Source organism: Seriola aureovittata, chromosome 11, assembly GCF_021018895.1.
Source record: "Seriola aureovittata isolate HTS-2021-v1 ecotype China chromosome 11, ASM2101889v1, whole genome shotgun sequence".
In the NCBI taxonomy this organism is placed as follows: domain Eukaryota; kingdom Metazoa; phylum Chordata; class Actinopteri; order Carangiformes; family Carangidae; genus Seriola; species Seriola aureovittata.
Genome location: NC_079374.1, coordinates 12,623,778 through 12,767,956, shown reverse-complemented (window position 1 = coordinate 12,767,956; position 144,179 = coordinate 12,623,778). Strand labels below are relative to the sequence as shown.

Below are 144,179 nucleotides of genomic sequence, written 5' to 3'. Positions count from 1 at the left end.
ACTTCTTGTCATAGGACCAAAGCTCTAACCATTGCAACAGCGTGTCACTCAACTTATATCAGACAAACGATTACAAATTCATGATATAACAAGGCATAAAAATGTCTTAATATGGTTAGGCGAAAAAAAGTCATAGTATAGTAAGGCTCCAAAATCTCAAAACACTACATAGTACAGTAAGGCATAAAACATTCATAGTATAGTATGGCATAAAAACTTGAAAAAAGCATTATAATATATTAAGTCATAAAAATGTCAAAAAACATCATAGTATAGTAAGGCTCAAAAACGCCAAAAAACGGCAAGCCACAAAACGTAATAGTATAATATGGCATAAAATGTCATTGTTTAGTAAGGCATGGAAACGTCAAAAAACGTCATGGGTATAGTAAAGCATAAAAACATAAAAAAAGCATCATAATATATTAAGGTATAAAAACGTCAAAAACGTCATAGTATAGTAAGGCAAAAAATGTCAAAAAACATCATAGTATAATAAGGCTCAAAAACGTCAAAAAACGTCATAGTATAGTAAGGCACAAAACGTAATAGTATAGTATGGCATTAAAACAACATAAAAACGTCATAGTATTGTAAGGCTTAAAATCATCGTAGTATAGCAAGGAATGAAAACGCTAAAAAAAGTCATAGTATTGTAAGGCATAAAAACGTCAAGAACGTCATAGTATTGCAAGGCTCAAAAATGTAGAAAAAATGACATAGTATAGTAAGGCATAAAAATTTAAAAAATGATATTGTATAGTAAGGCATGAAAATGTCATAATATAGTAAGGCATGAAAACTTCAAAAACCATCATAGTATAGTAATGCATGAAAACGCCAAAAATGTCATTGTATAGCAAGGCAAAAAATGTCAAAAAACTTCATAGTACATTAACCAAAATATGTCATATTAAAATAACGTATAAAATGTCATATAAACGTCGCACTATAGTAAGGAATAAAAAAGTTAAAAAAAATGTCACAATATAGGAAGGCATAAAACGTAATGATAGGCATGTAAAAGGGGGAACATCGAACTCCAAAAATTTGTGTGGTAGTGTGGGATTTGAACCAGGAAACTTATTGTCATAAGACCAGAGCTTAAAACATTGCACCAGCATGTGACTAAACTTGTCTTAGGCAAGCCATTAGAAAGTTGTAAATATAGCAAGGCATGAAAATGTCTTAATATGGTTAGGCGAAAAAAAGTCATAGTATAGTATGGCATAAAAACATCAAAAAAACATAAAAATATATTAAGGCATAAAAACATCAAAAACGTCATAGTATATAAGGCAAAAAATGTCAAAAAACATCATAGTATAGTAAAGCTCAAAAACGTTAAAAAACATCATAGTATAGTAAAGCTCAAAAACGTCAAAAAACGGTATAGTATAGTAAGGCATAAAAACGTCATAGTATAGTAAGCATGAAAATCCCAAAAAACGACATAGTATAGTGAGGCACAAAACGTAATAGTATATTATGGCATAAAAACATCATAAAAACATCATAGTATAGTAAGGCATTAAAACGTCAGAAAATGTCATCGTATTGTAAGGCATAAAAACGTCATAGTATAGCAAGACATAAAATCGTCATGGCATAAAAACATAAAAAAAACCATCAAAATATATTAAGGCATAAAAACAACATAAAATCGTCATAGTATGGTAAGGAATGAAAACATCAAAAAAAGTCATTGTATAGCAAGGCTCAAAAATGTCAAAAAACATCATAGTATAGTAAGGTATAAAAAGATAAAAAAAAACGTCAATGTTTAGCAAGACATAAAATCGTCATAGTATAGTATGACATAAAAACATCAAAAAACCGACAAAATATATTAAGGCACAAAAATGTATAAAAAGGTCATAGTATAGTAAGGCAAAAAATGTCAAAAAGCATCATAGTATAGTAAGGCTCAAAAACGTCAAAAAACGGCATAGGATAGTAAGGCATAAAAACGTCACAGTATAGTAAAGCAAAAAATGTCAAAAAACATCATAGTATAGTAAGGCTCAAAAACATAAAAAAATGTCATAGTATAGTAAGGCATTAAAACGTCAGAAAATGTCAACGTATAGTAAGGCATAAAATCGTCATAGTATAGTATGACATAAAAACATCAAAAAACCATCAAAACATAGTAAGGCATAAAACGCCATAGTATAGTATGGCATAAAAACATAAAAAAAAAAACCAAAATATATTAATGCATAAAAATGTATAAAAAGGTCATAGTATAGTAAGGCTCAAAAAGGTCAAAAAACGGCACAGGATAGTAAGGCACAAAACGTAATAGTATAATATGGCATAAAAACAACATAAAATCATCATAGTATAATAAGGCATAAAAATGGCAAAAAAGTCCTTGTATAGCAAGACTCAAAAATGTCAGAAAACATCATAGTATAGTAAGGTATAAAAAGGTAAAAAAAACGTCAATGTATAGCAAGACATGAAATCGTCATAGTATAGTATGAGCAAAAACATCAAAAAACCATCAAAATATATTAAGGCATAAAAATGTCAAAAATGTCATAGTATAGTGTGACAAAAAATGTCAAAAAACATCATAGTATAGTAAGGCTCAAAAACATCAAAAAACATCATAGTACAGTAAGGCATAAAAACGTCAGGAAATGACATAGTATAGTAAGGCATAAAACATCATAGTATAGTAAGGTAAAATTGTCAAAAAACATCATAGTATAATAAGGCTCAAAAACATCAAGAAATGACATAGTATAGTAAGGCATAAAACGTCATAGTTTAGTATGTCATATGACATTTAGTAAAATGTCATATAAACATCAAACTGTAGTAAGGAATAAAAAAGTAAAAAAAAATGTCATAACATAAGAAGGCATAAAATGTAATGATATGCATGTAACAGGGAGAAAATCGAACTCCAAAAATTTGTGTAGCAGTGGGGGATTTGAACCAGGAAACTGCTTGTTACAAGACCAGAGCTCTAACCATTGTACCAGCACTTCATTGAACTTTTGTCAGACAAACCATTACAAATTCATAAATATAACAAGGTATAAAAATGTCTTAATATGGTTAGGCTAAAAAAAGTCATAGTATAGTAAGGCTCAAAAATGTCAAAAAACGACATAGTATAGTAAGGCATAAAAACGTCATAGTATAATATGGCATAAAAACAACATTAAATCATCATAGTATAATAAGGCATAAAAACTTCAAAAAAGTCCTTGTATAGCAACACATAAAATCGTCATAGTATAGTATGACATAAAAACATCAAAAAACCATCAAAATATATTAAGGCAAAAAAATGTCAAAAATATCATAGTATAGTAAGGCAAAAAATGTCAAAAACATCATAGTATAGTAAGGCTCAAAAACGTCAAAAAATGACATAGGATAGTAAGGCACAAAACGTAATAGTATAATATGGCATAAAAACAACATAAAATCATCATAGTATAGTAAGGCATAAAAATGGCAAAAAACATCATAGTATAGTAAGGCTCAAAAACATCAAAAAACATCATAATAAAGTAAGGCATAAAAACGTCACGAAATGACAGTATAGTAAGGCATAAAATGCCATAATATAGTATGGCATAAAAACATAAAAAAAACAATCAAAGATATTAAGGCAAAAAATGTAAAAAAAAACATCATAGTATAGTAAGTCTCAAAAACGTCAAAAAACATCATAGTATAGTAAGGCTCAAAAACGTCAAAAAACGTCATAGTATAGCAAGACATAAAATCGTCATAGTATAGTATGACACAAAAACATCAAAAAACCATCAAAATATATTAAGGCATAAAAATGTCAAAAATGTCACAGTATAGTGTGACAAAAAATGTCAAAAAACATCATCGTATAGTGAGGCTCAAAAACATCAAAACATCAAGAAATGACATAGTATATAGTAAGGCATAAAACGTCATAGTTTAGTATGGCATAAAAACATTAAAAAAAACCACCGAAATATATTAAGGCATAAAAATGTATAAAAAGTTCATAATATAGTAAGGCAAAAAATGTCAAAAAACATCATAGTATAGTAAGTCTCAAAAACGTCAAAAAACATCAAAGTATAGTAAGGCATAAAAAGGTAAAATAACGTCAATGTATAGTAAGGCAAAAAATGTCAAAAAACATATTGGTATAGTAAGTCTCAAAAACGTCAAAAAACGGCATAGGATAGTAAGGCACAAAAACGTCATAGTATAGTGAGGCAAAAAATGTCAAAAAACATCATAGTATAGTAAGGCTCAAAAACGTCAAAAAACGTCATAGTATAGCAAGACATAAAATCGTCATAGTATAGTATGACACAAAAACACCAAAAAACCATCAAAATATATTAAGGCATAAAAATGTCAAAAATGTCATAGTATAGTGTGACAAAAAATGTCAAAAAACATCATAGTATAGTAAGGCTCAAAAACATCAAAAAATGGCATAGTATAGTAAGGCATAAAAACGTCATAGAATAGTAAGGCAACAAATGTCAAAAAACATCATAGTATAGTAAGGCTCAAAAACATCAAAAAATATCATAGTATAGCAAGACATAAAATCGTCATAGTATAGTATGACACAAAAACTTAAAAAAACCATCAAAATATATTAAGGCATAAAAATGTCAAAAATGTCATAGTATAGTGTGACAAAAAATGTCAAAAAACATCATGGTATAGTAAGGCTCAAAAACATCAAAAAATGGCATAATAGTAAGGCATAAAAACGTCATAGTATAGTAAGGCAAAAAATGTCAAAAAACATCATAGTATAGTAAGGCTCAAAAACGTCAAAAAACGGCATACTATAGTAAGGCACAAAACGTAACAGTATAGTATGGCATAAAAAAAACATGAAATCGTCATAGTATAGTAAGGCATAAAATGTCAAAAAACATCATAGTATAGTAAGGCTCAAAAACATCAAAAAATGTCATAGTACAGTAAGGCATTAAAAGGTCAAAAAACGTCATAGTATAGCAAGCCATAAAATCGTCATAGTATAGTATGGCATAAAAACATAAAAAAAACCATCAAAATATGTAAAGGCATAAAAATCTCAAAAAACGACATAGTATAGAAAGGCATTAAAACGTTAGAAAATGTCATCGTATAGTAAGGCATTAAAACGTCATAGTACAGTAGCTAAAATATGTCATATTAAAGTAAAGTATAAAATGTCATATAAACTTCACACTGTAGTAAGGAATAAAAAAGTAAAAAAAATGTCATATAAACATCAAACTGTAGTAAGGAATAAAAAAGTAAAAAAAATGTCATAACATAAGAAGGCATAAAATGTAATGATATGCATGTAACAGGGAGAAAATCGAACTCCAAAAATTTGTGTTGCAGTGGGGGATTTGAACCAGGAAACTGCTTGTTACAAGACCAGCGCTCTAACCATTGTACCAGCATATCAATGAACTTTTGGTAGACAAACCATTGCAAATTCATAAATATAACATGGCATAAAAATGTCTTAATATGGTTAGGCTAAAAAAAGTCATAGTATAGTAAGGCTCAAAAATATCAAAAAACGACATAGTATAGTAAGGCATAAACATTCATAATATAGTATGGCATAAAAACATAAAAAAAACATCATAGTATAGCAAGGCACAAAACGTAATAGTATAATATGTCATAAAAACAACATAAAATCATCATAGTATAGTAAGGAATGAAAACGCCAAAAAAGTCATTGTTTAGCAAGGCTCAAAAATGTCAAAAAACATCATAGAATAGTAAGGTATAAAAAGGTCAAAAAACGTCATAGTATAGCAAGACATAAAATCGTCATAGTATAGTATGGCATAAAAACATAAAAAAACCATCAAAATATATTAAGGCATAAAAATGTCAAAAACGTCATAGTATATTAAGGCAAAAAATGTCAAAAAACATCAAAGTATAGTGAGGTACAAAACATAATAGTATAGTATGGAATAAAAACATCATAAAAAGGTCATCGTATAGTAAGGCATAAAAATGTCAAAAATATCATAGTATAGCAAGACATAAAATTGTCATAGTATAGTATGACACAAAAACATCAAAAAACCATCAAAATATATTAAGGCATAAAAATGTCAAAAATGTCATAGTATAGTGTGACAAAAAATGTCAAAAAACATCATAGTATAGTAAGGCTCAAAAACATCAAAAAATGGCATAGTATAGTAAGGCATAAAAACGTCATAGTATAATATGGCATAAAAACAACATAAAATCATCATAGTATAGTAAGGCATAAAAATGGCAAAAAACATCATAGTATAGTAAGGCTCAAAAACATCAAAAAACATCATAATAAAGTAAGGCATAAAAACGTCACGAAATGACAGTATAGTAAGGCATAAAATGCCATAGTATAGTATGGCATAAAAACATAAAAAAAACAATCAAAGATATTAAGGCAAAAAATGTAAAAAAAAACATCATAGTATAGTAAGTCTCAAAAACGTCAAAAAACATCATAGTATAGTAAGGCTCAAAAACGTCAAAAAACGTCATAGTATAGCAAGACATAAAATCGTCATAGTATAGTATGACACAAAAACATCAAAAAACCATCAAAATATATTAAGGCATAAAAATGTCAAAAATGTCACAGTATAGTGTGACAAAAAATGTCAAAAAACATCATCGTATAGTGAGGCTCAAAAACATCAAAACATCAAGAAATGACATAGTATATAGTAAGGCATAAAACGTCATAGTTTAGTATGGCATAAAAACATTAAAAAAAACCACCGAAATATATTAAGGCATAAAAATGTATAAAAAGTTCATAGTATAGTAAGGCAAAAAATGTCAAAAAACATCATAGTATAGTAAGTCTCAAAAACGTCAAAAAACATCAAAGTATAGTAAGGCATAAAAAGGTAAAATAACGTCAATGTATAGTAAGGCAAAAAATGTCAAAAAACATATTGGTATAGTAAGTCTCAAAAACGTCAAAAAACGGCATAGGATAGTAAGGCACAAAAACGTCATAGTATAGTGAGGCAAAAAATGTCAAAAAACATCATAGTATAGTAAGGCTCAAAAACGTCAAAAAACGTCATAGTATAGCAAGACATAAAATCGTCATAGTATAGTATGACACAAAAACACCAAAAAACCATCAAAATATATTAAGGCATAAAAATGTCAAAAATGTCATAGTATAGTGTGACAAAAAATGTCAAAAAACATCATAGTATAGTAAGGCTCAAAAACATCAAAAAATGGCATAGTATAGTAAGGCATAAAAACGTCATAGAATAGTAAGGCAACAAATGTCAAAAAACATCATAGTATAGTAAGGCTCAAAAACATCAAAAAATATCATAGTATAGCAAGACATAAAATCGTCATAGTATAGTATGACACAAAAACATCAAAAAACCATCAAAATATATTAAGGCATAAAAATGTCAAAAATGTCATAGTATAGTGTGACAAAAAATGTCAAAAAACATCATGGTATAGTAAGGCTCAAAAACATCAAAAAATGGCATAATAGTAAGGCATAAAAACGTCATAGTATAGTAAGGCAAAAAATGTCAAAAAACATCATAGTATAGTAAGGCTCAAAAACGTCAAAAAACGGCATACTATAGTAAGGCACAAAACGTAACAGTATAGTATGGCATAAAAAAAACATGAAATCGTCATAGTATAGTATGGCATAAAAACATAAAAAAAAACCACCGAAATATATTAAGGCATAAAAATGTATAAAAAGTTCATAGTATAGTAAGGCAAAAAATGTCAAAAAACATCATAGTATAGTAAGTCTCAAAAACGTCAAAAAACATCAAAGTATAGTAAGGCATAAAAAGGTAAAATAACGTCAATGTATAGTAAGGCAAAAAATGTCAAAAAACATATTGGTATAGTAAGTCTCAAAAACGTCAAAAAACGGCATAGGATAGTAAGGCACAAAAACGTCATAGTATAGTGAGGCAAAAAATGTCAAAAAACATCATAGTATAGTAAGGCTCAAAAACGTCAAAAAACGTCATAGTATAGCAAGACATAAAATCGTCATAGTATAGTATGACACAAAAACATCAAAAAACCATCAAAATATATTAAGGCATAAAAATGTCAAAAATGTCATAGTATAGTGTGACAAAAAATGTCAAAAAACATCATAGTATAGTAAGGCTCAAAAACATCAAAAAATGGCATAGTATAGTAAGGCTCAAAAACGTCAAAAAACGTCATAGAATAGTAAGGCAACAAATGTCAAAAAACATCATAGTATAGTAAGGCTCAAAAACATCAAAAAATATCATAGTATAGCAAGGCACAAAACGTAATAGTATATTATGGCATAAAAACATAAAAAAAAACCATCAAAATATATTAAGGCATAAAAATGTCAAAAATGTCATAGTATAGTGTGACAAAAAATGTCAAAAAACATCATGGTATAGTAAGGCTCAAAAACATCAAAAAATGGCATAATAGTAAGGCATAAAAATGTATAAAAAGTTCATAGTATAGTAAGGCAAAAAATGTCAAAAAACATCATAGTATAGTAAGGCTCAAAAACATCAAAAAATGGCATAGTATAGTAAGGCTCAAAAACGTCAAAAAACATCATAGTATAGTATGGCATAAAAACAACATAAAAACGTCATAGTATAGTATGGCATAAAAACATAAAAAAAAACCATCAAAATATATAAAGGCATAAAAATCTCAAAAAACGACATAGTATAGAAATGCATTAAAACGTTAGAAAATGTCATCGTATAGTAAGGCATAAAAACGTCATAGTACAGTAGCTAAAATATGTCATATTAAAGTAAAGTATAAAATGTCATATAAACTTCACACTGTAGTAAGGAATAAAAAAGTAAAAAAAATGTCATATAAACATCAAACTGTAGTAAGGAATAAAAAAGTAAAAAAAATGTCAAAAAACATATTGGTATAGTAAGTCTCAAAAACGTCAAAAAACGGCATAGGATAGTAAGGCACAAAAACGTCATAGTATAGTGAGGCAAAAAATGTCAAAAAACATCATAGTATAGTAAGGCTCAAAAACGTCAAAAAACGTCATAGTATAGCAAGACATAAAATCGTCATAGTATAGTATGACACAAAAACACCAAAAAACCATCAAAATATATTAAGGCATAAAAATGTCAAAAATGTCATAGTATAGTGTGACAAAAAATGTCAAAAAACATCATAGTATAGTAAGGCTCAAAAACATCAAAAAATGGCATAGTATAGTAAGGCATAAAAACGTCATAGAATAGTAAGGCAACAAATGTCAAAAAACATCATAGTATAGTAAGGCTCAAAAACATCAAAAAATATCATAGTATAGCAAGACATAAAATCGTCATAGTATAGTATGACACAAAAACATCAAAAAACCATCAAAATATATTAAGGCATAAAAATGTCAAAAATGTCATAGTATAGTGTGACAAAAAATGTCAAAAAACATCATGGTATAGTAAGGCTCAAAAACATCAAAAAATGGCATAATAGTAAGGCATAAAAACGTCATAGTATAGTAAGGCAAAAAATGTCAAAAAACATCATAGTATAGTAAGGCTCAAAAACGTCAAAAAACGGCATACTATAGTAAGGCACAAAACGTAACAGTATAGTATGGCATAAAAAAAACATGAAATCGTCATAGTATAGTATGGCATAAAAACATAAAAAAAAACCATCAAAATATATAAAGGCATAAAAATCTCAAAAAACGACATAGTATAGAAATGCATTAAAACGTTAGAAAATGTCATCGTATAGTAAGGCATTAAAACGTCATAGTACAGTAGCTAAAATATGTCATATTAAAGTAAAGTATAAAATGTCATATAAACTTCACACTGTAGTAAGGAATAAAAAAGTAAAAAAAATGTCATATAAACATCAAACTGTAGTAAGGAATAAAAAAGTAAAAAAAATGTCATAACATAAGAAGGCATAAAAATGTAATGATATGCATGTAACAGGGAGAAAATCGAACTCCAAAAATTTGTGTAGCAGTGGGGGATTTGAACCAGGAAACTGCTTGTTACAAGACCAGCGCTCTAACCATTGTACCAGCATATCAATGAACTTTTGGTAGACAAACCATTGCAAATTCATAAATATAACATGGCATAAAAATGTCTTAATATGGTTAGGATAAAAAAAGTCATAGTATAGTAAGGCTCAAAAATATAAAAAAACGACATAGTATAGTAAGGCATAAACATTCATAATATAGTATGGCATAAAAACATAAAAAAAACATCATAGTATAGCAAGGCACAAAACGTAATAGTATAATATGTCATAAAAACAACATAAAATCATCATAGTATAGTAAGGAATGAAAACGCCAAAAAAGTCATTGTTTAGCAAGGCTCAAAAATGTCAAAAAACATCATAGAATAGTAAGGTATAAAAAGGTCAAAAAACGTCATAGTATAGCAAGACATAAAATCGTCATAGTATAGTAAGGCATAAAAATGGCAAAAAACATCAAAAAACCATCAAAATATATTAAGGCAAAAAATGTCAAAAATATCATAGTATAGTAAGGCAAAAAATGTCAAAAACATCATAGTATAGTAAGGCTCAAAAACGTCAAAAAATGACATAGGATAGTAAGGCACAAAACGTAATAGTATAATATGGCATAAAAACAACATAAAATCATCATAGTATAGTAAGGCATAAAAATGGCAAAAAACATCATAGTACAGTAAGGCTCAAAAACATCAAAAAACATCATAATAAAGTAAGGCATCAAAACGTCACGAAATGACAGTATAGTAAGGCATAAAATGCCATAGTATAGTATGGCATAAAAACATAAAAAAAACAATCAAAGATATTAAGGCAAAAAATGTAAAAAAAAACATCATAGTATAGTAAGTCTCAAAAACGTCAAAAAACATCATAGTATAGTAAGGCTCAAAAACGTCAAAAAACGTCATAGTATAGCAAGACATAAAATCGTCATAGTATAGTATGACACAAAAACATCAAAAAACCATCAAAATATATTAAGGCATAAAAATGTCAAAAATGTCACAGTATAGTGTGACAAAAAATGTCAAAAAACATCATCGTATAGTGAGGCTCAAAAACATCAAAACATCAAGAAATGACATAGTATATAGTAAGGCATAAAACGTCATAGTTTAGTAGGGCATAAAAACATTAAAAAAAAACACCGAAATATATTAAGGCATAAAAATGTATAAAAAGTTCATAGTATAGTAAGGCAAAAAATGTCAAAAAACATCATAGTATAGTAAGGCTCAAAAACGTCAAAAAACATCAAAGTATAGTAAGGCATAAAAAGGTAAAATAACGTCAATGTATAGTAAGGCAAAAAATGTCAAAAAACATATTGGTATAGTAAGTCTCAAAAACGTCAAAAAACGGCATAGGATAGTAAGGCACAAAAACGTCATAGTATAGTGAGGCAAAAAATGTCAAAAAACATCATAGTATAGTAAGGCTCAAAAACGTCAAAAAACGTCATAGTATAGCAAGACATAAAATCGTCATAGTATAGTATGACACAAAAACATCAAAAAACCATCAAAATATATTAAGGCATAAAAATGTCAAAAATGTCACAGTATAGTGTGACAAAAAATGTCAAAAAACATCATCGTATAGTGAGGCTCAAAAACATCAAAACATCAAGAAATGACATAGTATATAGTAAGGCATAAAACGTCATAGTTTAGTATGGCATAAAAACATTAAAAAAAACCACCGAAATATATTAAGGCATAAAAATGTATAAAAAGTTCATAGTATAGTAAGGCAAAAAATGTCAAAAAACATCATAGTATAGTAAGTCTCAAAAACGTCAAAAAACATCAAAGTATAGTAAGGCATAAAAAGGTAAAATAACGTCAATGTATAGTAAGGCAAAAAATGTCAAAAAACATATTGGTATAGTAAGTCTCAAAAACGTCAAAAAACGGCATAGGATAGTAAGGCACAAAAACGTCATAGAATAGTAAGGCAACAAATGTCAAAAAACATCATAGTATAGTAAGGCTCAAAAACATCAAAAAATGGCATAGTATAGTAAGGCATAAAAACGTCATAGAATAGTAAGGCAACAAATGTCAAAAAACATCATAGTATAGTAAGGCTCAAAAACATCAAAAAATATCATAGTATAGCAAGACATAAAATCGTCATAGTATAGTATGACACAAAAACTTAAAAAAACCATCAAAATATATTAAGGCATAAAAATGTCAAAAATGTCATAGTATAGTGTGACAAAAAATGTCAAAAAACATCATGGTATAGTAAGGCTCAAAAACATCAAAAAATGGCATAATAGTAAGGCATAAAAACGTCATAGTATAGTAAGGCAAAAAATGTCAAAAAACATCATAGTATAGTAAGGCTCAAAAACGTCAAAAAACGGCATACTATAGTAAGGCACAAAACGTAACAGTATAGTATGGCATAAAAAAAACATGAAATCGTCATAGTATAGTAAGGCATAAAAATGTCAAAAAACATCAAAGTATAGTAAGGCTCAAAAACATCAAAAAATGTCATAGTACAGTAAGGCATTAAAAGGTCAAAAAACGTCATAGTATAGCAAGCCATAAAATCGTCATAGTATAGTATGGCATAAAAACATAAAAAAAACCATCAAAATATGTAAAGGCATAAAAATCTCAAAAAACGACATAGTATAGAAAGGCATTAAAACGTTAGAAAATGTCATCGTATAGTAAGGCATTAAAACGTCATAGTACAGTAGCTAAAATATGTCATATTAAAGTAAAGTATAAAATGTCATATAAACTTCACACTGTAGTAAGGAATAAAAAAGTAAAAAAAATGTCATATAAACATCAAACTGTAGTAAGGAATAAAAAAGTAAAAAAAATGTCATAACATAAGAAGGCATAAAATGTAATGATATGCATGTAACAGGGAGAAAATCGAACTCCAAAAATTTGTGTAGCAGTGGGGGATTTGAACCAGGAAACTGCTTGTTACAAGACCAGCGCTCTAACCATTGTACCAGCATATCAATGAACTTTTGGTAGACAAACCATTGCAAATTCATAAATATAACATGGCATAAAAATGTCTTAATATGGTTAGGCTAAAAAAAGTCATAGTATAGTAAGGCTCAAAAATATCAAAAAACGACATAGTATAGTAAGGCATAAACATTCATAATATAGTATGGCATAAAAACATAAAAAAAACATCATAGTATAGCAAGGCACAAAACGTAATAGTATAATATGTCATAAAAACAACATAAAATCATCATAGTATAGTAAGGAATGAAAACGCCAAAAAAGTCATTGTTTAGCAAGGCTCAAAAATGTCAAAAAACATCATAGAATAGTAAGGTATAAAAAGGTCAAAAAACGTCATAGTATAGCAAGACATAAAATCGTCATAGTATAGTATGTCATAAAAACAACATAAAATCATCATAGTATAGTAAGGAATGAAAACGCCAAAAAAGTCATTGTTTAGCAAGGCTCAAAAATGTTAAAAAACATCATAGAATAGTAAGGTATAAAAAGGTCAAAAAACGTCATAGTATAGCAAGACATAAAATCGTCATAGTATAGTATGGCATAAAAACATAAAAAAAACCATCAAAATATATTAAGGCATAAAAATGTCAAAAACGTCATAGTATATTAAGGCAAAAAATGTCAAAAAACATCAAAGTATAGTGAGGTACAAAACATAATAGTATAGTATGGAATAAAAACATCATAAAAAGGTCATCGTATAGTAACGCATAAAAAGGTCAAAAAACGTCATAGTATAGCAAGACATAAAATTGTCATAGTATAGTATGACACAAAAACATCAAAAAACCATCAAAATATATTAAGGCATAAAAATGTCAAAAATGTCATAGTATAGTGTGACAAAAAATGTCAAAAAACATCATAGTATAGTAAGGCTCAAAAACATCAAAAAATGGCATAGTATAGTAAGGCATAAAAACGTCATAGTATAATATGGCATAAAAACAACATAAAATCATCATAGTATAGTAAGGCATAAAAATGGCAAAAAACATCATAGTATAGTAAGGCTCAAAAACATCAAAAAACATCATAATAAAGTAAGGCATAAAAACGTCACGAAATGACAGTATAGTAAGGCATAAAATGCCATAGTATAGTATGGCATAAAAACATAAAAAAAACAATCAAAGATATTAAGGCAAAAAATGTAAAAAAAAACATCATAGTATAGTAAGTCTCAAAAACGTCAAAAAACATCATAGTATAGTAAGGCTCAAAAACGTCAAAAAACGTCATAGTATAGCAAGACATAAAATCGTCATAGTATAGTATGACACAAAAACATCAAAAAACCATCAAAATATATTAAGGCATAAAAATGTCAAAAATGTCACAGTATAGTGTGACAAAAAATGTCAAAAAACATCATCGTATAGTGAGGCTCAAAAACATCAAAACATCAAGAAATGACATAGTATATAGTAAGGCATAAAACGTCATAGTTTAGTATGGCATAAAAACATAAAAAAAAACCACCGAAATATATTAAGGCATAAAAATGTATAAAAAGTTCATAGTATAGTAAGGCAAAAAATGTCAAAAAACATCATAGTATAGTAAGTCTCAAAAACGTCAAAAAACATCAAAGTATAGTAAGGCATAAAAAGGTAAAATAACGTCAATGTATAGTAAGGCAAAAAATGTCAAAAAACATATTGGTATAGTAAGTCTCAAAAACGTCAAAAAACGGCATAGGATAGTAAGGCACAAAAACGTCATAGTATAGTGAGGCAAAAAATGTCAAAAAACATCATAGTATAGTAAGGCTCAAAAACGTCAAAAAACGTCATAGTATAGCAAGACATAAAATCGTCATAGTATAGTATGACACAAAAACACCAAAAAACCATCAAAATATATTAAGGCATAAAAATGTCAAAAATGTCATAGTATAGTGTGACAAAAAATGTCAAAAAACATCATAGTATAGTAAGGCTCAAAAACATCAAAAAATGGCATAGTATAGTAAGGCATAAAAACGTCATAGAATAGTAAGGCAACAAATGTCAAAAAACATCATAGTATAGTAAGGCTCAAAAACATCAAAAAATATCATAGTATAGCAAGACATAAAATCGTCATAGTATAGTATGACACAAAAACTTAAAAAAACCATCAAAATATATTAAGGCATAAAAATGTCAAAAATGTCATAGTATAGTGTGACAAAAAATGTCAAAAAACATCATGGTATAGTAAGGCTCAAAAACATCAAAAAATGGCATAATAGTAAGGCATAAAAACGTCATAGTATAGTAAGGCAAAAAATGTCAAAAAACATCATAGTATAGTAAGGCTCAAAAACGTCAAAAAACGGCATACTATAGTAAGGCACAAAACGTAACAGTATAGTATGGCATAAAAAAAACATGAAATCGTCATAGTATAGTATGGCATAAAAACATAAAAAAAACCATCAAAATATATAAAGGCATAAAAATCTCAAAAAACGACATAGTATAGAAATGCATTAAAACGTTAGAAAATGTCATCGTATAGTAAGGCATTAAAACGTCATAGTACAGTAGCTAAAATATGTCATATTAAAGTAAAGTATAAAATGTCATATAAACTTCACACTGTAGTAAGGAATAAAAAAGTAAAAAAAATGTCATATAAACATCAAACTGTAGTAAGGAATAAAAAAGTAAAAAAAATGTCATAACATAAGAAGGCATAAAAATGTAATGATATGCATGTAACAGGGAGAAAATCGAACTCCAAAAATTTGTGTAGCAGTGGGGGATTTGAACCAGGAAACTGCTTGTTACAAGACCAGCGCTCTAACCATTGTACCAGCATATCAATGAACTTTTGGTAGACAAACCATTGCAAATTCATAAATATAACATGGCATAAAAATGTCTTAATATGGTTAGGATAAAAAAAGTCATAGTATAGTAAGGCTCAAAAATATAAAAAAACGACATAGTATAGTAAGGCATAAACATTCATAATATAGTATGGCATAAAAACATAAAAAAAACATCATAGTATAGCAAGGCACAAAACGTAATAGTATAATATGTCATAAAAACAACATAAAATCATCATAGTATAGTAAGGAATGAAAACGCCAAAAAAGTCATTGTTTAGCAAGGCTCAAAAATGTCAAAAAACATCATAGAATAGTAAGGTATAAAAAGGTCAAAAAACGTCATAGTATAGCAAGACATAAAATCGTCATAGTATAGTATGGCATAAAAACATCAAAAAACCATCAAAATATATTAAGGCAAAAAAATGTCAAAAATATCATAGTATAGTAAGGCAAAAAATGTCAAAAACATCATAGTATAGTAAGGCTCAAAAACGTCAAAAAATGACATAGGATAGTAAGGCACAAAACGTAATAGTATAATATGGCATAAAAACAACATAAAATCATCATAGTATAGTAAGGCATAAAAATGGCAAAAAACATCATAGTACAGTAAGGCTCAAAAACATCAAAAACATCATAATAAAGTAAGGCATCAAAACGTCACGAAATGACAGTATAGTAAGGCATAAAATGCCATAGTATAGTATGGCATAAAAACATAAAAAAAACAATCAAAGATATTAAGGCAAAAAATGTAAAAAAAAACATCATAGTATAGTAAGTCTCAAAAACGTCAAAAAACATCATAGTATAGTAAGGCTCAAAAACGTCAAAAAACGTCATAGTATAGAAAGACATAAAATCGTCATAGTATAGTATGACACAAAAACATCAAAAAACCATCAAAATATATTAAGGCATAAAAATGTCAAAAATGTCACAGTATAGTGTGACAAAAAATGTCAAAAAACACCATCGTATAGTGAGGCTCAAAAACATCAAAACATCAAGAAATGACATAGTATATAGTAAGGCATAAAACGTCATAGTTTAGTAGGGCATAAAAACATTAAAAAAAAAACACCGAAATATATTAAGGCATAAAAATGTATAAAAAGTTCATAGTATAGTAAGGCAAAAAATGTCAAAAAACATCATAGTATAGTAAGTCTCAAAAACGTCAAAAAACATCAAAGTATAGTAAGGCATAAAAAGGTAAAATAACGTCAATGTATAGTAAGGCAAAAAATGTCAAAAAACATATTGGTATAGTAAGTCTCAAAAACGTCAAAAAACGGCATAGGATAGTAAGGCACAAAAACGTCATAGTATAGTGAGGCAAAAAATGTCAAAAAACATCATAGTATAGTAAGGCTCAAAAACGTCAAAAAACGTCATAGTATAGCAAGACATAAAATCGTCATAGTATAGTATGACACAAAAACATCAAAAAACCATCAAAATATATTAAGGCATAAAAATGTCAAAAATGTCACAGTATAGTGTGACAAAAAATGTCAAAAAACATCATCGTATAGTGAGGCTCAAAAACATCAAAACATCAAGAAATGACATAGTATATAGTAAGGCATAAAACGTCATAGTTTAGTATGGCATAAAAACATTAAAAAAAACCACCGAAATATATTAAGGCATAAAAATGTATAAAAAGTTCATAGTATAGTAAGGCAAAAAATGTCAAAAAACATCATAGTATAGTAAGTCTCAAAAACGTCAAAAAACATCAAAGTATAGTAAGGCATAAAAAGGTAAAATAACGTCAATGTATAGTAAGGCAAAAAATGTCAAAAAACATATTGGTATAGTAAGTCTCAAAAACGTCAAAAAACGGCATAGGATAGTAAGGCACAAAAACGTCATAGAATAGTAAGGCAACAAATGTCAAAAAACATCATAGTATAGTAAGGCTCAAAAACATCAAAAAATGGCATAGTATAGTAAGGCATAAAAACGTCATAGAATAGTAAGGCAACAAATGTCAAAAAACATCATAGTATAGTAAGGCTCAAAAACATCAAAAAATATCATAGTATAGTAAGGCATAAAAACGTCATAGTATAGTATGACACAAAAACTTAAAAAAACCATCAAAATATATTAAGGCATAAAAATGTCAAAAATGTCATAGTATAGTGTGACAAAAAATGTCAAAAAACATCATGGTATAGTAAGGCTCAAAAACATCAAAAAATGGCATAATAGTAAGGCATAAAAACGTCATAGTATAGTAAGGCAAAAAATGTCAAAAAACATCATAGTATAGTAAGGCTCAAAAACGTCAAAAAACGGCATACTATAGTAAGGCACAAAACGTAACAGTATAGTATGGCATAAAAAAAACATGAAATCGTCATAGTATAGTAAGGCATAAAATGTCAAAAAACATCATAGTATAGTAAGGCTCAAAAACATCAAAAAATGTCATAGTACAGTAAGGCATTAAAGGGTCAAAAAACGTCATAGTATAGCAAGCCATAAAATCGTCATAGTATAGTATGGCATAAAAACATAAAAAAAAACATCAAAATATGTAAAGGCATAAAAATCTCAAAAAACGACATAGTATAGAAAGGCATTAAAACGTTAGAAAATGTCATCGTATAGTAAGGCATTAAAACGTCATAGTACAGTAGCTAAAATATGTCATATTAAAGTAAAGTATAAAATGTCATATAAACTTCACACTGTAGTAAGGAATAAAAAAGTAAAAAAAATGTCATATAAACATCAAACTGTAGTAAGGAATAAAAAAGTAAAAAAAATGTCATAACATAAGAAGGCATAAAATGTAATGATATGCATGTAACAGGGAGAAAATCGAACTCCGAAAATTTGTGTAGCAGTGGGGGATTTGAACCAGGAAACTGCTTGTTACAAGACCAGCGCTCTAACCATTGTACCAGCATATCAATGAACTTTTGGTAGACAAACCATTGCAAATTCATAAATATAACATGGCATAAAAATGTCTTAATATGGTTAGGCTAAAAAAAGTCATAGTATAGTAAGGCTCAAAAATATCAAAAAACGACATAGTATAGTAAGGCATAAACATTCATAATATAGTATGGCATAAAAACATAAAAAAAACATCATAGTATAGCAAGGCACAAAACGTAATAGTATAATATGTCATAAAAACAACATAAAATCATCATAGTATAGTAAGGAATGAAAACGCCAAAAAAGTCATTGTTTAGCAAGGCTCAAAAATGTCAAAAAACATCATAGAATAGTAAGGTATAAAAAGGTCAAAAAACGTCATAGTATAGCAAGACATAAAATCGTCATAGTATAGTATGTCATAAAAACAACATAAAATCATCATAGTATAGTAAGGAATGAAAACGCCAAAAAAGTCATTGTTTAGCAAGGCTCAAAAATGTTAAAAAACATCATAGAATAGTAAGGTATAAAAAGGTCAAAAAACGTCATAGTATAGCAAGACATAAAATCGTCATAGTATAGTATGGCATAAAAACATAAAAAAACCATCAAAATATATTAAGGCATAAAAATGTCAAAAACGTCATAGTATATTAAGGCAAAAAATGTCAAAAAACATCAAAGTATAGTGAGGTACAAAACATAATAGTATAGTATGGAATAAAAACATCATAAAAAGGTCATCGTATAGTAACGCATAAAAAGGTCAAAAAACGTCATAGTATAGCAAGACATAAAATTGTCATAGTATAGTATGACACAAAAACATCAAAAAACCATCAAAATATATTAAGGCATAAAAATGTCAAAAATGTCATAGTATAGTGTGACAAAAAATGTCAAAAAACATCATAGTATAGTAAGGCTCAAAAACATCAAAAAATGGCATAGTATAGTAAGGCATAAAAACGTCATAGTATAGTAAGGCAGAGAATGTCAAAAAACATCATAGTATAGTAAGGCTCAAAAACATCAAAAAATATCATAGTACAGTAAGGCATTAAAAGGTCAAAAAACGTCATAGTATAGCAAGCCATAAAATCGTCATAGTATAGTAAGGCATAAAAACATAAAAAAAAAACATCAAAATATATTAAGGCATAAAAATCTCAAAAAACAACATAGTATAGTAAGGCATTAAAACATTAGAAAATGTCATCGTATAGTAAGGCATAAAAACGTCATAGTACAGTAGCAAAAATATGTCATATTAAAGTAAAGTATAAAATGTCATATAAACTTCACACTGTAGTAAAGAATAAAAAAGTAAAAAAAATGTCATACAAACATCAAACTGTAGTAAGGAATAAAAAAGTAAAAAAAATGTCATAACATAAGAAGGCATAAAATGTAATGATATGCATGTAACAGGGAGAAAATCGAACTCCAAAAATTTGTATCGCAGTGGGGGATTTGAACCAGGAAACTGCTTGTTACAAGACCAGAGCTCTAACCATTGTACCAGCATATCAATGAACTTTTGTCAGACAAACCATTACAAATTCATAAATATAACAAGGCCTAAAAATGTCTTAATATGGTTAGGCTAAAAAAAGTCATAGTATAGTAAGGCTCAAAAATGTCAAAAAACGACATAGTATAGTAAGGCATAAAAACGTCATAGTATAATATGGCATAAAAACAACATTAAATCATCATAGTATAATAAGGCATAAAAACTTCAAAAAAGTCCTTGTATAGCAACACATAAAATCGTCATAGTATAGTATGACATAAAAACATCAAAAAACCATCAAAATATATTAAGGCAAAAAAATGTCAAAAATATCATAGTATAGTAAGGCAAAAAATGTCAAAAACATCATAGTATAGTAAGGCTCAAAAACGTCAAAAAATGACATAGGATAGTAAGGCACAAAACGTAATAGTATAATATGGCATAAAAACAACATAAAATCATCATAGTATAGTAAGGCATAAAAATGGCAAAAAACATCATAGTATAGTAAGGCTCAAAAACATCAAAAAACATCATAATAAAGTAAGGCATAAAAACGTCACGAAATGACAGTATAGTAAGGCATAAAATGCCATAGTATAGTATGGCATAAAAACATAAAAAAAACAATCAAAGATATTAAGGCAAAAAATGTAAAAAAAAACATCATAGTATAGTAAGTCTCAAAAACGTCAAAAAACATCATAGTATAGTAAGGCTCAAAAACGTCAAAAAACGTCATAGTATAGCAAGACATAAAATCGTCATAGTATAGTATGACACAAAAACATCAAAAAACCATCAAAATATATTAAGGCATAAAAATGTCAAAAATGTCACAGTATAGTGTGACAAAAAATGTCAAAAAACATCATCGTATAGTGAGGCTCAAAAACATCAAAACATCAAGAAATGACATAGTATATAGTAAGGCATAAAACGTCATAGTTTAGTATGGCATAAAAACATTAAAAAAAAACACCGAAATATATTAAGGCATAAAATGTATAAAAAGTTCATAGTATAGTAAGGCAAAAAATGTCAAAAAACATCATAGTATAGTAAGTCTCAAAAACGTCAAAAAACATCAAAGTATAGTAAGGCATAAAAAGGTAAAATAACGTCAATGTATAGTAAGGCAAAAAATGTCAAAAAACATATTGGTATAGTAAGTCTCAAAAACGTCAAAAAACGGCATAGGATAGTAAGGCACAAAAACGTCATAGTATAGTGAGGCAAAAAATGTCAAAAAACATCATAGTATAGTAAGGCTCAAAAACGTCAAAAAACGTCATAGTATAGCAAGACATAAAATCGTCATAGTATAGTATGACACAAAAACACCAAAAAACCATCAAAATATATTAAGGCATAAAAATGTCAAAAATGTCATAGTATAGTGTGACAAAAAATGTCAAAAAACATCATAGTATAGTAAGGCTCAAAAACATCAAAAAATGGCATAGTATAGTAAGGCATAAAAACGTCATAGAATAGTAAGGCAACAAATGTCAAAAAACGTCATAGTATAGTAAGGCTCAAAAACATCAAAAAATATCATAGTATAGCAAGACATAAAATCGTCATAGTATAGTATGACACAAAAACTTAAAAAAACCATCAAAATATATTAAGGCATAAAAATGTCAAAAATGTCATAGTATAGTGTGACAAAAATGTCAAAAAACATCATAGTATAGTAAGGCTCAAAAACATCAAAAAATGTCATAGTACAGTAAGGCATTAAAAGGTCAAAAAACGTCATAGTATAGCAAGCCATAAAATCGTCATAGTATAGTATGGCATAAAAACATAAAAAAAACCATCAAAATATATAAAGGCATAAAAATCTCAAAAAACGACATAGTATAGAAAGGCATTAAAACGTTAGAAAATGTCATCGTATAGTAAGGCATTAAAACGTCATAGTACAGTAGCTAAAATATGTCATATTAAAGTAAAGTATAAAATGTCATATAAACTTCACACTGTAGTAAGGAATAAAAAAGTAAAAAAAATGTCATATAAACATCAAACTGTAGTAAGGAATAAAAAAGTAAAAAAAATGTCATAACATAAGAAGGCATAAAATGTAATGATATGCATGTAACAGGGAGAAAATCGAACTCCAAAAATTTGTGTAGCAGTGGGGGATTTGAACCAGGAAACTGCTTGTTACAAGACCAGCGCTCTAACCATTGTACCAGCATATCAATGAACTTTTGGTAGACAAACCATTGCAAATTCATAAATATAACATGGCATAAAAATGTCTTAATATGGTTAGGCTAAAAAAAGTCATAGTATAGTAAGGCTCAAAAATATCAAAAAACGACATAGTATAGCAAGGCATAAACATTCATAATATAGTATGGCATAAAAACATAAAAAAAACATCATAGTATAGCAAGGCACAAAACGTAATAGTATAATATGTCATAAAAACAACATAAAATCATCATAGTATAGTAAGGAATGAAAACGCCAAAAAAGTCATTGTTTAGCAAGGCTCAAAAATGTCAAAAAACATCATAGAATAGTAAGGTATAAAAAGGTCAAAAAACGTCATAGTATAGCAAGACATAAAATCGTCATAGTATAGTATGTCATAAAAACAACATAAAATCATCATAGTATAGTAAGGAATGAAAACGCCAAAAAAGTCATTGTTTAGCAAGGCTCAAAAATGTCAAAAAACATCATAGAATAGTAAGGTATAAAAAGGTCAAAAAACGTCATAGTATAGCAAGACATAAAATCGTCATAGTATAGTATGGCATAAAAACATAAAAAAACCATCAAAATATATTAAGGCATAAAAATGTCAAAAACGTCATAGTATATTAAGGCAAAAAATGTCAAAAAACATCAAAGTATAGTGAGGTACAAAACATAATAGTATAGTATGGAATAAAAACATCATAAAAAGGTCATCGTATAGTAACGCATAAAAAGGTCAAAAAACGTCATAGTATAGCAAGACATAAAATCGTCATAGTATAGTATGTCATAAAAACAACATAAAATCATCATAGTATAGTAAGGAATGAAAACGCCAAAAAAGTCATTGTTTAGCAAGGCTCAAAAATGTCAAAAAACATCATAGAATAGTAAGGTATAAAAAGGTCAAAAAACGTCATAGTATAGCAAGACATAAAATCGTCATAGTATAGAATGGCATAAAAACATAAAAAAACCATCAAAATATATTAAGGCATAAAAATGTCAAAAACGTCATAGTATATTAAGGCAAAAAATGTCAAAAAACATCAAAGTATAGTGAGCTACAAAACATAATAGTATAGTATGGAATAAAAACATCATAAAAACGTCATCGTATAGTAACGCATAAAAATGTCTGAAAACGTCATAGTTTAGTAAGGCATAAAAACGTCAAAAAACGACATTGTAGAGTAAGGCATGAAAATGTCAAAAAAGATAATAGTATAGTAAGGCATGAAGACGTCAAAAAACGTCGTAGTATAGTACGGCATGAAAACGCCAAAAAAATCATATTATAGTAAGGCATGAAAACATAAAAAATGTCAAAGTATAGCAAGGCAAAAAATCAAATCAAAGAATGTCATAATATAGTAACCAATATATGTGATAGTAAAATAAGTATAAAATGTCATATAAACATCACACTATATTAAGGAATAAAAAAGTAAAACAAAAGGTCATAATATGGGAAGGCATAAAATGTAATGATATGCATGTAATAGGGGGAATATCGAATGACTAATATCTTTTGTTACAAGGCCAGAGCTCAAACCATTGCGCCAGTGTGTAACTGAGCTATTAGCAGACAAACCATTACAAAGTCATAATATAACAAGGCATAAAAATGTCTTAATATGGTTAGGCGAAAAAAAGTCATCGTACAGTAAGGCTCAAAAACGTCAAAAATGACTTAGTATAGTAAGGCATTAAACGTCATACTATAGTATGGCATAAAAAAGTCAAAAAAGCATCATAATATATCAAGGCATAAAAACGTCCAAAAACATCATAGTATAGTAAGGCAAAAAATGTCAAAGAACATCATAGTATAGTAAGGCTCAAAAATGTCAAAAAACGACATAGTATAGTAAGCCACAAAAACATCATAAAAACGTCACAGTATAGTAAGGCATAAAAATGTCAAAAAACGTCATTGTTTAATAAGGCATAAAATCATCATAGTATAGTAAGGCATAAAAACCTGAAAAATGTAATATTAGAGTAAGGCAAAAAATGTCAAAAAACATTATAGTCATAGTATAGTCACCAAAATATGTCTTGGTAAAGTAAATATAAAATGTCATATAAACATCACACTATAGTAAGGAATAAAAAAGTCAAACAAAATGTCATAATATAGGAAGGCACAAAACGTAATAATATGTATTTAACAGGGGGAACATGCGAACTCCTTAACTTATAATTACAAGGCTGGAGCAAGGCTGAGGTCTAACCTTTGCTGTTGCAAAGGTTAGAGCTCAAAGTATATTTAGGCATAAAACATCATAGTATAGTAAGGTATAAATACTGAAAATAAGTCATGTATAGTAAGGCATAAAAATGTCAAAAACGTCATAGTATAGTAAGGCATGAAAACGTCATAGTATAGTAAGGCAAAAAATTTCAAAAAACATAGTATAGTAAGGTATGAAAACATCAAAAAACGTAAAAGTTTAGTAAGGCATGACAACGTCATAGTATAGTCACGCATAAAAACGTTAAAAAAAGGTCATAGTATAGTAACTCATAAAAATGTGAAAGAACGTCATAGTACAGTGTGGCATAAATCAATAAAAAAAAGGCATAGTATACTAGGGCATAAAAACGTCAAAAAACATCATAGTATAGGTAGTCATAAATGTGAAAAAACGTCATAGAATAGTGACGCATCAATCAATAAAAAACGTCATAATATAATAAGGCATAAAAATAATAAAATACTTCATAGTATAGAAAGGTATGAAAACGTGAAAAACATCATAGTATAATAAGGCACAAAAATTTGAAAAAAACGTATACTACAGTGAGGCATTAAAACAATAAAAAACTCACAGTATAGTAAGGCATAAAAATATGAACAAACTTTATAAGACATAAAAATATCATAGTATAGCAAGGCAAAAAATGTCAAAAAACATCATAGTATAGTGAGGTATAGATACGTTAAAATAGGTCATAGTATTTGTAAGGCATGAAAATGTAAAAAAAAAAGTCACAGTATAGTAAGGTACAAAAATATGAAAAAACATCTTAGTATAGTTAGGGATAAAAATTTGGAAAAAAAGCGTCATAATGTAGTAACGCATGAAACGTCATGGTATACAAAGTTATAAAGAATATATAGGAAGGCATAAATTGTAATAATATGCATTTAACAGGGGGAACATGCAAACTCCTAAACTCATAATTACAAGGCCAGAGCTCCAACCTTTGCAACAGCATGCCACTCAACTATTTCCAGACAAACCGTTACAAAGTCATAATATAGAAAGGCATAAAAATGTCTTAATATTTCATAGTATAGTAAGACATAAAAATGTCAAAAAACTTCATTGTATAGAAAAAAAAAGTTAAAAACCTTCATTGTATGACGTTAGGTACCACTTTGATATTCTCACATGACGTGAACCTTCAGATAGTCTCTGCCCTTTCAGCCAATCAAATCCTAGCATCGGCTGTTTGGAGAAGTAGCCTCTTGCAAACATAGTGCCGATTTCACTCAAATATTGGTAGTGACAATTCTGTCCTCCCCAAATATTGGTAGGGACATGCCCATATGCAAACTTAATTGTAAAATGGAAAAGAACCATTTCAATTTCATCTTACATGCTAGTTTATCCTTATTCATTTTGTATTTGTGGGGAGAAATGACTGAAGCAGAGTGAGGTTTACATGACTTGTTGTCCAGTCTCCCTCAGCGTTTAAGTATATGTGCATTAAGAGTAAAAATGCTTTAGATTTAGTACAAGATGAGGTGAAAAACTACTGTGAATATGGAGGAGAAAGCCCAGAAGCCCAGCAGGGGTTGTTGAGTGGCTCCTGTCATCGTACATATAATTGATAAAATACAAAATACAAACAAGCAAAAACATTTAAATTGGTTGCTTTTCACCTGTAGGACACTAGAGCTCTGTTCTGTGTAAATGCAACTGAAGTGGTCTGAATTAAAATTTTAAAAGGCTCTATTATTTAGCCAACGCATCTTCCAATCAAACTTATGCAGAGTGGGTTTGGCGTTGTTAAGTGCAATATTCACAGAGCTGTCAAGAAAGTGGATGCATTTCTTCATCCACATGGTAACAAGTGGATAATTCCACCTCCACCCTGTGTTGAAAGACTATTTACAGAATGGTTTCATTTGTACTACTTCAAAGATGCATTATGGGCTATTATGCACATCCTTATGTTGAACCTGAGGAGGGGAACATATGAAAAGAAATAAAAGTGAATTTAAGCAATAAGCTTTATCATCACTAAGTGATATGCAAATCCCAATTAATTCTTCCCACTTCTCCCTTGTTTTGTATTATAAATATATTTCCATGGTGTCACCTAAGAATCCTCTTTTATGACAGTAGAAATATATTGGCTGTGATCTTATTCTCAGAGTGGGAGGATTCCAGATAAATAAAAAAGAATTTAAATTAGAAAGACCCAGCATCCTTTTATTATTTTTATTTTTCACACATACACATACACTGTCTTGCATGGCATTATACACACTTGCTTATTTCTCCATGGCTCTCTGGCACCATCCTGTGTTTCGGAAGGAATAATGGATTCTGTTTATTTACACATTCACACATTCAGTTTTGGGTTGATTTCCAGTAGTTAGTCCAAATAACAGAATTAAAATAGCTGAAAGATAATAAAAGAAAGAATACTATTTTGTTGAAGGAATTTAACAAGACACTGATGTCTGTGTTGCTGCTTTTCAGTATCACAGTGCAGTTTACATTTCAGCCAGTCCGACAGCTGCATGGTTCTGTTCTGTGTTGTGTGGAAAAGTTCTATAGATTCATAAAGTGTCAAAACAATTTTAATAATATAAAATCCTAAAAATCAAGTCCAACACACACAGAAATGTAATGCATGTGTGAGTTCATGTTGAAGTTGCTTTTTGCACATTTACTTGTATTTTTTTTCATTTCTCTAAATCTGTCTTTAAGTAGGTATTTTTCACTTGATAGTATTTGATTTTATCTCGTCTTTGATTTGATTTGAGTTTATGTGCTGCTTTGAAATCGATTACGCTCTTTGCATGCAAAACAGCAACTTTTCCCTCACATGATAAGCCATGACTATGGTGAACAACAATGAAATTAGTGGTTACATTCAGGCTTGTCACCAAGTTTGTTTTTTTTTTTTCTCACTTACATGCTTGCAAACTTATTTACTGAAATAAATGTGAAATACTTTCTATAGGACATTCCATTTGACTTCCAGGAATTCTCGCTAATCCTGTTGAGTGCAATGAACCTAACAGGCCCTGTTGTGTAAAGGACTCAGTGGTCACACATGGATTTTCTCATAGGGCCATGTTTATGTCTGCTCCAAGTCCGGACTCATGTTTATCTGATACTTTACCACTTTAAAGATACTGTATGTTGGACTTGGACACTGATTTAAAATCTATCACTTTCACAGGAATATGATCACCAAATCCATGAATGAATATTTGTTGATATTGAAATTTTGGACTTGAACATACAGTATGTGGATATCATGCTTCATCCTGTTTTCATCTTGTGATATATAACATGTAGCATGCTGTCTGATAAATTATGATGATAATAAGGAAGAGATGGTGTTTTCAAACTCAATTCACTTTTACTTATTTATTTCCTCTTAATTGTATCGATAATGATACCTCTGGAAAACATTCCACAACTCTAAATACTACATGTACTTAAACGGTCAGCAGTCACATGCCAGGCAACTGGAATGTGTGAGGAGTGTGGGTCAAACAGACAAATCTACGCATCAAAGTTTTCTCTCATTCTGAAGTGTTTTTGATGGATGTAGAGTTCCCGCTTCAGAACAAAGGCTGCTAAGAAATGTCTGACTGCATCATTTCTATTTCTAAAGTTGAATGAGAAACAAATCAAAAACGTCAGCATCTGTAATGACGTCTGAGGAAAACACAACAGCAAGTGATTGTTTTGTTTCCAGTCACAAGTGCAACCCCGTGGATGCTCAAGTATGAATGTGTGAAAAGGAATGAGAAAGAAATAAGATGTGTTTTTTTCTTTTAAAAAAATCTTTTTAATTAACAGAATTCAGTTCATCATTGATTTCTCCTCCTCCTGCCTCCTGTGGCTGCAGTTCAAGTCAACTTTATTGTTCAGAAAGGAAATTTGTTTTGTAAGGGGCAGCAAAAAGTACAAAATAAAAAATTACAAAATATAAAATGCTTACAGGTAACAATAGAACAGAGGAGATCCAAAAAAATTATATTTTCCCTTCATGTCTGCCTCCTTAAATTCAGTTTCAAACCTAAGTTGCTGCTAGTGATGAATGAGACAACTGGTCATGTGAGATCCAGTCATTCAACCTCAATATCAGTTAAGTCTTTGAGGCTGTTGGACTCAGATTGTGATCAATCGTAAACAAAGGAAGGCTCTTCTGCCTTTGGGGCATTTTTGTGGTTCAGTCTTTTTCAGTGAAAATAAACGTTCTCTGTTCTCCCAGTTTTATTACTGCTGGCCATTTCTTAAGAAAATCTGCTTCAATTGATGTGAAACTTTCATTAAGGTTGCACTGTAATGTTAGTGGTTGTGCAGACTGGGTTAGTTAGTTAGTTAGTTTGGAACAAAATGAGCAGTGATGGAAACTAAGTACATTTACTCAAGTACAGTATTTTAGTACACTTCTGAGGTACTTTAGTTGAGTATTTCCTTATTACTTCTTTACTCCACTACAGTTCAGAAATAAATACTTTTTACACTACTATATTCATATAACATTGGTCGCTAGTTACTGTGTAGATTCAGATTCATCATATAAAATATATTCAAAAAAATTAAATATGGGGGTTAAAAGTTCACACACTACCCAGCATTAGCATACTCATATTAATGAAAATAAGTCCCACCTTTACCAGCTGACACATCAAAGTGTAACAGGGTATTTCTACATAGGTGGTGATGCTAGTTTTGTTTAGATAAAAAATCACAGACACATTACAGGATTGTTAGTGTGTTAAAGATAAGAATACAATTATTTAAACAAGAATACAGAGGCCTACAATTACAACAACTACAGCTGTTCTTTCTCTCCCTCACATGCACAGCAAAGGGTGTCAGCTGAGACCGGGCTGAACAGTTGCCACAGGAAGCCGAGAACAGACCCATCCTGATAACAGGCTGGGAGATTTCTGAAAACTGTCACTTCTAGCAGGATGAAAGTGATTAGTCAAAGTTTACACAACAGAGCTACAGTTTTTCCTTGCCACTGTGGCCAAGTGCTAAATAATACTGTAAAGAGTAAAGAGTCATCATGTGCTATAGATCAGAATGACTTAACAAATCAGTTGATTTACAATGTTTCTATTTCAATTTTCTCACCTGAATTATTCCTAAAACTTAAATCTAAATCCTAAATCCTAAGTCTTTTGTTTTCCACACATCGATACGTATTTTATTTCATATTTGATCAAATGTCTACAAACAAGGCTCCACAATCTGTTCCGTTGGAGGCAAATCTGATGTATTTATCTGATTTTTGTCTGATATACTTTGAGTTATGTAAAGTGAAATGAGGCATGGTTTAGTCTTTTGGTACAGAGAAGCTATGGAACACTTTATAGTCCCTTCTGGCAGTACAGACAGGCATCCAGATCTTAGCCTAGCTCATAGCTCTGTTGTCAGGTGATCATCACAAGACCTATGGTCTAATCCCCTCTCAGCTCTACAAAAGCAAGAAGAGAAATTACAGACTGTCTTAATGTGCGTGTAACCAACTGGAACACAACATGATCTGGGTCTAAGTGTTGTTTCCACTGGTGTTAAAACTATCACTGGATCTAATTTGAAGATACACAACGGGGTACCGTGGCGGAGTGAGATTCTACGCTTCTCTGGGGAAACTAATTGACTGTAGAAGAAAGTTGATCTACAAACTGATTAGTCACCAGGAGAAAACAGACAAGTGAAATATGATGAACGCCCTGGGTCTCGGTCTTCTTTGTTTACTCCTTTGGCCTGAGCCTGCAGAGGCTCAGTTTCCTCGAGTGTGCTGCACAGTGGAGGGGATCCTGTCCAAGCAGTGCTGCCCTGCTCTGGGCTCAGATCCTGCCAATGTGTGTGGCTCTCTGTCGGGGAGAGGAATCTGCTCTGCAGTTCGAGTCGACAGCAAACCCTGGGGAGGACCATACAGACTAAGAAATGTTGATGACAGAGAGAGGTGGCCGACCAAATTCTTCAACCAGACTTGCAGGTGTACTGGTGAGTGCTGTATAGTTTTATTAAGATACTGTCAGTGATCAGCTGAGGAAGAGGTAGATTCGATTATATCATCATTAAAATCAACACGAAATTACCTGTGAATTGACGTTTAGTTTGCCCTCTGTGTTACAGGGAACTTTGCAGGTTATGACTGTGGCCAGTGTAAATTTGGCTGGACCGGGCAAAACTGTGACCAGAGGAAAGCTCCTGTGGTGAGGAAGAACATCCACTCCCTGACCCCTGAAGAGCTCCAGGAGTTCCTGAATGCTCTGGAGCTGGCTAAGACCACCCTCCACCCAGACTACGTTATTGCCACCCAGCACTGGCTGGCACTCCTGGGACCAAATGGAACCGAGCCACAGATTGCCAACATCTCCATCTATGACTTCTTTGTGTGGCAACATTACTACTCAGTCCGAGATACTCTTCTTGGTATATGAGCATGGTCACATTTCTTGACATAAAACCATTAGTTTATATGATATGGCTGATTGAGTTTAATGGGAACATAATAATAATAGAAATATTAGGAATATAAAGTCGGAATGTGTTAACTGTAAAAATCTATTCAAATTAGCTCTCACATAGGAGATCCATCTTTTTTTCCACTGGTATTACTTTTTATAGCCGTACTTTAAAATTGGTCCAGATGTTTTTAGATAAAATTATATGAGTAGATTAAAGCTCAAAACCATATATATATATATATATATAATATATATATATATATATATATATACACACATATATATTTCTTTTTTATCAGTTTGTGGCATATTCAAATTCATAATCGTTACGTTTTACTTAAATTTTAATTAAATCCATACATTTTGTGCCAATTCTTAGTTTATTATAGTTGAAAATATGGACCTGTTTTTAATGTGTTTACAAACAATACTGTTGTAAACAAACTGTGCCTCTAATGTTTTCAGTTCTTCACAATAACTTGGTTTTGTTTAAATTTGTTTACTCATACATTAATTAGAAATCATTAATAATAATTTTACATATAGTGCGTGTTGAGCACATTATTGCCATGAGGAGCTCATCAGATACTTAATTTCCCTGCAGGTCCAGGTCGCCCATTCAAAGCCATCGATTTCTCACACAAAGGTCCAGCATTCATTACCTGGCACAGGTATCACCTTCTGAGCTTGGAGAGAGAGCTACAGGTATGTGTCATCTCTTTTAAAAAAACATGTTATCTCTCTTTCCGGGTTATCTTCTTTTCATTGTATTATTACTTTCTATATAATAGTTTCTTTTGCAGTTAATTTTCAAACCCTTAAATTGGACTATTTTTATGGTATTGGTAAATCAGGGGTCTGATATCTAGAGCAGATAACCTGCCTAAGAGAAGTTTTATTTGTAGCCTGTACTGGAGGAGACCTTTATCATGTGCTTTCAACAACGGAAATCAGGATGAAACACATCCATCCAATCATCCATGCATTAGCTTTACCTTGTTTCTCATACCTTGATTGTCGTGGAGGTGGGGGCTGTGGTGGGCAATTTAGAGTCAGAGGAACTGCATGATACTTATAATTCTTGAATGACCCCATGTTTCTGACCATAATAAAGATTTCTGATACTAATGTAAACTAATATCAATAAAATGTGTCTGTTCCCTGCAGAGACTGACTGGCAATGAGAACTTTGCGATCCCTTACTGGAACTTTGCCACAGGGCAGAGTGAGTGTGACGTTTGTACCGACTCTCTGCTGGGGGCCCGAAACCCAGATAACCCCTCTCTCATCAGTAACCAGTCCAGATTCTCCAGATGGGGGGTGGTGTGTAACAGGTCTGCACAAAATATTGAAGGCGGCGGGGAGGGAGAGAACAAAATAATTATTGGTTGGAGTATAATGAACTAAATATTGTGGGGAAAATAACAGTGTTTTTCATTGGTACAAATCAGTGAAGCATTTTAATGTCTGAATTGTTTTCCCCTCTCAGTTTGGATGACTACAATCGCCTGGTGACTCTTTGTAACGGCACGAGTGAGGGTTTCATCCAGAGAGGGATAATGGAGCAAAGTAACATGTCTCTGCCGACCATGAATGATGTCAGAAGCTGTCTTGGAATCAGGGACTTTGACAGCCCTCCCTACTTCACCAACTCCTCCTTTAGTTTTAGGTATATTCTACTGTTTAGCATCAATAATACTTTTTAATCTATACCTGTAGATTCCTCTTAAACCTTAGCTTTAAGAGTTTGTTGACAGCAGTTTAACAAACCTTGTGCTTTGCAACTTACAGAAATGCTCTTGAAGGGTATGAAAAGCCAGATGGAGAACTGGATGAATCAGTCAACAATCTTCACAACCTCGTGCACTCCATGCTCAATGGAACCAGCTCTTTGTCCCACTCTGCAGCCAACGACCCCATCTTTCTGGTCAGAGTCTGATTTCATGGTTTACACTGAAATGCTGGATGGTGTGGTAGAGTTGATGTTATTAAAGTCTCTGTGGTTGTTTACTTTGCAGGTGCTCCACGCTTTCACTGATGCTATTTTTGACGAGTGGATGAGGAGGATTATTCCATCCAATGCCACCTTCCCAGATGAGATGGCCCCCATTGGTCACAACAGGGACTACAACATGGTTCCCTTTTTCCCTCCGATCACTAATGAGGAGATCTATATCACGTCTGATCAGCTGGGATATTCCTACTCTGTTGCCCTGGATGGTGAGCAAGTGTTAAAAGAGAAAACGAGTTTAAAGTTATTGTTTGACATTCTGGGAACATTTTGATATTCTTGTTGAGGGTTAGATGAGAAGATTGGTTCCACTCTCAGATCTATACGGGAAATATGTAGCTACAGCTAGCAGTCAGTTTGCTTAGCTTAGCTTAGCGTAAAGCCTGGAAACAGGATGAAACAGCTAGCCTGGTTCTGTCCTAAGGTAATGAAATCCACCAACCAGCACCCCTAAAGCTCACTAACAAACATGTTTTATCTCATTCGTGTAGGTAGTGGTTTTAAGAGGGTTATGACTATTTCTGGTCCAGATGCAGTGGTTTTCCTGGAAGCTAACTGGCTGCTGGTGGTAGCTTCATATTTACTGAAACAAACATGAATGGTATCATCTTCTTATTTAACTCTTGGCAAGTAAGCAAATAATTGTTTCCCCTATGATATCAAACTATTCCTTCAGCTTTATTAACCTCCATCCTCAGATCAGACTAGAGGGGTATCAAGTCATCGCCTTCTCTTTTTGCTCAAGTCTCTGAAAAGACTGCTGAGTGATGCCAGCCTGTAATTGTCCAACAAAGGTCCACCCCCCCCCCCCAATCATCCTACTTTTTCATTGGGGTCTTTAGCTTGAGAGTACACACTTGCTAATAGCACTGTCCTCTTTAGTTGGGCAGTTCAGTGTTTTGACAAATTGACAATTTAGAAGTTTTTGTTCTGCAAACCACAGTATGGGCTAGAAAGTTAGTTTAGAAATCAGAAGTATTAGTTCATAGCTAAGTAATGTTGGATCATAGATGCTGGTCCACAGCTTCATCAAACCTATTAAATTGCTCTTTGTTATATAGGAGAAAACATTTGAAAAATCCCCTTTTAACATACTGGATTACATTTAAATGTTGTTTTTCTGCTGCTGCTGCTAAAAGGTTTCCATGTTTATCTCCACCTGTGCTTCATCTTAACAGAGGCAGATGGAGGACCCACTGTGTTTGTGCTGGGCTCCACTCTGGGGGGAGTCTTCATCGGTCTCCTGGTGCTCCTCCTTATCTTTGTGCTCTACCTGCGTCAACGAAGAAACAGTGGCTTTGAACCTCTGATAAAAGCAGACTTCACAAATAGAAGGTACACAGAGGAAGCCTAGATTTCACCTGTTGTTCTGAAATGCACTTCAGTACTCATACCTACCTAAGAGAGATGGAGCAGACATTCTACAATGTTGTGTAAGCTCGACCCTGAAGCAAGAGGAAAATACTAATCATGTGAATGAACGACACTTGTACCCTTTAGATGTTAAGACTAATTTCATACTACACCATAATTTGAATTGTACTATCCACTGAAAAACATTGATAGAAACTTACAAGTTTCAACTGAAGCCAATCAAAATAAATGTACAAACTGGTTTAGCCAGCTTACCAAAGTGTGACCTCATTTCCAGCACTTTCTTTCCACAATATGCAACTTTAACAATTTCTTTTCAACAGTCGCCACAAATACGAATCTATTGGAACGTTTTTAATAAATATTTATTCTCAAGAACAGTAACAAAACACAAATGCAATCATCTTAATTGCACTGAAAAACAGTAAGGCATATTTGCTCATCTAGTTCTTCATCCCCTCTCAGTTTGAAATTATATTCAAACTGCAAACAGACTTCACCTCATCAGGATTTGAATTCATACAGCAATGCATTGATTGTAAAAAATGCTGACTTATAGCGTTTCCTGCTAATTCTATTTTTCAGATCATTTGTCTGACCAGACAACCATTTTCAATATTTTATTGCAAAAATATTACCATTAAAAGTTCAATGATACAAAACATAAAAAGGGCATCCTGTAAGGTCAATATTCATAATAAAGAATCCTTTTGAATGAAACATTTGACAGATTTGTCTATATTTTTTGTTCTTGCAATGTGGATGCAAACGCTGACTTAAATGCAACAAAGAAAAGCTCAACAAATATTCATTGATATACTGCGAAGGGTATAACACAGGCTAATTCTGTGGATATGTAAGCTTAGCTGGCCTGGTGGTTATGGAGCTGACGGGTTCTCAGAGAACAGTGGACGTACATACAGGCTGGTTTTGTCCGCCCCCCTCAGCAGTGCCAGGCCTCTCACATTCTCTGTAAGTACGCTCTACTGAGGAGCTTCACTGAAGCGTTCAGCCCTGTCCAGTCTCCACAGATTCTCATTTCACAGGTGACTGTGGTCGGCCTCAAGCCTGTCTGTGCAGCAGACATAACCATTCAAGCTTTGCAGATAAATTTAGGGACCCTTTCTTTGCATTTCCAGTACCCACTGTGTGCCGTTTGCTGCTTCCTCTCTTAATAATTCCCTCACCTTTTACGTAACTGTGGTAATCATTTATTTTTTTTGAAAATTTTGTGATTTACAATTCGACTTGTTAATACTGTCTGACAGTATTTTACTTTTGTTGCTACAATGCACATTTTAATGACTATTTTATCTAAATTGTTACAGCAGTTACAGAATAAGCTTTGACTATTAAATCACATATGCATTTATCAAACATTTTTTCTGGAAATACTTGTAGAGTATTCTGAGGATGCAGCAGAAAAACTTTCATAGGCCCAAATTACTGTAAATTAATGCAGAGATTACAGCTGCACATGGTAATTTTGTATTGAATTGCTGTGCTTTTAATAGTGCAATGTCTATTTACACAAAGTGCACAGGACAAAGTCATGGTTTTTGATTACTATGTAGGACTACCTTTATAAGGAGTTTGTTTGAGAACCATTTAAATATCTTTTAAAGTAGTATCTCCTTATTGAGTGGTTGTGCAGGCAGGCCACTGAAGCTTTACAGTGGTTAGGTGGAAACACTCTGTAACCAGTCACTTAATGGAGACATAAAAAAACAGAAATATATTATCAATCAATCATTTTATATCAGTGAGGATTAGAATTCGTTTAGCCCGCTCTGACGTGAATTAATTGATTTCATGCACCCCACAACACAACAGAACCAACATCACACTGATGGCACTACTGTACTGTATGTCGCCTCTGTACGACAAAAACTGCTCCATAATAATTCTGTCCTGGCTGTCTACTCTTGAAGCCGAGCCTGAGAAACCAGCACTATATGATAACATTTTTGCAGATAATAAATTTGTTACAAGGCAAATGAGTATATAAAAATGTCAATCTTATCCCTTTTAACATATTGTGATTTGTAGCACAAGGCAGCTGTTGAACAGTTTCATGGATAGCTAAGAGCAGAGCAGATCCATGAACCAACACATGGTAAAATTAACCTAAAATCTTGCCAAATTCCATGGTTGAAATGATTGTAAATCATAAGATGAAGCAACATGATTATAATGTCTGCATTCGATCTAAAAACAAACATGAAAACATGACATTTCTGATGAATTTTCAAATCACTTCTCTCAAAATCAATAATTGGCACGAGTGAATAACAGTGGAACAAAAATTCAATTAAAACTTTAGATGGAAATGACATGTTCCTGAATTTTATGTCACTTAGCTCATTATCCTTTGTCTTTGTTTTAAAATATAATATTAAACAAATATGAAACTTATTGTGCCTCTTTTAGGTGCATCAAATAACCACATTCTCAACATTTTTCAACACACAAACAATTTTTGCATTTAAAAAAATCAAAACAATCAAAGTGCGTGTTATATTTTTCCACATTACCTACATTAATACCTGCCATATGTGCAAGAAATACTTTTTTTTTTCAATCTCTGAAGCAGAGTTTGTTGAGTTGGGTCAGCATCCGTGTTAGATGGTGAAGTGATGCCGTAAAATATCAAGTCTAAGGATGGCACTGCACGATCTTTGGGAAAGTGGGAAATCATGATGCATGACTGCTCTCTTTTTCAGAGCAGACTCCTCTAGCCTCAAGGCTGGCAGCCTGAATACTGTCTGCTTGACTGTAGCTCCAATCTGCCTGAATACAAAAACTGAAAAAAAAAAAAAAAAAAAAAAAACCCTGCTGTCCATGTTTGGCCCATTCCTCCAGCATTATCTCCATTGTCGGTGGAATGCCAGGGCTGAGAGGGCTAGCATGGTTGGCAGGGCTACAGAGGGTGCGTGGAGCGGGGCAGAGTAACCCACAGGCCCGCTTCGGTCGGCTTTCACCACTGGGGCTTCGGTGGCAGCACCGTCCATGTCTGTGGGGCAGACCTCTGTGCAGCCGCTGCCACTGCCTGAGCCACTGCCTTCATCGCCTGCAACACCATAACAAAACACAAGCCAGGCTGAGCACATCAATGAAATAGCAGAGTAGCATTAGTCAACAATTCAGCCATATTTCACAATCCTAAACTGCCACTTTAAGGCTGCAATATATTATTTCACATTCAAGTTAAAGCTGCAATAATGATTTAAAAAAAACAACAAAACAACTATTAATAGAGTCATAGAGTCATAACTATATGGGCTCAGAACTATGAGACAAGATGAACCTACAGAGAATCATCACCTGAGTCTGCATTTAGCTCTGTGGGCCATTTTAGTGTATTTTAGCTCATTGTTTTGGTTTTACAGCCAGCAAGTTATCTAGTTTGGCTCAGCAAGTGACAGCCGGACAAAGTTAACAAGTAGGTGAAAAAAAGCCAGATGTTTCTCTCAAGAGGTAGTGGTGACCTAAAACAAAGCTAAAAGAAGAATGACTACATCAAGACACCAAGTTAATGTTAATATTGCTACTATATCTGCTGGATTTATAGAAAACCAATTAATGGAGGTTTACCAAAAATAAATAAATATATATATATATGGATAGATATATATAGATAGATAGAATTTAGATAGATAGATATATGTACATATAATACCACTCTGTCTTTATGTGACTGTACACTCTTTTGGCATGTAGTTAAATTGAGGAGAATATAATTAATGTCCCTCCTCCAAATCCTTCCATAAATGTCTTCATCAGTGTTTCACATATACCTTGATGAAGACTACGGTTATTGCCATTGTTTTTTTGTTTTTCACTGCAGACTGCCTTTGTTATTTATTTTCTTCTTCAGTGCATCTTGTGGCTTTATTGATACTGATTACAGCTGCAGGTAGCATTTCAAAGCCTCGCTGAGTGACAAGCTGGAGCATGAACTTGACCAAGTCGGGCAGGGATGGCGAGACTAAAAATACATTTCCTGCCTAAAGAAAAAAAAAAAAACACACGCATGTTGTCACGTATCTCTCCATGGCAATGGCTTACTTGAGTCTTGAAAGTAGATATCATTGCCGTTGTAGGCATTTTTCAGCTTGTTGGTCATCACCCTCAGAGCCATGATCTGCTGGCGGATGAAAGTGTCTGGGCGGGTGATGTCCACGCCCACCTCAGGGTTATTCACCTGGTTGGTCAGTCCATCCTTTTGGACTTCAGGGAAGTACCTTTTAGTTCAAAAATACAACAAATTATATAAATAAATTGGCGTTATTAGTTTTGACAAGGTGCTTGTTAAAAGGAAAAGAAAGCCATTGTTCATTTGTCAGTATTCACAACACTAGACAACCCCATTATCTGAGCTGTCTGATGTGCAATGAATTCTCATTATCAAAGTTCAAAGTCCAAATTAAAGTCTTTATTTTCCCTTAACACTTATGGACACCAACAAACAATATGACATAATGGCCAGGGTAATATGTAAGAGTTCTTTTGGAATCAAGGTGGAAGTGCAGAAGTCAAACAAGGAGTCTGTGCCATCCCCACACAACACTAAAATACTATCTGCTATTAAACAATTGAATGGCAGTGGGGACAGAGGAAACCCTCTATTCACATATCAGAATATATCAGAAAAAGAAAGACCACAGGGAGGTTAAGAGTGGACTTGAATACACAAACATTTTGCTGTGTTGAGATTTGGGTCTCATTCTCATGCAGCACTTTGAAAATTGCTCTTTGAGGACAAAGCAATGTTGGTAAAATGAACATTTGACCTAATCATGTTGGGTATAACAATCCTACATACAGCACATGTGAGCTATTTCTCCAGGGAAAACATGTCAGCTGCCTGCATTCTTGGCGATAAATAATCAGCGGGATATCACGTGAGGGCATTCTGCAAATCGTCAGACACAATAGCGTTTGTTTCCCCTAAGCCCAGGCCACCCTCCATTGTATATACCTCGGAAATCTTAAAAGGGGCAACATTTGATTTCCGTGGCTGATTTCTTTCTTTTTTAGTCACTGTCAGATACAACACCAATTCACAGAGTTAGAGTATTAGCTGTACAAGTTATTTAAGGAATGTAAAATATGACTGCTGAATGTCTTTTGATCACACATTTGACGTTATGCATGAAAGCAGCACACATCAGTTAAATGTAACCTCAGTGATGGCTGTAGGCAACTGGAATTCTTATGCAAACATTTGCCTTGAAAATGAAATCAGATTAATAGAGGAAACAGAAAGACTATGCTGGTAGCACATTTTAAAGAAGAATGAAAACACAATTCAATAAAATGAAACAGATAAAAATGGCAAATAGCATGAACGCATATTATACTATATCCATAGGAATGCATCCATGGGCCAAAATGATCAACTCTTGGGTATTTAAGAGACCACAGCCGTTCTGTTTAGTTGTAGAGTCGAATCGAAAAGTATGTCAAGCTCTGAGTTTAAAATGAGTTTTAGACAGGGAAAGCACAAAATCTGCTCCTTAATTCCAGGATTAAACTGATTAACATTAGGCGACTTGAAAAGACGTTGGAATTATAAATAACCTTTTGTACTGGACTGCATTAAAGCCCCGGGCCCTGGCGCCCCTTACCTGCCCTTGGTGTGTCCATTCCAGCACTCCTCATCGCTGGCATTTCCAGCGGTCACTCTGTCCTCCACGCACATCGCCTCAGGCAGGTTGGACCAAAATTTCTTGGACAGCTTCAGTTTCTCTTTTATGTCCACCACCTTAGCAGAGACAGGGGTCGTTACATGGGTGGAAAAACAATAAACAAAAAACAAAACCCTTCTATAAACAAGTCAAGTCTGTGTTACAGTGTAGCAGTCGCAGCCTTAAAGTTAACAGCTGATGCAGTACATAGTGTACCGCTGCTGAAAAGAAAAAAAATAAAATCTGATCAAATATGAACTGGATGTAGACTTGCAACCAATGTGGAGTTTGTTTTATAAGACATTATTTCTCCCAAGCAAGAAAATAAATAACAAAAGATAGCACACATTATGACCAATGCCTTTTTATAAGGTGATAAGTTGCTGTAGCCCCCAAAGCCTTACAACAATATCAGTCATTACCATAACATCCTTGTTAAAGCATCGGAAAGAGAATACAGTGTATGAAAAATGGTATGGTTTAAATTTAGCATTTTGTCGAATTAACTGTGTCTTAACTGAGCTTTAGTCTTCTTTAACACCTGTTTGTCATGATGCAGCTCATTTGTAAATTCATTATAAAACTGCCCCACCCACATTTTATCTTATCTTATCTTAAAGGGATTCCTGAGACATCTCAACCCCCGACTTCCGAAAAAATTATTTGGATTTAATTTCCCTTTCATGTCGACTATTGAAGGTTTGCATCATGAAAAGTGAGACCACGCAGGCTTGCAGCAATAATTTCAGCTTGAATGTCAGACTTAAATGATCCTTTGCATCCCGGCCATGTGACACAGTCAGATATCGTTTCCTGACTTGAGCCTGTTGAACTCCAATCTTTCATCAAACACACAGAATTTGACATATTTCACTGAAGCTGAGGGAAAGCCTGATAGCAGCAGGTTGGCCCATTATCTTTTTCCGTCTGACTTGCTGTTGGCTTACGTGAAATTGTAGTGAACCTGAGCAGAACATGAAAGGTGCTGTACTGACTGTGTGACGCTGCTGTAGGCCCCGACACTGCTTTTGATGTGTTAATCCTGTCACACTGATGCCAAAGCACTTCAGCAGCTCTGATACTGCCCAGAGGGTCAAGGCTGCACTCAATGCAAGAGATTGACTGGCAATGTTTGACTAAACCTCGCACATTAAGTTTAGTGAGAGATTCACAGTTTTTCTCAGGATCTGCCAGCAAAACCGAGTCTGTGCAAATAGGTGAATTACACTGCTGACAAACTCACATTTTCATAAAGTTAATATTGAATTAGCATCATGTATCTTAAAATAGATAAACAATTTGAACATTATTTTAGCACAAGTACCTAAGATGACTGATAATGTCTTTAATATTCCATATTCTACAGTTCTACTCCGCATTATATATCTGATATAAGTGTGAATGCATGTTGAGTGTTTTTTTTATATCAAAAACCAGAACAAACAAATAGTCTTGGCAGATGTCTAAAACTCCCTACTGAGACAGAACGCTAAAAGACATCCACTCGGAATAAAATAAAAGTATTCAATGAACCTAAAATACCTCAAATGTCTGATGCTTAAAGGACCAAAGTTTCAAAAGAAGAGGAAATGTTGAAAGGCCTTTTCACACAATAATAAATGTGCCTCTGGGAAAAAGTCCCACCTCATTGCGCATTGCCCATGAATAAATAATATGACTGCAACAAGCAACCCAGGCATGCAACCAGCCACAATGCACACTAGATGGCACTATGTCTTTGAGAAATGGGGTGATGAAAGCAACTGGAAAAGAAATGAGGGTGGGAAATTCATTTCAAATGGATACCAACTATTTAATTTTGTTTTTTTCACCCCACACTTTCATGTTTATATGAATCTCCGTGTGGTCTCACAGGGAAAAAGTGCTTGCCACTGGAACAGGTGTAAGTGGGGAGGACATCATCAGGGAAATCATGTGACAGTATCACTCCTGTGATGATGATGATGATGATGGTATGTGAGGAAGCAGAGATTAGAGAGTGTGTATGTGTGTGTGTGTGTCTGTGTGTGTGTTTGTGTGTGTGTGTGTGTGTGTTTGTGTGTTGAGAAGCTCCACATTATAAACAACTACCTATTACAGGGTTGATATTCTCATTAAAAATCAACATGAGGATCACAGACAAAACAGCCTCCCCTTCACCTCACATCAGGATATTACATTGTATTTGTTTTCACTGGCATAATAACAGATGACACATATCATTATGTGTGATACTGATTCCTCATGACAGTAAAGGTGGCATTATTATGTGATACCTATGGTTCAGTAATAAGTGCCAACAAGGCTATTGATAGAAGTGTTTACTCACTGGATGTGCAAACCAGGATATTATAATTTTTGTTTCACAGGACTTCAATAACTTCAACAGCTTCAACAAAACATAAACCACTGCCAACATGCTGGGAAAAGACAATACATTTTGTTTTCTTTCACACACTCACACTTGGCACATGACTGTCCTTATCATTGCCCAATAAAAACCATTTATCTCCAGATTTGTTGATTTTTAATTGTTCAGATGCACTAAATGATGCAGTGGTCCTTTATGGGATGATAAAACTATATTTCTTCAACCAAATAAACCATTTATAAACTCATTAGACTATCTGGAAAATATTTATCGTCAGAAGGCTGAAAAACAATTCACTTTAAGTCTCCTATTTTAACTAGCACACAAACATTTAATGGATAAAAAAACAAAAAAAAACCCCAAATGTACTTAAACTTGCAACATTATAGTGTATTATTTAACGTTCATAGTGTTATAGTTAAATACGGGGGACTTGGAGCTTTGCAGAAAAGGATTTAATTAGATGATTAGATAATTCTACCCTGAACCCAACTTGAAGTACCACACGTTAATGATTCTTTTATAAAGCCTGATCTCTTTTTTTCTTTCTTTTCATCTAATTATATAGTAATTGTGTTGTAATTATATTAATATTGCAACTGTATTATATTGTAATTGTATTATCAGTTTTTCTTGTGACATCAAAGTTAAATGTTGTGTCACACATTGATTTCCCCTGAAAGAAAGAACAGAAGAATGTAATGTTTTCTGCTTTGCCAAGGTCTCAGTGATGAAGGCTCATTGGACACAGCTGTACACGGCCTTGCTCTCATTCTGTTTTATGCATCACATCATCTATATTCTATGTTTCTTCAAGGCATGCTGTATATAATGTTCCTTACACTTTTGTGAAAATGGTGCGCCTGGAGATGCTTAAGAAAGAACTACAACAGAATATTCTCTTTCACATTACGGACTGTGAAGGTCTTCCGTCGTCCAGTTTGTAGGACATTTTCTATCTATTTATATTCATTATTAAACTGAAAACACATTCGCTTTTGATTTAGTCATGCTAGATTGTAAAGTTGCAAAAAGGTTTCAGTGGTTCAGCAGCTGTACAACTTATATATTTGTCTCACATTACACAATATACTGAACACAGATGCCAATCTTTATAAATGGCTTACACGATTTTGTTTCATAAAGGCTCAACAGTTGGCAGAAACAGCTGGGCACAAGCAGGAGTAAACGGTGTGTGCGTTGGGTACATTTGGTGCTCTAATGAGCATTTACAGCAGCAGGACGGTGTATTAGGAATTTACTTAAAACAAACTACATTGGCCAGATTTATTGTAATGAAGAGCCAGTCGCCCAATACAACAGTGTGGCTCAATAATGTATGTGTGTGTGTTCGTGTGTGTGTCCTGCTTTTTAAACAACAGACCTCTGTTGTACAAAAGAATAAGCTATGTCAGGCTTTGGCTACATAAACACTTCTTGTTAGTTGTGTCGATTCATTGTTGATTTTGGTCTTTTCATGGGATTTGATGACGGTAACAAAAATATCACCACACTTGTGTTTTAAAAGATGGTTGACTTCAGCTTAAACAAGCAGATAGATTATTCATGACTAAGCATCATCAATTTGAACCTTGAGGAGGAGAAGCTGCAGTAAGGTTTAGTTTTGCCTGCTCCCTCCTTTCCTTCTCAGCGGTACTTTTTTCTCTTACTATCTATCTCTATCTCCCTGCTTCCTGTCAGGAACCATATATTACTTCATTGTGTTTCTCTCTCTCTCTGCCTCCTCCCTATGACTCTCGTCTCATCTCCATTTTGGTCTTCCCCTCTGTTACCTCTGTCCTACGTCCTAAGTGAAAGTGAAGGTTTCTTGGACCACAGTCCTATTCTAAGGAGCTTTGTGAATAAAGCCTCTGGTCTTTCTCTTTTCACAGTGATAAACAGTGTGTCATCTCTGGAACTGCTCTTACACCATGTTTTCATTTTAAATATCTTGAGAGAGAAAATTTTAATGAATTGTAGGGCGTTTTTATAGCGGTTCCTGATGTTTATGCCACTTATTATATGCTGAATGTTTTATAATGTATTTAATTTGATATTTAATCAAATGTTCTTGCATTTCATGTCCCTTGCTTGTTTCCTCAGGAACAGGAAAACAGGAAGTTTACCAAACAGCACTAAACCACCATACAGGAGATTAATTCAGCAGTAAACACAACTTTAAGTAGCCTGTAATATATTACAGCTCACATAGCTTAGCTTTTGCCATGATGAAAATTAAATCTAACCAAACATACTGGGTATACAGTGCACTGTTTACTCACTGTTTAAGGTAACTGCCTGGCTTGAATGAACAAACACGAAGAAATGTTTACAGAGAATAAATATTTCCAAAAACAGTAGTGTGAGTCCATGAGATAATGTCGTTAGCACGCTTCAAATCTGCGTGTTTGCAGACACTCAAAGTATTTCCTACAATATTTATCATCTGTCTTGTTTCTGTGTGCATGCATATGAGGCAGGTCATGGGTTTTTCCTGCATGCACAGAGACAGGGTGGCAGCTGCGTGCCACCTTTCAGCTCAGCATACAAATGTGAGTGATCTGTACTTTGACCAGTGGTTTTCAGATGCCCTTGCCTATTCTCAGATCAAAAGCTGACGTGTCACTGGCTTTGAAGCTGTAGTCACAGTCCTGGCAACAGCACAATGTCAGGGGCCTGAGCTCTTATCTGGCTGTGGGATAATGCCCGGACGTGCTATCTGCCTTTCAATAAAATAAAAAAGAAAGGAGTATGCGGCTAGACTATCTCTTTAACTTTTACTCTCAAAAGCACATACAAATCATGCTCGCAGCGCTGCCAGTGCTGAGCTACAGTGTTCAGTGTCTCCCCTGGCTGTTCTGTCAGCTGCTAAATCTCCCTTTCTCTCCCTCGCACGAGCAATAAAAACAGCTTATTGGGCATTCTCTCCCCGACAGTTAAAACACCTCTATCTTGTTAACTTAACAATTATCATTTTTCAAGCACCTATCAGGGGATGTAATCGCTGCTTGACACGGAGCATATCCCTCTGGTGCGAGTCTGAGCTAAATTAGTGCATGTTCAATCTAATCATAGACTCGGCAGCAGGTCTTGCCACGAAACCACAAGGAGCAGACAACTCCTCGATCAACTTATTTTCCCTGGCAACTGCTCCTCCTGTCTGCGTTAAAATAGTTTTTCATTTGATACGAATGCAGTATTCTTCCTGCATCTCAATTACAGAGGTCAGCGAGTCACTTCTGCTCATACCGAGACCTTGGCCATGCCTTAAGTCTCTTCCTGACCAGTGACCACTTTGGGGACAGACCGAATAGTTTCTCACAAGCAGGAAGGCCAAAGTAAGGATAATTCTGCCTCTTCATCACATTCTTGTTGGAGTTATATTGTTGACTGAGCCAATCCTAAAATGCTAATACACCCTCCTGTCTAAGTGTGGGGGCACCATGCGGTAACGTAGCCAACAGATCAACTGCCACAGTGTCGAGTATCAGGGGGCTGAGGCCCTGTGGGTGTATATCCCCGGACATGGCTATTTAATCTCTAACACGTCATAAAGCCCTCCTCATTGGTTCAGGTCTATCCATAAACAGAAGATTCTCTCAACCAAGACCTGCCATCTGGCTCTAAAGCACTTTTAGCATATTAAAAAAATCAGTAGTGTAGAAATAATATTGGCTAGCCCAAAGCATACCAAGTGAATGTCCTCTGATAATGTTTTGAGTGGCAGTTGCCTCCACTTTGCCTCCTTTGCCCTTGTCTGGAAACTGGGCAAAAGGTGACTGGCCATGTTGCATAGAGCAGGTAACTACCAGAGCGCATATAGACGTGGGCCGTCTTCATCCAATCAATATCCATCAACAGAGGGCAAAAGCAAATATGTTTCCCCTCTGTGACTTCACAATAAATGAGACTCGAAAGACATCGCTCAGCTGTTTGTCTTGCAGTACTCACACACATGGGAATGGCACGCAAACCACTTGCAAACTAAACGAGGTTTGATATGACAGTGCAGCGCTGGTTTCTGTCCTCCACCGCCGGGCTACATGCCATGTGTTCATGATAAACCCTTCTTTCAGCGGTATCCTGGACGTTGCACTTTTCCCTCAACTCTCAGCCGAAGCCACCCTCCTTATTTCCCTTGATTACAACTGATTATGTCCTCGCAATAAATCTGCCACAACAAAATATTACAGCATAATTTTACACTGACATCTCGACAAAGCCTCAGCCGGGGCAGTGCGTATATCTTTCTTACATCTCGCGGTGACAGCACCGTCAGTGACAACATTGTGAGATTGTTATTATGCCCGTGTCTGGGAATAGATACTTGACATAAAGTGAAATTCCATTGCTATTCAAAACTGGCTATTATTTTGCATTTGTTTTGATTTTAAAGCCTGGGTTTCACGCAGTAGCAGAAATACTGTGAGATCCATCTTAATGGTGTAACTGACAGAAACTGAGGAGAAGACACTATTGAAGCAATAAACAAAAGTAATGCATATTTATCACTTATCAGTGTTGCACATACTTTAAGATTTAAAACTGCTTCCTTAAAGAAATACAGCACAGTGTATGAATGTAATTGCACAGTACATTATATCCAATTTGCTGCCATACTGTCTGTGTTGTCAAATTTAGCTTTGATACCACACTTCAGTGAGAGAAAGTTGAATACTGAGTTAAATCGCTCAGTTCTGTCTGTGGCACCCTGGAGGCATAACTTTATTTTCAACTTATAGTCTTCATAACTGTTGTAGGAGAAATAATTCATCATGGTTTTAATTTAATGTGACAGCGAATCTCTATGTACCTTGAAAAAAAAAAACACAAAAAAAGGAAAAACGATTTCCAAAAATAGCAGACTGTTAGAGGAGAACACAAGCCAACAACTTTGGTGTCTTTATGCTAACTTGATCAGGTTTGATCACTTCACAAAGTTACATATTGGGACATTTATGATGCTTCATTCCTCACAACTCAATACAGAGATGGTGTTGGAGCCGCACCTAGCCTCTAAGAAATAGGATTCTAGTCCATTTTTGACACACTATGATCAAGTCTTTTCTCTTACAAGTGACAAATTGCTGCATGTTGTTGTAGCTCATATTGTATTTACGTACAGTACTGTGGGTCATATTAAATGGTCCGTTTTACATAATATTGCCTCAAACCATTTACTCAGTCCCATGGTGACTACAAAGTTAGGCAATATGGTTTATCATGGTGAGCAAAATTTATCACACGATGACCCCATGGTGGGGAAAAATGACAGAATATTGATGAAACAGTGGTGAGTTTGCGCTTGTGATTCGCCCTAGGCTACGACAGGAGAAGTTTGAAAAAGGGAGATGATTAAAGGGAAGCTATGCTCTGTGGAGAACAGAGCAATCATCGGCAGGCCTGGTCTTTCCCTGCTGCCCTTGTTCCCCCGAGAGGCAAGCAGCCTAGAGTGTAATGGGGCCAATGTGCCTCATTAATGCATTGACAGATATGAAAAGTAGCAGAGCCTTTATGGCACCAGCATTAGTTGCTGCGAAAGAAGGGACGATGTATGGACTGACTCTAGTATTAGCACTTTGGCTGCTTGGTTGACTTCGCCTCTGAGAAATAAAAATAATAAAACGAAATTCACAAGTTGGGGTGATTATTGTCATGATTGTCATAATTGTATGCAAAAGACATAAAAAACTATTTCATCTCAGCTATTAACAATCTTTTTTTTATCATAGCATGTACAAATTCTCTCCTCACCTCCCCCTCACTGTTTGCCTTCATTTAATTAGCAATGTTTTAAGATTTCTTCACATTTATTTACAACTACAAAGACACCCAGAAGAGCTACAACAGCTACTGTATTCAGTTATCTGCAACTCCAGAAACCACATTTACACTTGTCATTTTAACTTTTCGTTCACATACGGCATATGCCTGCATTCATGCATTTCCTGTTGTATATGTAAATTAGAGTCTGCGAGAGAGAGTGGGTTCACCTGGGGCTTTTCGCCAGGCTTGTTTGAGATTGCAGGAAGAGGCTGAGTGAGATAACCTTTTAACATGTTCGGCCTGAGATCCGAACACAATGCAAGCCTGATCTATAACAAATGTAAAGCATTCTGCTTGCATTTATAACTTTATAAATGCTTATATAGATTATATTTACAGATCACATTTTAATACTGGGTGAAAATGGGTCATTAGATAATTAATTAGATAAGAAGCAGCTTAAATATTACAAAGATTCAACAGACTTGAGTTGATACAAAACTGGCTTGATTAAAACACTGTTCTGACACTGTCTGAGTGTCTTCAAACTTTAAGCTCCACAACTCTGGAAGAGAAATATTACTTTGAACCAAAAAAGAAAGTAAAAATCACCCTGAGTCCTATAATAGAACAACTTTAATAATGCATTGCTGACACCTCTCATTCTCTGCAAAAACATTCATCAGGGTGTTAAAATAAATTAACACTTAAACAGCACATGTCAATGAATTTTGGTGCAAATAGAAAACAAGAGATTGGTGCAACTATAAAAACCTCACAGGAAGAAATTAGAAGGTTTTTAGAACCCACTCTACCTAATATTAATTACTCACAATGATTTTATAAACCCTTTAGAATTTTCTACACCACCTAAGACATCATCAGATTTTCACACAAGTTTTAAAAGTAAGATAAAGAGCTGTTGATAGAAGAAAATGATCTAATATTACACATCTGTGAGTAGCAAATGTATGTGAACCTCTAAGATGAGCAGTTACTTTGGAGGTGATATTAGGTTTTCAATCAGTGGGATGACAGTGAGGTGTGAGTGGGCACCCTGTTTTATTCAAAGAACAGGGATCTATCAAAGTCTGATCTTCACAACACACGTTTGTCGAGGTGCATCATGGCACAAACAAAGCAGATTTCTGAGGACCTGAGAAAAAGACTCTTTGAAGCTCATCGACTGGAAAACGTTACAAAACCATTTCTAACCTCCTATGACCTGGCGTCCACATATGTGGACCTCACATTTTGGGTTCTCTAGACCACAATACTAACTTTTTCTCAACAAGGGCCTGGTGACCACATATGAGGATATTATACTGCCACTCAGTAATCGAAATTTAAAACTAATGTCCTTGTATGTGTACATCATTTTTCTCAGGTCCCAATCAGCCTAAATAGCAAAGAGAAATTAAAAATGCACGCCATGCAAGAGTTCGGGTCTTAGGAGGTTAAAGAGTTTGGACTCCACCAATCCACACTCAGACACACTGTTTACAAGAGGAGGAAATTAAAGACCATTGATACCATCCCCAGGAGTGGTCGACCAACAAAGATCACTCCAAGAACGAGGCGTGTAATAGTGCACAAGGTCACAGAGGGACACTGGGCAACTTCTAAGCAAGTAAAGGCCTCTCTCACACTGGCTGATGTTAATGTTCATGAGTCCACCATCAGGAGAACACTGAACAACAATGGTGAGAATGTCAGGGTCGCAAGGAGAAAGCCACTGCTCTCCAAAAAGAACATTGCTGCCGGTCTGCAGTTTGCGCAAGACCACGAGGACAAGCCAGAAGGCCACTGGAAACATGTTCTGTGGACGGATGAGACCAAGATAGAACTTTTTGGTTTAAATGAGAAGCGTTATGTTTAGAAGAGGGAAAACACTGCATTCCAGCACAAGAGGTTTATCCAATCTGTGAAACATGTTGGTGCTATTATCATGGCTTGGGCTTGTTTTGCTGCTAGGGAATAACGGATCCTAAAGGAAAATGTCAGGACATCTGTCTGTGAACTGAATCTCAATTGAAGGCGGGTCATGCAGCAAGTCAAGCACCAGAAGCACACAAGCTGTTCTACCAAAGAATGGTTAAAGAAGAATACAGTTAATGTTTTGGGATGGCCAAGTCAAAGTCCTGTCCTTAATCTAATCAAAATGTTTTGGAAAGGACCTGGAACGAGCAGTTCGCGTGAGGAAACATACCGACATCCCAGAATTGAAGCTGTTCCTCCAAGCGGACATGTGTGCTGCACAAGGATATCATACCAGATAATTAAAAGCACATACTTTTTCCACTCACAGATTTGCAATATTGTGTCTTTTTCCTCAATAATTAAATGACCATGTATAATAATATTTATCTCACTTGTTTAAGCAGGTTTCTCTTTATCTTCTTTTTGGAGTTGTGTGAAAGACTGATGATGTTCTAGGTCGTGTTTATGCAGAAATATAGAACATTCGAAAAGGTTCACATAACTTTAAAACACCATTGTATCCGATCCATAACAGTGTCAATTAAAAAAAAAAAAGGTATTATAGATATTAGATATTATAAAACAAGAGCGCTGCATGCTTATATTCAATTAAAAGAAGAGCATGTATCCCAATAAAGAAGGATGCCTTCAAATAAGCAGCCTAAACAGCTTAATAAAATAGGCTGTAAAAATTCATCTTTGCTAATCTTTTTGCATCATTCATCATCATATTTTTCCATTCCGGCTTAAAACCACAGCATCTAACAAACAGTGGGATCATAGATGGCCATATCTAATTGATTATAGTTGACACCTTGTAGTGTATTTGAATGGCATTCAAATTAAAAAAATCATAATAAAACACTGTTTTTGATTCCTAACAGGATTCTTGACAGATATGTTAATTGCAGCTACAGCCTTTTCATTCTTAATGCATGACCTGAGATGATATGACTTTATGAACTAGTAACTAAGCAAAACCAGGCAACCCACAGAAACCCAGGGCACATATTTATCAAACTGCAGAAAAGCAAAAGAGGCAAGTACACAGATGCTCAGAGCAGATTACCCGACCTTTGAATTGAGATTTTTTTTTTGCCACACATAATGTTCCCGTACAATATACTGTTCTTTAGCTGGGGTCAGGATGACCTGAGTAATACATACAGTATAAACCAGAATAGGGTTATTTTATCTTGCAGGCTGCAATTGCTGCTTTCTTGTACACTGGTTTCTGAAAAATCTGTTTTTTCAGATTTTTTTTTGCATTTGGAAATGACAAGAACAAAGCTGGCAGTAATTTGTCAATACATGCATCTTTTTCTCTGCATTTGTCAATGTCTTTTTGTTATCACCTTATCATATGTTTTCTCTGATGTAGGTACTTCTGTAGAATTTTATATTTTGGTTTTGTGTCCATTTTTGCCAGTTCTGTATAATTTCATCTCTATTAATTTAATTCCATCCATTACTGCTAGTATCAAAGAATATTCACAAATAAAACTGACTTAACCATACAGGCTTTTGCAGAGTAACAGAAAACTGACTCAATGTAAGATTTTTTTTTTTTTTTACAAAATAAAGAACAGTTGTTTGTTAAAACCTTGTGTATGACTGGCAATTCCTCTTTCAGTTCACATGTGATTGGTTGAGAGCTGCTCTCAAAGAATACTCTTTGAGGTAAGTAAGACTGACTTGGTTTATAATTGTGTCTTATGCTTCACTTTTGGTGTAGAACCAAGAGATTTCTTAAATGAACTTCTTTTGATAACTATGGCCCAGAACTCACTTTGTGGTACAGACTCAACTTGTTCTTTTTGAAGTTTATTTTGAACCATCTTGGACTCAACTTTGGAAAAAGTTGAAATATGTCAAAAGTGAGTATCAGGAATGGTTTTGGAAGTGTTACCCTTTGTTTTACACACATGTGTATGCATTGAAATTGTTCTGGAAGTGTCTCAGAGAATAAATCAATCTAGTGAATTTTCAATACTGGGGAACTTTTATTACTTGTACTTCTCTTTCTTATATATTAAAGTGGCAATCCTGAAGATTTTTATTTAAATAAATGTCTGTTAAGTCACTATCGCTGAATGAGGTAACACAATGGTGATTGAGCCTCTGGCCCACTGATGAAAGTATTGCAATATTTATACTGTATATTTTCAGTATTATGAACTGGGTGTTTGTGGTGTATTAAGTTGCTGCTGATGCAAACCGAACATTTCCTGCTGATGGACTTTTGCATTAATATCATTTGACTGGCGAAACCCGAGTTGACTTTTATTAGGAAGTCACAGGAAATGCAAGTGTTTGTGAGTGAGCTAAGCATTTACCGCTATTGTTCATACAAAACATGAGATTTTTTGACAGCGGATCAGTGTGAAATATTGCAGGGAGTTATGAAACAAGAAGGAGCAGCCACAGTGAGCTATTAGATGGAGCTGCAGGCGACAGGCTGCACACCTCCAACTTCTCAGGCAGGTAAGCAACTTCTTGAAATACTCAAGACTGAAATATTCAAGATAGCCACTTTAAGCCTGTGAGCTGTTTCCAACCCAGTTAGCAGTAAGGCCCAGTTTTCCTAATCTGCCTATCTGCTTGATGACATTAGCAGCGTTGCCTTGTGAATGACAACAGTGGAGGAAGATAAGTATTCTATGGTTGTTGCACTTTTTGACTTGATGTCTTTATCTCACTACAGGACCAAGGTCATGGAGCTTTGGTGTACTGTATAGCAGTAACCCCAATTCTCTGATAGCCTGATTGAGATGTGTCTCTATGGGATATGCCTCTGTGCATGAGACGCATTATTTAATTATGCCTTACCTCCCGACGCAAAGTGATGGATGTGTGATGAAGAGGGGCTCTGCCTCCCATTCATTTACATACACAGTTCCTTCCTCTCTTGAAAAAGATGAGACTTTTCATCCCCTCCAATCAGAGAACCACACTGACAGCCGAAAGTGTGTCTGCTCTTTGTTATTATGTGTATTACATTTATGAACAGATCCTGAAGTGCTCATCCTGGAATTCATCTGCTCTGGTTGATGTAATGATTGGTGGTTACTGAGGTTAATGGTCACCGTAAGTGTGTTTTAAGGTCCCATATTAAATAAAGTGAGATTTCCGTGTCTTTTTTGATTATAAAGCAGGTCTATGTTCCATATTAATACTGTGCAAGTATCAAAGCACTCAGTGCACAGAGACTGTATTCAGAAACTGAGCATTAAAATGAGCTGTCAAGACATCTGTAACTTTGTGATGTCACGACTATACAGTCACTGCCCTCAGCTATGCCGCCAGCCCAGCCCACCTGGACCGCCCATACAACCTTGCAGGATATGGCTTCTCTGAGTGTTTACCTAAAATCTTACCCGATATATTTTTATTCAATCCCTCAGAAAACAGTCGGCAAATCAGAAGAGAGGTTGAGAGCCTCTACTTAGTACTTAAAACCACAAATATATCTTCTTATGGATATCAAAACTTGAAATAAAACACCAGAAAAAGTGTAAAATATGGGACCTTTAATATAATAAAGATCTCAGGGGTCCATTCAAAAAAGTGTGCACAGCAGTGACTGTACAGCACCCCATGGTTACACACCCACAGAAACATGCCTTCTTTAGATTCAATAACGTTGAATGATCTTTTCAAGGAACGCATGGGTCCACACTCACACACGTAGCACTGGAAGGGCCTTGACACTTGCTCAAGGAGACATCCACAGTGTCCCTGACTGACTTCAACAATTCTCCTCCAACCTAAACGACCACATAAAGGTTGCTTGTCCGTTGGATACGACCCATAGGAGCATTCCAGCAGCAGGTGTACCAGACTTTGGTTGCTATGGTTATTGTGATATGATCTCTGGGACAGTGCTACGGCAGATGTACCCAAGCTGTTCCCAACCTTCGGCGTCATGTTAACAATAACTAACATGTCGGGATGGTCATGGATAAAAGACACAGGGAGCTATCAGCAGTCTCCTCTCTGAAAGTCCTGTGTTTTATCAACTCATCCATTCACTCCAACCTGCTCCTTACACAGATTTTGTCTCTTTCTCACCTAACTTGCTCCTTTACTTCAGCCGCTAGAGGTCACCTGACAATAAAAAATAAAAATGGGTTGTAATAAGCCGCATGTACAGATGACCTATGTTGTTGTTCTTTGAAGAAGGACAGTCTCCTCAGTTAACGTAGTTAACAGAGGCATGTCACGTCTCTGAGTTCTGCCTCCCCCATCCACTGTCAGCTACACTGTCCATCTGGGAATCTAACCAATGACTGAGAGTGCAGAGTGTTTTATTTTGAAATAACGTGCAACGGAACTGTTTTTGAAAAAGAAGACCATGTGTCTCAGCATCTCTACTACTGCTACGACGAAATCGAGCACTTCTCCACATCTGAATTTTAAATGCAGACATGCACATGACACGGTGCATGCTTTCATCACTCTCTCTACATTCCCGTGCTCTGCTTTGCTTACAGATCATTACAGAACATGAGCACACAGACGTGTCTGTGTGTCATAGTCAGACTAACTATGCCTTCAAGAAAAATAATAAAATATATCCTTTTTTTTACATTATAAGTGTTACGATTTACAACTTTATGCATGTCTGGTGTGATACGCTTTGAAAAAGATTATTTGATTTAAATAATAATTTATACATTAATTGTACTGATGTTGCATAAATTGTCATTAACAAACCAAACAGTACTCTAGATTTAGATCATTTATTAACAGCATAAATAATGGAGGATCTTCCTCTGACTGGGGACTTTAAGGTCTACTACTTTTTACTGCTGTCTCTTGTTATAATTAGCTTTCAGAGAATATAATCAGTCAATAACAGTGATGTTTACTTTTGCAAATTTTAGTTTAGTTTGTTATTAGATGAAACAGAGTAGAATTCTTTAGACTGCTGCTAAAGTAGAAATGGGAAAATGTATCGAAGTTTAATATGTCGCAATACAAAAATATCATGAAATGCTACTTTTTATTTTTGCCATTATGATAACAGCTCATCAGTCAATAGGCTTCCATAGACAACCTTACGTGTTTTCCCCTCCTTTTCCATACTTTGTACCTAAGTTGCCTTTATTGTGCAAAACAGTCTACTGAGACCTACGCCTCGTACAAATGACAGCAGTGGGAGATGACACGAGTAATAACACAGCTCCACCTGCATTTAAATCATGGGTGTGGCAGTATTTCGCCTTTCTCGTATGATGTGGAGAAAATAATGAAAGAGTTGCTGACAAGACAAAAACTATCTAACTAACTGTAAAATGTGCCAGAAGATAATAAACATCTAACACAACAGACGTGGGTGCTCATTCCCCCTGCTAACATGAAGACATGACAAAGGAAAAGTTTGATCAGTTTGAGTATACAGTAGTAAATGGCTGAGTTTAGATGAGTTGTTTCTCCTCTTAGATTTCTATTTCAATTACAGAGCATATTCATTCAACGTTCTATTTCATTTTTTTTATAAAATAGAAGATGTCATATTATTGAGAAATATTATTTGCACTTTGCTGCATGTTTTGTTTTTTTTCTTACATATTAAATCAAACATGTACTCAAGTATTCTGTAGTCATACATTGTTGTCACATTTCCCTGAAGAAATATTGGGAGCTTGCAGTTTCAGTTTGCAGTTAATGTTTAATAATTCAATTTAAAAAGATATTTACTGATGTTTTTCTTCCATAGTAGAGCTTCCACTGATTGAGTTTAACTGAGAGTGGACGTCACGTAAAAACTATTTCACTGTTAAACTGAGAATCGCAGAACATTCATTTCTACATTTTTGTGCCACATGCATAAAAATGCTCTAAATGCTAGAAATTCTGGGTTCCCACAGGTATTTTCTCAGGATATAAGCAAGAAATTCCACGATCTCAATTCCTGGTATTCCTGGTAACCCTATTCCATCCCAGCTCTACCCAGGCTCTATTTCCCAAACAGGCAACAAGCAGTAAACCGAACACCAAGTAAATACTGTATGTTCTAAAAAAAACAGAACATACAGTACTGCCAGCGCAGTGTGGGAACAAACAATGCAGATGCACATATGTGCAGTGTCTTTAGGTTTCTGTCCATTATGAAATGGATATCTACATGTATTTTCATACTTGTAAGCACACCAGAACATCATGCTTAAAATGGACCAGCTGGCCAACAGTAAACACAGTGGTAAACTAAAAAAATGTCGCCTTGACATCATGTCTACTTTGGTAAGCTTTCATGTTTTGCTCTTTTGTCTTCAAAACAAATGGCAAAGACCAAAAGCAGCATGACTGGTGTTTACTGCACAGGTGGTTTGAAAAGGGAAGTGATCACGATTTCAAAATCTAAAAAGAGGTCTGTGACCGTCCATAATACCCCTCATATAATTACACCATAGATGTTTTCAATTCATGTTTGTTTCCCACATTTCTCTGGTAATACATTAATATGGTGTTTGGGTTGCACATAAAACTAGTCAGACCAAATCTGTTTAAATCCATTAACAAGTGGTGCAGTTTACCAGTCAAATCCGTCTCTGACCCAGAGAATTGTTAAATTTACCGTCAAACAATGCCCCGAAGTATCACGCCACATGTGCACTTCTCGACTATTTATTTTTGTGTGGTCTTAGGAAAAGTAGGAGTTATGTTAGAATCTGTGGAATCTCCATAATTGCATGCTCTGGGCCAGAGTCAGTACATATAACAACTCAGAGAATGGAGCTGTGGATAGGCCCACTTTACTTCCATTAAGCTGTATCCAAAACAAGAATGTTTTAGTGGCTTGACATGTTCATGGACTGCAGAAATATAATGCCAGGGTCAAGATTTTGGGAAAGGAGTGGTTGTGCCTTTTTCCTGACAACTGACTTCACAAACCACACACTGATGTTTCACTCAGTGTTTCCTACTGAACATGGCAAAAAATGAGAGGAAAAAAGATTGTGTGCACATATTCAGTTTTACTTAATATTATACAATTACAAGCAGGGTTTGAATTACAGCGGGGAGTGTGGGGGGTATGTTGGGGGTGGGGGGTGATGGGTGACACCCCTGGGTAAGACTTGGACTTGAATAGTTCCGGGATGGGGGGGTGTGTGGGGGGTGGGGGTGTCTGTGGACCAGGGTCTCTGGTCTTGTGCGTTATGCAGACACAGTGGGTATGTAAGTAGCAGTAGCTAAGTATTTAGCTTGATTTATATACTTTACTTTTCACCTTCGGCGTTTCTGAATTAGCTTGTGTCAAGTATCTATGGATGAATGCTAATGTTAGCTAATTTCTAACTTTTATCTTAAGTTACAATTTAGCTAACTAACTATGTTAGATATCTGATAGCACACCCTTTCATTTCAAATTCTGGCTCAGCATTTTATTACCAACATAAAATGTCAAATATCATCTAATTTTGGCAAACACTGGTGCTCTTGATATTAGCTTTTATAATAGACACCCCCCTTGTTTTCACTCAAGAATTCACAAGTTTTACCTGGTTGGGTAATTGCACTATATTAAAATCCATTCGAGCTGAAGGATAAGTAATTGTTTTGGCAGTGGTGGAAAGTAATTGAGCACAAGTAAGTGCAGTTTTGAGATACCATTTTATGCTACTTTATACTTTCACTCCTACATTGCAGAGGGAAGTATTGTACTTTCTACTCCACTACATTCATTTGACATCTATTGTTAAACCAACAAAATACTGTGAGGACTGTAACACTTCGGCTCACTGAAGCAACCGCCTGCAATATATTGGGTTCCCTTTTGCCTCAGAGAAAAAGATTGTCATTGTATAACTTGCACTCTGATTACAAGTTGTCCAGATACTAACTGTTTCAAAGAATAATTCAACCTGACATGGAAGTGAGAAGAGAATGCAAGTGATATCACAGTTTCCTCCACACACCAAACATTGAAAAAATAGCCTGGTCACATGCTCGATCCCACGTCACAGAAAGCCATATACAGGCTAAAAACAAGGGATAACCCTTGGCAGATCTCTGGTCTGTTACAAAGCTACAAACATAGACAGCCACACCTAACAGCAGTTTATTGACCGGCATGCCCTTGTGGTAGGAAACTGGAGTACAGACAGAAAAACAAAATCACAAACATGGCGAAAACCAAGATTCGAGTTTAAAACTTTCTTGCTGCGAGGCAGCGGTTCTACGCATTGATCCACCGTGCTGCCATGTTTTCTTATTGAGAGGGGAAGCCAGTGACTGCCTCTTTCTGACATGTCTTCCAGCTACTGAAATGCTCATGTGTAAGGTAAAGAGTGCAACAGACCTGAGGATACGACGCACCACAAGTTGTTGATCTAATATGACTGTGAAAGTGATTGCTCTTGGTTATTCTCTATAAAATACACCTCAACTCAAAAATGTGTTTTTGTTACTTCACTTGACCTTCAGACCTGCAGAGTGATGTATATGTTCACATTCATCTGCTGTTGAGGAAAGTTTCTCTTTGTTCACCTTAAAGTAAAACGAGTTGAGATCTGATGTCTGTGGCGACTTTCCTGCACTTGAGCAATTGTAGCGATGGAAATGGAGTAGGCTACAGCAACTAGAACTAGGGTGGAAAAACCTAGGAAGCATCAAAAAAATCTTTGTTCAGAGGAAGGATTACCATCTGAAAACGAAAGTAATCGACAGCGAGGACAAACACGGGTTACCACCGATGATTCTATCCTTGTTGGATAGCATTGAAAGAAGAGAAGGGACTGGGGGTAAACATGGATGTCACCTCATTACTCAGACAGGAGTAGGATATGTAACTATTACATTTACTCAATGTTAATTTCTCTGTAGTCATCAGTGCTTGTGTAATACTCTCAACGCCAGAGGGGGAGAGACTAAAATTCCGCACTGCAAGTTTAAAGCTGAGTTTAAGACGTGCATGTGCGAGCAGGATTTGGTGACGTCACAACTAGCTTGGACGCCAATCACGGTCCAATAAAAACCCATATAAGACACAATCTATCATTCCGAGCTCAAGGAGTGTCTTAAAACATTTCTCTGATTCATTTTATTTGAATAAATAAATATCAGAGGGCTGAAGAAGTAAAGAGCTTTGCAGTGTTTCACAAGAAAACAAACTGCAAAAGGTTAGACAAGGTTAGAAAAATAAACACACAATTTTCCGTTTTATCTTGTTAATCCACATGCAATCCCTCATATTTATCTTGTGACCCAAGGTTAGAAACCACCGTGAGTGTTTTCAAAAAGTGTCCGGCAGTTTGCCTGATGAGCATTTTCCACAATATTTTATGAAGTGTTTTTTTTTCAGTTTCAAGCAGGAGTCGGGAATTGCTGATGCAAGTTTAGACTAACCTTGGGGTGCATGTGTAAATGCATGCTGGATAGCCACTGTTGATTGTTGACTTTGGATTTAGGAAATGTTTACTTTATCCAACAGTACAAAAAATGAGGGTGAGACAGGCAGAGAGACAGTGAGAGGGGAGAGTCAGGAGTAAATTATGTCTGCGCAGATGAAAGGGGAGCTGTAATTTGTTTACAATTATAGCTTTTCCATTTGATGTGTGTTATTCAATCTTCAATCATGTTTGTGTGCATAGAAAAACAAAAATGTCAGTGCTGATTTTGAATATTAAAAATCAGGTGAAAACCGGATTGGACAAAATGCTAACAGGAACTATTGAGCTTAATCAATAATCGAAACCTCAATTGTATTTTCTCCTTTTTTGTCTTTTCTATTGCTGGGAGGATTTTTTTTTTTTTTTTTTTTGGAAAGTACTTGTTGCAAGAAGACGAACTGAGTCTTCTTGTAATTTGAAAGTGATGAAATTCAGTCAAAAATCAAATTTAGATTAACTGACCTTGCTGGGATTTTTTTTGTGAAGAGAGCTCTCTGAATTAATCAAGGATGTTCGAGCTGGCCAATGCTGCCTCCAGCTTCATTTATTAAAAATAATAGGAGTGTGTACATGAATAACCTTCAAGTTGCTAATGATGCCTTAATAAGTTCAATAAAAAATATGTGATACATCTGATTGAGTTTCAAGAAGTGTCCCATACTATTTACGGACACAAAGTCATGGATCAGAGGGTTAGGTTTTGACAAATATTGCTCCCTACAGGCTCTTTCTACAGTCTAGTCTTGTTTGTGTCTTGCCCTCATTGTTTATAGTGCCATACAGATAAAATATGAACCATGTATTACGCAAGGGCGACAAAGAGGACCAATAAAACTCCTCTAAATTGAACTTCACAAAACTTGTTACAAATGTCAAATTAAAAGCACCACCTCTTATCTTTAATGTGCCTCTGAGCCTGACAGTCTGTTGTGCCTTTATCCCCTCTTTGGACTTTAAAATCTCCATTTCTCTCGGAGCTTTGAGGGTGTGTGCTCTGACAGAATGTCAGGCAATTAAACAGTCATGGCTCATTGAGCTGGAGGTGGGCCCGCTCCTCCAGGCTCCTCTATAGGCAACAGAAGAAATGAATGCAGGCACTCCCTGCCATCCCTTGCACATTCTTTGACTTACCAGCCCAGCGGTAAATCCAGACAAGAAGTTCTTATCAAAGGACACTTTTAACTGTTGTCAACTTTCACAAGGCTGAGCAGTGTCACTGTCACGGGTAATTATCCTGTGCCAGAATGTAAACGAGGATAGTGTGTGGGACAACAAAGATGCGCTCTCACAGGGAACCCAGTCATGTCCCTGCTGGAGGATAAACACGTAAATGCTGTCACATTAATGATGGCACAAGGCAGCTGCTAGACGAGACTGCTACCTTTACAAATATTCCTAATGTACAGCACAGAGGAAAAATAAATAGCAGGGACAGTTTCAGTTAAGACATGCACACTGCCAGAAAGCATCAGGTAAAACCACAGGCACTGTGTTACTGTTTTTGTTTTTATTCCTCAAGCGTACCTGAGAAATAAAACCACCAAAGAACCATTTTATCAACCTACTCAGGCACTGCAGCATTGCCATATTGAAGATAGAGAATAACCAGGTTAATAACTATAGCTAATTAGTTGCTTTTCATAAAACAGTTACCACCATTGGGTTGGTTTCCTCCCAATGACCACCTACTGCTACAACTCAACTGTTTACATGTAACAAATATTAGCAATGTATCGTAACACAACCTCAGACAAATCAAAAGAAATATAGCGTATAGTGAAGACCACAACCTGCATGCTTCATTTGGCTTAAGTGACCGAGAATTATGAGCAAACCATTTTGGCACAGTCCGACTTGTTCAAGGAGCAGCGATGATGCAGAGCGTCTAATATGCAATAAACCATAATTGATTCCATTTAGTTTGACGAACTGTACTACACCAGTAACAAATCGCAATGCTGTTTCTTCTGCATGTTTTGCATGGTGCAAATTTACTTCAATGAGATCTCATGTGATCTGACTACCTCAGCAGTCAGTAATGACACACCAATATTCAGCATAAAATTCCTATTTTCTTCTGATAGAGGCTGCGATGTCAACAGCAACACCTCAATAGAAATTCATGTAAATTTTAAAAACTTACAAATGTACAAATGTAAGGTTATGACTAGAGCATTGATGCATTTTCAGGGCAGTTTTCTGTGTGTCCTTGCCACGCCTTTGCTTGCTTGCTTCACACTGTTAGATGTTTGACAGCTGGAGGTAAGCTGCAGGACACAGCAGATGCATTAGATATCTAAAACATATGACCTCAACCAAAATAATTCAGTCTTCCCCGGGCAACTTTAGCCGTCTTACTGTGCTACTGTGGCTGTTTCATTTACTGTATAATGGAAAAGCACTCAGCGTATAGTCAGTTTTCATTAATGAGATTACAGTTTAACGCTGCTTTTATAGTACTGATCTAACGCACTCATCAATTTCTGAACCATTTTAATAGTAAAAGTATAATGCAGGATAATTGTTTGAATATACCTTTAGGGGTCTCATATTTTACACTTTTCCGCTGTTTTATTTGAAGTTTTGATATCCATATGAAGATATATTTGTGGTTTTAAGTACCAAAAACCATCTCAGTGTAATTCAACAACCCTGGTGAGCCAATCAGAAGAGGGGCTCTTAGAGAGGCTCTTAGCCTTAGAAACCAAATCCTGCAAGGTTGGACGGTGGGTCCGGGTGGGTTGGACTTAGGGCACGGCTGAGGGTAGTGACAGAAGTCCTGACAGCCCATTTTAAGGCACAGTGTCTAAATATGGACTGTGTGCCTTTCTCTGTGGACTGAGCGCTTTGATACTTTCACAGCACTTATATAGAACCTAGACCGGCTTTATAATAAAAAAAAACTCATGGAAATCTCGCATTATACAATATGTGACCTTTAAATTGTATCTGGCCACAGAGGGACAAGTGTATTGTAAATTGTACCCTGTGACGTTATTAAAAGATAACATGTTTATGTCAAGCGGAATCTGGGACTGTAAAGTCCTTCTTAGATGAAGAAAAAGCATTGTTTTCTCATGTAATCTTACAATCTTATCTTTGTAGTTTGTATGATAAACATCCCCAGGCATCATGACCTCTTAACAATTGTATTTCTGTCTTCATTGGTAGCACAACAATATAAAAGAGACAGGAGATAGAGGAAGCGGAGGTTATGAGGAGGTGAAAGTTCACAACTGGGAACACGGCAGTTACGTGGTTAACCACATAACCCCCAGGACTTCGTTATTTCATCACGTAGTAACTACTCAGTAAGGTTAATCTTCTCATGCTTACAGATGCAGCACTGCTTTAGTGTGGCAATATCTACAGTATTTAACACTCATGTTCACAGCTCATTATCAGAAACCTGATCTAATGGTGCTAAAAACTTGTCACCAAGAAAAAAACATAGCTGTTGTTTGCTGTTTTTATATTTATGTCCATTAGCACGTTATTATAGCTTATATAAATAGGCAATCAAAGTGGTTGTTTTTCCACAGTGGCTTGATTAAACAGATATTTCCTCCTGGAGATGGTGGAGAGCTAAAAGTTGCCTGAAATACAACTCCAAATGAATGCAAATGTTGCTCTGTTGCCACGAGGTGTGTGCAATGGCAACTGTTTGCTTCCATGTTACACTACTTACAATGCTGGTGTTGAGTTTACAGCTTTTTTTGGTTTCCTCAAGCAGCCAATAAAAACAGTCAATGCAGGTTTAATTATTTGATAACATTTTGGACCTGGTTTCTCATTTGAAATGTCATATTCCAAAAAGAATTCAAACACTTACTGGAATTCCTAAATCTATGGAAAGAGTTTTTCAGTCTCAGGTGAAACCTGATTGCAGTTGAAGTGATGGATGTTAGCCTGAACGAGCCGAGAAACAAACCAAGCATGTTCTTTTTGTTTCTAAACACCTTTTACAATGTGTTTCAGAAATGTCACAATTTGCAGCTTCCGGTGGTCAGATCAGATCAGTGTGGATTCCTCAGGCATGCTTGCACTAAACCTTGACTGCACTGCTCAGCAGCACTTTATTATGGCTACCAATCCAATGGTTTGACACCTTTAACTAAAAGATTCATCTTTTTTATTTGGTTGTTTGCTATAAGTGCTGTGATTAATGTCCAGTGTCTTCTTGTATGTTGTGTGTGTGTGTGTGTGTGTGTGTGTGTGTGTGTGTGTGTGTGTGTGTGTGTGTGTGCGTGCGTGCGTGTGTGTGTGCGTGTGTGCCTGCTCGCTACTGTAAAGCAAATTTCCCCTCTAGGGACAATAAAGATCTTTGAACTCTGAACTCGAATGTTGATAATGAAATTTTCTACTCAGGTACACTGGTCTAGTTATCGTACATCGAAGGTAAGCTCCCGTCACCGAGCTCCGTTCTGTAGGAGTCTCTACGCAGGCTAATTGCCCGCTTATTCATGAGCAGTCTGGAGCCCCCACATGACTGTACCATTAGAGCAATTCCTGCTTCCAACACTCCCCCCATCAACTCCTCACAGTTCTCCCCTCTGCCGGCTCTGACGGCACAGGTCACCTGCTGATTGGTTGGCTTCCTCAAGGAGTTGACTCTATTAACTGTGGCATTGAGGGTCTTGGACTAGAATGTGTCTGGAATAGATATGGTAGTTGACGAAGGTTTATGTTGGATCTCCAGAGAGAAATCCTTGCTAGCTGAGGACACCATGGCATGTGTTCAACAATCCCTTTGGAGTTAGCAGCTCGACTGTAAAATACCGCGTTTAACAGCTGATACTCTGATACCGTAATACACCACAGTGGCCATTATCGACCTGTGAACAGTTCCTGCATTAGAGCCCCAGATAAATTAATGGAAAAATGCTCCTGGGTGGCAAGGAGCAGACGATATGTGACACTGAATCCCTCGTGAGATGAAAATGAGACTATAGCTGACACTTGTTCATGCCTACCACTGGGATTAACAGGACACAATGCTTGTTTACTGTAAGTCTCTGTAATGCTAAGAATACAGTCCTATGCTTCCCCATCCACACAATATTAATACAACATTTTCGCTTCCAGTCATAATACATTAAACAGTACCAGACAATAGTCCCCAAAAAGACAGAAATTAGTATAAAATTTTGAACCTTACACTGTGTTGCATCGCATTCCAAACAATCCTCTGGTTTGCAGCATAAAGGCAGGGAAACAGAAAGTCTTAATTAATTCAGTGTAGGTGGAGGAAATCATTGATGGACATACAAAGCTGAAAAAAGCAACCGCTGTATATAAGGCATCAAGAAAATGTGTGGAGAACGAATTAGATTGTGCAAAAACATAATTAGAATTCAATAAAACAAATAACTCATTTATTGTTGTGGGATTCCAAGAGCCAGATGGGGGGAAAAACTGCTGCTTTTCTAATTATGTTTTCATTAACTAAATAACCTATTATTAATCTGACAGAAAGCGCTAAGACATTAAGCTTGTTTTAAGCACTGTGAGAGAGAGTGCCATTTCACTAAAACTGATTGAATCACTTCAAGGGGTCAACAATGAAAAAAATGTTTTAGGGCCTTCTGACATAAATAGCTCTAAATAACGTATTTTTAACATAACTGAGACAGAATTTGAAAAGATTCACTTTGAAAAGGGCTAGAGGGGAGAAAGGAAGGGCAGTGTGGCTGCAGAGGTAATCCGTGATGAGAACTGTCTCTCAGCTGAATTGGACTGTCAGCTCCATGTTAACCTTTACCCTGATGCAGCATTTTAGGTTTCAAGGTTGTTTGAGATGGAAATCCATGTATCAAGATCCAATCCAGCAAACATACAACTAATCTGATAGAAAATAAAGGTGTTCTTTACAGCAAACAATTGATATGGTCAGCCTCGCAAAATCTATCCATCTATCTTCTTTCATCCCCTTCTTTTCTGTTGTCCAAGCAAACAGAGATGAGAAGGGGACTGAATACAGTGCACCGCACCTTCCACTGCCCTCTTGGGGTAACGCTGTTGATTCGTTAACAAACACAAATCAATAAGGGGCCTTGAATGGAAGACAAGTACAAAGAATTAATTTCCGGCTCCAGGGCTTACGATGGCAAATCACCCGCTTTAATCAACAGTGTCAAGTCAGAAAGACAAATGATGTTTACACTCAAGCAGTGTCTTGCCTGAAAATAGCAGCATTGGCTCTATCTCCTTACCAGTCTGTCTAGGCTTGTGCCAGCTGCAGTGGTAGGCCGCTCCTCTGGGCTGTATGGCCTGAAGCGGGCGTTGAACACATCCGAAACACCACGGGCAGACCTAGTCATTCCTGCGGGTTTTGGCTGGCCACAACCTTGAAAAACCTGCAATTACAAAAACATGGGCACCCAATTGTCAGGGCTTTAAATTACTTTGGATGCGGAAAATAGGGAAAACATGCTGTTTTGTTAAGGCCTTGTGAAGCATTCACCCCACATTACCGGCGTGACAGTACTCTACGTCAAGTTGAGGTAACCATGTTGATAGGTGATTCAACTAGGAGCCGTGACCAATGCTATTTAAGATGATAGAGTTAAGTTTTTACAGGCTTTTGGGAAAACACAACATATACTTAAACCATAAACAAAACTGCATCTGCTGCTTGGGAAAGCCAACAGAGCATTTAGCTTTGAATGAAAATTGGCATCTAAAACTATGTGGGCAGAAGAAAAAATCTTCACAACCACCCTACATTTTTTTTCTTTCTGACTACAATTTTGTGGGCAAAGAAAAAATGCAGTAAAACACAGGAAACACATTAACTACTGTTAGTCAAACTAAGATTCTCTGACCAAACTGAAACATATAATTCAAATACAAGACCTAAACTTGGACATAATTAGAACGTGTTGTACTACACACCTTAGGCACAGCCCAGGATGACTTACAGCAAACTCCCCTCTTACTGGCTATTCAATTTGTGAGAAGTTGGACTTCAACAATCTGTGTGAGGTGTTACTTAAGTTCTCTGGGGGAATAAAGCTAATTGACATACCCTGTAGGAGACCTGGGCACTGTTATCTTGCATATTCATGATGGCCTCTGAAATCTTGACATCAATAGGCTCCATGACAGATTCAATGTTGAAAGGTCCCTCCAGCCTCTGCGCCACCAGCAGCATGGCATCTGTCATAACAGTGGATAAGAAAGTGGGGTGATGTATGGTGGAGGAGGAGGTGCAAACAGACACACATTCAGTTGAAGAAACAGTTTTTACTGGTATCTAAATGGTCAAGCACTCACACACAGAAAACAACCTTCAAAAGGGCAAAAAGTTTCTTGAGCACGCCACGCAGTGATTTTAATCTATTTGGAAAATGATTGGATTGGAATGTGACCGACCATCTCTATTTTCAGTCAATATTTTTAGTAAGATGTACTATGTGGTCCCCTTAAAATGCTTAGTGATGCATTCCTGTCATGTCTGATGTGGCAGGGTCCAATATTATTAGCACTGGAGAGAACACAGCGCACTGCAACTTAAGAAAACACAAGTAAACGGAGAAACCACGTTCACTGGTTTCATTACACATTTAGACATGCATCTGCAAATGTGGGAAATACAATCAGAAAAACAAGCAAAAGGGATTCCACTTGTGTCTATTCTATTCCTTCAATCATTCATTCATTCAGTTGTGTTGCATATGTTTTTTGGCTGGAATGTAATTGCAGGGCTAGGCCTATAAATGTGAATGCTGCTGACTGACTGACTGAATGATGCATTTACACCATTGGTCAGTCAAATGCTGTGCGACTGAGTGATAAAGTTACACCACTGGTTTGCAGCCTGAGTGTTTCAGGAGTTTTTCCACTAGTTGTTGTTCTTTCTAAATGACTTTCCACACCTCTTTAGTGTTTTTTTTTCATCAAAAAACCACCTAGCAACAAATCTAGCGAGGCACACCTCCGTATGCTGACCGTATGGCAGCTCACGTGAATGACCTTCTAACTAAATCACAGCACAGCCCTAGGCTTCAACTTATGTGTATGGTGATTTTGATTGTAATAAAATCAGGATTTTAGCAGCGCAGAGCAGCACCTTGGAAATGGCTTGGAAGTTAACATATAGACTTAATAGGTCACGTTTCAGTCACTATTTCAAACAGAAAAACATGTAAATAAGAATTGAAAAAAATAAGCTTTATTGGGAATTTGGCTCTATTAAACTATTGTATATGTGAGCACAGAGTGTATAGGAGAGAAGCAAACAGATAAATAAGAAATGCTAATACGACGTGGTCCAGCCATACACTATGTTTTGACCTCGTCTTGCTTCATTTGTTACCGTTTTCCCAAGTTGCAGTGTGTCAGGATCTGTCAGCTTGCACAGAAAATAAGAAAAAAAACAAAAAGAGAAAAAAGCAAGTTGATTGCACAAAGAAAAATGTGTTTTTCCATACTGTATTGCAGAATTCCATTTGTATGAATTTAGTCAAATGCTAAAATGCTATACCTACCTAATTAGTATGATAACAATTAATTGATCAATAAAAGATTTACCAACAGTTTAAGCAGTTTTTCATGCAAAAAGACCAAAAGTGGTTCTTGGTTCTGAAACGTGAGGATTTGCTGGTTTTATATTAGTGTAAATTGAATATGTTTGCATAATGCCCTGTTGGTTGGATAAAACAAGGAACTGTCAATGTCACTTTGAGCTCTGAGAAGTGGTGGTGAACAATTTTCTGACATTTAAAAAAGGCAGACAGTTCATCAATTAATACAAACAATAATGACAATATTAATAATAATTTTATGTAACCTTTCACTGGAGGTCATAGCATTAAACAACAAACTATTGTGTCTCGGCTTCTGATTACTAGACAGTTTTGTCAATTACCGCCGCCTTTGCATCACAGTCCAGTAACACAAACTTATGAGGCATGAATCCTTCTTGGGGCAAATTAAATTTTTATGTAGATCAATTTAATCAAGTCAACAATTTTTTTTTACTTATTTATTTTTTTTATGTTGCACGCAACGAATAACGCTGATGAGTCACAGATTTAATAGAACTTTTGAAAGCCAAGCACTTATTTACATCCGCTGTGGGCAATGAATACTAAAAGGTCAATGGCTCATTAATATCACCGTGTGGACACAAGCCAGAAGGCCTTGTTGAACATGAGACACTTTCCATTATCATCTCCTCAGAGTGCATTTGTTTTCCTCACTCTCAATTAACACCTCAGATCGCTTTAAAAAAAAAAAGACAAGAAAAGATTTTGCATTCAAAATACTTAATTAATTAATACTTATTTACAATTGTGATGATGCAGATTTCAGTTGGGTAAACATTTAGAGGCTAAGTGGGTTAATTAGTGCCACGAAACAGTGCTAAAGTGCTCCAAACCCCACAGCGTCTATATGTATACAGTATGTCTGTATGCCAAAGGCTTTGTAATGGCAGTTCTGCATTTGAGTGGGGTGCCACAGGGAGTTGGACATCACCAAACCACTAACTCATAAGTGTTCAAGTTCCAGACCTGGAGATGGTACTTAGACAGTCTGTCAGGAGAGTTTTCTCCATCCACAGACCTCCCAGGAAAAGACCTCAGCAGCAGGCTGTCTTAATGACTCTGCAATTACCTCCTTACTAAATAAGGTCATCCTGTCATTTAGAGACTACAGAAACAATGACATCTTCCATGCTTGTGCCTTAACTGTTGAACTAATCTGCACTGAAATGCACTAAGCAGCTTGTTGCTCTTTGAAACAATATATTTAATTTGGCTTGCTGCTCCCTTGACCCCACCCATCACTAGAGAATGGTATAATTTGTGGAGACACAGATAATATTTGAGGGAGGAGACCAAAGGACAGTGACTGAAATTGTGTAAGAAACACATGAGACAAAGGAACTTTCATCAGACACAGAACTCAGTTGTGAAAGGTGGCAAATGATTTAAAGAGGAAATAGGAGGCAAAGACTGTATATGTAAAAAAATAAATAAATTACACTGCAGGTCTTTGATAGGAGACCTGTCCAGCTTTTCACTCTTCTGGGACCTCAGATCACTGATGGCAGAGGAAAAGACAGCTCCATTTCCTTTCCAATTATGTCAAAGTCTGAGCCTTTGAAGAGCTCTTCTGTTTGTTTACACTGTGGATTGCAAATAGTCTGTGATGCTCGCTGAGATTTTAATATACAGACTACTGTACGTCAGTGCCAAATGGTTTCTCTACAGTAGAGCTCCAATTGAATCCAATGAAGAATTAAGATTTGTTAACATTGATTTGCTTTTTTGTCTTGTAGTTCTTGAAAATAATTTGAATGCGGCATTGCCATACAGCTTGCTGTTTAATCTGATTATGATGTAAATTCATTCATCTGCCTCAGGTACGTCTGCTTATTTTATAACAAACTCAAAAAAAAATCTAAATTCAAGCATAAGCTTAAAAACTGTCAAGTGCAAATACTGAATATTTAGGTCAAGGGAGCCAAGTGGGAACAACTCATTTCATAATAAGAGAAAAGAAGAGTGCCTCCAGCATCAGAGGCGATGGCAATCTTTCCCAACAATGGTGACTTATCTGCAACTTATCAGATGGGCTCGACAAACAGAGGGAGCCGGGAACTTTGTCTTCGTACCTAACTGAGGGAGAGCAGACAGAGACAAAAGAGGAGACAGGGAGAGAAAGACGAGAGCAGGAGAATGAGAAGTGGTGATGATTGGGTTGAGTCAGGCCAGGGTATGGCTTTTTTCCCAGAGGAAGAGGGGCTGCTGTGCCGCATGTGAAAAATTCTACCTACATGGAGAATTAATGACTCTCATTTATGAAGAGTGCATGAAGTCCAGTCCACAGTGGCCTAGCTGCCACTCTGAGCCAAATTTTCCCTGCATCACTTTTGCAGCACTGAGATAGGCCACTGGCCAGCCGGAGGAGATCTTGTTATCATCACGACACAGCCATGCAAATAGACACATCTTGCCCTATTCTTAGCTGAGGTTTCTAAAAACAACTGAGATTGTGCCTTACTGGATACAGACATGTAAAACTAAAAGACACACATGCTGCACAATGATCCAAATATTTTGTTTCACATCGGAGGTTAACATTTCAGTTTGTGGTGTGAAACATGCTTATTTGTGCTGTCTTGCTAAACGGCTAAAAAAAAATAAAAAATCTGAGGAGGTAATATTACTCTGGGCTCTGCCTCTTTATCGAGATTGATGTCCACTTAAATTCAGGCTATGTCAGCCAGCGGCAAGCCTCCAGCAGACAAGGACAAATAAGGAAAGTGAACAAGCCCATCTATGGCTCTTTGCCTGTGAAGAGCTCCACAGGATGAAAAATGGCTCTAGTGTAATTTGGATTCTGTAAAGCATAGCTCATCTGTGGGTCAGTCAACCAACTAATGGTGCTATATGAAATGGTGCGAAAATGGAAAGGAAAAAAATGCATGTTGTCATTTGGTCACACCGTAGCGGTCGAAAAAAAAAAAGAAAAGAAAAAAAGTCCTTAAACGTACACGTATGTGCACGTATGTGCACGGACACACACAAAGACACATTTGAACACACGCACACAGACAAATCTCTGCATAATGTTAAAAAAAGCATGACCTTTTAAAGCATTCATAGCAAAAGAACAGAGGCAAACTTTAAAAGTGTCTTCAAAAACAATATAATAATGTTTGTTGTCTTTGTCGACCCTCAGTGACTTTAAGGGACAGTCGTGGAAAAGGAGAATACTGTATATGAAAACTATCTTTTGCTAATACAAGGATTACAAAGGGCATGTCGTGACTATATAACAGCACACACAACAAGACTTCTTCATGAAGATGTAGCTCGCTGTTGTAACAACCTGCATTCAGGAGGATTGTAGCTACATTTGCAGCGTGGATCTTTGGACCACTTTGGTCCAAACTGAATATATAGCAAAAAATCTATTGGATGGATTGCTGTTAAATTTTCTACAAACATTCATTGTCCCCGGAAGACGAATCCATATCACTTTTGATATACATTGACTTTTACTCTGGCTCCACTATGAGTTTGTCATTTTTGGTTCAGATGAAATTAAATATTCATATCAGACATTCATATCCAATATTCAAGATTCTCAGAGGATGAATTCTAATGACTTTTCCTCTAGTACCAGCATGAAGTAATTTTTTCACTTATTCTTTTTTTTTATTAAGCATTACTTTAACTGGAAAGTTTCTATTGATATTTTATGTTTAAATATCTCTACATCTACTATGGATTGGGCCAAAACATGGCTGTAGATTTCTGTTCTTATTCAAAAATAAAACATGACACATTCATCATCCTTCCTTTTCTATTATTCTTGTACAAAGTTGTAATGGAGGGAAAACAGCACACTAAACAGTAAGCATAATGCAGAAGCCAAACTGGAGCATCACTGATACTGCACTGCACTGCTAATGAAACTAAGCAGCATAATCCAATAATGAGCCATTCATGAGCAGATCGTGTTACTAATGGAGTTGGGGATGTCATGGAATTTAAAGAAACAAACCCCCACCCACCCTTCACCCCCCCCACCCCCACCCCAGTCGGCGTCCTTGTTTGCACTTTATAAAAGCCACGTTACAAAGCTCAGTTGCGATGTGAACAGGCTCAACAGCCGAGCAGCTCCGAGCAAAGACAATGAAAGGTCTTGCTGCTCATGAACACACCAGAGAGAATAATTTCTCTCTCTCTTCAAAAAAGTGTTCTCTCTTTCTGCAGATTCGTAATTGCACAGGTGGGAAGTGAATCTGTAATTAGATCCGCTCAAGCACATCTTCATGTAACTGTGAGTGATTAGGCAAGCAAAGAACTATAAAACAAAATGGAAATTAATGTTGTCGCTACAGATGCTCTCGCACATTAAACAGAGTGAGGGCACAATGTTCACCCGGTGATGTCCTGTCAAGGAGCACAGTATGTTCTACAATATTTGTTTGACTTCTTTAGACTGATGACGTAACTGGGTGATACAGGCTGGGTGTACAATGTGGCAGTAATAACTCCAGTTTGAAGGCATATAATGTAATTTCCTCAGCCCTCAGTTTACCAGTTAATAGTTTTCTCACACATGGGAGAATTAATGACTTAGGGCTCTATTTTAACAGTCCAAAGAGCACAGTCTAAAGCCATGGTGCAATTGCTTTTAGGGCGTGTACATATCAACTTTTGCTCCTTTTTTTTTTTAACGGCGTAAAAAAACAGTCGCATGGTTCAAAAGGGTTGTTCTTAAGGCTCTAAATTAATCATGGGAGCGTTTTGGGGCGCAACATAAAATAAACCAATCAGAGTACCGTCTCCCATTCCCTTTAAAAGCCAGGCGCGCCTGCACCTTAGCAGATTGCTATTAAACGGCAATGTGTTTCCTACAGAATTACAGAATACTTGTGGCGAGTTGATTGCATATGTGACTGACCAGTGAGCCTAGTCGTGGCACAGGCACACAGCAGCTCTGTGCGCCCTCGAGGGGAAAGGAAGGACTGAGTGAATCAATGCCCCGCCCACAACTCTACGAAGAAGCAACGGCACAGATCACAACATTACATACATACAGTTTCTGTTCATTATGAAACTGTGGTGGGACAAATTTAGTCTTGGTGATGACTGGGAAACACTGTGGCAGATTTTCCAGGTCGTAAGAAAGAGCCTATGTTGGCGCATATTACTGTCTTGATAATGAGGCCCTTAAAAACAGTGAAACACTGTGCTGTTAATTTCAGACCAGGTGTTTGTTGGTCAATCGTGCAGTCTTTTGCCTCAAGATAGCAATGTGCCTGACCAGACCTCTTTTTTAAGACCAACACACACATGGACGCACAGATGGGCGCTAGTGTATATTTCCTATTTAAACAACGTGGTCTGCATCACCTGAAACTACCAAACACACCTACGTTTCACTTTGCGATGGGTGTAACTTTTATCAACGGTGGCTCCATTTCAAATACACTGCAAAAAAGCCAATAAAAATATATCTTATTTAAGGGTTATTAAATATAATCTTCTTCATATGCAAGCTCAGTAATCTTCAAGCACCTTTTGAAACTTGTTTCAAGGTACATTTTCTCAATTTTGTTTTTGCCAACACATTTTACCACTAATACCCTGAACAACTGTTGAGAATACTATGGTTTTACATATTTTAAGAGTCAGATCAAACAATGCGGGACAAAAACAATACTGCAAATGTTTGTTTTTGTTGAAATGGTTTAAGGCACAGTTTCCTCAGCAGAAACTGAATCATCTTAATAATTCAGTGGCCTTGATTTAAGTGAAAAGTTGCCAGTGGTCCGGTTTTATAGAACGAAAGTCTCTCTCTCCGCAGTGATTCTTTGCCGAGATGTGGCAGAGGGATCTGTTCCATTGGTTACATGTAGGTTTATTGCTGGGGCACAACACCAGCAAAAAAACTATTTGCAACTGCCAGGATGAACATCCCCTACTGATCTGAGCAAGTCAGACGGCTAAAGCCTCACATTGGCCTCTGCTGAACTTAAAGGAATGACTTGTCATTTTGGAAAATACGCTTATTTGATTTCTGGTGGAGATTTAAATGAGGACCTCAATATTGGTCATATCTGTTTGTTAAATATAAAGCTACTACAGCAGATGGTTAGCTTAGCACAAAGACAAAGAGAAACAGAAGGAACAGCTAGCCAGGCTCTGTCCAATAATAATAAAATCTGCCTGCCAGCAACACATCGTTCACTAATTCACACGCTATTTCTCATTTGTTTAATCCATAAAAAACAAAATAAAATGTAAAACAATTCAGTGTTATACGCTGGAGTACCAGTTGCCAGGCCACCAGCAGGGACACCAGGGAGTTACTGCTCCCAGCAGACTGTGGATTTGTCCAACAGTGTATTTTCTCTGGTAAGGTATCACTTCACGGCCCATAGGAACAGGAAAAATCATGAAAACAATCTGAGAGAGTGCTGCAGGAATGAGTCCTAAAACCTGGAAATAAATTAACATTTTAACACTTTCGGCTCCATCGTCCCGAAGTCTGTGGGTTTTCTTGAATGGGTTTTTGGTTAAATGGCTAAAATAAGGTCTGTGGTTTACAACAGCTCAAGATATTTTCACATTTTATTCTTCGTCATAAAATACATCAGTATATACCCCAGTCATGATTTTTTTAAGCTTTTATATCTCCTACAAGTGGCTAAATGAGACTACAGAGGTTGTCGGATACGTACAACGTCATCACGCTGAACACGAAAACCGATCTATTCACCACCTTTACAGCCTCATCGTGTGTATGCTTGCGCTTTTTGCAAACTATTGCTAACTTTGTCAGAGGAAATGCTTTCATAGAAAAAGTAAGAGCTAAACCAAACTACATATTGGTTTAATAAGTTTAATAGCGGTGATGTTTCATAAGTATCATAAACTTTGGTTTGGCTTTTGGATTATCACAGAAAAGAAGCTCTGTGACAATGTAAAAATCCCATTGGCTTTTTGTCGAGGGAACCAGGGTGACCCTAACTTCTGGCTGGCCTACAAAACCACTTCATCAATAAATCATAGGTAGACTGATGCACTAGTATTAAAAAAATGTCAATGTACTTTTTTGAACAAATTACCCTTATTTTAAAAGGACATGGCTTCTGTATAATTGGCTGGTTTAAGGTTCGCTGTTAAGTGCACCCATGGTGTGTTACACCCTCCTGGTGAAGCTGCTTTTCCTCAGATATAGTTTTAAAGTCATTGTGCTGAAGACAAAGAATTCTTTTTAAGTTTAAAGTCAGATGAGTTTTATCCTAGTTCCAAGAAATTATTGCATCATTTTGTGTGATACATTATGAGACTTTTTGTGTAATGCTATTATAGAATATGTTGAGTGCTGGAATAAGGGAATTGTCTTTTACAGAGGAGCTTTGTATTTACTTAACCTTTTGCCAATGGGTGGTAAAACAAGCCACAAAGATTAGACAGTGCAAATAACCATTAGAAATCCATTTAGCTCCAGAGGTGTGGGTAAAATGGCTTTTACGCGTGTCTGGTCTAAATCATCGCTGTTCAAAAGCATCCATCCTGTAGATGGAAAGTAAGACCTCTCACGGTAAGGAAAAATGCAAGTAGAACAGAGGATAGCGCTAGTTTGCAGGTATGCTTTACACTAATTTTCTTTTAACATTACATTATAGATTGGGCCCCATACAAGCTGAAGACAAAGATGGCAAGTCACATGAGAAATCTACATACTTTATTCCTTTAGATGTGAGTGTCTGCGAAGCTGACATGCCGACTTAAGATCTGTGGCTGCTTGCGAGAGTTCAAGTTTCAATCCAATTTTCAATCCACTGTAGCTCCGTTTGCATAATATGATGAATTATCAGACAAATATCAGATGCAAGGCATTTTAATGTCCTGTTTTTTCTGAGAGGTCATTACGCTGAACAAGCAAAGGTCTAGGGTTGATCAAGAAATGTGTAAACAGTATGCTAGACAATAATTATCTAAACCCATAAATAAGGACTTTCCATGACAAACCAAAGACATTAATCAGCACTTCAAGGGGGAAAAGCCTTGTATTTTAAATGCTACACAAACGCTGATCAAAAAGTGGCATAATTGATTCATGATAGTCCGTAAGAGTAGCGCAAACCATCATCACTAGCTTCTCTGTCTTCATCTATTATGTTGTCAATATAACCCATAATTTCTAGTGGTGAGAATGTAACCAAATACATTTACTCAAGCACTGCAGTAAAGACTTAAAGTACTTTCATGCCACTCTATAGTTTCACTTCACTATATTTCAGAGGGAAATACTGAACTTTTTACTCCAATTATCTGACAGCTGGAGCTAAAAGTTAGGATAAACATTTTTGCATACAAATATCCCATTGTATATACAAGTAAAGTTGAAGCGATAAGGCAATTCAATTAGTCAGTTAGTTGTTTCAATTTAGTGATATATATATATATTATAAATACATACTGTTACTTAAGCAAGAATTTCAATCCAGTACTTTTACTTGTACTTTTTGCAGTGTTGTATTAGTACATTTAATTAAGTAAAGGATCTGAACATTTCCTCCACCACTGATTATCTCATAGGTTACTGCTGTCACAGGTTAATCCGTGGCTCTCACCTTTCACAAAGACTCAAGTCTGCAACTGCAGTTCCATACGCAATTACATTACATAAGTACCGAAGAGAGATACGTTTCTCCTTCACTCGCCCACTCGTGCGCTCTCTGTCTTTCTCTTCCTTTGTCAGATCAGCTGCAGAGTCGATTAAATCTATTTTAAACATTAATAACACTGAATTAGACTCCCACCATATCCTTAATAGAAATGCCTCTTAACTAAAGCCAAGTATTGTCTGAATGACATTCGACTCCCTTTCTGATGAGGGTCACCGGTTGGATGATTTGCATTGGCCCTTCAGATTGGCTCCTGAGCGCACGTTAAACCTGCGTCACCCTGTAGGTGTGAAAGGACTATTAGATTGCTTTAATTATGGTAAAGTGGGAAGTGTGTGTGGTATACGAGTGTCTGAATTTTGTGCTTTTACCAGCATAAGTTCAAAGCATCCACGTGAGCAGAAAATATTTTGGTCTTTGTGTGGTCTGACTTTCAGCCATGGGTTGTCCACTCACAGTGTGTTAGGGAAGATGCTTTTTCCAGTCAATATTTTATTCATGAGGGATTTTTCACAAAGGAAATGATATGTTGCTAGCTTGAATTTTCACAAACAGTGAGGTTGTGGCTGGCTCCAATTACCAAGTGAAACAAATCACCTAATTAAAAAGAAATGAGCAGATAGAATCGATGCAGATCACTTCCAGTGTGGTGACACGTCTCTCCAGAGAGAACAGTAACAGGCTGTAAACACCAATCCAACAAGATGGCAAGTAAAACTGCGGCACACGCAACCAGTTCAGTTAAAAAGTACTTTAAGCAAGCAGCAAGTCTCGGTGTGAATACTGTGAAGGTGCAGGAGGAGAAGTTCCATCACAGGTGTCAACTACGTGTCAGCGCAAAAAAATAATGATAATGAGCTGTGGGGTGCAAACTGCAGAGGACAATATTCATCACCACAGCATGTGACTGATATTCAAATCACCTGAGAGGAAGAAGACATCAATTTATGCAGACAGCTTGATAAATAACATCAAAAATGGTTAAAAACAGCCTGCTTCAGAACATTCCTCAACAAAAAGAACAGCCAACCAGAAGAGTTGTTTTTAAACAACGCGAAGACAAGCAAACACTGTCAGAGTGATCATCTTTAAACGGATATCCAGTGATTTATGCAGAGAGCGTAATGCTCCATATATCCCAGAGGATTCGATGCGTGGGTCCTGCTTATGTTCAGTGCAGAGTTCTCAGGTGCGGTGAACAGACTGACAGCTGTTCATCAGCACCTCCATGCTTAAGATAATTCATGTCGTTAAAATCTAATCCAGCTCTTAATCTCATCAAATTGCACATGTACCGCTTTTTGAAATGCATCTTTATAAGGATATGCAGTGCAGAAAAAAAAAGTTGCACTTATAGTCATCTCTAAACCAAGCTCTGTTATTTGCAGTGAATTCACTGCAAGAATCAAAAGAATATAAAAAAAAATATATATATAAAAAAAACTATAATTAGCATCTGTTTCCATCATTAATGCACTGAGCAAGTCTTGTGATTTGGAGCAGAACAGGGAGAGGTCAGCAAGGATTTGTTCTCCAGTGGGAGCGAATGGATTAGAGACTGGCTACTCAGCAGAACCCATTTAATCTACTGTATGATTTATTTTGGATTTGACTCAGTGTAACATTAAGGAAGAAATACAGATTATAGTGTGACATTCTAGCTCTATTTAGCTGATGTTCATGTTATGCTCATTATGGCAGCTGCATGAACAAATCTTAACTCTACTTAGATTAATATTACAAATTAGATGACCCTCGGGAGCTAAAGCTATATATTAGTTCCATGAACAGCACCTTTCAAAATAGTGGTCATATTCTTATTTGCTTGTCTAAAATATGGACGATGCCTTTTGATCTAGGGTTGCTGGTAGTGAAAACTTATAAGATCTCTTCGCCAAGATGCATATGCATACAGTATGTCACATGAATATAAATACAGAGGAGTGAAGCGATTTAGAATGGCAATTTTTCCATCATTTATTGTACACTGGCTTCAACAACAAATAATTAATTTCAGAGAAAGTGGAACAACAAAAGCAAAACAGCAAAAAAAAAAAAAAAAAAAGAGAGAGATCCTTGAACCATTATTATTTTTCTACTGCTGTGAAAGTGCAGTACAGACACAGAAAACTGGCAAATAAATCCAAAGACGTTTCACATTTCTGGGGAATATATAGCCGTGCAGCTGCTCTTCATACACACACATCTGTTTCAGTTTCCCTCTGGCAGTGCCACAGCAGTCTGACAGTCCCTTTTCCTTTCACACTTATATAATGGATAAATGAAGGTGAGGACTTGGTTAATGTGAACTGGTGCATGTTTTTTTTTTTTTTTTTTTTTTCCCAGTTCAAGTTCTGTCACAAGTTAGAATCTATTTAATCAGAGGGTGTTATTTCCTGAAAGTGGAGTCGTGCGGTGAGAAGGTGTTGTAGGGAAAAATCATTGCTATCAGGTGCACAGCTTCCAGGTTTAAAGGATTTCTTACTCTTTGGTTGGATTAGTTTTCCCCTCCCCAATATCTTGTCTCCTCTGGTCAGTGGAGCAGGTATATGATGTTGGTCTGAATGGATGCCACAGGAATCAAGATGAATATCTTAGCTCCAAGTCGGTGTCGGCTCTGAAGGACTCTTTTTTTTCCCCCAATGTCTCTCAAGCCGAATCTTTTTCTTTTTAAGAGAGCTAGTATAACCCATTTTATTTTGCACATTATATGCGAATGAAGCCAAAATGGCTACCTACCATTTCTGAGAAAAAACAATCCATTTATACAGTATGATATCATACTGTATAAATGGATTGGGGTTTTTTTTGTTATATATATATATATATATATATATATATATATCAATCATACTACTCATGTATATGACATTACATATTACACTAACCTGTCTGTCTGTCCGTAACATAAAAGCTTTCCTGACAATTTAACACCGAGAGCCAAGTCAATACCTTATTCGTGGTTAGACCTTAAGCTAATTGAAAATCTTTCATCCTATAATGAGCATGAAATGTCAGCGCCAAAAGATATAGAACTGGCATTTAATCTACACCCAGGAACAATAATCCTATTGACAAGAGTTCTGATAAAGACAGAATGAACATTGCTCCAGGATTAATGGCGGAAATGCAAAGTTGACAAATTCAAGTGAAGCAGTGTCCAAATTTCATTCTTTGTTAATGGAGGAAATGAAGAATGAAAGACATTTGAGTTGGTTTGTATTAGCAAACCACAATCTCTCTTAGTGACTCTTCATTGTATACAGTGTATTGTGATGTATTAATAAAGACACACAGTGTTTGAGTTTGCTGCGTGGGTTTTCTAATGCAGTCCAAAGAAATGCAGGTTTACTGAACCTTGGGTTGTCTGCAGGACAGGACAAGTGGCTTTGAAAACAGATGGATTGAAATTAATATTGCAATATATACAGACAAACTTACAAACAGACTGGTAAGATTAATATGCTGCTCAGCCTGTTGAAAATGTAATTATCAGACAGGCTGTTACAGCTTGGTGCCCTGTTTACTTTGTTAACTGTTTGTTGAATGTAAGCTCTGACAGGTGTTTCTTAGCAACCAAATTTGGATATTAGTGGGTTTCAGAAACATCAGAAGCAACAGCAATAGTACAGCTGCAGTATTTTATTTTGGGACAGTGTTATTCTACTGGCTTTATCAGCACTAGATCTTTTTTTAGTTTTGAAGATATTCTCTTATGGTGGTAACTGATTTTTTTAATTAATGATTATCAGAAAATATTAACATATAATATTCTATAGTTCAAGGTGATGTCTTTCAGATTTCATGTTTTGTCTGACCAACAGTGCAAAACTCAAAGACATTTAGTTAACAATGACAGAGAAAACCAGCAAATTGACATTTTGGAGTGGCTGCAAACACATACTTGATTAATCAATTACCAAAAATTGTTGCAAAATTCTTTTTGGTTGACTAATTGATTAATTGTTTCAACACCCACATCAGTACAACTGGCAAAAATGATGTATTTGAGTATTTTCTTTGTGTTGCATTCGTTGTTGGAAACCTAATATTGTACAGTGGGGTCCACAGGTCTGGCATCACTTAATAGGAAAGTGGTCGCAGACTTTTAGTACATGTGCATAAAAAGACATGATTTTAGAGTAACAACACATACAGAGGTTGTGATATTAATTCTGGGTCCCACCTGTAAGAGTTAGTGAACCAGTTCATATTGGTATCAGATCATGAAATATTGTTCAGTGTGTTGGATGTTGTGTCCATCTAGTAAAAGGTGACTGTTTAAGTACAATGACCCCACTAAGTGTGGTGCAGCTTGCAAAATACAACACTGATTGTCGAAATATTCCTATCAAAAGGTCAGCAGAGCAGAAACGCACCATTATCTTCCATCTACCACTCTACAAATTGACATTCACTGCAATGAACTTGCTGTGCTAATGTTGGTGCATCAGTTATAGAAATATTAGACAACCAAACTATCTCACAGTGGATAAATGAAATATTGTTTTGAAGTTCAACGATTATAGAGCTACCATGATGGATTTCCGGCACGTTTAATTTTTTTAATTCAGTAAAAAGGAAAACACAGCAGGAGTCAAATTTGTGTGTGTGAGTGGAAATGTTTGTAATTCTTGTGATGGACTGGTGACCTGTTGAGGCATTTTCCCTGACTTTTACCAAACGCTATAACAAGTTCCAGCACCACCCCCACCAGAAAAGGTCATGTGCTGTTATCATAACACATCACAAGATGCTCTATCTATAATGTTCTGCTGATATGCAAGCTAAATGAAAGCTCAGCTAAGTGTTGACCTAAAATGACAATTAATTCAACTGTAAATTAGAGTGCATTGAGGGAAACTAAATGTTAATCAAATAGAATGTAAATAATAATGGATTTGTGTGAGCAAAGGCAACTGCAAAGTGAAAACATTGAGATTCCTTTTGTCAAATGCAGGTATCTCAGCCTGACTGTAAGGCAGTGGGCTAACATGCAGGTGTTATCATTTTCTGACTAAATTAGTTTGACGTAATATGATTAATAAATAAATACCAAGCATTCCAGATTGAAGGCGATGTTACATATTACACGCAAATTTCCAACATGCCCTTTGGTGTCTGGAAAGATGGAATGAGGCAGCGTGTCATTCAGTTAAGGACTTGATGAACAGGACAAATGTATTGTTTTGCAACAAGATTGTCCAAATGACTAAATATATCGTGAATTACATCCTCCTCATATAGCAAGGTTATCATTTCGTAAAACAATTAGGGATATAGAGTCGGCTTTAAAGCTAAACCTGCATCAAGCTGTTGTTTCTTCCTCAGTATTTGCCAATTTGGTTTAAACTGTGGGGATGTTTAAACACAAACTACATTCAAAACTTCCACAGCATGCTTAAATACTATCAGATGTTCCTCCAGACCACCAATGTCTTGTGAATCCCTTGGAATCTGCACCAGTTAATGCTTCTGCTGTGTTAAGCTCAAAGAAGTGTTTGCTTTTATTCCCACTTGTGGGTGGTGCTTTGCTCCACACTTCCGTCTGACAATACAATGATGCACTGGAAGACAACATGACTAAATTCCAGAGTATGCGACGGAAAGCATACTGGAGACCACTGGAATTTGCATATGTGGCCTTTCAGATGTCGAGGGTTTTTTGAGTTCATTAATGTGGCTTTACACTGCACTACACCCCTGCTTTTAGGGAAAAGTTCCCCTACATGACACAAGCCAGCATCTGTCAGTCTTGTCGTTTTCTCCTGCCGCACTGCAGCTGCTCTGCCCTGCTCTAGTTGTACACATAGAGCCGTTCAGGCCACCATGGATAATATGTGAAACAGATCTGCTTCAGTTCCACTGCATGTATCCTGGTATCCTGTGACTGGTTGTTTTCTATTGTTTTGCAAAACAAGCAACATTACCCCCGGCCTAATAAACTGTTACCAAAACATTGGCTCTCATAAAGAGTGATATGCTCTGATAGACATTAAATATGTATATATAATTCTGTAAGATATATATATATTCCATTATGCATCTGCTCTTTTTTTTTTTTTTAGACATCTCTGTTAAGACCATTGCAGGTGAAAGTCCTTACTGTTGTCTTCAGAGTCTACATGAATCAATTGCGTCTTTAAAGCTTCATTAGGAGATATTTTTGCTAATAACATTGAATCAAATAACTACTTGTAGTGTCAAAAGTGTTGGTAGTGCTGCAGATCCCAATAAGAATCAACACTCCACCCTGAAGCTCTTTGCAGCTTTCACCTTCTTTGAGCCGCTCATTGTTTTGGTTCGCTGGTCCATATAGTCCCAGTGGCTCTCACAAAGACTGGCACAAAACTTTGTGCAGCTGTATCAAGGTCACAAGCTTATACAAGCTTGATGCATACTACATGGCCAGTATAAAATGGACAAGTGCCAAAGATGACGAGGGACTGATGAGAAGGGCCGAACATCAAGCAGGCCAAACTAGAGCTAAAAGGGGAGTGAAAGACATTTGGGGGGTGGGGTGTTTTTTCAAGAGGGATGTAATTAGATCTCTCTGGGATCTGATTTGACTGCTAAGTGTGCTGACTTGAGAGAAACAGTTTCTGGAGAATCTTCACCAGCATTATTAGGACTACAAACATAAGTTTTTTTTTTTTACCAACTTAAATCTGAAACACAAACCTCTGACGCCATTATCACTCCGCTAGCTACTTTTACGACCAAATTGCTAACGGTCAAGTGTGGCTTTATATGATGGTTGGGGTTAGCTGGTTGCCCCCATATCACATTTCAGTCATTTGACGTGTCATTTCATGGCATGCCATTTGACTAACCCCTAACCTTAACCGAAATGGCATTAAATGACATACAAAAACTTAAGATGTATGCAAACATGAAATGCGAGATGTCCCTGAAAGTGGCGTGGTATTTAAGTGCAGTCCCATGATAACAAAGAACACATTTGACTGGATAAATTTGTGAATGCATCTAAATGTGCCTAGAAAGAAATATTATATAAATATAGAGATATTTCAATGTGTTACAGGAAGGGAAAAAAGGCATTTTGAAATATAAATGCAACAAAATGCTTTTTTTTTTGTCAGAAACAACTAGAGCTCCTCCTTCTATTTGTCACAGCAGCCCAGTCACATTTTCACTGTCACTGCTCTAGTTCAGTCCTACACGATGAGCCTATCTAACTGACAGCAGGAATCATCTGTGTAACGCATTCTATGAAACATTACATAAATATATAAATATTACATTCATGTTTGTATTCTTTGTCTCTGAGCTGAACAAGTTCCCATTGAACTTCCCTTCACAAAACTTGACACTCCCCGCGGTGCACTTCTGCCCTATTACAAGTCCCCATTTAGCCCAGCAGGAGAGCAGAATCCCATGAATAAAACCTTTTCATGCAGGAAAATATTGATGGAAGAACAACAAATAAAGCACCTTTTTTTTTTTTATCTGAGGGCCCAACATGTGTCAATGAAACTGATGTTGTCAGACTATGACAACAACACAGCCTTAGCTGTAACCGCTCTTAAAATAGAAAGTCAAACATGACACATTGATTTGTGTAATCCTGCATACTTAAAAAGTTAACATTTTGTTAGTTAGTTACATACATTACTTATGTAATAGTTACACACATTCAGTTTACATAGGGCCAAAAGAGACACCAAATACCATGGAAACACAGAAGGACCATTATAATTTGAATCATATAAACAAGTTGATAACTAATTGTGAAATTTAACTTCAGTCAAACCAAATGAATTAAGACAGATTATTTATCAAGTCATGAATTCCTAATATATTCAAATGATTATGGCCTGTTGTTTACTTCCATAAAACATTAGCCTCGAAGTGCCCAAACCATTGTGTTTAGTGTTTCAACACTAAGGTGTTTACTCTCTAATGAGCAAAAAAAAGAAAGAAAGAAAAAAAAAAAAAAAAAAAAGGTATGAACTACAAATATTTGTGTCAGTTAACTTCTAGTTACTCCATTTGGTGTAAACGTCTTGCAGCTATTGCTGATCTCACCAAACGCCCCAGTCTGCAGCAAAAATGTATAAAAGCGTAAAGCAGTAGGGTGGAAACTGACTCTATACCTGTCATTGCGAGTGCTTATATGTGACTTTCCTTGCTTATGACATCCATTGGAGGTAAACACCCAGACATACATATATAGATAAAAAAAACATCTAAAAAGGACTTACCAATGTACTGGTTCCACTCTGGATCCAGGTCAGCTTGATTGGCCAGGCAGCCCTTCATGACATTCAGGCAGTAGTTCTTACAGGGTTTAACTGCTGGCATGCCCTGACAAAAAGGGCAGTACAGCATCTTTGTCAGCGCTCGCATGCATGCTGGAGTGCTGCTTACCTGCAGGGACACAGAGTGTGAATTAGCATCTGGACAGGCCCTATGAAATCCATGATCATTTTATTCATATTCTGTCACTTGTCAACAGTTACATGGAAGATTTGAATTCACCGTTTTTCATTTTCTCCTCTATTCAAATTATTTTGCCTTGCCTGAACGCACCACAGTTGAGTTTTATCAGAATACTATGGTCAAAGTATTATTTTGTAAAAACCCCTTCATCAAAAAAAGTGCAAAAAGCACATTCAGAAATGTCACAAGAGCCTAAACGAGAGAGTTCAAAAACTTTTATCACAATGACTGTCAATCACAACAAGTGTGTGATCATTACCAGATCATTTGCCCTACATTTAAAGGGCAAAATTAAATAAAAACAAATATTCATTTGCCTACTCCTCAGCCACATTTGGCTGTCAAGCGTTTTTTATGAGTTACTCCTCTTTCTGTATTTGTCATTTCCCTGATTTCACAAACAAAAAGGATGTGATGTTACTGTGTGACAGGTGGAGTTTGAAGATGGTGGTAAGGCCTCATTAGTCATCAAGTTATAAACAAACATAAAAAAAAATATATATATATAAGTGTGTTTTTTACAGATAATCACTCCACAGCAAAGACATTTGGTAAATCATCATAATATGCACCTCACTTTAAATTAGCCACTATTTTGGCTTGTCAGACAGAAAGTGTACATAAGCAATAGGCTAACAATTGCAGACAATAGGCCTTAAAAAGTACAACACAACTACACACTGAAATATATTATTGTGTTGTAGTGACTGAATTAATGTATAAGAACTGAAGCAGATAGTTAATAGAGTAGCTCTGTTCACGTCTCTCTCAAACCAGCTTTTGCTTTAAACTTCCTGACCACTGAGATCTCACACCTTTTAAATAGAGCATGAACTTGTTTTTTTTTGTTTGTTTGTCTAAAATATCAATCAGACAGTCAAAGCACCTTTAAAAGAGGATTATTTAAATATTTCAAGAATATGTTTAAAAGTATAAATGCACTGTTACACAAAATGATTTAGTAAAATACTTAAACTTATGTCTTTCTGAACATGATCAATATTACCACAGATGTCTCACTTAACAGCTCCTTCGACAGATCTATCTTACTACAGCATCTCAGTTCACAAGTCATAAATACAACTGGAGGCATATTCATTTGGTTTTTGGTCAGAAACATTTGAAGATTATCTTAGTGGGTGGAAGTTAAATTGATCCATTAGCCACAATTAGATTCATCGTGCATTTGAAGAGGGTGAAAAACAATTAAAGTGCATAATTATGAAGTTCAGCAATCAACTGCAGTATTAATTGAGTGCTTCAGTGTTGTTTTCTTAATCCAAAAAGCTATATCCCCACTTAACAATGTGCAGAACATGGAACACTTTTCAAATGTTTTCCAGGCAGACTAATAACCGTAAGTAGGATGTGCAGATGTAGATATACTTTTGCCTTTTTAGGGAGAAGACAAATTAGAAGAATTTGCAGCTTAATTCGACACTGTGGCACATGAAATGAAGGGTGCTAATTACAAGCATCCAGTTCATTCAGGTTCTTTTTCTTTTCTTTTTTTTGAAAAAGCTCAAGCTTTGGTGGATGAGCGAGTGTTGTATGCCTTTTAGACATTTTTTTTAGCCTATTTATTGTAAATAAAACTGACTCGACTTGACTGGTGTGACTTGAACAGACTGTGGGTCACTTTGGTGAACAGCTGGGATTTGCACAAGCTATAGAGAAATTTTTTTATGTCTCATTCTGGAGGAATTGTGATGGTGAAGAAATACCCACAGAACAAACTACTGGACAAAGCTGACTACTGGCTGGATCAGCTGTTCTGCTGTATTATATCCAAAGTGCAAAATCTTATCAATGTTTTGCCTTGTGTAAGCTAGTATGGTGGCATTTGAGATAGCAAATACAAGCCTGACTGCATGACCTACTAAAACTGATTTTATTACATGATTTTTGAAGAGCATGCAGCACTCAACATTCTTACTCTCTGCACTGAAATGCTTACACTCTGAAGCCCTGTCAAGATGTTTGAAATGAAAGCTCCTGGGTCACAGCTAATGGATTTTTTTTCCTGTGTTCCATCAAGCACCAACAAGCGTCTTATTAAACATCTTTCATGCTCAAAATCTGCCTTTTAATACTACACCCCAACATGCCATGGAAGCACTTATTAATGTCTCACTTCCTTAAAAAAAATAAATAACGACATTCTAAGCACTAATACTGCAGTACTGAGGATTCTTGATGGCATTTAACTCTATGTTGTTATTCTATAGTGGATGGATTCACTTATTGTAAGTTTCTTTGGACTAATGGATGTGCTACATTGATGTAATGTAAAAGTATGAAGAGGAGAAATTCCTACCACATTTTATTGCCATCTAGCTTGTGTGAATGCAGGGCAAGCTGGACACAAAACAACATAGGGTTTCTTGTATGAAAATTAAGACATGATACACTTAAGGAGTTGAGTATCAAAATGAAAGCTGACTGTAACTGCAGGGTGGGGAAATTAATTTCTCAGTCTTCAAGAGGAAACCTGTATCATAGTTTCGATCAAAATGATTCATCCCCCTTGACCTGCAAGACATTTTTGTAATGTTATGAAAATTTAATGAAAACATATCAACGAAGGCCTTGTTAAACTAAGATACTTTAATAATGCATTTTTGAGTGATTTTTGGGAACCCAATGTTGATCTTACTAATGGTGCAAAAGATAAATTACAGTTCTCCAACTTTAACGCCGTGATAGTCGTTTTGTCCCTACTCTCGAACACGACACATAAGGGCGTACCAGCAGCAGGCTTACCAGACCTTTGTCGTCATGGTTACATTAATAAATGTGTAGATATGGTCGCGGATCGGTCATGGTTTGGTTAGGTTTAAGCACAAAAACTACATGTTTAAGGTTTAGGAAAACTGGTTGTGGTTTGGGTTAAAAAAAAAAAAAAGTATTTCCTTAAGGGTAGAGGACCTTCATCGTCATGGTTACAATCATAGAAGTCATGGTTACAAACAAACAACATCAACTATCGGTTTCACATGGGAGACAAACTGGGGTCTCCTGTGTGAATATCCTGTGTTTTGTCAACCCGTGCATCCACCCCAATATCTCCTCCGAACCTAACGTGGACTTTTCTCACTCTATGTTACAAGACTTGCTTCTCTGCTCCCATCTAGCTCGAGGTCAACTAACAATAAAACAATAACTGTGGGTCATAATACAGGACTGGTCCAGATGAACTGTGGGCTTGTTTTTTTTTTTTTGCAGGACTGTCTCCAATTTTCTCTAAAAAGGCCCATTAGCATCATAATTATTACTTATTATAATATTTTGTTGAGCATCCTTCAACCTTCATGACCTCCAATACTCGTCTCGGAGAGTTTCTCACAAACTTCTGACACCTCTCTTTTAGTATTTTAGCCCAGTCTTCATGTGCAAAAGCTTTCACCAGCTCACTAATTTTTCCATGCTGCCACTGCTTTCTTTAAATACCAGCAAAGATTTTCAAGTGACTAAGATGGCCAACTAAGGACATTCCAGAAACAATTCCTAAACTAAACTTTGGCCATTTACTATATATCAGCTTCAATTTAAGGACTGAGTGCACCACATTCTTTTTGATGCTGGTGACAAGGTCAAGTTAACCAGTTGCTGCAGCAGCAAAACACCCCAGCAACAGGTCAGATAGCTTTGGGGTTAACACATACTACTGATCCATGGCTCCAAACAGTTCCAGTTTAGTCTCATCACTCCATTTAAAAAAAAGACTCCTATAACTGGACGGGCCAATCCACATTTTTTCTTCCACATTCAAGTCGAGTTTTTATGTGCTTTTTGGTCAAGTATGGAATGAGACAAGGTTTCTGGGCTTGAAGTACTTGCTTGTTTAGTGTTCTCCATATAGTCTGATACTGACAGATACTTCTGTTCCTGCCTTCATCAGGTCCTCGTGCAAGTCGTTGGCAGTAATTGGACTTTTTTTCTTAGCTGTTGTTTTCAACTGTCTGATTCTCCCTTGAAAAATTTTGCTCTTTCTTCCACGCCCAGGAAGATTTGCTGTTGTACCATGAGGTTTAAACTTGTGTATGATTCTGCCAACCATGTCTCTTGGAACTTGAAGTGTCTTGGAAATCTTCCTGTAATCACTGACTTTTTGGAGTAATGAAGGAATTTCTTCTCTTTGCTTCTGAGACGGGTCCTTTATCTTTGCTAGGTTTGTTACTCAGCTTGGCTGCATAGACAGGATTTATATCCATATCACAGTTGAAGCAAATTCAGAGCCATCATACCTTTCCCAAAAGCTTAATTGTCTTCTGCAATAATTTGATAGCTTTACATACTAGCAAATGATTAAAAAAACATCAACATTAGACATTACACTTTAGATAGGGGTTTAATAATTATGACATGGCTATGTTACAAAAAGCCCTGCTACCCTGAGCGATCAAGTTCCATTCATTATCAATATAATTATACCACTCAACTCATGAGTGTCATTTATAAAAAATATCATCAGGAAACCTCTGTTATATAAACCCTTATACACTCAGCAGGGTTGAATAAATTAGATTGTAACTGTATGCACACAGGCAAAACAACAAGATTGTTGTGGTATTGTTGCTAGGCAACAACTAATTCAGTTGATAATTAGCTCTTAATTACTCAGAACATGTTATTTAATCAGGCTTTAGTTGTTGTACAGCTCCTCTGTAGACATGACATGTGACTATGCCATCTGCAGTATTATCTGTGCTGCCTAGATGAGTATGATTTAGCTACAGCCAAATATACTGTGGTAAAGCACCATGTGTCACACAAGTAGCTGGTCACGGATCATGAAAATTATAATGAAATCATAGCAAAATCAGAGATCTTCATCTGCACTGCCACATCTCTAGTTATTAAAGTGAATACTAACAATGTTGTAAAGCAAGTTGTTCCTATAAGAATGAGATGACAATTACAAAATCCCACCTTAAACAAAAAGATTAAAAAACATAAGCCATGCTGCATGAATAGTAAAAGTAATAGTTCCTTATTCATTTAATTTGAAAAAACCCTCGTCCTTCATCATGAATCATCTTATTAATTAGTAATATAGTGGCATTTCAAAGTGTGAGATAATATTAATGATATTTTATCATGTCAAATCTCCACACTCTAATAACTTTCAAATACTAATAAACAGCAGCAGCAAGTGAGCACATGGATTAACTAATTTTTTTTTTTTTTGCATTAATTTGTATAAAACACATCTACACCTTTGCATGTATCAGATACCGTGTCATCTTGCTATAGTGAGTGCACTCCGATTAATAAATGTGTTCTTCTTTTTTTGCTGCCCATATGAGAATTTAAATGTTCTAAGAATCAACAACCAGACAAATAATTAGAAGACTTTAATCACTTCAGATAAACAGAGGCAGATGTACTGTTTGGGTAATGATCTGGAATAAGTTTGAGCTTTGTTTGTGAGACGCAGACTCCAAACACGAGTTTCTGCTTCCTCAAAGCTCTGCTGGGTTTTGTGTTTTGTCTCTTAAGCCGTGAAAAGAAATAAAGTACTACATCATCTACTTTAATTCAATATATATCCCGGCAGCAATAAGCATGGATGTCCCATCTTAGAGACACTGTGCAACAGACACCTCTAGCAGGGTGTCTTATTCCATTATGCTTACACCCAGTCCCTCATGATGAGTTTATACCCTGGGGATCAAAGGGCTGCAGTCCCAGACACATGACCTGGATCTCAGGTCCCACTGAAATGTCAAGGGGTGAAGCTGGGACATGCCTGCTTGTAATAAACGCAGGGTGTAACTCAGTAAACGCATACTAACAACACATCCTCTGCGGCTGCTTCTAAATGAGCCTCACCACTACTACTGGTGAGGGGGGAGCTGACACAGGCTGTGACAGGGACGTGTTTAGAGTTCAACAAGTGCACTGGGACTAACACCTTAGCGCTTTGTCTCTGATGATTGAGGGTTACTATGTTTTCATTGGCTTCTGCGTCTATACTTTACAGCAGTTGCATGAATATTTATAATAGTGTTGATTATCCAATCCAACTGATATCAATATCGTAGTGAAAAGAAAACCAGGGTGGCTGGGGATTTGCAGTGTAGTGCTTATCAGGGCTTCTCTCAGCTCACTAGAAGGCTTGCAGAAACAGTCCTGTTGTTGAGTGCGAATAAAATCCAAGCCTTAGCCTTTTGCTTTTTTTTTAATCTTACTTTGTACATGATCAGAACTACACCCACTCCCAGAACAGTATGATATCCTGCAGAAGCTGCATTAAGATTACATCGCATCAAACATAATACTAAGGCTACACCATGATTAATGGCTTCTATATACTGGGTGAACAAATATTAGGCAAGAGAGCAATAAACAGTGATGGCAGAAATTTCATTCTTCTCCTTTTTCACTGTCTGGGCTTTTCTCCTGAGCAATCCATATACCCTTCAACACCTTTTTCAAGACAGCACCTGAACAAGCCGCCTTGAGCCCAAACTTCCTGAAGACATGCAGCAAGAGAGCCCACATTAGTCAGAAAAGTATCTGGCAGGAACTTGTTCGAGTGAAAAACCAGGGGGAAATGTGTGCTCACTGCAGAAACACCAAGACCTTGGGCCTGTTAAAATATATGTAGGATACAGAGCAAGTCTTAATTTTAGCCGAGGTCAAATACTGAATATTTTCCATCAGAATCCGCAAGTGAAATCAAATTATTGTTGCGGGTTTGCAACGGTCAGAAATAAGCAGTTGATTGGGTGTTTTATAATGCAGTTAAATTTGAACTTTTACCTTAGACACTCTCTGGGCCACCTCCCGGCCAACAGAGAGCCCTTGGACGAATGTGCGTGCAGCGATGAATGCCCGGGTAACCTGAGCCTTGAGCTTCCTGGGCACGTCTCCAAAGGGCTTGAGTTGGTCGGTGTACTTACTGATACACTCCAGATAGTCCTCAGTGATGACGTACTGGGAGTTGAGCAGCGTGAACATGCGCTCCAGTAGCCGCGACCAAAAGTCATTAAGCATTTCCTCCAGGTTAACATTCCCTCCTGTGTAATAGCGCTTCAGCTCGGCAAACAGATTCTCAAAGACTTCCGAGTTCTGCATGTAAGGCTTGCCGTAAGTCCTCACAAACATCTCATTCAGAGACCTCTCTGTGTTCTCCAGCAGCTCCAGGAAGAATTCTGGGTTGAGAAGAAATGAAAAGGTGTTACTGATTGTCTGATTTTCTTTCATAAATGATATATGAACATTCTGTACATGGCATATATAGATATGCCTTGATAAGATGTAGTGGGAGCCCTCTTTACATTTGTGATTAAAATAGAAACACAGCAAAATTACATTAAATGTGTCTGATTGCAAGAGAGAATGCTGCATTAAAGCGAGTGTGCTTGATTGCAATTCAAACAACAAATGCGCCAACAATCACAATATACAAAAATAGCAAATCAGTTAGGGCGTTTGATGTTGATTCCATTTTGAAGAGACTTCACAGCTTTGTCAATTTTTATCTGCAGTAAACTACTTTTGACATTGCAATAGGAGTCTTCCACATATAGTTCTGTGTTTGCAGTGCATGAGGTCTGTAATGTCCATATCTTACCTTTAAACCCCAAATACATTCATGTACCTTGATCTATATTGGTGAATGATTTTCTATATACAGATTCTGACTGGAGTATTGCTCCATATGCTGGAAGCATAAGGCTGTCAGATGAAGTGTAATAAATTATCCTTCTATATTATGATGATTCCACAATAAAGTTTGTCTGTGGGGTTTGGAGCCCCTCTGCATACTCCTTTTAGGCACCTTGTTGTTTGCCTCACGACTTCTACGACTCACCAGAAACTGAGATGAGATGATAACATTTCTGACCATCTGCTATTCACAATGATAGCGCTGACTTTCAAGGGCCAAGATTAAAATTTAAATAGGCTTCAAAACTGCAAAATGAAATAGCTGAAGACTAGTCAGAGGAGACTCCAATTCCTATAAAGGATAGTGGAGATTAGAGAAAGTCTTTTATTTTCCTAAATTATTGCATTTTATATGCCCAAGCCAAAGCTTTACAGCAGGATTAACTGATTTCTTTGGCCACTTGAGTGGAAAGACTTGTAAACAAGATATTCATATATTATTATCTCATACAGTTGATATGGCGAACATTTGACATCCACTAGACAGATTTTTTTGGAGCCAATAGTCTAATATTCACTCTCTATTTAGTTCTGTTTAGGTTTATGCAAAGTCCTGGCGGTAAATCTGGTTCTTTTAGATAATTCTCTGTTGATTAGTCACCTTTCACCTTACACAGTCAGTTACTTCATTGTTAATAAAAACATATTGATTAGTGCAGCTTTAAAGTCTCTAGTTTCTCAGTGGTATGGGCTAGCGGAAAGAGGAGCAACTGTGTGGACAAGGCCAGCAGTAAAACATTAAAAAGGTAGGGATAATTAAAAATAATGAGCTGTGTGGGCGGCCATTGTAACAGCATGTCAGTTATTAACACCACGAACCCTGTCACTCATGTGTATTTTTTCTTGGTTATCACAGTGGTGGACTATTTAGACTATGCAGAGGTTGAATACTAGAAGTGAGTTCATTTTACATTAATTGCAACCTTTGTACATCCCTGAACAACTATTCCTGCAACCTAAATGACCATATACAGTAGGTGGTTTGTCTCCATCCCTGCATTCGACCCATAGGAGCAACACTGGTGGGTGTACCTGACGTTTGTTGTCATGGGAACAGTAATAATGGTTAAGGTTGCCTAATGGTCATGGTTTGGTTAAGTTTAAGCACAAAAACTACTTGGTTAGGCAGAAAAAAATTAATTGTGGTTGGGCTTAAAATAAGTGCTTCTTTACCGTAAGATTTGTTGTCATGGTTACAATAATTCCTACATTTCACATATGGACGGATGGATGGATAGATAGATGGATCCATCCATCCATCCATCCATCCATCCATCCATCCATCCATCCATCCAAAACTCAGTTGACTTTGTCACTCTTCACCTGATTTCCTCCTTTGAGCCCATCATAATTACTACAGCTGTCAGACTGACCATCTGTAAAGCAGCTGTAAAGCAGTTCATGGTACCTGGGTCACATGACATACTCTAAACACATATCTACTGAGAGAGATTCATCTGGCACCACTGAGCCATGCACATTACATGCACTTATCAGAATGGCCCTGACAAAACTGTAATGGATTTGAAGTGGTCATTAGTGCTCAGCAATGCAGGTGAAATTACAGATTACAGAAGCAGAGAGACAAAATGGCATGACTGTCCATGACACCACACCAAATCACATCTTATTAGTCATATGTTGCACACCAAAAAGAAAAGTAAAATAGGAAAAATATGCCGGCAGAATATTAAAATTACTTTCATGCTTTTTTTCCCCATTAGTACCTACAGTATGCAGGACTTCTGGTGCTGGCCAAGGTATCTTTATTTTGATTATTCTCTAGACTATACAGTGAATGAAAAACTACAGTGAGCAGTTATTTAAATATGCAAAGCTCTGAGCATGATTTGTGCTTCAGCGACTAATTTTTGGTAATGAGAATAGTCAGTGGTGCTGAGCGATATGCACACTGATTAATGACAGCTTCAAAACTAATTTCATTTAAAAAGGTGCATTTTAGTAAGAACAAAAAAAAACCCCAGTTTAGTTAAAGCTGTCAGCTGAGATATTAATTGGATATAACCAATGCAATTAAGGCAAAATGTATTGTTAATGTGGACAATATGGTTGATATAATTTTGAAGTCTGTTTTGGAGTGATTACATTTAATAATTACAATACGGATGGTCTCAGTATAATTCAGTGACTACAACATATTGTTAAAAAAAACATCTTAATCTTATTATTGAAAATTCATGAGAGGGATCATATTCTACAATAGCAAATTTAGTGAAATGTCAGAGGCTAAAAATGAACAGGAAAGCTTACATAAATCCTTAACACCACCTAGTAATTAAGACGTCTCTCTAAATGAAAGGCTGCAAGAGCTGCAATCGGAGGATAACGGTGCTGAAATGCCGGAAAGGGGTTGATTCTAATACACCCAACTTGCAGAGAGTTCATTACATTTCGCTGATAAAGCTCAGTTTGGCTCCAATTCCTCACCTTCCATACAGTGCTGTGCAGAGGGTTACGCAGAGTCATTCTCTCCGTGATGAGGAGAAAAGCCTGCGTCTCTGCGCTTCCACAGCTGCTTGCTCTCACAGAAACCTACTGATGGATGCTCTCCTAGATGTCAGAGTTGTGTCAGTTATCTCTGTTTTAGCAATCTTTAAACCTACTGCTCCTACTTTAAATCTTTGGGCTAGATGATGAAAAAGGGCAAGTTGTGTGCTTCTCATTTCAGACCAGACCAGAGATTTTTGAACTATGGAGTAAACTTGATGTGGTCTCTTGTTCATCTTTATTTGCCAAAACTGGGGATACAGTAAAACCCTAACTGCTCACTATTGACTTTTTGTGAGATTTTTGTGGTAATTTCAAGAAGAATTTAATAATTTTTTTGTGTTTATATTGATTTAAAAAAAAAAAGTGATGCAATTTGATACGTTTTATTCATTTTGTGTTAAATAAAAAATCTGCAATGAAGTTGAGGACACAGACACAGTAGTTGGACTGATGAGGTCCGGAATGGAATTTGTTTTACCATGGGTTGAAAAATTGGCACTGAATTGGATTGTTTTATGCAGAAAACCCACAACTATTGGAAAAATTTGTAAGCACTCTTCCAATTTGAACACATTCTGAAATGAACTGCTCACAGTTGCATGGAACTAGTTGAATATGTATTAATTCTAACTAATCAATACTACAATTTCACAATATATGTCTTGAAGTGCAGCATGTGATTGCAAGGCCACACACTGATGAAAGGTATTAAAGAGCCAAAAACACTCAAAGAAGGCTAATGAATTACATATAATATATATATTTTTTTTTTGGAATATTTCTCAGATGTCTCCTTTGTACAAACACCTCCGAGGCAACACACTGTCAGATCTATGTGTAATCCATTAGTGAAGCTACCCTGTGTAAACTGCAAATATGACATGATTTGTTGGACATAATGCAGCAGAGCAAACAGCCTCTCGTCTTCAGCAGTCAATGTCTTCTCCTACAGGACTACAGCCAATCAAAGAGGGAGCCCATCTCTCACTTTGTGACTATTGAAACTGCATACTATACAGTGCACAGGCAGGTTGGCAGCCTCTTTGAGGTCTCATGTCCACACATGAAACTGGCAATTTTGTTGCAAAATGGAGCACTTTGAATTCCACATGTCAATCATCAGACCAGTGCTAGTCTATGGAGGGCTGCTTTGAGTGTTCTGCAGCCGTAGAGTACATGAGATGCTGACCTTTTATGTCTCCGTTTTCTTGCGTTAATTCCTGTGACTTGCCTATTATGTCACAGAGTGACCGTTAAAAGCATAGGCTTTCAATGTAAAATCACAGCTGCTAAATAAAAAAGTGACTGGTTTGTTGGTGAGTCCAGATATATAAAGTTATATTTCTAACATAATGTTATCTACTATTTCTATTATAAATTGCGGTAGTCAATTATAAGTCTCCAATAACGTGGTCGACCTGAATAAATAAAGGCCCACCCCGAAATACAGGCCGGGGAACAAACAAGGCAGGATAAACTCCTGGTACCAGTCATATAATGTGCATAATGTACATTTCTACCACTTTAATTTAATAAATTCAACAATATGATTTTATTTTCAACACTTTGTTGTTCTGGATTACTCATCGAAAGTATTTCATTCATTCATTCATTCTGGTCCACTTGGCTTTGCCGTCCTTCAGTCCCAGAAATGGTTTCTCTCCAACGAAACGCTAGAGGGCTTTTAATTTGAAATGATTATGAGAAGTGTTGAGTTTGTATAAACATCTTAATGCAGCAACTTTAACAGGGCAAACAGGAGCACATCAGCATGAGGCCTCTTACCAAATTATCACCAATTATAAAAATAGAGTGAATTAGAAATAAAGGGCTAGTTTCATTTAAAGCCGGCCTCGAATAAGTGCCTGTTAGCGTCTGCAGTCGACGTAAAGAAAGGCCATGGCCACTAATTGATTAAATACGGTAATCTAATCTAGTCTAATCTAATCTAATTAGATTCTATTTCCTCATATTTGAACGTTATCATATCCACCTCTTTACCATGAGGATAAAACAGGAATGCTTAGAGTGGTGGTTTATGCTGTGAGTGTTAACTGGGATTTGACATTCTGCCCTCTAACACAGAGTCCTGTGAAGTATCTAAAACAAAAGACAGAGTTTGAAAAATTTAGAGGGAACTCTCCGGTATTTCCAAAAACATCAGAGCTTGTCCATCAGAAACCTTGCTGAGAAAGATTGCTACAGTCTCTAGAGTATACAGAGATGCGCACTGTGGAATTTCTACCTGCATCCTATACACTCTCACTGGATGGTTTGATAGGACTTCTTAACTAAAGAATGGTTTCGCTGAACAAGCATGCCCTTTTCAGTACTGCCCAGCTTCACATTCATCTATACAACACATCCACACCTGGTAGCTGGCCAGCACGGTACGGTCTTCTATGGTTGGCAGCGTCTTTGGGGTAATTCTAGGTTAAGCGCTCTGCTCAAGGGCACCTCGACAATGGCTGCTGAGGGAGGAGAGAATTCACTTTTTATATTCTTGTTTAAGTGTATAAAAAAGATATTCATCAACCTTCCAGCAGTGCAAATAAAGATCAATTGTTGAGGGTGGACTACATTAATATTCTGTATGGCTACCCAGCACCATGGTGTTCACGGTCAGAAGGGCCAGCAATTGATTAGCAATTAAGACCCCTGATTTAGTCTTTAATAAGCAAGATAGAAAAAAATTCTCTGTGCCAGCTATTGTGTTGTCTAATTTCTATGAACAGTCATTGTCTGTGGTATTATGATGGGAATATTCAGACATGCTATTTGATATATAAATTTGCACATTTGATTGCAGCAAATGTGGAACCATATTTGCCATTGATTTTTTTCAGATGATGTTTTTTCTCTCTTAGATTCATACAGCTGTACTCTGTAACTGGGTTGTTGTGGATATTCCTGTATTTCTGCTCAGATGGTCTTGGCATAGTTGAGACTGTGCCCTCTCACTGTGACACATAGGCTGTGGTGTCAGGTATGCGTGGGCTGGCCAGCTACTGTCAGCTACAGTAACACTCATCACAAACTCTGCATAAAGAGAAGAAAATATACACATACACTGACTCTGTGTAGGTGGGACTACAGAGCCAGGTGCTAAATAGACAGTGAAGAGCATCTAAATGAACTAACAGCACTGTATTGTTTGGATCTTTAGCCATGGTTTCTGGCTCGGTAGCAAGGCCAACACAATTATTTTGGTAAAAAGGGACATGGAGTCAAAACGGGAAAAATAAAATGCAGATTCCTAAATAAATAATACCTGAAATACTAAAATGTATTTAAGATTTCACTCAGAATTTTTTCCAGACACAGTGGTTTGTTAAATCTCATCGGACATCTCCTGCTCAAAACTAAGCAACCGCACGACTTCGAACACTCAGAGTCAATTAATGACAAAATAAAGATAAGGGGTGAAATTCAAATATTGCAATCAATACCGCATATTTCCCGAGCGGGTGGTCAGTCAACACCCTCAGCAGACACACAGTCTCCAGACAGCAGAGGGTCTGTGGAGCTGAAACCTGCATATAGCATCTGCTTTGATGAAATTATGGAGAGTGGCAGCAAACCCCAAGAGGAAGAGGGGCGCCTGGAGTCATGCATCTAAGTGCTGCTGGACAAACCTCATTTCCTCCCTCACTGGAGCCCTCCTTATGACATTCACTATCCTGACAGCGGCTGATCAAAATAACACTCATTTATTTATGCATGCTTCCAGGAATCACATGCAGGCTAAAGAAGTGTATATTCCTGGAAAAATCAGACAGACATCACCAAGGCATTGTGACATTGAGTTTCTGGGCAATGTGCAATCATCTGAGAGTTGCATACTGTAACTCAATAGCATTTGTTTCATATAATATGTTGAACAGTTTGAAAAGAATAAGCACAGAAAGACAAGACATTGACTGCCGGGTATTATATTGCGCTATTAATCACTCAAACATTATTTAGTTGTAACAGAGGATATATTTAGATAGCCCAATGTGAAAATCTATGCTTTGACCTCCTACTTTTGGACAAAGATTAGAATTACTTTTGGATAAACTGAATCATCGGGAGTGTTGCTGTTCAATCCTGAGATCCAAGCGGAGAGATTATATTCATGCTGACATATTATGTCTTATGTTATTTATATATCCGTTTACACGATGTAAACAGATCAAACAATAAGTGCTTAATGGTGAAAAGGTGTAAAAGGTGCTGATAGATCAGACTCAGGCCAAGCCATCGGCCCATCTTAATGTGCATCATTATCAATGTTGGTAACCTACGTTAGATCTCAGAAAAATAATAAATTATAAATGGGCTAGGATTATAGGAGATATACTGTAGTGGATGATAAACCCTTATCCAAATATAAGGACATGAAATCAAAGATACTAAGATTTGCTAATACTTCCGAACCACAACCATTCAAGAATGAAAAAAGAAAAAGAAAAACCAGGGTGACCCTTTTACTTTAGTTAGACATCTGTTATAATATCTTAGTTGTGTTGTATAATGTCAATATTGTCACTTTTGTATTTTGTAGACTGATTACCTTCTGTTGTGTGTGCACTTGTGATAGCCCTGAACCCAAGCAGCTGTCGAGTACCATCAGTTCGGTCGTCTCAGCTCTGCACTGGAAGTGCAATTGCTACTCGATACCAATTTCGAATTCAGAGACAATTGAAGAAGATTCATCGCCCCTAGACTCCTCCATTTTCAGAGATTGTTGTTTTGCAATTTCAGTTCCATAGATGACAAGCAGGCAAAGAGATTTATGGCAAAGAGCAGAGAAATGGCAGCAAAAGTGCAGTTGGAAGACGTTTGATTCGCTAATAACGCTCAAAATTAACTTGGATTTGTGTTGTTTTTGTGCATGTGTTCCTATAGGAAAACAGGAAGCTTGATTTGTGCTACTTTAAATGCATACCATGTCACAGGCGACAATCATACTGAATGAGATCGATATACAGTAGAATAAATTAGTTTCATCTTTTTTTTTTTAATCAAATGTAAACTTGTATCAGCCGCAATGCTACAGGACTCGTAGGTGGCAGCATGTTGGGCATACACTATCTCTTTTATTACAGTGATTCTGTATGGTTTTTTTTCAGTTGCTGCTCTTCAGCTGTAGAACAGCATCCAGCAAAAGTCTCAGCACACTTTTCAAAAAGCTTTAACTCTCTTGTTTCCTTCAGCTCTTTCTAGATTTTAGAACTTTATATTTTGTGGTTTCTAAATTTCTCTTTTCTTTCTCCCATAAGAAACTCTGTCACTGTTCTGGAGAGTGCATTAATAAATAACTTTGCTCACGCTGGCACTGATGCATCACCCACTATTTCAGTAGAGGTTGCCGAAGTTTGATGGTTACAGACAGCTTTACTCATCATTACTCCCTGAAATTAGAAAACTCGGTATATGCCAAGGATTAAATAGCAGTTACAATAATGGGAACTGTCTTATTTGTATTGTGTTTCATTAGTAATCTACAGTAAGCCTAAAAAGATTAAAAATATTTTTTTCAAAAAGGAAACATTATGGTGTATTTTCCTTTAGTTTTTTCCTGCCATTCACCTGGAGACAAAGAGAATTCAAACATGGTGATGTTTAAAAGGTTTCTGAGTGATAACTCATTAAAGGGTTTTATCCTGCATTCCTAATAAACTGTTTGACAATGCTGACAGGTGGCTGTGCTTGACAATTTTCACCTCCACCACCCTTCACCATTGTCCACACTGATAAGCTGCTGCTCCCCACACAGTCTAATCTTGAGAGCTAGAGGGATTATTATTTCTCATTAAACTGTAACTACAAGGAGCTGACTCCACAGAGAAAGGATACCAAGAGGGAAAGATGGAGAGGTGAAGAGAGAGCTCGGTTCAGTAATGAGTACATCCGCTCCCATAGCAGAAGCTCAGTGGATGTGTGGTGGTCAAGACAGTCACCGTGGGGCGAGGACAAGATCACACACAGCACAGGACCACCAAACAACCTTAATAATGCAGAGTTTGGCTCTGTACTGCTGTTCAAGCTGTCAATCTGCTGTGCAAGAAGCCATGTTTGTCTAATCCAACAAGGGGCTTCTCCACTCCAAGGCATATTAATGAGATTTTCACATCTCATCTCCTCTTGAGGGCGGACAACTACAAATGTATAAACAGTGAATCCTTTCAAATTAACACATACAGTCTCAATCCTTTGATTTTACCTTTTGTAGCAATTTGTTCTGCTGTGACTGACCATTAAAAACAATAAAATAAAGAAAAGGAAAAAAAAGAGGAACATTAATAAAGCATTAAGTTAAAAAAAAGAGAGACTTAAGACTTACCATCGAATCTCTGATGTCTGGAAACAAAGGTGCTTCTCAACTCATGACTCATTTCATCAACGAGATTCTCAAAGTCCTGTTTACTCTGTTGTCCAAATTTGTCCTCCATTTCCTGGGTGCAACATGTGTTTCCTTTAGGGCATACACGAAGATGTTCACCTGAAAAATAGACACAAAAAAAAAACAAACATGTTTTTGTGTCCACACCAAAACTGACACTGACTGTACACAGCCTTAATAACTGTCACATGACTTGAGTATATAGAATTTCTAACTAATATCATCATACTACATACTACAGTTGTCCTTCAGTCATTATTAAATGTATGATTTAATATGAAAGTGCTGACTGCTATAAAAATTCACAGGAAATGCAGTAGCACAAAAATCCAAAGCTGTCACTACAGCAGGGTGGATGCTTAAAACTACTATGATTCAATGAAAAACATAATAATTTAAGTTGATAACAGTATTTATCTGTTATGTTATACAGGAAAAGTGTTCAGGATTGCAGGTCCGAAATTTCAGCATCAGAACCGATCCACTTTTGGAAATATTTCTCAGTTTATAAAACGCAACTGGCCAACATTCTTTACACATTGCGCCACGTTCAAGCATCCAGATGTTTTGTAGCTGGCTTTTATGTTATGAGTGCAGGGAGCCAGGAGGCTTTACAATGAACTGCTGTCTTGTCAGAATTCAATTCTAAAGGGTTATCAGGCATCCACACTTGTATAAAACTGCTTTGTAATAAAGCTGCTTTGCTAATGTCAGGAGGTTTAAATGACGGGTAGAACCGTGTCCACATAGCTATGGAAGGAGATGTTGTGGTGACGGATGGCGTGTCCACCCATTGTTTTAGTCTATAAAGGCCGGAGTGGTCGGTGCCATCCAATGCTACACTGAGGTCATGCAGCAGTAACACAGAACAGTCGGCAGCCATCGTAAATCACTTGTAACTCTAAGAAGAGCTGTTTCATGGCTGTGTAGCTGCAGAACCCAGGTTGAAAACCTCTCAAATATATTGCTGTTATTAAGCGTCTGTAGAAGTTGGTCTAGGATTTCTGCAGTTTGTAAAGTGGCTGGGAGTCTTTTAAGTCCATGGACCAGGTCTTTTCAGCAATAGCTGAATAGGAGCAATCTTAAGAAAGATCAGATCCAGAGGACAGAGAGCTATTCATGATGGAAAGCAGAGTGGGACTGACTGAATGTAAACTGTTTTTTTAGGGATAATATCAAGAGGAGCGTATCACGTGTGACACAGTTCTCCAGTGCAGTGATATTGGCCTAAAACAATTCCACAAATCCAAAGAGGGCCGAGGGAGGTCTACCGCAGACATGGAAGGAGTGATATTTGCCCTAACGAGATCAATCTTTCCAATTTAGGAGGGCAACCCCCCCACCCCCCCACAATTGGCTGGTGCAGAATCCACTGCTGTAGAGGGAGGAGGGTTTCCAATTTGACTGATGGTGCTAACCTTAGTAGCAGTTGTGGTAGTATCGGTAGTGTAGTGGATGTTTGAAAAGTAGACATGGGGTGAACACATGCAGGTGTGCGCTTAATGTACAGTATGTGTGTGAACAGGGCACTTTGCTAGTGACATGCTAGCCCTTAGCCTTGCAAATAATGCTGGGTTAGGGAAGCAAGTCAGCCCAAAATACAAGACAGACATCTTGATTAATCCATTCACACTTTGCCCTTTCATTTTTGATTTTGGTTTTGATATAGACATATGCAGACTCCATTTTCATTCATTCATCATTTCCATTGGACATTTTCTTGAAGTGCAGCTCTACAAAAGGAGCAGGTGATGAAAACAAAAATGTGATTTTTGAGCCACCTCAATTTGCTAGGGTCATCGTGAAACTGATTTGAACCATTTCAGACACAAAACCATGCAAAGCAAATGTGGGCGATAGTCAGTGTGCATAACCACATGCCAGTGAATTATAGTTACCCTTGCTTTGTCAGAACTGTAGCTCACAAACATTTAAAATGTCAGCAGTCCAACATGAAATCCTCGTCAATTACCATTATCCCCACATGAAACGAGTTATGCACTTTTCACTGTCATTTTTCTCTCTACACACAATGACTTCCTAATTTCAGAAATTGACAGAGCAAGAATGGCTTCTTCCTCGTAGGATCTTTAACATTATACTGTGTGGATGAGGACCAGTGGCGGAGTTCCTCATTTAATCTGACAGTAACCGACCACCCTGGGTGTCATCCAATCATTAAGGAAACAGAAACCACATTCCTTTAAAATATTCTCCCGCACATTTTGAATTCATGAGAATGGGAAAATAATGAAGTGAATCAAAAAATTCTACATCTACATCTTTCCATTCTTCCCAGATAATGCAGACTCGTTTCACAGCCTAAAACGCAATATCGCTGTGGGAGGGTGAGCACAACAGGAAATTAAATGGAAATACAATGACGTGGTAATAAGGACCGTCACGTCATAATGACTGAAGATTGTCAGCAAATTCAGTCCAACTATAAACTGAACCTACTCGCCAAAGTTCCCTTTACAACTGGCGTCGGCATGCATCCTGTGTCTGAACTGTATCCCGACTTAAATGGACGACATCTCACACCTTTTTCAGTTGTGTCCCATGCACTAACATTATTATCTCTGATTTCTCTTCCCTTCACAAAGCACAAGGAAATCAGATTTCAGTTTCCCTTTAAAAAAAATGCAGATTTTTATGTACATTGTCTGCAATCAGGAAAGCAGCTGTAGGCAGATGGCAGCTGTAAAAGTCTCACTGCATGCAGCAGCAGATAGACTAGCACAGCAGTAGAAGAATAAATGGATTTCACTAAGTGAGCACCACAGCGTGCGCAACAATATGATGAGCATTTTTTGCACATTGGTGTCCAAAAAAAAAAAAAAACATGGCATAATGTGAGATTTTAAAAAAGTTAAGACTTCAACAGCCAGAATTTGAAGTATGCAGTAAGTCAAACATCAAGTTCACATCCCATTCAGCGAACAAAAGTGAGAAGGGAGAGAGAGAGAGAGAGAAAGAAAGCTTTCTGCTTTCTGTGGAACAAGCATGTCAGAAGAACTTAGAACTTGATATTAATAATAATAATTTTTACTCAATGTGGCCTCCATTGAATCCTGCAAAATTTCACAGATGAAAGTGTGAAAGGTACTTTAGACAAATGTGCAAGGTCGGCATTCATGTATTATTAAATTTCTTGGGTATGACTAAGCTCCCAACAATTCAAAAGTTCTGCATTCACAAATTCACAATTGCAGTCTGTTGCGCTTTTGACGACTTAAGAAAATGAACAAGCCTGGTTACCTGGTGCTTGGAGATCAAAGCAGATCGAGAGACACAAGCAGAATGGTGACTACAGTGCTACAATGTAATATCAACTAAACTGACTCAGAGCTTTCAAATGTATCTCAGGGTCGTTGTCGTCATCAGCGAATGGATGTGAGGTGTGTAACATTAGCTGTGTGATAGCAAGTCGCTGCGATACCTGAACCAGTTCCATTCGTTGATGAAGGCTGTGAGATGTGGCTGAAAGCTCTGAAAATGGGCTTTGACTTGAGATTATTTGTCACACACACTGATCCCAAGGTTAAGAATGAACTTCCATACTAAAGATAACACTGAATTTATCTTTAGAAGTGTTGTACTTAAAAAAAAAAAAAAGGCTGGTAGCGAGGGAACATCTTTATGTGTGTTGGTATGCGAAGCATCGGCTGAAACAGAGGGTGGTAAAGAGAAAGCTCTTCTCCAACAACACATCTTTGCTACAAGGTAGGAAATTTTAAAATGTTTCATTATTTTCACCATGGGTGTTTATTTTCCCATCAAAATAACTGATTTTATTTACATAGAATTCAAATGCATAATTTAAAGTGTTTCAGAATTTTCACTATGTTTATGAGTTTGTTTAAAATAATGCTATTACTATTTTATTCCTTTTTTCCAATAGATAATAGGTATGAGTGGCCATGAACCTCTTGATGGCAAAATCAATCACATAAACAGCCGACACATTACAAATACATATGAGACTTAATCATAATCATTGTGCTGAATCTTTAAATATAATTTCAATATATTCATCATATTATAGTTAATTTCTGTAGAAAATTGTATTTTCATGGTTCTGATGAATCAAGAACATTGTGTGAAAATAAGAGAACAGAACAGATACTGTGAAAATATAGAAACATTTACTCACAGTATAATCCCCCCCCCCCCCCAAAAAAAAGCTTTGATCATAGAGGGAAGGAGGATTTCTGTGCGAATATGTCACTGGAGCATTCTGGTGGACAGATGTTTGGTTAAATATGGCACACGATGCTCACAATTCCAGCATCACTGTTCAGGCCTACACTGACTGAAAAGAAGGTGAAGTATTTATTTAAAAATAAAGTTAAAGCCGCCGGGTCAGAGACCATGTTACTGGGAAGTCCCTCAGGCTACAAATTTTAAGTGCAGCCTTTTCATCAGAAATGTCAAGAAGAAGAAAAAAAATCCATCTTGACACGACAACCCTACTGTGTGCTCCAGCAGTCTCAATAGAGCAAAACATCACTTAAAAATAAGCCTGTCGTACATCAACATATGAGAAGGAGCTTTCAGGGGACTCCACCACTCAGCAAAGTGCCACGACCTTTCTAGCCAAGGTTAAAACAGCACCGTGCCCTCACAGATAACCTATCTACTGGAGTACAGGCTACACATTAGAAACAGACAGGATGGAGTGTGGACCAGAGAGTTATTCTAAGGCAAAGAAAAAACACACAGGGTTGGTTGTAGTGTCATATAAAAGGTTTTTAATTTAATTTAATTAATATTATTTTGGTGATATTTGAAATTTTCTATAGTCAGCGCCTGATGCAGCATACGCACGCATGAATTTGATCTTATAAAATAATAATTATGCACTTTTTGTATTTTTCCAAATGTTATTGAATAGAATGGATCAAAATATGATAATAAAAATAATCATTTTGCAGGATTTGTGACATAAATTATTTATCATTTTACTGCTGCATCTTTTTCCAGTGATTGTGTACAGGGCCAGGTGATGAAGCTGCAGTAACCTGGTTCAGCCACTACGCCAGAAAAGCTTCACATGCTACTTTCCCCTCCTCTCAGCTGATAAAATCGGATGGTTAATGATTCGCTGCTTACATTCAGCACTCAACTCTTTTCACTAATTTCACTCACACTTACACTTCAGTTGCTGTAAGTGCACACACTTCAATAAGGACTTAATCTCCTCTCAGTCCACCCTAAGTTCTGTCAGTGCTTTCACTTCAGCTAATTGTCATTTCTCTTTATTTCTTTGATCTTATGCTTCTTGTTTGTTACTTTGAGAGTGTCCTCATGTAAAAAAAAAAAAAAAAATGAGAAAAGAAAAAAAAAAGGCCAACTGTAGGTCGTCTGTGCAGCAGCTTTTATAACCCATAGTTACGTTTTATCGTTGAGCGACCTCTAACGGACGTAGTAGGAAGTCAGGTGACGTAGTATATACAGTAACAAAGTCCCATCAGTTAGATGGAGGTCGGGGTGGATGGATGTGTCAACAAAACACAGGACTTTAACAGAGGGGACGCAACATTGTTCCTTTTATCCATTACCATCCCACAACCTTAACCACATCTTTATTATTGTAACCATGACAACGAAGGTCCTCTAACCTTAAGTACTTATTTTTACCAAAACCATGAGCTTTCCCTAAACATGCATGACCATTCCGCAATCTTGACCGCGTGTTTTGTTACTGCTACCATGTCGACAAAGGTCTGTTACGCCTGCCGCTGGTAAACGCTCCTACAGGTCGTGTCCAATGGTAGGGCCAAGCGATCTATATGGTTGACTAAGTTGGAAGAATTGTTTGCTACTTCAGCTGCTTCTTCTCTTACAGCACTTACATACAATTCAACCCCTCGGTTTCTCTAGCAGTTGATCAGTGTGAGTAATTTAATGATATGCCCCCCCCCCACTGCAATCATTTAGGTATCACCCCCAAAGAATCGAAGAATAAAATACACCACAAACTTCTCAGTCCAGCCCTGCAGCATAGCCAAGTTCTCTGCCATTAATTCATATGCCCAGTATGTTCTTATAAATAAAAAAAAGTATCTATAAGTCACAGGTCAAACTTGTGAGCACTAACTCTGGTCTTCTATAATAGAAACAACATACATTTGTGTTGCTGGTTCACAGCTTTGGGAAAGGGGATAAAAAAAAAAAGAAATAAAGAAATTCTGCTGTGCTGTGAGCAGTTGGAGATGGGAGTTGATGGTGACCTCCAGTCTGCCGCCAGACATTATTGGCTGAATACAGTTCCATTATTATCATTTTCTATGGAACTCAGCAAGTTTCTCCAAATAAACTGCAAATTGGCATTGACGCTGTATTTTCAACAACAGCACATATTCTACTGTTATAGCTGTACACCTCTGTTTCACAGAGGTGAAACATTAAACAACTTGTTGGCATTGCTAAATAGTCAGTGTCTCTCTCTCTCTCTCTCTCTCTAACACACACAGTGGCATGCAGAGACCTATCATGAACTTATCGTTCACTTTTTTTTTTTTTTTTTCCAAAGTCACAGTACTTCAGATGGAGCTGCGTTTCCTGTGATGAAATTTACCACAGCTTTAAGCTTTTATCAGCTTTTCTATCACCTCATGTCCCATCTTTCGAAAAGAAAAATAGAACGTTGTGAGTGTAGACCCATGAGACTCGCAAAAGGTTTTTGGAAACACATGTGAAAACAAAAGTCTTCTTCAAGTAAGCGTCTCAGCACAGCTTTGGGATAGTCCTCCTTGTTTCTTTACTCATTGGGTCTGCACTGAGCCAAGTCGTATGCAGATGGGGTTTTTGTTTGCTTTTGGTTGGTATGATACCAAGTATGATTTCCACCTCAAGCTGTCTGTGATCCTGAGCAAGCCATACATTAGGAGCGGAAGGGGAATTATTTCCCACTAATAGCCTTGTATCAAAGCTGGCTTATGCTGAGTCATTCAATTAACAGGACTGTGAGGGTGAGACAAAAAGATTTGTCCCAACCTAGCCTCATTGTACTATCCCAGTCCGTGTCTTCTATTTGTACACAGCCAACAGGATGATACATAACTTTACTTTGTGTTGAGCCATTGACACCAGATCATGTTTAATATGCATAGAAAGCAGCGGATCCTACTCATATTAACACATTAACAAACAGCAAAAAAGGAGCAATACATATACAATACACACATGTTATACCACTACTGTTGACCCTGCTCCAACACTGAGAAAAATGTGACATTGAGTTCTAATGAGAAAGGTTTATGCATGCATGCATTCATGCCTATAAATATACTGTGTATAATAATAAATTGCAAATTACTTCATGTCAGTCCCATGTCAGTAATCAAACGAAGTGTCGTTCAGATCAAGCAGGTTATTATCACTGCTAATGGCGCTCTTACATTAGCAGCTCTGTTCGCCCTTCTTCCTGCTGAGATGTAATCACATACATACCTGCCACTTAATTGTAGGATTTCAGATTATTTTATCATGGACGTTTACAGTTTCCTTTGTTGTAAGCATTGGCATTGGCAACTTTAGTTAGGGTAAGGGTTAAGCCCCCATCCATGGGTGCCTTTAAAAATCCCTCAATTTTTATAAACTACAGATATTAACACACATATTTGTTTTTTAAAGTCTGTCACATTTGGCTGTCTTCTTTCAGATCTTCAGCTTAAAAGCTTAAAAGTCACAAAACTCCACTTTGTGCGCCTTTCCTATCACTTTTGATATGATAAAGAAAAAAGTGACTATAGGGAGAGATTACACTTTCATGTCCCTTTAACTAAATGTAAAACATGACTTAAGTTGTCCGTTATATGCTCTCTCAAGGGCAAGCGTTGTTTTTTTTTTGTTTTTTTACTTTATATGAGAATATGTATGGCATTCACACAGTAATGTGCCACAATTTAACTTGTGAGACAGCTTAGAGAATAAAGTGTCCGAGATCCTGTGAATACCAGTGTAGGTAGGCCAACTCTCAGAAGTATTCGTCAGTGTACCTGGCCAAAGAGACCCACAGCATATGTGCTCTGCCATCTGCTGTGTCCCGTGGCTCCCCCTGACAATTTTTTTTTTCATGCATTCACACTTGAAGCCATACTCTGGCCTAATGAGATCAACGTTCCTAACGCCAGTGAAGTTGCTTCTTCCTTGTCACGTCGCTTCATTGGCAAAAGACGGATGCAAAGTACTCTTAATTTAAAGTACACTTTCATTTTGGTGGCTGGTTAGCAGTTGTTAGTTCTGTGATTGAGAGTGTGAATGTGTTTTAGTTGGAATTTTTCAATTCATTTCATATTTTTGTAAAATTTTTAGTCAGCAAAAACTTTTTTCTAAATAAAGTGGGTGGAAGTATCTGCTGGTTCTTTTCCTACCAGACCCTGTGTTTATTATCAGTTTTCCTTGCAGTCTTCTCAGAGTAGCTAAGCTCGGAAAATGTCCTGATGCAGACATGACAATTATTTGCAAATATGATTTTTGCTCAATTTTTTGCCCCCTCATACACGTCATTCATATGACTGTCCTTGTCATCAATCATCTTGATGATTTGGGATTTATCCACCTTAATTCAGCATTCTCAAAATTCTCAAAATAGGTAAACCCACATGGAGAAAGTGGGGAAAAGCAATTTCATAAAATTTTAGTTATATCTTTGTTGCAAACTGAGCTAGTTTCTGTTTCGACTGGGGTTGTTTTACCACACACCACATGAATGAATCCATAGCATGGATGTTAACACAACACAACACAACTGAGTGAACAAGTGAATTCAAAAAAAAAAAAAAAAAAAATGAATTCATGATTTAGTCAAGTAAGTGGGCAGATATACTGTATGAATAAGTTAGGTTATTTTCTGGATCCATGAGCATCACGTCTCCACACGATACACTGTAAGGGGCTCATTATAGCTGACCTAAACAGACGAAGTTAGCTCACTCGTTTCACTTTCTTGTCAATAATAAATCAAGAGGTTAGCCAGAGGTTGCTGTACCTCGCTGGTCTATCTACAGCTGATCATATTCAGTTAATGTCATATTCTTTCGGACATGCAAGATACTTAATGTACATAGACTGAGCACACTGAAACCCCTGCCCCCCTGACTGGTGGATGATCAGACTCTTGATAGGAAATCTACATGCAATAGTCAGATCATATCCCCGGGAACTACAGTGCATGAGAATGAAATTCAATGCATAAGAACATAAGCATGGATTTATAAATCTGCGTATTCCACACAGTCTTTCCTTTACACTTTTAATAATGTCTCGAGAGGGTTTTGTGTACAGAATAGCCAAGTTTCTCACTCAAGTTAGAACTGGCATCAATCACAACTGAATGACATTATTCCTATCACATTTTGGGTCATGTCAGAAGTCATAATGAAAGGCATGCTCGTGTTTTAAATAAGTGGGGGATGCTGATAGAGAGGAGTGTATGTCCTTGGGTGAATGAGGACAGGTTCAAGAGGAAATGAAATCTCACTGACATAAAACAGTCTACAATAAAAGCAGCACAGTACAATGGTATGATGGTATTCTTCATCCTCAGGAGAGTCAGCGTGAAGGGAAAAAGGACGGGAATAAAGATGTTGGAACAGTTTCATACTCAGAGCAAATGTATCAGTATTTTTTTTTTTTTTTTCTATTTGAATATGTCAAGATATTCCACTGCAACATGCCATGTGCAAGGCTGTGTGCACGATAAAACAGCCAAGTGTTGACTCAACTGCATGGTGTTTCATATTGAAATATTTCTAAGTGTACTATAAAAAAAAAACTCTTTGAAGGGAAAAATATAAATGCATAACTGCCCTCTGTCACTGCAGAAGAACCATTTTTAAGATGCTTTGAAGAAATTGTTGTGGAGAAATAGGTTTTCTAGACAATATATTTGCTTCCCATGCTGATCGTTCCCAATACTGGGCCACATTGTGACATTTAAACATAGAGCTGTGTCTGAAGCTGCAGCTGATACCTACTCCTCTGTGTTCAAAGACAAAAATTCTGGATGAGAAAGATGACCGTGCAATCCACTTGAGCTGAACACATTTTTAGATGAATCTTTTCCTCCGTTTTGATTACTGATCAACTGTTTGAGCCAATTTCCTACAAAAAAGCTAAGATGCATTTTCTGCCTCCAGCTTGTCAAATGTGATTTCCTCCTTTTTTTTTTTTTTTTGTCATATAATGATAGAAAACTGACTATTTTTCACAACACAATCTGAATATGTCACCTTGGGTTCTGGTAAATTCTTCCTGAAATCTCGCAGACCAAACAATTTGTTGAGAAAATGATAAAGCAGATTAATCAACAATTAAAAAAAGATTTCGTATTGTCGTATTTTCCATCCTACATTCAGCCAATCGCACGTGTAACAAATATACACAAACACTAGATTTATCCTTGTACAAATATTTGCCAAGAAGATAAATATCCAACCAAAAAGTACAATATGTTTGACCTCGAGGTTAATAGCTATGGAATATTCATGTGCTTCTGCAAGGTGCACCAATATCATTACAGCTAAGATTAATGTATGGATTTCCTTAACACCATGTGCAGCACATTTAGGAATGTCAGGCACAGCATAATCAGCATATGCAGCACTATGTCTGGCTTTGATATTTATTGAGAGGTATGTACTAAAAATCCTAGTGTAGGCACGGGAAGACCAGTGTGGATATTCGATCCACGTGGGCAGCATGCCTAGAAGCCCCTGAGAATTAGACCTGAGCAGGCAAGCCACTCTCTTCTGCTTCACCTTGCTAAGTGGAGCATGGCAGAGGGCTACACCACAGGTAGCAGCTGGTGGCTGTTTGGAGACCTTGAGGGGAACTGAGAGCCGCACTGATCACTCAGCATTTACAGCTTAGTTTACCAACACCGGGCATTATTAGCCCTGATAGCTTGTTACAGTGGAAGTGGCCTCTAGTCTGCTTAACCACGAGGAAGAGGGCGCAAGTCGACTACACAACGCTGTACTCCCCACGGCACGCTGCCGCAACGCGCCGCACTGAACCGTCCTCAGGAGCAATGTAAAGGCAAACATCCTCTCCAGTTGCACATCAGGTCTAGTCAGACGTCAACAAGACAGGAGTGGCAGACGTGTGGCTAAAGATAGATCCAACGACAGCAACGAGGCATTCAAGGGGGCTGTATTTCATGATGGCTAGGTTTTGACAGGCAGATGAGGTGTTGGGGAAAAGTACCAGCTATACGTCACAGCCAAAAGCCAAAATTTGATTCTCGTGGCAATGAAGAAACAACACATTGATCCTGAGGACGGTTTTCTGAAAGTCAGTGATGATCCGCGGACAGCTCGAAAAGATACAGCAAAATTTTGTCATCTACTGGAAACTGTGTAAACAATTCTGGAAAAATAAATAATAAAGAGACTCAGTCGAGGTAGTCACATATCACGTTAAGAGATGTGTGCCAAAAATGTCTGAACAATGACTCCAGCCTCCCCGTAATCTTACACATACAGAAACATAACTGGTGGCATTTTGTGTTTTGGTATTCTTCCACCTTTCCCTCCATTTCAGTTTGAGAATAAATGTGATTTTGAGCCTGATGCGTATGCAAAGAGAGAGATGTCCACGGTATCAGTGGAATTTGATAGACAGAGATTATTATACTGTAAGATGTAAGCTACCAAAAGGAGTATATTACAAATCAGGCATGTAGTATGTGTAGTCTATACTGATAGAAAATAGGACAAAACTAGAATTTCCACCGTGCAGTTTTATGCCTCCGCCAACCAGTCAAATTGCAGTTAACATCCATGTCTGTCCAGAATTATATAACATATGTAGTGAAAAGGTGGATGCTTCACACACATCTTCACCCCCAACCACAGTTCACCAAGATAAGTGTCACTAAATCAGTATCCGACCAAATGTGCAAAATGGTCACGGTCATGGTTGGACAATGGCCACCAAAGTGTTTTTGCAGAACATTATGACGTCACAGTGAATTTGACCTTTGACCTTCTGGATATAAACTGTCATCACCTCATCATTTTATCCTATTCAACACTGATGCGAACTTTTGTCATTATTAGTGTGTGGAAAACATGTTCTGTGAAGTCATGGTGACATTAACCTTTGACCTTTGACCGCCATATTCTAATCAGTTCATCCTCGAGTCCAAGTCGATATTTGAGTCAAATTTCAAGTAATTCCCTCAAGGCGTTACGGAGATGTCACATTCAAGAGAATGGGACGGACGGACAATCCCAAAAACAACACTGCCTCCGGCCACGGCTGTCACAGACCTACATACAAATAGGATCAGTGCATGGTTGAAATGTGTTTATGCCAGCTTCTTAAATTCTCAGTGGCTCCAGGTTAGAGTTTAATTGGGCAGTTGTTGACAGGAAGTAATAGATCAAAATAACATCTATTCAATCTCTTGTTGACAACAGAAGTGCGCAATCCTTCACATTTCAAGTGATTCTTAAACCATTAAACAGCTACTGCCACACCGTCTCAGGAGAACAACTTCAATCCATTTCCTTGATTTTCACAGTAGATTTATCTCAAATGAGTTTGACAAGCATTAATTCTCCATGGCTGTGTTCACACCACTTTTCCTCCAGAAACCTGTGTGACAACCGCTGCTTATCAACAGATAAACATGGCACATCAGGCTTATAGTATTTGGCCAAACTTCAATAACCCAGTGTGTCTTTCATGTGTTGTCTTTTTCTTTTTCTTGTCTCCATTCTTAATGTATTCAGAAATTACAATTTGCAGCAAAAAGAAGCTTTGTTGCTACCCACTATTAAAACAACTGAAATCCAACTGAAAATGTCTGAATAATGATTTCCCATTATGTGCACTATAAATTAGCAAAAAATAAACAGCATTGTTATGAACTGTCCAACTGCCAACTAAAATCCCTTCTGGTTTTGAAATGTGTAGGCTGTATTAAAATTTCAGCAACCAGAGTTATGAGCAACAGAAAGTTGGACATAAACCCTGCTGAAGGCCACAAACAAAATAAACACAAGGCTTGGGTCGCAGACAGGATTAGGGTTTGGAAATATTATCCAGAAAGTATTTTTTTGATGTTAAAAAAAAAACACAGTAACCCTGAAGACATGACTTTCCTTCCTTCCTAAACAAACTCAAACACATCAAAATTCACATGCTGACGATATCTTCCTTTAGGGAGCTGCAGAAGAGCATTATTACATAAACTGGAAGTTCCAGAGTGGTAGAGTAAAATCATTTAGTCAAAAACTGGCTGCATGCAGGCATATATGGGGGCGTTCCATGTCAATATTGCATACGAACAAATTAAATGGCCTGTATACAGTTCCTGACAGTGACCTGATGTACATAAAACAGAGGAATAATTTAACAAACATTATTTGAATGTGTGTATGAAAAGCTCTTTTACTATAACGCAGCCTTAAAATGACACGTCTGACAAACAGCAACTGCACATCCGAAGCTTTACAATGAGTCTAAAGCGGTGCTGCAATTGATGGTTATTTGATTAATTTGTAGATTTTTTTTTTTTCGTTTAATATAGTTCTTTGCTCAATGAAATGTAGCAACCATTTGAGAAGCTGATATTTTAGAACACGTGGCATTTTTTCACTATTTCTGCACTAGAAAATGAAAGAACTAATTAACAGATTTATCAAAATTGGCTAAACGATTAATCAACTAATCATTTCAGCTCTAGCATGAAGCCCCTGAGAACTCTGTCTCATATTTGTCTGTAACATTAAATATCCATGACTAAATAAGCAACAATCAAAGTAAAAGTTAAGAAAGATCACTTTCCATTTTACACTCAAAACCTCAGCTAATCTGCTTCATCAGGACTATGTGGATGTGGTTTGATAAGATTTCATTGAAACACCAGCAAACAACCTGAAAACAGTCTTTAAGATTTTCAAACGTTGCAAAACTAAGATTGGTTTCTCAGAAGTTCATGCTGTCACCTTTCCCCCACTTCAAACAAGTGAGAGGGGTGAGGGCCAAACCCTAATGTATTCATGTAGGACGCCGTTGCACAATATCACTAATAAAGCTTATCAGTGGTAAAGATACAGCAAACTGTATCTCATCCATTTAAACTGAAACCCGATGGTGAAAAAACTAAAAACACAATGAAAATAATCAAACATTCCCCTGCCGCTTTTTGACATCCCTTGAGAGTTGTGTTGCTGCGCTTCCAATGCTGCAACCCTGAGACACTTGCAGGACAAAATGTTTCCTGCAGCTCTCAGAGGGAACACCCGCAGAGAGAGGCCATCATGAGGCCATTTTGGCATTCATGAGCATGATTGATGACACAGGGATGGAGGCAGCATTTGAGAAATCCCCTCTGCTGTGGGAAAAATGATGATTGTTTGGATTCTTCTTCCCTGATAGCATCCCCCTCTGCTGCTTCTCAGTAGGACACTTTCACAATGCATTATATAGCAGAACACAGCCTCAAATGCTGGTGCTATATATACAAACTCAGACAATAACTGCCAAGCTGAAAAGTCCAATTATCTGCAAATTCTATCACAAATATTATGATGTTTGCAGGGTGAAATTTAAACGCATCAACACACCATAAAACCCACCAAAAAGCTGTGAGCCCTCTCAGGACTTCACGCCCAGATCCAGCTCCACACGTGTGACTGACAGGAAGGTCACAACAATCTGACAATACATCACAGGGATACTGACGGATGCTGCAGGGGCCAACAAAGTCACCTGGCCATTCCCTCTGCAGGCACTCCCATTTAGCCCTTTTTAATCCTCTCCATCCCATTACATGACAGTAGAGAACCTGTGCACATTACACGCTTCAGCAGAGATCATTTGCCTCGTTGTGCAGGCAGCCAAGGATCACATAAAATATCAGCAACGTTATTTCTGTCCCATCTCCATCTCCTGGCTGGGAGTAAACAGAGCTGGATGTCAAATGACCGCATGACAGAATATGACATGCTAAGAAGTTCCAATGAATCCAGCAGTCTGCTGTATGACTCACTTTCCATATCTTCCCGTCGTGTCTCAGACGTTGGGTAATCCACTGAGTGGAAACTGAGACAGTAGGGGCCAGACTGAGCGCAGGTTTGATCTTTAACCACAGCAGTGAAGAATGAAGAAGAGGATTTAAAATTAGATTTTTTTTTTTAATTTCAATTTTTGTTAACAGTCAAATTAAAACAGGAAGTAAAGTATGCTGTGGATAGGGGGATGCTGTGGGCAATTTTTAGATGTGTAAACACTCAAAAGACCTTTAGAGCAATCTGAAAGTTCATGCTCCCATGCTTCAAAATGCCTTCACCATGTTGCTGCTGACAGCCTCCAGCCTGGCCTGGTCAGCAGGCAGAAGCATCGCCTAAGTCTTGTGGAATTACTGCACCAACTGAGCCTTAAGGCTTTGGATCATAAAAGCATTTCTGTCAATAACACACCGACTCAACTGCTGTCATTCCACCTGACCCGGTTCCTTCTGTTTGACCAAACAAAAATCTGTGATTTTAAGATTTTCATCTTTAACTCCATACAAGAAAAAAAAAATCTGTAGCTGTGGCTGAGCATTTTCAGTGGTGCTGAGCACTCTATACCCTGCTGTTATTCCTTTGGCTAATACGAGTAAATCATGTTGAAAAAGGCTCTAAATGAAAACAAATTATTACACACACAAATTAATGTGATAAAGAATTTATCAGTAGTCTAATGTTATTAACCTTAAACAGATAATGAAAATCAAAAAATTTGGCACATATATATATATATATATATATATATATATATATATATATATATATATATATATATACACACACATACATATATGAGATATATGAAATCCAGTGTTTTCTAACAAATCTGATGTGTAACACGGTCTCAAATAGCAACTTACATCAAAAGCACGAGTACACAAATCCATCTGTCACCACAATTCGATGTCAAAGGCCTGCCTATCAGATAATGCTGATTTCAAGAAATCCAACAGCAAAGAGCTATCATTTAACACAAGTGTACGGTATGGAGAAGCAATGAATTTATATAGGTGTAGCAGTAACATGAAGGCTGGCACTTTTCCCAAGTCATCAGTGAGTTAATAGAGGATGAAACAGACAGACACAATAATCTATAGGGGAAGCTTTAAGCTGCTCTACAGCGAATCCCACGATGACCAAGTAATGTACAAGTACTGGAATATTAACTCCAAACTAATGTCATGACTGAACACGCTCCCCACCTGCCACACAGACGCTCTTAACCCCTACTTAAAACACTGAGTACATTTGCCAGATTTATCCCAAAAAAACTGTTAAAACCAAGCAGACAAAGTACCATCAGTTATATTGTATCATTTCAACAGTTAAACACGGCGATGGAAGATCTCAATAAAGAACATGTGCTGTATTTCTGTCTCTGATACTGGACAAATATTTTGGCAGATACCTTTTTCTGATCAGAAGATGGTATTTTTACATTTACATTTTTACATTAACCTTTAAATAAAAGGAATTTCCCCTTTTCCTCAAGTCAAGCTTTGGTTCAGCTCGAATGTTGTCTGTATGAGTGAAAGGGAATAATTCGAAGGACGTGCCAATCACTGTCTGAATTTGCTGAGGTGTTGATAATGCGTTGTCTCTCCAGCAGACATGTAAGGTTATGACTCATTCAAAGGCCAGATCAAAAGGCGTTTATTCAGGGTGACATCAATCGGAGATGAGAGAGATTGAATTTTTCACTCATTAGGGAGATTAGTTGTGATGTCAGGGACCTGGATCCAAAGGATTTAATCAGTTTGTTATTCAACCCATCGCTGAACAGGTGTGCCAGTTATCAAATATGCAGCCTTTTACTTGCGCCAGATTTCCTGCCTTATAGAAAGAATCGTTGGCCCGGAGCATAACAATGACAACATGGAGAGATAAGTCAGCTGGGGTAATATGAAGAAGAGAAAAAAACAAATCCAGACATACAGTATTCACATAAATAACAACTATGAAATCACAGAATTAAACTCAGGTTTGCCCAAGGATTTTATAACTTTTTCATATCAATATGCTATATAGCTTTTAAGAATTGATTTAATGGTATATTTAATATAATTTATTTATTTACATTTTACAGCTAAAAAAAAGATCAACTACTTATCTATATCCACTTCAACATAAGTATTTTGAAAATTGTATTTATGTAAAAACTCCAACTAAACATCTTCAAACAAGTATTTTGTTTGTTTTGCATGTACAATCTCTGTCCATTTTGTACATTTTACTGTCACAAGACCCAAATGCAAATAGGTCTAAATATGTCATTCATTCAATAGGTTAATGGCTTGGGAAGTGGCTGAAATCATACAGAATGAGTGACTCGTGGTAATGGACTAGGCAACTACTGAAGCACTGCAAGAGCCAGCAGTTCCACTTCACCTCATCACCTCATTTTCGCAGAGAATCTGAGTTAATCTGCAGAGTTGACCATTCATTATCTCTGCCTGGTTAGCACTGTCGGAGACCTCTACTGGACAACACGTAGACCGACCTTATACCACAGCTGTCTGGAGGACTATGTTTTTTCACATTCATTAGTGATGCTGGCTGATGTTATAGGATACTGATATCGCAGCACGAATATACAACCATTAAACCTCGCGTAAAGTGTTAGTGCTGTGTGTGTTCAGGCGTCTTAAATCGCAGCAGGCCTGTCACTTTCACTGGTGCAAGCTGCAGGGAGCAGGAGGCTGCTCCAGCTGTTGCTCACCATCCTATCTGCGGTCAATTAGGATTATTTTGGCAACTGGTTTAAAACTTTAGTCGGTGAGACTCGCAGCAACTTAGTGACTGACAGGTGGTTGAGGTGCCCTTTCAATGCAGTCGCAGGCAAACCCCTGCAGCATTCAACCCGCCTTTACAGACACGTTTTTGCATTATACATGATTTGCAATGTTATGGTTTGGGATTCTTTTTTTTAACTTTTCAATCCAGGTCTAAAAATAAAATATGGATGTGTTGATTTCACAAAGGCTGTGTTTATCTAAATGGCGCTGAGCCTAATTGACAGGTCGCACTGAGTCCAACCTTACCTGGGATCTCCTGAAGAGGAACATGTGCGAAGCTGAAGCCTTTCCCGATACAAGCCTCCCTCACCTCGCTGCAGTTCCGTGCTTTAAAATCTGCTCTTGCTGCAACCGACAGCACAGAAAAAGTGCAAATGATGGTCTCTAGTCTGAGCATTGTTCACTTCTGTGAAGATCCCTATTGTTTAAGGTTCTCTGCAGTAGGATATATATCCCGCTTGCTGGCAAAACTCCCCTGCAGCAGGTCCGCAGGTACTTAATGAGTGGGTGTTTAATGGTTGCAACTAAACTCTTGGTGTCTACCAACACATTTCCCAGAGCTAAACGGGGCTCTGTTGCAACCGAAAACGGTTCAAAGTCCCCCGGCGCCCGCAGAGAAGAGGACTGCGAGTGTGGAGGTGCCTCATGAATCCAGGCAGCGCGTTTCCCGGCGTGTTGACTCAACTTCGCTGAGCAGACGGAGCCCCTGGTCGCCGTGTTGGTGTGGAAATGCTGTGTGGAGGGGAGCGCTCTGTGTTCACATCAGATGCACCGGCAAGGCAAAGCGGAATACAAAATATGGAGTGGAATCCAGCCTCATCCATTTCATTGGTGTGGGTGGGTAGGTGGGGGTGGGATGGGGTGGGGGAGCTGCAGGTCGGCACCTACCACCGGAAATGAAGTAGAAATAAGAAAATCAGAAAAGAATATATATAAAAGGTAGGAGTTCAAGTGAATTATGGGCTCTGGCTGATATATGATAAAATATCAGCCAGAGTTTGAAAAAAAAAGTTATTTTTGTGAGGTTTCAAGAGCTAAGCCACAGCACACAGCACAAGACAGCACTGAGCTAATATTGCAGTAAGTCTCTCACACTGGAGTATTTTGGGGTTGTTAGTGCAAAGTAATTGTGAAATACTATTATACACTATATACTATTATGTTAGGTGCTCTCAGAAAATTTAAAATATTTGCGTATTGTGAAATGTGGTTGATTAAATTTATTAAATATGATTTAAGATATTTATGCAACCTTTAGCTATGTGGCCTATATACCATGATGATGTTCCAGTGATGTGCATTTTACAGAATTAAAATAGCAAAACACCAGTAGCACAGAGTCAATTCGTATTAACTAGGGGATGTAAAGGATGTGACAAAGACCAGAAGGCAAGCTTTCATGGCTTTATTGATTTTGGAACGGCTTGATCCTTGGGTAGATCAACAGTGGATTAACATGGCTGCCATCACTGTGCAAGAATTCCTATTGGTATGGGATACCACATTTTGAAAAGGTGCTTTAAAGTGACATTGGCTCGTTTCAGAGGGTGACGCTGCTCTGGAAGATTGTGGCTTAGATGTCATTCAGATTTAGAGGGGAATAGCAGGATAGGTTCTCCCGTTTTGTGGTGAAAGTATCTCCACTTGCCTGATTACCTTCAGGAAAGATAGTCATTAGACTATTATAAAAAAAATATATATTATGTTCATGTTGGTTCAAGATTCAATGTGTTCATTGACAGGTCACAGGAGCAGTTTTGTGTCTCCATCACAGGTGGCCAAAAATTGTTGGTTATTGATCTGTAACACTTCAATAGGGAACTAGAGTTAAACTAAAATCTTACACCAAACTTACTATGTCTATGTCTCAGATGATTACAGCGTAGGTGGACAGTAAAAAAAAAAAAAAAAATTGTTCAAACACTATTTTTAACATAACCACATTTATACTTCAATAAATGTGGTCTCTAAAATATACCATTGAATTAAAGGATGATGGAAACAGTGATTGGTCTTAGCCGTCAGACAGCTCCCTTCGTGAAGTCTCCGCTCTACTTTTAAAGTGAGACTTTTTGACCTGGACATGTCACAGTTAATTAATGTATCCAACTTTGAAACTCAGGGGACAATTTCATCCAAATGAAATTTTTTTAATACAATAAAAAATTAATTTCATGGGAAATTCTCAGCTAAGATAGCTGTCAAGTTGCCTGACTAGACTGCAGAGCACTGCAGGAGGGGTTTCTGTATGTATGTGTGTGCAGGCATATGAGCTGCCTACAATGCTGCCTGTGTATGACACTTGTAAAGTAATATATGTTTCCCCCTTTTTTTTTTCTCTCCAGCATCTTACAGCAGCTCTTTTGGGATTCCCAGGCACTTCCAGACCAGCTAGAGATGTAGTCTATCCTGCGTGTTCTGAGTTTATCTTGGGGTCTCTTTCCAGCTGGTCATATCCAGTACTGCTACAAAGGGAGGTGTCAAAAAATATAGTCAGTCACAAACTCAAGTGCAGTTAAAAGGCAGGAGGACTGAGCATGTACTAAAAATTGAGTTTTATTATTTTGGCAAAACCACAAACGTTACTTGGGAAAACAGTAACACTGCCGCCATCAAGGTGACTAAACTATAACTTTGGCAACTGTCACACAAACAGTGCAGAAAGCAACAAAGGGAACTTGGATAGAAACGAGCTAAGCTGTCACACTTACAGCACTTGCAATGAACAAATTATCAGGTGAGGGAGCAGCTCCTCAAATCTCAGCAACCAGCAGATATAACACACGCAAACACATCAACAGGCCAATTCACCGACGAAACAGCGGCGTGGTCGCCGCTTTGTAACTTCCAGCTGGCGGTTGCCATTACACCTGGCAAAAGTACAGTGGGACATTTCATTTACAACTGACAGCTATACGTGATCAGCACCCTGGAGAGTTCCACAACCTCACCAGGTACCTGAATCACCTCATCTGGGTTTGTTCTAATGTGGGATAGGCAGTTGCACAGCACTGCGATCCTTCTGAGAGAAGTGAAAATCTCACCATATCTCATAATGAGACCCGACCGCCAGCGAGGCTTCCTCTTTGGCTGCTTGCGTTTGGAATCTCATTCTTTTGGCCACCAGCCTCACGCGTGTGTTCATAGGTGGGGATCATTATCAAGATAAATCGAGCAGCGTTGTGACTGTCTCCACATGGTCCAACTTGTACGGCTTCAGCTGAGACCCCTAACTGTTAAATGCTCAGGATGAGTCAGCTGATGAGCAGTCTTTCATATTATATTGGTAGGTGCTCGGATGTACACCTGCTTATGTGTTATGACGATGTAACCTGTTTTATGTGAGCTTGTGTAGGGGTGTTTTACATATGTTTTACATACTTTGTGTGTGTGATATGCTTTATGTGTTTAATTATGTTCTATATTCTGTGTACGGTGTTTCACCTGGCTGCAACCTGTAAGATGCAAAATCGATTGTGAATAGTTGAGTTCAATTATTTTATTACTGTATGGGTCTGTGAACTGAGTTATTATAGTTTATTATTAATGTTTAATCAATGTTCACTAGGTTACTGCTCATGTGCAGTAGGCTAGATAAGAAGAGTAGAAGAAAATCATGATCAGTTAGTTAGTTAAGAGGGTGACCAGCTAAGTTGTGGAACAAAAAGGTCTGGAGTGGAGAAATAGACAAGCGGTCTTTCCTCAGAAAAGCTCAGAGGCTTTTCTGTTTTTGGGTAGAAAATGAAAAATTGAAATAGAGAATTCTGATAAACTGTCAAACCCGGATGACCTCATATATGCCCTTCATGAAAACAGAAACAAGGAAATGACTGAATATTTGAATATGAGTCAAAGTGTTGTCCCTGACTGGCATCCTAATGGGCTTTGATTTCACCCCTATATACTGAATGTCTGTTCTTGGGGCAGCTGCACACTCCTCATATGGGTGAGAAGATTCATGTTTATTCTAAGCAGCAAGCAAGGTGTCAGAATTGGAGGCGTGTAGAGACCCAGAGCTGACGCCATGATCTAATGAAATCAGAGTCATCTGCAAATAACAGACTGACACAAAACAACTATTGTTGTTTGACACTATGTCCATGAATATCATAAACAAGAAAGACTGTGAAAATGAAGCACATGCTGGTATGGATCTCATGTTATACAAGTGCAGAACATGCCTGACTTAATTTAAAGAATTTGAACACAGTTTGCTCACTTATTGTGCCTGTGGACTACACTCGTGGCTACTACCACAATACACATGCACAGTATGTTTCCAGCAAATCCTCAACACGTGTAGAAAGGCGCTTTATCCCTGTGATCCCTTAATTATCTTTGTTGGAGTGAAAACAGTGTGCATTGTTCCACAATCTGATATTACTCTTGAATCTACGGGTTCAAGGAGCAGCATGAATCTCCTTTCATGCACCATGCTGTGTAGCGTCTGTGTATTCCACAGGTATTGTTCCAAATCGTCTCAACACTGAGGACACCTCAATTGCTACAACCCAAAAAATATTAAATTATTGTAAGCATTTTGTATTATATACATATACCCTGCATTTTTGTAAGAAAAAAAAAAAAAATACCAATGCTGCATTTGTTTCCTTTGAAGACAGCCTCAGTCTCACCATCAGAGCAGCTGATGGCTCAGTTTCTCCTGCCAGCCAGAAGGTCTAATAAATATGCTCTTAGATCTGATTAAATAAAACACATAACAGATAACTGACATGCAGCCTACATCGCTCTGGCACCATGTACAGTGTGGACAGTTGGTGTTTGTTTTCTGTGAGTCAGACAACAGAGCAATCGCACCTTTACAAGCACATCTAATGCATGTGTCCCAGTTGTTGCCAGTTTCTCGGTCTGCAGCCGACACCACGAGTACTCTATATATATTTGTACTTGGTCAGTGTGTCAATCTGTTCCTGCCTTGAACCCTTGTAATATTTACTAAGATTTGGGGAAATTCTCATCGGATGTGATTGCTGATTATATAGTCTATCCTGTCACTAATAATGGCACTCTTATAATCTAACTGTTACTATGGATAGCTGCGTTTTTTTTTTTTATAGTTCTATTCCAAGGAGACAAGTCATATTGTGTCTGTTTTCTACTTTTAATTTAGCCAATGTCAATCACAATTGCTGCGTCCCTGACGGATTGAGCCTTTTCATATCTCAACTATCGAGACTTGAAGTATGAAAGATTCCTGTGGTGGCCATCTTCTCTCTGTCCAGTAATCCACATTACCACTACAGTTACAGGCTGTGTATTGGCAGTAAGCAACATAAGATCAATCTTCAGAGGCAGTAATTCCATTTTGTATGTTTACTAAGAACAAAAAACTGTATCGTTCCATGGACTTACGTAATTAGTAGAAACTGAAGGAGCGTTTCAACATTTTTGCTTGCTAAATATGTCTTATCAATTTCTAATGTGTCTACAGTTCCTCTAATTTGCCTTTGCTGATTTTGTTTGATGGTTTGATCGATGGTCATAATGGATGTAAACAACCAAACCCCACAAGAGCCAGTGGTCTTGACGACATGCAGATAATAATACAATTATCAGCAACAGTAATCAGATCAAAGTGATAGTCAAGTTAAGATGTTCATATGGTTAAGACTCGTGGGGCTGTTTCAGCAGTTATTCTGGATCCATGCTATTCGTGCATTGAGTGATTAATGGCTGAAGGCTTCCAATTCACATTACATTTCAAAGTCAGAGTTTCTGTTCAGATTTTAATTTCATGTAATCTTCATGTCACGGTTTTTCTGAAGTAGGCTACATAATCTTGTGGCTATTACTTAAAACGTTTTACTGACTGATCAGTGTTCTAGCTTTTCACGTCAGAACAGAACATTTGCAGAGATGGTTATAGCTGAAATAATCTCCAACAATTTGTATATTGTAATGAACTGCAAAAACCTTCTAAACACACCTTATGGAGTACAATAAAAAGAACATTTTTAACACAAATACTTCTTAAAAATAAAAATCTATTTTTTTATTTCCACTATGAAGCACCTCATGTGGAAGGAACCCATCACAAACCAACCCACTTCAAACTGAGAGCCCCTGAACAGTCAGTTACAAAATCATTTTCTTTCAACTATTTTATGCAGTGAACTTCTCAAACTGCCAAACCACTTCACCCCTCACTGGGAGTATTCCAACGCTTAGAAAGTGGGAAATAAGTGCATATAAAAAAGTTTCAGCGTTTGTGTTTTTTTTTTTTCTATTGGCCTCTTAAAAATTCTTCCAGCCTATTTGATGTCTATTTTTTAGCTGTTTCTTTTTCTTGGCATTCAAAATTTGAAATCCTTCCTGAGAGAAATAGTCTGTATCAGTCTATATATATATACAGCAACTGTGTCCTCATTCACATTTTTCTGAGATGTGAAAACACACAGGTTTGCATGAGTAGTCTGCAGCTGTGGGGAGACATAACATTTCCTGCTGCACTGAACAGATGCTCAGAGGACAGCGACTCTTAATCCACTCCCAGCGAAACGAGCTGGGAGGCAGAAGATCCATTGGGAGAAGCATAAACAAACACGAGCTTCTCCAGTGCTAAATTAGCAATAAAAATAATTAGACAGTTCTTGAGCTAAAGGGGTTACCTAGTGACCAAACCCTTGACTGTGTACACCACTCCCGAGCCTGCACTCCAGGTGAGGTTCACTTGGTTTTATTAAATCAGTTGTAGAGCTTTTGTTAAATTGCTTTTGCATGGACTCCACCTGAGACCACTCCACCTTTGGTTACACGAGCATAAGGCTCGTGATAGCGGAGCTCACAAAGCCCTCCAACATAATAAGACTGCAGTTTCAGGTGGAAAATGCGAAACAAATAAAATGAGTTTAAGCCATTCTTCTATTCATATACTAGCCCACCCACATGTATAAAATGTCATAATTACTCTCAATAACATAGCAAAAGATCTTTTTTTTTTGGAAGAGAGAGATTTAAAACCAATTCCAATATAAAAAGAAGCTCTAACAGCAGTTGAAAGTGAAGTTTCAGTTAAGCTCGTTCTTTACAGGACAATCTCTTCCATTTTATGATACTACGTACTCCAATACATTTCAGAGAAATATTGTACTCTTTATAACACTACATTTATCGAACAGCTATAGTTATTAGTTTCTTTTCAGATTAAGATTTTACATGAAAAATATATGATGAGCTTCATCGCACTGTTAAGGATTAAACCAATGTTTTCCCAGGAATTTGACTTCTGACTGACAAACAAAAAAGCAGCAGATGTCTTTGAGATGTTGGCATATCCACAGAAGAGACATTTCCCCTCCAAACTTCTCACATGGTTTAATATGAAACCAAATGTTTGAGGCCCAAGGACAAATATTTCATCAAAAATCAAAGATTAGAGAAAGTCTAGAGGAAAAATTAATTATTTTACTTTTGATAGTTTAAGTACATTTTGCTGATTGTGGGATTTTAAATGAAGAATGCATGCTTGAAGTGTGCCGACATTGTGCTATTGGTACTTCAACTACTGGTCACAGGAGATACCACTGGGTACAACACATCACCACAAAATGCATATGCAATGCATTTATATCTTGGCATTCTTAATTCTAAGCGGTAATGGCATGCTAAATTTGTATATTATATTATAATTCTTTTAACTGGAAATTGTAATTACGTTTAGAATGAACAAGTCCCGTTCAAAAACACACATAAAGCTAATAGACATCTCCTGAAATCAAGCCAAGAGATTCTAATGTAATGAGATTACACTACAAATTAACTGAGGCCTTACTGCATATTTCACTGTGACAAGAGTAACAATCTGCTATTGTCATGCATCAATGCTATGATGTTTATGATCTAATTTCCAAAAGGTTCAGATTAGAAAAAATTCTGATATTTTACAGACCTTAATTGTACCCTGGTTAAAAAAAAGAAAACATGAAAACCATAATTAAGTGGAGGGAATCTGAAGTCACAAGACCCTTGATAATTTTAGGCTGTTTCCCCATGATGGATGGCTGTACAAAGATGAAACTAATCACTCAGAACCCCCGTTCTTTACAAGTACACTGATTATGGGAGCCAATCCATATATATTCTTCATTCTTTTTTGGCTTTGTGGTAATGTGAACCTTTAATCTTGTCATAATTATGTAAGGAGTCTTGAAAAAGGCACAAAACCAATGCAGCCTAGCACCCAAAGAGCACAGAAACTACTGTAAAGCGTGATGATATTAGCACTGCGCACACTCTGCTTATGAATATGAAAATCACTCGATGTCATCATTCATAAAAGCTATCAGGCGTGACACTATCCTCATTTATGGCTTACCCAGTGCCAAATGAAAGAGACACCTGAAACAGTGATAACCAAGTAGTTATAACCAAAAGATATACATTTTAATTAAGGTCTATAATGGTGGAGATTCATCCATCTTTTCAAAATCTTTCATTACCTTTATGACTGGAATCAAACTGCTTTACAAGAGCTTGTTCTTGTTCTGTAGTGCGATTCTAATCACTTACTTCAGAAGTACATTCAGTATTTGTTAAATAAAGACATGCACAGTTTTGTATGTATGACAGTGGTACACTATTTGATTAATTCCCATAGAGTCGATTAAAGTCCGACTCCTCATGACACTAATTAAATGTCACATTTGTGACTACAACACCTTGCAGGTACATACAGTACAAAGACATATATGATAAAAATGTGTGATAAAATTGTGTGTTTCTGACAGCACCAGCACTCCTCTCCTCATGTGGTTCACCAATAAAGCTTCTGTAAAGTATGGCCATAGAGGTCCCACACATTCTCCACAAGCCTGAGGCAAGGAAAGACTGAATATATTTTCATTACTCATTCTTCATCATCTCAGCAATTGTTCATTGCACTAGAAACAAACATGTCTTTGGGGCATACCGTGGACTGACTATGAGAAATGAATCCATTACATAATGAAGAATGATCAACAGTTAAAGTATGCAAATACAGCAAACAGCAAAACAAATTTTCTCCATGATAAATCCTGCATCTTCTATAGTCAACCGTAGCACAGCCCTCTACCAGCCAAACTACGGTGGCCAAGAGAGGTCAAAATAAAGCACCTTAAGATGCAAATAGACAGAGCATAACCAAATTAAGAAAGCATCTTCATCTGTTTGACAGCACATGTGCTGCAAATACACACAACACAACCAAATAGACAAACGCGCTACAAATAGCACAGACGACAACGGATGTGTTTCCAGGCGACACAAAAAAAGTGATGAACTCGTGCTGGAACACGCTCGTTACTTTGTGACTTTTAAAGTTACTGATATCAGCTACTTCCTTTGTCATCTGTGCTATTTGCAGCTTGTTTCTATATTTGGTTGTGTTGTGTGTATTTGCAGCGTATGTTTTGTCAAATTGATGATTCTTCCCTATTCTCATGTATGAAGATGATGCCAATTTGCATGTACTTTCTTCAGTTGCAGCGCATTGAGCTCGGTGGCCCTGACAGCTCAACACACTGCAGCTTAAGAAAACACACGCAAACAGACAAAACACAAAGAACTTCAGAAAAACATCCTCATCAATTTGACAACACGTGCGCTGCAAATACTCACAACAAAACAAATACACAAACGCATCACAAATAGTCACAACAAAACCAATCATTACACGAACGTGCTGCAAATCCTCCCAACACAAACGTAAGTGTTTCCAGGGGGCACTGAATAGTGATGAACCTGGCCGGGACACACTTGTTGCTCAATGCTTTTAACTTCACAAAAGCCCCAATTCACACCTTTTAATCATTATCATGGCTGATCTCGTACAAAACAAAGCACAAACTCTTTCCACTTAGGGGTCCACTGAAAATGAATTAGCATTCTGGTAACATTGGATTGCAGTTGTGGACCACCGTGAGGAGAGGAATTCCACCTGAAAGAACCTGCAAACACTAGCAAAGCCCGGGAAAAGCAATAAAGCTGGGTAGATTAGCACATAAAGATAAGTGTGGTGTCATTAAACCTGACCATTTGGATGATATATATTTAGTCTGAAGGCCTTGGCAGCTCCAGTCTAGTCTGAACTGTTTTATGGTAGTGGAGTTTAAGGTCTGCGGTTTGATTTAAGTATAAATACTTAGCTGGCTATAATCAAGACCTGTCAATTATGTTGCTGTAGGTTCTGCAAATATCAGAAGACTACCCACTAAAGCACGTCCATAATTACATTTAATTATGGTGTAAATAACGTAATTCTCCTTAATTACACAAATTATTTTGACATGCTTTGCTTTGTTTAGTGCTTTTAGTCATCTAGAGACTGCAGAGGGACATGAGCAGGTGTTTTAAAATACTGCAGACTACAGAGCAACAAAAATCCATCGATGAAATCACCCATTCATACGGTGAGTGGCATTACATTAACCTGTTTTTTGTTTGCTTGTTTTTTTACCTTCCATATTACTTCCTTCAATTTATGCTACACTCCATTTCCCGGGATTGCATGTGAGTTAAATTTGTTTTCAACCAGCGACTTGCTACTTTATATCTGCATTCGGATCTTCATGGGGATTTTTTTCATTCTGCTGATGTTCAGCAAGACAGATTTAATATGCAGCGCAATCCTTCAAGCTTTGTCCCTTTCCTCCTCCCAGGGCAGCTAATGCAGCGTAATGAATCAGTGGCAGATACTCTTAGATAAAGCCTGTGTCAACGTCAATGGTATAGATCCACGAAACTTTCATAAATGATCCCAAACATGCCATGCATTTGTATACTACTGCAGCGCTTGTTCTAAATGTCACATGAACTTTCAAAGAATGCACTGAGTTGACAAATTAGTTAATGTCAGTCGCTCAGAGCAACTGAAATGAATGCCATGTAAGATATCTAAAGTGATGGTTGTGTAACTCTACAGTCAGATACGAATGCCAAAATGATAAACACAACATAAACTCGACAGGCTTCAGGGCAAGATTAGGTTTATCCTTCCTTTCTCATTCCTACTCATAGCAGTAAGCACTGTGTCTGTTAAAGGGAACATTTAACATTTACTCAAACCACACATAAAAGTTTTGGCTATACAGGTATAACTGTTTAACATTTTTATTAGCTGTTGTGGCATTTCCCAAAAGTGATTGCATATTAATGCAAATAAAAAATAAAACAAAACTCTCTGCCAGGCCTTAAAACAACAAACCACACCAATAAAATGTGCTCACTGATGTCGGACAGTGTTTTTGTTGATCAATATGGGCAGATCAATAAAAGACAGTCTGGGTATAAGTTTGTGTATATGGGCCCTGTCTTTCCTATTAACATCAGTTGTTTAAATCCAGTGCAATGTGCCAGTAAGCACTCAATTTATTTTAATTATCATTAATGATAGAGAAAAAAAATGGAATGAAAGGATTTTTTTCTCATTGGGGTTTAGATGTGACAACAAACTGACACTGGATCCTGAACTGGTTTAAAATCATCTAAAAACTGTGATTTGAAACTTTAAAGCAGGCTGTTAATGATGCCTTTTTCTGCCACTCAGGTTTTATTCTCTTTCTGAATGTCTAGAACCTGGCACCTCACATCGCGCAGTCAACCCGGCTGGACTTGAAGCAACATTTGGCTGGTTACTCCAGTTTTTCATTCAGCGCAGCAGACTGACATTCATCAAGACTTCGCCGTCATGAACAGGAGCAGGACGGATCAATAGAACCCAATTAGAGACACAGTATCTCTCGGATCAAAGGCCTACTCCGATCTTAGGAATCTGACTACGAGACAATACGTTAATATAGAACCCAGTTGTTCTAGTGACAGCAGTATCCCATCCTTTGACACTCCTCCAATGCCCCTGCCAGAATACCAACAGCCTTTCATTGTTATGGCCCTTATGCAATCAATTTCAATCTAAGGCTAGTGGTCAATCACTCTCCAGTGGTGGACACACAGCGCCTGCAGATGAGCGCGAGAGAGGAGATAAAGCTGGAGTTCGACGCCTCTCTGCTGTCTGCGGTCTGTTGTGCCGGGCTGAGCAGACTATAGCACAGGGGGTTGTAAACAACACAGCTGGGACAAACAAACCAAATCCTTACACTCCTTGGCTCCTCTCTGCTTTAATCCTTCGCTAGCTCTGTATCTGCCAGAAACCATAATGATTTGGACTATTCGGACGCCTGGAAGATGCTCGGAAAATATATTGCAAGTCAAATTACCTGTGGGAATCAGTAAGACACAACACACCTGATGGCTTATAAACACAGATAAGACAAGATGGATGGGAACAGAGAGGGAGCACCAAGATCCAAATTGTGCCGTTATGGAAATGTCCAAGTGAGCACACTGATAGCATGTGTTACATTTGCGTCGTTGTGTGCACACATGCCTGTTCTTGGAAAAGAGAAAGGATGCATGTGTGCATGATATTATGTGAGTATATGCGTGCGAGTGTCTTAAGGGGGTTGGGATTCATTTTTGCCACCAAGGTCCAAGAGACAGATTTCAAAACAAAAATCAGTTCACCGCACTTAAAAATCATGTATTTTACACTAAAGCAAGCTCAACAATCAAGGTCAGCCTCCCACAGGCGTTCTGGGAAATTGAACCTGCTGCTTTTTTTTTCAGAACAACACTTAAACCCCAGAGAGACTCCACAACTTCTAAAATTGAAACTAAATCATCTGAACAAACTAAGTTCTTCTGTTGACAATGTTATATAGTTTTATTTCTAAGCATACTAGTGGTCTGGCTCTTGGGGTGGTAGTGTCAGTAGGTCAACCACCACTTTGGTCCAGACTGAAAAACTCAACAACTATCAGATGCATTATGATGGTACTCAGAGGGCAGCTCCTACTGAATTTGGTGATCCCCTGACTTCTCCTCCGGTGCCACCGCAAGTTTGACATTTTGAGTGGAATATTTGAACAGCTGTTTAATGGATTGCCAATAAGAACTTATGACTTGGGAACCTTTTGGTCTTCAGGTCGAATTCTCAATTCATCCAATACTTTAGTTTGTGACTGAATACTTGCAAAACTAATGTTGTTTTGGCTTACTTTGTGTTTAGTTTGTTAGCATGCTAAGATGCTAAACTAAGACGTGATCGTGGTTACAGATTACATCTGCTTAACATGAGCTTTTTTGGCATTGTCACTATGTTAGCATCATGGATGTGGTTAGCATGCTGACATTGGCGTTTAGCTCAAAATGCCCATTGTGCTCTGAGTCAGATTTTATGTTGATGTCAAATTAAAGCATGTGCTTCAATACCAGAGTAAATTCAGTTTGTAAAAATATACTTACATGTTCAAAGCCTTCTCATCAGGGATATCCCCATTGTATTGCGTCACAGCCTCTCCTGATCCTCTGCAAGATATGTCAGAAAAAAACATCATTGTCTCCCTTTGTGTGTCTTAACAACAGCAACCTAGGCACTGCATCAAACTGTTTTGGGATACGTCTGAAGATAAACACAATTAAAAGAAAACAAGTCATGTCAAGTTTCAATGCCAATTATCCAACTACACATTTTAGATTTAATTAACTGTGTTTGGTGTTCCCAGTGTTTACACCAAAAAAGATTTCCATTGCTGCACAAATTGTGCACATTTATTTTCAAATGCAGACGATACATACATACCATGCAGTTATCAATTAACATATATTTTACATGTATTTTTGATCTTATTTTTTCACTTTCATGTCTGTCATAATCTTGGTGCATGTTGCAACATCAAAGTATCACTCATGGGCCTATCATGTGTTCATGTTGGGTGTAACAACGAAATAACAATTGATTTTGTGTGTGCCTGCATCACGGTCAAACATGTCACAGGGTAATTAACATTTGAACATTTCTTTGTTTCAGGTAAAAAAAAAAAAGTGCTATCTGACACGCCCTGAAAACAAATCAAAAGCTGTGAACAAGTCCAGAGGGGCCGTGAATCTTCTTCTGATTAAAGCGAATTTCCATCAAGGAAGTGACACGCTCTGAGAATTCAACACCACCCGTATGCAAGGGTCCAGGCACCTTGGGGACCCCGAGTCTAATTTGCTTCAAACCTAAAAGGCAGATAATAGTGCTGATCTGACAGCCAGCCAATTCCCAGCTTCCCTCATCAGGAATAAATTCAATTTCAAACATCAAACTGCTTGCAACTAAAATGAAAAACCCTTTGAATGACTGAATCTTGGATGTGGGGGGAAAACCTAAAGGAATCCTTGATACATTTGACAAGTTTGAGACATTATCAGCCTTGATGTTCTGAGCTTATGTATCGCCCAAAATTTTAATTAGATTGTAAATGCAGGAAATATTTCTTTGTCTTCATAGAAAGAGAATTTAATAGGATGATGATTCACTTGAAAGTCACAAACTTGTTCAGGCCTTGACAAAGAGCAGCGAGTTGACGATCAGATTTCTCCATGCCAGACATATCTGCACAATGTTCACTGTCAACACATCTCTACAATTTGAGCTCAGGGCAACTAAAACATGATTAAAGTATTTTAGCCAGCCAGCTTATAAGGAACAAGTTTATTTATATAAATACAAACTAAGTGCGGAGTTAGTGATTATATAAGTTTAAGCTGAGGCCAACAATAATTGGAAAGTGGCAATAAGAAAGTCCTTGTGTTATGCAAGTGTTATGGTGTTCAATCTAAAAGTAGAGGAGATATTAGCGGCAACACTACTAGCCTATGACTACATACAAAGTCAGTCACTGTGGCTCACGAGCTTTGCTCTATTTTTGTTGTGTTATAGCTGTTAAGGAAACTGTAAACACTTGATTAGGGTTTGTGAAGCATGATGATCATGGCGAATTAAAGTATGGGGAAGGTTAGGCAACTAAACCACTTGGTCAAGGTATTGTGGTATTACTTTTAAAAAAATTAAAAAAAAGGCAAAGGTGACTTTTTCTGAAATTCATGTGCAACCATTCCTTTGTGAATTAGCTGTAATGGACACAACTGGCAGGAGAGAGGGCTGAATCATTCCAAACTGCAGGTGAAATCAATGCTGGCACAATCAAAGAAAAAAAATGATGTAACTCAAGGGCAAGAAGATAATGGAATTAAAAAGTAAATGGTACATTAATCGACTTCTGTCTGTAGCCAACATATTGCATCAGCAATCGACATATTTCTGGCACTTTACAGTGGCCTGTAATTGAAATAAATAAGCCAGCCAGTAAACCAGCTAATTAAAGAAGAGAATCAATGGATCAGAGCAGAGATCTAATGAGGAAGCCATGTACATCTTAATGAAAAAATTCTCCCAATATCTTGTGGAAAGTGAGGTTTGAAGCCATGGGTATCAGCATCTATTAAGGTCATTTTGTGCTAATAACCCTTACCTATCGTTTCCTTAACTTGAGGTTGTGAAGGAGGTTTGATTTAGTGACTGACTGTCATATCTAAATGATGGCATAGAGATGAGAAAATGTGCGATTTGGCAGCATAAAACCTGGTTTTGTGAGAGGCCTGAAAGCTCAGCTCTGCCCCCTTCTTCCTCCCTCCCTCCCTCCCTGTGGCCTTAGTGACTCACCTACAAACACTGCCCATTAGTGAGAAAATAATAGAGCAGCATTAGTGTTTGGTTGGCAGACAATGGCCGCTGTGAGGTAATATGTTTGGAGTTTATTTCAAGTCTTGGCTTGGCTTTTGTTTTGTAATATTTTGAATGTATTGTAACAGGTGATAAGCAGTAGTTTTCATTTGGACATGAAACACGACTAATGAGTATTTAATCTTGTTTTTAAATTGTGATGGCTTTTTGAATTTCCTTTTGTACGTCTGTTCAAGAACGGCAAAGGTCCATTTTGCATCAATAACCACTAATCTTATCCATCTACTGCAATGAGGAAAATTCTTAAATGGTCTCCCATGGAGTGTTTTTAACATAACCTCTGTTATTATTATTGGACTGTTTCACTGCATGTTTACTTGTATACTTTCCTAGTAATTCTCTTATTTTAGATATTTATCTCTTTTTCAAATACTTTTTTTTTCATTATTAATTTTCATTATAAGTCAGTGTACAAATGTGCGGTGGTCTAGCAGCTTCCATTTGTAGTAACCACAAGATCCATCTGGATTTTATGCTTTTTGTAAAACAAATGTAATTTTTAAAATGAGCTTTTTGTTTGTGTTGTTTATATTGTTTTGTTTTATCATTTACATTTTTTTAGACTCATTTACCGCTTGGGTCTCTCGTTTATAGGTTTGGTTTTACATTAACATTTTAATACATCATTTATCGGTTTTGTATTACATTCACAGTTTGGCCCTAAATTACCATATCAAGCAGAACACACACCCACTTTTACTGAAGTAGAAAAAGTAAAGTAAAACTTACAGGTTGAAGCAGTGGTTTAGTCTACTTTATTTTAGTAGGTAAACTGCGGGTTTGCTACCATTCAATTGAATCAACAACTGTCTAAAACTATTTTAATAATAAATTGCCACCTGAGTGTATATTAGTAATTATCAATTGTATGCACAGGCTGCAAAGTGCCTGACTGGAATTAATAATTAATTGCTTTTGGTGCAGTTCTCTCCTGGGAGCTGATTCACCTGGCAGCCTAAAGATGTTCTTTAATTTAATAGTTTTATCTTATATTATAATAACCATATAACATGTTTTACATCTCTCCTTTAAAAAAATGTAACATGTTTACTCAGAGTACATTTTAACTGACTTACTTTATACTTTTTCTGAGAACATTTCCACACAGTGATTTTACTTCCACTTTTCAGTAACAGTAGTTAGTGACCATTCACCTGCTGACATGCTGCAGTCAGTGTAGTGTCTCATCTCCAATTGCTGGAGTTTCTGTTACTGGCAGAGTTTATTGCTGCTCTGTCTGAACACAGTTAACATTGTTGTTTTCTTCATCACAGTGAGTGACTACCCGCGGTACATTTAAACTTGCACCAGTTCTGCTCCAGCTGGTTTAGCGACTGTCATCAATTCAGCAGTTGTTTACATGCTGTTCAGATGTGCTAATTACTTTAGCTTAGCAGTTAGCACCGGCTTCTCTCTCTCTCTCTCGCTTGGTGTGTCTTGGATCAGCAGATGAACGTGTTTATCAGAGTGTGGTGTAGTTGAAACTTCAGTGTATAAGACTGGTGTGTTTATTATAACTTCAGTGGTGTCTGCTGTCTTACCTTCGGCACAATGCTCTCGTAGTTGTCTGTATGCTTCACGGCAGCCTTCAGTGTTGATCGGCTTTTACTAGTGACGTCCACCAATCAGATGGCGCTGTGGGTGGGCCACTGCGACATGTTTGTTGCGTTTACTGTCAGATCTCCCGACCTGTTTTTTTTTTTTTCTTTTTACAAAAACACAGAATTTCAAGTTATGTCACATAACTATTTTGTTGGACATGTTTAGGTGGTACGGAAATTCTGGAGCTTTCTTAGTGGATATACGGCGTATACCTGCGTATCACATACACCAATGGTCTGAAGACTTTTCCTCCTGTCCTGGATAGATGGGGGAAAAGACTTCGCAGGACCTTCAGAGCTCTCTCAACATTAGCATCTAAACAATATTAGCATAAATAGTGTTGCATTAACAATTAAATTGTATGCTTTAGATGAATTGATGTTTCTGAAACACTATTTCTGACCTTTCTGCACTGGTGTTTATTGGTACCTATAAGTGTGTTGATTGTGTAGTCCAAGATAATAACAAGAAGTGTTGTAACAGCTGCGAATGAACCCCTTAAAACCCCTTTCACCTAGCATCAGCAAGCCAACAATGTGTGTACAGAAATAACCCAGCAGTTTTTGAGGGTAATTAAGGGTGTTTTTATATAGCATGGTGTACCACTACATTTGCCCATCCTAAGCTAAAATCTTGTCTTCATTTACAAACTAACCTGGTTTCTCTCAGCCCTTTGCTCAGCTACAGGGAGTGAACTTGCTCAGTCCACGCTCCACTACCGAGCTGATGGTGCCACAGCTCATTAATTCAAAGCCAGTATTACTCATACTGGGACGATGGAGGTTAAGATCCTCATTTGCGGAAGAACGGATAGGACTCCTAAGAGATGTTATAACCTTCAGATAGATTGCATTATTGTGTACAGGTCTTATAAATAGCTAGATGTACACTAAATTATGTTCATCTGTTGCATGAGCAGCTATTAACGTCAGGTGAAAATCTCCTTTATTGTAATAAAATATATTTGTTTTATAATGAAAAACACAGTCACCCTGAAATAAAATGCTATAGATGCACTTATGCAGGTTTAGATATGCCTGGAGTACAATCCACCCACTAATTTATCAATAAGTTCTCAAACCTCTTGTTTTCATGTAATCCCACACATTTCTATAGTTGGAATTCTTCTTTGATTTCCTCTGTTCTTTTACAATGAAATGCAAGTACAATGCCATCAAAATCTCTACACTGATGTGCAATTAAGGGGTGGAGTCCACCGTGTGAAGAGTACAATATATTTTCCTCTATGTTATCAAAAAGAGTGTAGGATTGTGGCATCGAGGCAAGCCATGATAAACTTTACTGTAGTCTTCAGAATGTCTGGCTCAGTATACTGTGATGGCTGTCTCTCTGGTGGGCAAGTCACTTAAGTCCTCTCAGAATTCAGTCTGGCAGCATCGCCAAGTTTCTTGTCAAAACTGTCTATGTAAAGTAAATCCCAAGCAGACTTTATGAGAACTCTTTGGGTCACATTAGCGGAAAGACTGGTTCTTACATCTAGGACAAAGGGCATGTCAGTTCCACAGTTGTGTGTGTGTATGTGTGTACCTCAAGAGATCTTTCCAGTCTAGCATACATTCAGAGCAGCCTCGCAGCAATTATGAAACATAGTAGAACAAAGAGCTGTTGCTGAGAGGAAATATTAGTTTATTTCTGACAAATGGTACATCTTTAGCAGCACTCAGTGACGTGTGTCATCCAGAATTAGCCCCAGCTGTCTCGTTTGACATTGCCTGCAGGAGTACTAGTGTCAAGCGTGATTTTCAGACAAGTGGGGTCAGACCATCAATTCTCCTGACTGAAGTTGGTGACAGAAAATTGCTTGCAGCTTTACGTTGTAAACTTTCAGAGGATGGAGCTGAAATATTATGCTAATTCAGACTGAGTAATTAGGAGACATAGTAATCTAATAGCAACTCAGAGGGGAATCACTCTGTGATGACAAATTATATGATTCATTGGCCACAGTGGAACTGTAAATGTATCTTTTCTCTGCAAGTCATACAAGGAGTATTATTGAAAATAGGCATTTGTATGTAGAGGTTACAGGGGAGGGGTACAACCAGGTCACCAGTTTATCACAAGTTTACTGTATGAGAACATACATGCACACGCAGAGAACATGCCGGGGTTCGAACCCAGGACCTGCTTGCAGTGAGGCGACAATGCTAACCACTGCACAACTGTACCACCCTACATCAGAGACAATTTTAGTTTATTTTAGGAGGTACAGTACATGAAAACGACAACGTCAATTATTGCCTTTTAATACATGGGATGTATACGTTTACATTTGGAAGCAGACTATAATGCAGCATGCTGAGATATACTAATTTGACTAATTTAATCAATAAATTTAAGACTAAAAATGGGTTGAGCAATGTACTATTATAAAATGTAACCTAACTGCAACTGACAAATGGGCTGTGGTTTCATAAGTCACTGAAGTGTTGTGTTTCTCACCACACAGCCCACAACTGTACATAAGATGCAGTGTTACAAGACCGCTTCTTTTCCCCTCTGAGACAATTTATTAATTAATGAGACACAGCTAAGAGGCTTGTATCTTTCTCCTCTCGGCTGGGTTCCTCAGAGAAAATCAATGTGTCATTTGAGATGTCAATAAAACTCTCCTGTCACAAGGTTTCATTTTCCATGGATCTCTGTAGCGTGCAGAAAGCCAAAGGAAAATGTCAGGCGATGAGATAACATCCCCACACTGACGGACAAAAATCAGGGCACATGTGTCCAAAAACTCTCAAGCACTTCTTATTCTGCTTAAAGGAATAGCACACTTTTTTCAAAACCGCATCCCTTCATGGTACAAGTAACATTTATGGAGCATGGTGTGAAACCTGTAAACACTTGATAAGGCAGCCAATCAGGGATACCCCAGACTGACAATGCAGTGACAAAAACCAATGTTATTTCAGATGACCTGCCTTCACGACTCCCCTGAAAAATCCTTGTTGGGCAGTGCTTAGCATTGGTGAGCCACAGAGAGACTGAAATAACAGATCTTTAACCTCTATGAGCAGCTAAAATTTTCCCAATTTAATTATTACAGCGTCCAACAAAATCAGAGGAGCATTCCTAGAGTTGATCTGTTGGCATTCTCAAATGTCTACGTTCATTGACATGATTAATGCAGAACTTAAAACGATTTAATACAAAAGGAGTTTTTCTTCAAGAGAAAGACATAGAGAGGAAGAATATGTCCTTTGAGGGGTACGAGTTATTCTCAGAACTGAAAAGAAAGCTTTGCCTCTCTTCGACTGAACACAACTCTAGCAGTGAAATGCCTTAAGTGAGATAAGGCTAAGCCAATGTTTCATGTTGCCATTACTAAACATAAGAGTGAGCTGAAATGACTTAGCTGCAATCTTTTCTCCTCTTTGTCTGTTGAAAAATAAATACACATTCCTCTAAAATGTACTTCGTTTGTTGCAGACAATGCCACAGTGGCACACAATATTATAATTTATCTTACATTTCAATGTTGTTGTTGGCCATGACTGGTGGTGTAACTGTGGATGAAGGGTAAGGAGACAGGAACTGTGAGACACTATATATGAGGATGTGTTAACCTTTGTGCTATTCTTGTTAGTGTGAATTCAGCTCATTCTGTAAACAGAAAATGGAACAGAAAATGTGATATGCCGCAGTGATCGTGCATTAATACAGCTGATGTTTCAGCTATATGAATATGAGACAGCAGTGGTAGATGGAAGCCTCCATCTCATCATAGCAATAGTTTATCAAATATAAGACTACATTCACCATAAATCAATTTACTTTTAGTTTTAATTAGGATCTTCACTTCAAAGTACTCTTTCTCTTTCTTTTGTTTAAGGAGGAAATACGTCAAAAGAATTTCTGTACTGGCTTTCACTTGATCCACCATCTGCCATTCAGAAATCTTCTGATTTGCTGTATTTGTTCTGGAAACACCCTACTTCCTGTTTTGTATTGCACAGTAATCCACCAGATTTCTCCCACAAAACCCAGTCTGGTGGGAAAATACTGTAAACATGTTATATGGCCATTTTCTTGCAGCTAAAGTTCTACACATTGCAAATTCACAGTATTAAAGTGAGAAATCAAATTCTTTTGTTTGGTTGAATTTCACATTAATGGCTGTGGTCTGTGACTGTTGACCCACCAGCTGTGGGGCATCTTACAAAAGTAAACATTTTATATCTTCAGCCAACATAAATAAGATATATCCAACAAGCCTTCTATAATAAATGACATAATAAGCTGCAATATTTGTCAATGCCTTCCAAAATGACACAGTCTGGACAAAAAACTGCTGCAAATGACATTCACAAAAGTGATTCACATGATCTCTAACTGATCTGCCACCGTTGTTAAAGTTTGACTTGGTTTAGCTACAAAAATACTTTGTTAAAGTTAAAGGTAAATATCATATTTTGGGTTAAAAAAAACTCTACTTGGCATACTAAATTACATAAAAGGCAATATTTATCAGTGCTTTCAAAGTGACACATCTGACCATTGTTCAATCTGGTGCCCCTGTGGGCAGAACAACTCATTTGTCATTGCCTCTAAAAACTGCTACAAATGACTTACAAAAATGATTCACATCTTCTTTTTCTGATCTGCCATCATAGCTAAAGTTTGGCTCGGTTTAACCACAAAAATACTTTATTAAAAGTTATAGGAAAATATCATATTTTGGGTTAAAAAAAAACACTACCTGGCTTTCAGATATGTATTACCAAACGCTGCCATTTCCCCAAGCTTCTGTGGGTAATTATAGTGTCTTTCAGTTCATTGTTTTGGTTTTCAGGATCACAACCTTAATGAGGTGCTTCAGTGTCGCTGCCCTCATTAACCTGTTTCCATGAGCAACGGGCAGCTGTTTTCAGTGAAAGCTATTTGCCAAACATATTCATAATATGGTAACAGCAAGTTAGCTCACGGTTATCATGCCAACTGTAGCTGGTCACTAATGAAAACAGACATGTAATGTTATGTGGCCAACAAGCTACTTTCTCATCAAGGAGAAGAAAAATCATCTGAGTCAAGCTGCAGCCCTTTAGCTCATGGGGCTCTCCGTCTTCAGTAAAGCCAGACCAATACTGGCTACATTTTGGACTGGGAGAGAAATTCTGCCTTGGACTTATCAGCTGGGACCAGCTGCAGGAAGACACAGACAGAACAGGTAAAAACTTATAAAAACCTTTATGGATGTTTTGACGGTCCACCGGCCGACCAGGATTTGAGCAGGTAGTCCTCATGGCCAGTCCGCCTGTGTTCTGGTCCGATAGAATGAAATTGTTGTTTGCTGCTATAGGCAATTGAAGTTTAAAATCTTGTTTCTTTAAGTAGGTTAGTTCTGCTGGGATAACACACCTGAAACTGAGGTATTCTACTAAAGATCACTGCACATTAGGAAAACCCAGATGTGGAAAGATAGTGTTGTAGTGCCACAGTCCATGAATGAGACCAAAGGCCCAGATGGTATATTTTGGATGGTTCACACCATATAATAGTGATAGAATACTCACAGATGTTTCACCACCATTTGCCCTGTGTGGTCTTTCTACGACCCAAACCCAAGAGACAGTGGCCAACTGAATTGCCACCCAGTGTCTGTAAATCCATGAAGATATTTTGTTGCAGTTTTGACAGAAAGCCCACCGAAAAGACAACTACTAGAATACAGGTATATCCTGAACAACATCATTTGATTCGGTTGACAAAAGACTGACAAAAAAAATTGACAAAAGAGCAACACAATCACAAATAGAGCCAATCATTGTAGAGACCAGATACCACTGTTGCTTCAGTTAACAACCCTGAAATTGTCTCTAAGGCTGCAAGGCCCAGAAAACTGTAGAACAGTTGGTGCTTCAACATCTGCGCTGCTGAATCCTCTGCCATCGCGTCCTACTGGCTGGCCCACTCCAAATTAGTTGAGCAGATGAAAAAAGATTGGAGAGGTTTTCAAGCCAAAGGGAACTTTAACTCCCTAAGGACAGGGAATGAAAGACAGGTGACAGTAAGGGTTAGTGGAAAAATAGGACACAGATTGGTAGCTGTGATGTAGTGTGGTTAAAGACATTTCATGTGATTTAGTAGCGCAGTATATAACCACGCCAGTGCTCTTTCTTGCACACAGTGCCTTTGGGGCTCTGTACTTGAGACTGCAGCTTCTCACAATCATCCCCTAACTGGCCTATATTTGACAAGGACGTTTTTTGGAGATGTATCCATCTAACAACCATTTTTCATTACCCAAATCATATATTCATTCTCTAAGAGTAATTACATCATATTTTTTGTCTAACCCACAATAAGAATAGTGTGTGTAAAACATAATATTGGTGGAATTACATGATAACATTTGTCTGGTTTCTACATATTGCATAAACTCATTCAAGGTCTAAAAGCAATTTTAATCGTTCAGTATGTGTAATATATGGTGCTGCTGCCACTGATGCTCTCAAACTTGTGAAAGCTCTTTTATTTTGGAAGATATGTAAATCTGTATGAGCAAGAATTAGGAAGTTAGAATTACTGATAAAATTATTACTAACTGATAGATCAAGTGTGTGTACAGTATGTCAAGCAGGCAAGAGATTGTTTCCTAATCTCAAATGGACATTCTTTGAATTCTGTCCATGTCTCGCTTCACAAGCCACACAGTCAGCAAGTGCTCTTCCGCAAAAGATTGTGATTAAGCTCCTTGAGAAAACTCCTGATCAACCTGCTCAGAAAATTAATTGTTTTTCATGGCTAATTCAAAAGTGCATCAGCATAAATTGACAGCTGCGGTGTGCCATATGCATACGGAAAACTAGAGTTCATTCTCCGGTCGGGCACCATCCCGGAGACAGAGCCAAGGTTAACTCACAGAGGTCAGCTGAAGGAACAGACCCCCATCAGAGCGAATGCCAGCAGCGAACTGCAGCCTCAGCAGCACGGCTGACACAGGCTTTTTTGTGTCTGTTAGCAGAATTAAACAATCCCCTGAGACATAACATCAACACACACAAGGTCCCACCTGAATATTCAATTAGCCCTACAAGCACAGAGAGGAGCGGACCAGGTTTCTC

The 144,179-nt window shown here is 36.8% G+C and overlaps 2 protein-coding genes across 3 annotated transcripts; one reads left to right on the top strand and one right to left on the bottom strand.

The window, feature by feature from the left end:
- The first annotated feature begins 30,320 nt into the window (after positions 1-30,320).
- Positions 30,321-34,865, top strand: dct (dopachrome tautomerase). The gene is made up of 8 exons (XM_056389400.1): positions 30,321-30,777; positions 30,910-31,209; positions 31,849-31,949; positions 32,412-32,578; positions 32,734-32,913; positions 33,036-33,171; positions 33,263-33,464; positions 34,434-34,865. Exons 1-8 carry the CDS (start codon positions 30,489-30,491, stop codon positions 34,607-34,609), a joined length of 1,551 nt encoding a protein of 516 aa, XP_056245375.1. The 5' UTR covers positions 30,321-30,488; the 3' UTR covers positions 34,610-34,865.
- A 111-nt stretch (positions 34,866-34,976) lies between these two features.
- LOC130177548 (glypican-6-like) lies at positions 34,977-137,114 on the bottom strand. Of its 2 annotated transcripts, XM_056389398.1 has the most exons (12): positions 137,034-137,114; positions 133,167-133,229; positions 120,111-120,748; positions 101,975-102,133; positions 92,227-92,618; positions 85,221-85,386; positions 66,859-66,989; positions 66,044-66,187; positions 64,990-65,019; positions 40,260-40,396; positions 38,698-38,873; positions 34,977-37,699 (listed from the first exon to the last, which is right to left on the bottom strand). In XM_056389398.1, the coding sequence occupies exons 3-12, from the start codon at positions 120,259-120,261 to the stop codon at positions 37,494-37,496; spliced, it is 1,692 nt and encodes a 563-aa protein (XP_056245373.1). In that variant the 5' UTR covers positions 120,262-120,748; positions 133,167-133,229; positions 137,034-137,114; the 3' UTR covers positions 34,977-37,493. The 2 variants fall into 2 exon arrangements, with proteins under 2 accessions (XP_056245373.1, XP_056245374.1); XM_056389399.1 differs by lacking the exon at positions 64,990-65,019 and having other exon boundaries at positions 137,034-137,111.
- Positions 137,115-144,179: the final 7,065 nt, after the last annotated feature.

Bases quoted from the DNA above. Each gene is read 5' to 3' on its own strand.
- dct (XM_056389400.1), top strand. From the start codon at position 30,489: ATGATGAACGCCCTGGGTCTCGGTCTTCTTTGTTTACTCCTTTGGCCT. The intron at 32,579-32,733 runs GTCTGCACAAAA...TTCCCCTCTCAG, and splicing joins TGGGGGGTGGTGTGTAACAG to TTTGGATGACTACAATCGCC. The intron at 32,914-33,035 runs GTATATTCTACT...TGCAACTTACAG, and splicing joins AACTCCTCCTTTAGTTTTAG to AAATGCTCTTGAAGGGTATG.
- LOC130177548 (XM_056389398.1), bottom strand. From the start codon at position 120,261: ATGCTCAGACTAGAGACCATCATTTGCACTTTTTCTGTGCTGTCGGTT. The intron at 66,990-85,220 runs GTAAGTCCTTTT...CTGTTATGACAG, and splicing joins AGAGTGGAACCAGTACATTG to ATGCCATGCTGCTGGTGGCG. The intron at 38,874-40,259 runs GTAAGGGGCGCC...TTGAACTAAAAG, and splicing joins AATGGACACACCAAGGGCAG to GTACTTCCCTGAAGTCCAAA.